At 49.8% G+C, this 121,824-nt stretch overlaps 25 protein-coding genes across 25 annotated transcripts; 15 read left to right on the top strand and 10 right to left on the bottom strand.

The window, feature by feature from the left end:
* Positions 1-3,187: 3,187 nt before the first annotated feature.
* On the top strand, positions 3,188-4,222 carry PG994_002518 (uncharacterized protein; the record flags this gene model as incomplete). Its single annotated transcript, XM_066853927.1, has 2 exons — positions 3,188-3,675; positions 3,910-4,222. 2 exons carry the CDS (start codon positions 3,188-3,190, stop codon positions 4,220-4,222), a joined length of 801 nt encoding a protein of 266 aa, XP_066719782.1.
* A 4,300-nt stretch (positions 4,223-8,522) lies between these two features.
* PG994_002517 (uncharacterized protein) lies at positions 8,523-10,866 on the bottom strand (the record flags this gene model as incomplete). Its single annotated transcript, XM_066853926.1, has 3 exons — positions 8,523-8,781; positions 8,847-9,205; positions 9,289-10,866. The coding sequence occupies 3 exons, from the start codon at positions 10,864-10,866 to the stop codon at positions 8,523-8,525; spliced, it is 2,196 nt and encodes a 731-aa protein (XP_066719781.1).
* Positions 10,867-13,031: 2,165 nt separating this feature from the next.
* On the top strand, positions 13,032-14,954 carry PG994_002516 (ubiquitin fusion degradation protein (Ufd1); the record flags this gene model as incomplete). Its single annotated transcript, XM_066853925.1, has 4 exons — positions 13,032-14,312; positions 14,629-14,673; positions 14,740-14,839; positions 14,911-14,954. 4 exons carry the CDS (start codon positions 13,032-13,034, stop codon positions 14,952-14,954), a joined length of 1,470 nt encoding a protein of 489 aa, XP_066719780.1.
* Positions 14,955-15,898: 944 nt separating this feature from the next.
* PG994_002515 (uncharacterized protein) lies at positions 15,899-17,173 on the bottom strand (the record flags this gene model as incomplete). The annotated part of the gene is made up of 1 exon (XM_066853924.1): positions 15,899-17,173. The coding sequence occupies one exon, from the start codon at positions 17,171-17,173 to the stop codon at positions 15,899-15,901; it is 1,275 nt and encodes a 424-aa protein (XP_066719779.1).
* A 1,176-nt stretch (positions 17,174-18,349) lies between these two features.
* On the top strand, positions 18,350-19,609 carry PG994_002514 (ankyrin; the record flags this gene model as incomplete). Its single annotated transcript, XM_066853923.1, has 1 exon — positions 18,350-19,609. The coding sequence occupies one exon, from the start codon at positions 18,350-18,352 to the stop codon at positions 19,607-19,609; it is 1,260 nt and encodes a 419-aa protein (XP_066719778.1).
* Positions 19,610-20,234: 625 nt separating this feature from the next.
* Positions 20,235-21,587, top strand: PG994_002513 (Actin-like protein arp-6; the record flags this gene model as incomplete). Its single annotated transcript, XM_066853922.1, has 1 exon — positions 20,235-21,587. The coding sequence occupies one exon, from the start codon at positions 20,235-20,237 to the stop codon at positions 21,585-21,587; it is 1,353 nt and encodes a 450-aa protein (XP_066719777.1).
* Positions 21,588-22,197: 610 nt separating this feature from the next.
* On the bottom strand, positions 22,198-23,454 carry PG994_002512 (D-arabinose 1-dehydrogenase (NAD(P)(+)) ARA2; the record flags this gene model as incomplete). Its single annotated transcript, XM_066853921.1, has 1 exon — positions 22,198-23,454. One exon carries the CDS (start codon positions 23,452-23,454, stop codon positions 22,198-22,200), a length of 1,257 nt encoding a protein of 418 aa, XP_066719776.1.
* Positions 23,455-25,832: 2,378 nt separating this feature from the next.
* On the top strand, positions 25,833-26,927 carry PG994_002511 (uncharacterized protein; the record flags this gene model as incomplete). Its single annotated transcript, XM_066853920.1, has 3 exons — positions 25,833-25,881; positions 26,042-26,309; positions 26,438-26,927. The coding sequence occupies 3 exons, from the start codon at positions 25,833-25,835 to the stop codon at positions 26,925-26,927; spliced, it is 807 nt and encodes a 268-aa protein (XP_066719775.1).
* A 681-nt stretch (positions 26,928-27,608) lies between these two features.
* Positions 27,609-29,131, bottom strand: PG994_002510 (uncharacterized protein; the record flags this gene model as incomplete). Its single annotated transcript, XM_066853919.1, has 3 exons — positions 27,609-27,770; positions 27,797-28,971; positions 29,041-29,131. The coding sequence occupies 3 exons, from the start codon at positions 29,129-29,131 to the stop codon at positions 27,609-27,611; spliced, it is 1,428 nt and encodes a 475-aa protein (XP_066719774.1).
* Positions 29,132-30,912: 1,781 nt separating this feature from the next.
* PG994_002509 (putative monooxygenase) lies at positions 30,913-32,738 on the top strand (the record flags this gene model as incomplete). The annotated part of the gene is made up of 3 exons (XM_066853918.1): positions 30,913-31,033; positions 31,111-31,944; positions 32,020-32,738. 3 exons carry the CDS (start codon positions 30,913-30,915, stop codon positions 32,736-32,738), a joined length of 1,674 nt encoding a protein of 557 aa, XP_066719773.1.
* Positions 32,739-35,363: 2,625 nt separating this feature from the next.
* PG994_002508 (SIP5) lies at positions 35,364-38,255 on the top strand (the record flags this gene model as incomplete). Its single annotated transcript, XM_066853917.1, has 2 exons — positions 35,364-35,784; positions 35,938-38,255. The coding sequence occupies 2 exons, from the start codon at positions 35,364-35,366 to the stop codon at positions 38,253-38,255; spliced, it is 2,739 nt and encodes a 912-aa protein (XP_066719772.1).
* A 1,020-nt stretch (positions 38,256-39,275) lies between these two features.
* On the bottom strand, positions 39,276-41,292 carry PG994_002507 (uncharacterized protein; the record flags this gene model as incomplete). The annotated part of the gene is made up of 4 exons (XM_066853916.1): positions 39,276-40,017; positions 40,093-40,743; positions 40,812-40,902; positions 40,974-41,292. 4 exons carry the CDS (start codon positions 41,290-41,292, stop codon positions 39,276-39,278), a joined length of 1,803 nt encoding a protein of 600 aa, XP_066719771.1.
* A 1,705-nt stretch (positions 41,293-42,997) lies between these two features.
* PG994_002506 (uncharacterized protein) lies at positions 42,998-43,512 on the bottom strand (the record flags this gene model as incomplete). The annotated part of the gene is made up of 3 exons (XM_066853915.1): positions 42,998-43,099; positions 43,176-43,198; positions 43,323-43,512. 3 exons carry the CDS (start codon positions 43,510-43,512, stop codon positions 42,998-43,000), a joined length of 315 nt encoding a protein of 104 aa, XP_066719770.1.
* Positions 43,513-47,754: 4,242 nt separating this feature from the next.
* Positions 47,755-50,842, top strand: PG994_002505 (uncharacterized protein; the record flags this gene model as incomplete). The annotated part of the gene is made up of 2 exons (XM_066853914.1): positions 47,755-48,712; positions 48,933-50,842. The coding sequence occupies 2 exons, from the start codon at positions 47,755-47,757 to the stop codon at positions 50,840-50,842; spliced, it is 2,868 nt and encodes a 955-aa protein (XP_066719769.1).
* Positions 50,843-52,283: 1,441 nt separating this feature from the next.
* On the top strand, positions 52,284-53,206 carry PG994_002504 (Short-chain dehydrogenase/reductase 2b; the record flags this gene model as incomplete). The annotated part of the gene is made up of 2 exons (XM_066853913.1): positions 52,284-52,320; positions 52,407-53,206. The coding sequence occupies 2 exons, from the start codon at positions 52,284-52,286 to the stop codon at positions 53,204-53,206; spliced, it is 837 nt and encodes a 278-aa protein (XP_066719768.1).
* Positions 53,207-55,154: 1,948 nt separating this feature from the next.
* Positions 55,155-58,301, bottom strand: PG994_002503 (transcription factor gsfR2; the record flags this gene model as incomplete). Its single annotated transcript, XM_066853912.1, has 1 exon — positions 55,155-58,301. The coding sequence occupies one exon, from the start codon at positions 58,299-58,301 to the stop codon at positions 55,155-55,157; it is 3,147 nt and encodes a 1,048-aa protein (XP_066719767.1).
* A 1,395-nt stretch (positions 58,302-59,696) lies between these two features.
* PG994_002502 (proteasome) lies at positions 59,697-60,676 on the top strand (the record flags this gene model as incomplete). Its single annotated transcript, XM_066853911.1, has 4 exons — positions 59,697-59,720; positions 59,809-59,993; positions 60,043-60,461; positions 60,532-60,676. 4 exons carry the CDS (start codon positions 59,697-59,699, stop codon positions 60,657-60,659), a joined length of 756 nt encoding a protein of 251 aa, XP_066719766.1. The 3' UTR covers positions 60,660-60,676.
* Positions 60,677-62,187: 1,511 nt separating this feature from the next.
* PG994_002501 (uncharacterized protein) lies at positions 62,188-64,266 on the bottom strand (the record flags this gene model as incomplete). Its single annotated transcript, XM_066853910.1, has 3 exons — positions 62,188-63,618; positions 63,712-64,128; positions 64,171-64,266. The coding sequence occupies 3 exons, from the start codon at positions 64,264-64,266 to the stop codon at positions 62,188-62,190; spliced, it is 1,944 nt and encodes a 647-aa protein (XP_066719765.1).
* A 66-nt stretch (positions 64,267-64,332) lies between these two features.
* PG994_002500 (uncharacterized protein) lies at positions 64,333-64,963 on the top strand (the record flags this gene model as incomplete). The annotated part of the gene is made up of 2 exons (XM_066853909.1): positions 64,333-64,405; positions 64,602-64,963. The coding sequence occupies 2 exons, from the start codon at positions 64,333-64,335 to the stop codon at positions 64,961-64,963; spliced, it is 435 nt and encodes a 144-aa protein (XP_066719764.1).
* A 2,558-nt stretch (positions 64,964-67,521) lies between these two features.
* PG994_002499 (sarcosine oxidase) lies at positions 67,522-68,781 on the bottom strand (the record flags this gene model as incomplete). Its single annotated transcript, XM_066853908.1, has 1 exon — positions 67,522-68,781. One exon carries the CDS (start codon positions 68,779-68,781, stop codon positions 67,522-67,524), a length of 1,260 nt encoding a protein of 419 aa, XP_066719763.1.
* A 958-nt stretch (positions 68,782-69,739) lies between these two features.
* Positions 69,740-71,260, top strand: PG994_002498 (uncharacterized protein; the record flags this gene model as incomplete). The annotated part of the gene is made up of 3 exons (XM_066853907.1): positions 69,740-70,372; positions 70,443-70,823; positions 70,892-71,260. The coding sequence occupies 3 exons, from the start codon at positions 69,740-69,742 to the stop codon at positions 71,258-71,260; spliced, it is 1,383 nt and encodes a 460-aa protein (XP_066719762.1).
* Positions 71,261-71,503: 243 nt separating this feature from the next.
* On the bottom strand, positions 71,504-73,361 carry PG994_002497 (major facilitator superfamily domain-containing protein; the record flags this gene model as incomplete). Its single annotated transcript, XM_066853906.1, has 7 exons — positions 71,504-71,777; positions 71,857-71,929; positions 71,988-72,403; positions 72,460-72,601; positions 72,661-72,901; positions 72,961-73,092; positions 73,155-73,361. The coding sequence occupies 7 exons, from the start codon at positions 73,359-73,361 to the stop codon at positions 71,504-71,506; spliced, it is 1,485 nt and encodes a 494-aa protein (XP_066719761.1).
* A 1,012-nt stretch (positions 73,362-74,373) lies between these two features.
* PG994_002496 (uncharacterized protein) lies at positions 74,374-79,065 on the top strand (the record flags this gene model as incomplete). The annotated part of the gene is made up of 15 exons (XM_066853905.1): positions 74,374-74,434; positions 74,487-74,645; positions 74,800-75,032; positions 75,085-75,457; positions 75,511-75,841; positions 75,867-76,408; positions 76,462-76,598; positions 76,653-77,041; positions 77,062-77,168; positions 77,230-77,344; positions 77,402-77,678; positions 77,704-77,898; positions 77,936-78,007; positions 78,219-78,401; positions 78,523-79,065. 15 exons carry the CDS (start codon positions 74,374-74,376, stop codon positions 79,063-79,065), a joined length of 3,717 nt encoding a protein of 1,238 aa, XP_066719760.1.
* A 31,707-nt stretch (positions 79,066-110,772) lies between these two features.
* PG994_002495 (uncharacterized protein) lies at positions 110,773-111,651 on the top strand (the record flags this gene model as incomplete). Its single annotated transcript, XM_066853904.1, has 4 exons — positions 110,773-110,835; positions 111,119-111,178; positions 111,226-111,358; positions 111,398-111,651. Coding segments are annotated over 4 exons (510 nt in total), but the record flags the coding sequence as incomplete, so codon positions are not given.
* A 3-nt stretch (positions 111,652-111,654) lies between these two features.
* On the top strand, positions 111,655-112,022 carry PG994_002494 (uncharacterized protein; the record flags this gene model as incomplete). The annotated part of the gene is given in 2 exon segments (XM_066853903.1): positions 111,655-111,713; positions 111,725-112,022. The coding sequence occupies 2 exon segments, from the start codon at positions 111,655-111,657 to the stop codon at positions 112,020-112,022; spliced, it is 357 nt and encodes a 118-aa protein (XP_066719758.1).
* Positions 112,023-121,824: the final 9,802 nt, after the last annotated feature.

Here is a 121,824-nt window from a genome sequence, read left to right as displayed (position 1 = left end):
ACCCGCGCTCATGATGTCAAAACCCCGCTAGAGATCGGCAGAGGCGTCCGCCCTATCGAGGACCCGGCTTAGGTTAGAAGGGATCAGCTAGCCCGAAAGAAGGTGAGCCTCGTCTAATAATAGATCCTCATCACCACCACCCTGGTAGCTGAGACGAGACAAGCATATATCCGATCCTAGCCCAGTATCTGTGTTTTGCTTCTTCTCAACGTGCATGTCAACAAGACGTTGACGCCATCAGATGCAATTTCCTCCCACCACGCCACAACCCCTGGCTATACGCGCCCATGGATCAGGCCTCCGGCTCTTCAACGGACGTGGGCCAAAAAACCTGGGACGACGCCTAGATCGACGTCAGGATCTGAGACTCGGATCGCCCAACTCAGAACGGTTCATGATTGGTTCGGGATGAGACAACATCCTATTCCTCAGATCATTCCACGTAAGTAGGTTGAGTGTATCATATAAGTCCCCACCTATCGCCGTTTCTCAGCTTCCGTGGAATAAGTCCATCTGGTTTTAGAGCCCCAAGCGTGTCTTTCCTTGTGACTAGATATATGTGAGTGGGAGAGGGCATTTGCGTCCAGCCCTGACTACATGACTTGCAGCCATCATGACTCCCATCAGTTGGGCCTAGATAAGTGTATGCAGAAGATCATGGTCAACACGTATGTGTAGGAAGGGAGGTTAATCAGCAACACTCCCGACCTCAAAGAAAGCAGAACCGTTTTTGACAGCCAAAAGCTTGACTATTGACCCCTACCCTTGGCATTTAGATAGACATCTATCAGGTAACATTGAATATAAAGTACTTAGTACATTACTACGAGCCCATCATTGATAGTAACAGCTCGCCGATTGGTATGAATTGGTTCATCGTCATCGACATGTTAGCTCCGTGGCAGTGAACCAGTTCATCCCTTTTGCAACAAGGTCCTGATTTCGAATCTCGCACATTGCCAGTACACCTTTTGGTAACTCTAGCTCACATAGAACAGTTCCTTCCCGTACTCCCTCCTACACGGGACGTGGACCTCTCAGCTATGGAACCTGCAGAAGAGGCCTGCCATGCTATCACCATTTAGTCGGTCTCGGGTAATATGACTCGCAGGCCAACAAAGGTGGCATTTCCTAGTGAGGTGAGAAGCCAACAAGCACCCATCACATAGGTACCTCGTTGCATGATTTCTCATGAGAGCCATACTGCTCCGACGGGTCTTTGGGCCTCCCTCTGCCAAGGCAAGTGGCAGTTACGGAGGGCATCCCACGACGACCTGTCGTTTGTTTCCATGATAAGTCACACTATGAGGGACGCAATCGTGGCCAGACAAAGGCCGAAGGCGCTCAAGGCATGTGGTGTGTAATAGGGAGACAGATGTGCACCCCGTTAGCGACTTGTGTGTTGGACATGCTTTATCATTTACACAAATCGAAAACGACACCCAGCCCCTTCGCTATCAAAGAACAACAGCTTATCTGAGAATATGGCGCGTACTTGTCGGCATCACAAGTGAAGTCTTTGTGCCTATTCACACACATACACAACTCTAAACACATTAAAGGTCTTGTTGTAGATCGAATCACACTCTGCAGGGGTAGATGACCCGTGAACCAAACGTTGAAATAATAGAGGCCGGTGTGAACATGGAGACCCGAAACAGTCAGAGACACCAGTAGACTAAGGATAGCCCAGGTAAGGAAGATCAAAAGGGCGATCTTATATATGCGACTTGGCTCCATGGCAGCAAAGGTAGCAAAACCAGCAAGTACATAATGATAACCCTCCAACCAAAACAGGCATGGCATATTGCACTAACTCACGGTCAAAAGTGAATGGCGATCGCCCGATCCCAATGCTTCATCCCAAACACCTAGTTGACAACGGCGTTTCTCGAAGCCGTCCAGCAAACCCAACTGGAGTAGCTTATGGCATGGAAGATGCAGTCCGGAAACCAGGTTCAGATGAAGGATATGCAGTAAGCCACTAGAAAGAACTTATAGTCAGATACCTTCCATTCCATCCTAGAACAACAGCACGTGTGGAGATGTTGATAAAAACGAACATGGAGAGCGGGGTGGACGCCATGGAGCTTGAATAGTTTGCTGAAAAGTCTGCAGACGAAAACACTACCAAGGAACAAATCCTACAATAATTTCATGAAGTCCAGATGGCCAATGAATTGGCTTATTATTAACTTTGATCGGCTCGCTTGCTATTTTGTTGTGAATGTCATGAAAAGGGGCATGTTGACCAAGTCTCCTATAATACAATTATATGCCATGGAAGTAGAGCTTCATAAGATCTTGCTCTAGCTAGATCAGATAGGATATGTACGTTTACAGAGGACTGGATGAGCAGGACTTGTACGTTGAGAATTTACAAAGGCAGATCAACATAGGGGACATAGGGAACTGCTGGTGCATCTTGGGATATTACGACAAAGCCATGCATAGCGATGATCGGCCTTGCCAATCGTGATTGCAACCTCATTCTATATTTTGTGCACCACGACAAAGTATGATAGCCTAGTTGGAGCAGAAAGCTCAATAGCGAACTGCTGCTCTTTTCTGTCGGTGGTTTGTTGATTCATGAAAGTACAAATTCAACTTGAATGAGGGCAAGCGCAGGAGAACCAAACCGAGTAGTAAGTGCCTTGATACAGCGTCAATGCCTTGTGAACTTTTCACAACACAACTTCCATTCGGGGAGGCTCACGCCATTCCTGATGAGCCTGGTTGGACTCTGTTATACAGAGCACCTCAATGAAAGGCTCCTTTGAAACACATGCCCACCTTCCCACTGTATGTAAATTTCATCTTTTGGCAGTGGTATAAGGGCGTATTTCCATCATGAAACGCCCTACGCCCTTATCATGCCCCATTTGGCTCGCCGGTCCTGCTATCCTACTCAGGACCAGTTTCTTTCGTGGTGTGGTCAACGACTCAAGTTTTGCCTTGCCGAGGTCATTTGCCCATCAGCAACTCGGCGACTCAACTTTACTCTTGGAAAGGCTAGCTTGGAAAGAAGGGGCCGGCGACCCAGATTGGTTCTCATGAGGCCCGGGTTCACTTTCTGAAGCGAACTCTTCCCCCGGCCAACCAGCATACAGAAACCGTTGAGCCAAACTTTCACACACACACACACACACACACACACATTGACCGACAACCCTCCAGAGCAGTCAACATGGCCTCCTCCAAGAGCACCAAGAACACTAAAAGTATCAAGAACAAACACAAGGGCCAAGGCAAACGCAAGGCCCCCGGCACGGCCGCCGTTGCCGCCCACGCCATCCAAGGCCACCTGCCCGTTACCAGCAAAATGATTGCCGACAAACAGCAGCAGCACGACGAAAGAAGCAGCAACGACCCCGGCAACAACAGCAACGCCGCCCCTAACAGCACCACCACCACCACCACCACCAAGCCGCCGCTGCTATCCTCGTCGACAGGCGGCGGCAAGCAGCTCTCCGCCTCGGCCGTCAACATCCGGCGCCGCGAGGACTACGCCAGCATGGACGCGGCCTCCAAGGACCGGGAGCGGACCCGGGTCAAGCGCAGCCGCGCCGTCAAGATGGCTCGGGACGCCCTGCCTGCGACCGCCTGGGCCGCGCTGGGCCGCCGCGCGCAGGGCGACGTCGCCGACGCCATTGCCGACGAAATCCGTCTCAAGTAGTAAGTGCTAATCAATCAATCGAGCATTTACCATTCTGCTTTTTTTCTTCTTGCTTTCCTCCTTTTCCTCATACCCCTTTCACCCCCTTCCCCTCGTTTTTCCTTTTCGAGAGGAGGGGATAAGCGTACAACGACTTGCTATATACAGGCGGACGGAAAGAGCATCGATGAGAAAGAGAGAGAGAGCGGCAAAGCAAAAGACTAACTCCCGTTTTCCTTCCTTCTCTCCTTCAGTGCCGCCACCACGCCTGGTCCCAGCTCTAGAATCGCTGCCGAGTACGCCGTGCAGAAGGTCTTCACCGACAAGATTCATCTGTTCTTCCCCAAGGAGGAGAAGAAGAGCAACAATAACAACAACAAGAACGAGAAGGACCATTACAGTGACAACGGTGTTGATGCCATGGACGTGGATTCGGACAACGACGATGCTGGAGAGGGAGAGGATGATGATGATGACGACGCCGAGTTTGTGGACGATTGGGTTCCCTCTGAGCTCACGCGCGGCTGGCAGGGCATCGCAGGTGATGGCATCGAGCCTAAGAAGTGAATCCGTGGGGAGTGGATAGAGAACATGGGCGGACAACATTACGTACCTAGCTACCAATGGCTGAGGGCGTATGAGAGCTTGGAATTACTTCATTTTTGTGCTTGGTGTGATCTTTGCGGGGAGGTTCATGGACTGAGTCGCATTGCTTTGTGCAACAGAACAAGACACTGGTTTTCCGGGGCTTTGCGCCTCATGCAAACAAAAAGGATCGTCGCAGCTGTCGGCTTGTTCAATGCACTTGATGATATAAGCTTGCCATAGAGCATCGGCGCAAATGTCACCGTGCTCTTGCTCCTAGGAGTCTCTTGCTTCGAGGCAAGTCACTGCTGTTCTCGCGAGAATAGAATGCGGTTCACCCCGGGAGATTCCCTGCGCGGTGGTGGGGTGGCCAGGGAAACCGCAGCTGGAGCTATCCTCCACACCACCAAGAGCGAAGAAACCGGTTTGGAAAGCTTGAGCAAAAAGAGGATGGAAATGTCCAATAGGAAAACAGAAACAACCCAATTCCATCTCCGATTCCACGACATCCATTTAAAGGGAAAAAGACAAAAAGGAAGGGCCCATCCGGAATTCGAATCCGGGTCACGTGCAATTAAGAACAAACCCAAAGCACGTATACTGCCACTATACTAATGGGCCTTCTATGGCTGGTTTGATAGATGAAAAGATGGGCCTTATCTTAATCTATGACTGATTGGCAGGTGTGGTGGCGCAGGACAAGGGCGTTTCAGGGGCGACTGTGGCGTACGCCTGGGCGCCTCAAGGGGAATGGAAACTTCAAAAACACGACACCTACCAACCGAAGCCTCACACAATTGGCCCAACTCGTAGATATCTTAAATAGACAATCTTCTGTGTGGATATAAGAGTCCAGCCTGCTTGAGCAAAAGTAACTTGCACGCTTCCTCGTGTAATTGCTTTGCGCATATGTACTCGCGCAGTTCCCAACGCTGGAACTACTGCTGCCACCACAGCAGAGCTGAAGCGAACATGTATGCAAACCCCGTTCTGTGACAGCTCAACAGTCCAGTCTATGGATTCTAATGCAGCAAATATTTTCCGAAGTCTTGCACAGACTCTCGGGTAGGCCTATATAATCCATATATAGTAATTAGCCTGTCACCGCTGGGCATTGTCAGCAACATTGCTTCTGGATTCAGGGGAAGGGGCAATCCCTTTACAGAAAAGAAAGCCGGGGAGCATCTGCTGAGATGTACTGCCTGCTAGGTTCAAACTAGGGCCTGTTTTACAGACACTCTCTTAATCAACTTACGTAAAGATGCTGGGCTCCCCAGCTTACAGACCGAAAAGGAACGGTTGTGGCTGCGGAACAGGGAATCCCTCCTTGCTCGACCGGTGGGCTGATCTTGGCTGTGGCTCGTGGCCCAGGAACTTGTCTCGTTTGCATGCGCAGCTATGGTGATGATCAGTTTCCATCTCGTAAGGAGCTCCTAAGCCGTGGGGGGCTCACTGGATTCCATGTCCCATTCTTTGACCCTCTCTGAATCTTATCTGTTACACCCCATCGAAGGTGAGCCAGCCATCATGTCTCGTCTAGATAGTGCCGGCTTGGTCAGTTGGAAATCTGTAGCCATATATTTGAGGAAATATGACGGTAAAGCAGCCATGCTGGTGCTGTTACTTCTGTCTCTTACAGAGACCTTTCTCACAAAGCACAGAACGGGTGATCGAGAAGCCCATGGGACAGGACTGGTGAGTTTTTCTCTGCCCCCATCCCCATCCCTTCCCTGAATCGAAACCACTGTATGATCTTCCTCTTCTGGTCACCGAGGGCCCTTCTTATCTCAAAGATGGCATTGGCTGACGGGAATAAGAGGATCAGGAGACTTCATGCGTGGTTTTCAGCGCCCCCACAACATCCACAACAAGCATCTTTTTCCCACACTAAGCTTGGGAGCCCTTCCCAAGATGGTATCGGTTTCACGTCAGTGGCGTGGTCATGCTGGTCGTTGCGATTGTCAGGTAATGCTTACAGCTCGATATGTGTAATATGTTGCTCACGGGGGAAACAGCTTTTCCGGTTGACCTGCAAGTAGCTTCCCCCCCTGGAGCCATTACTCACTTCCCATTTTCACATATCAAAAAAATACACAAACTTCATATACATACTTCGTCAACCTCTTCAGAGAGCAAGCACATAAAGTCTCAAAATGAGAGCAGACACTGAAATAACATATTGCTATTTGCTGACCGGATGCTTGCCAGGAACCACACAAAACGAAGCAAAAGGACGTACAACCGCTGCAATCAGCATCATTTATCTCATCAGCAACGGGCCCATATCAGAGTCGATTTGCGTTATTACTCTATACTGTAGATCCTCCTTTCTAGTGTTGATCTGTTATGTCACATGCCTGCCAAGAAGCCGTCGGGGTACAACTACGTCAGCCCCAGGTCATCGGATGCAGGCCTCACTTTTCGGTAGGACATTCGGGGCTGGCGGACTCCACCAGCCACCGGTTTGCGCAACAACAACAACAACACAGCAAATAAATATCCAACGACCGACCGACCAGTGGAGAAGGGGGACGAGTTGGTGAGTGGGACCGCCACTCTAGGACTTCCGGTAAAGCCCGTTGGGCGCGCACTTTCATCGAAAACCACATCCCCCCGCACTTGAAGGAGGGCGCCTGACCCTGGTGATAGGCTCATGGCTGGGGGGTTGGGCCTTGTATTCTGCCACCGAGCTACGGGAGCGAACGAACCTTCAGCGTGGAAGCGATAGTGGGATGTCGTGATACACTTGGCTCTATGCACCGAACGAACTAGACAACCAATCCGCGCTTGCCGCAACCCTGAACTCCTCCTCCCACTCCCCCAATATTCCCCTCTTTCTTGTGTGTGTGTGTGTGTGTGTGCGTGTGTGTGCAAGCCCCGGCCGGGCGTGGGTGATGCTGATATTGGGAGGAAGGAGGGGAAGGCAAGAAGGTGAAGGTGGTGGTGGTTGTGGTGGTGGTGTGGAGGAAGGGTCTCGACGGCTGTATATAAGGGTCCAATGTTGCCAGAAGGGTTCTCAAAAGATATCCCTCCTCCACACACAAGTGACTTTTGCCCACCAGAACCCAGCTACTACCCAACCAAAGAACAAAATACTCAACCAAGTACTACCAACCCTACCAACCAACATAATGGAGCCCGCCAGCTGTGGATGCACCTCGTGCGCTTGCTCGAACTGGTGAGTCCCCCCTTCTTCCCGTGTCGGCTTCTTGTCAACTTCGGTCATATATATATAAAGTAAACAGCTAGTTAACTCTCGATGTTTCCATCTAGCAACTCTTGCTCTTGCTGCGTAAGTACCTGGTTCTCCGAGTTACAACAACTTAACTTGATACCGATTACATGATGGCCGAGCAAGCATGATACATGGAAGCTAACGACCAAGGAACAATAGTCCCACTAAGTACAGCACCATGAGGGGCTGATAGGCCTGGTTTCTTTCCCTTTGGGACATGGTGGTGGTGGTGGTGGTGTTGATTGTGCTTGTTGCTGGCACCACCACCCATGGAAAGCAGACACCTTGATGGCCATATGGACAGGGGGCTGATTGGGAGCTTTGTAGGAAGAGGGGATGGAGTGCGGTACTAGCAGCAGCATACCTACTTATGCAGCCCGAAATGTGTGGATGGATGGCGGCAGCAGCAGCAGTACTTTACTCGAATGTTCACTCATTTACCAAGTCCCGAATGATGTCGTCTACCGAATGCTGTTTTATGCCGATTGTGTTGTGTGATATAGCTGGACGAGCTCGCTCCTCCAAACTGGCGCCATTGCTGACCCATGTCAGATTGTCCAAGACACCCGGCAAACACACAGTGTAGCGCCCAGGCTTATATAAGACGAACCCGGCCAATCTCTGCATCTTTTTCTCCCTCGATGGGAGTTACTGATTTGGTTTATAATGTGGGTTTGCTCCTGAAAGATAGGGTGGCATGTTTATTTGTACGGAATCGATCCCAGTTCTGGGCAGTCATCATGGCGCCCGCGCAGCTTTCGATAAACCTCCGACTGACCAACCCATCCGCGAGCCTTCGTTCGGTTCCGAGACATAGGTAGCACAACGACGAATGAACATCGATGCATCACATACTTGGTTACAGAGACGGGATGTATGGCGACACCCTTGAATCGGGGGTCCCCGCGGGGGACATGATCCGGGATACGCACGTTTTTTTCAAACTTCGTGCTCATGGATGTGAACTTAAAGCAATGACTAATCTAATAGGGGGTATCAACGTGGTAGTAATCTATTTCCAGTCCAGCCCAGTCCAGTCTATATACCTTAATCACTAGCTTGGGAGACAGTAGGCGCCCAATTCTTCAACCACTCCCGCGCCATCACCGGATCCACCCCCTCCGCCTCGCACGCCGCCACGCACCACTCCAGCGCCCACACCCCCATCGCCGCCAACAGCTCTGCCACGTCCCTGCGCTTGCAGTTCGTCTCGTCGACGCAGAAGAACATGGGTTCCGAACTGTTGGGGATCGCGGCCATCAGGGGCTGGATTTCGGGTAGGATGGCCTGGGTGCTCGACCCTTGGCTTCGAGCCCGCGGTTTGCCCGCCCCGTCTTGCACCACTCATTGGCACACCACGCCTTGCCGCACCCTTGCAGCAGCTGGCTCAGGTAGCGCCGCTCGATGCGGCGGCGGAGCGCCTTGCCCTCCGGATCGTGCAGCTGCACGTACAGCGGGGCGAAGCACATCGAGCAGAGGCCGAGATCGTTGCCGGGGCCCTGGCCCATCTGCGTGCCAGAGACGGCCCCGCCGCGGCCGACGCCGTGCAGCGTGCGGCCGCAGTTCGGGTTGCGGCAGATCGGGGGCTTGGTCCGCTGCGCCTTGTCGAGCTCGTGGTGCTTAAAGTGCGTCCCCATGTCTCGCAGGCGGACGATCTTGCCGCAGAGGTGGCAGTCGGCCGTGCGGGCGCCGTCGGCGACTTCGTGGGCGGTTATTCCGGACAGTAGGGTCTCGGCGACGGGTTGAAGGGATCGCCCTCCTGAGGCACCTCCAGATGGCAGAATTGGCAGAAGATGATCTTGCCCGGGCATACGCTAGTGCGGTGGCGAGCCAGGTCGGGCATCGAGTTGGTCTGGAAGGGACAGTTCGGGCATTGCCGGTCGGTATGGAAGACATCGTCGTGTTTCGCCTTGGACGCCTCGGAAGAACCGTGACCATCGTCGTGTGGACAGTGCCAATGATGCTGCCATTCGCCAGAATCTTTCTTGAACACCCCGCCACACTGCGGGCATGTGATATTGTTGCGCCGGCAGAAGCTCTCGTGCAGCACCATGGTCCGTCCAGGGACCCATTGATGGCAATTGCTGCATTGCTCCTCGTCCGGTCCACCAGCTTGTGCGGTTGCCTGGATGGCCGAGTCGTCTTTTCCCGTGTTACTTTCTGCCGCTACAGACTGGGCGCGCAAGGTAAAACGAGTTGGCGCCGGCGCGGTCGAGTCGGAGCCGGACCTGGAACTAGAGTAGCCGTGAACTGAGATCTGCAGTTGTTTAACCCCATCCATCTCGGCGTTGGTCGGCTGGATCACTAAAGTCTTGATATTTCCTGTAGCCGTAAAGACACCGAAGACGTGCTCCGTATCGCGAGGAAGAGCTCTCTGCCGCATTGCTTTCGTTGACACGAACAAGTCGACCGCGTCGCCGTCATCTGGTAGGCCACTGATCTCGATCTGCAACGGTTGTGAGCGATCCCAGGAAGGGAGCACGTAGTCCACGTAGTCCCCAGGCATGACCTGACCCTCGGCCGCTTTCCAGATGCTGATCTCGCGGCCCTGGGAGCTTCCAGCCGCCGTTCCCGGCGCCCTCTGCGACTTGGCCATGATCTGCCGGACAGTCTCCCGTGCCTGCTCCTCGTTCAAGGCCTCGATGTCGACTTCTAGATCCGTGTCCACCACGCAGACGCCGTCCCCCTCGGGCAGGAACTTGTCCATCAGGAACTGGAACGTCTGGCCCTTGACGCCCTTGACCGACAGCAGGGCGCCCTTCGTCAGGGTGGTGTAGCTTTCTCGCAACTGCCGCTCCAGCAGGCTCTTCCAATCTTCGGGGTCGTAGCCGGCCTCGAGGGGGCGTAGGCGGACGTACTTGCCCTTCGGTAGCTGTTTCGCGTGGATGGTTATCTGCGGGCGAGTCGTCGTCGTCGTCGTCGTGGATGATTTGGCTTCGTCGGCGAGATCCACGGCGTCTTCGGCAGAGGTTCCGTCTTGCGCAGCAGCTGGCGAAAGCTCTTTGGGGTCGATGCCTAATGCGTCGAGGAGATACGGGCTCAGGGCGACCTCCCCCTCTTCGGCGGAGAATTCGCGTACGCCGGCGTGCACCGCATTTCCGTTCGCCTGGTTGACCAGTCGGAACGTGAAAGGGCCCAGCACCCGCTGGTTGCCAACGACGGGGATCTCCTCGAATTCATAGTAGGGGTTGTCGCGACTGCGCGAGATGGGGGTTGGTCGGCTTTCCCACTCTGATGATGCGGCCGTGGTGGCGGCCATCAGCTGTTCGAGGGCGGACTGTGGCAGGATGATATTGTCGCCTGGGAGGTTCTTTGCAGTCGCAGTCGCGGTCGCGGGGTCTGCGACGGCGAATGTGGCAGACCACTTGATCAACGGTAGCCGTTCCTCCATGATTGCCTCTTGATTGTGTAGGTAATGAGGTAGGTAATGCTAACTATCGCGGGTTATGAAATCGGCCCAGAAGGCCAAAGGGTTTGAGCAATTGCGAAAGTGAAATGTTGATCCGACCTTGGTTTGGTTTGCTTGGTGGATTAGGCCAGCAAGGACAGTCAGTGGCAAGATAAGTAGGTGGCTGGGCCGGCGATGATGGTAAAATGTGGTACATGTAGTTACATACTTCTTGTCTGGTGATGCTGTCCTAGAACTGGAAGCATCTTCATCACCTCTGGCCTTTTGGCCTAATCAGTCAGCAGCCTCTAGCTTTCTGCGATATTCTACGTACGACGCCCGCCTGTTGGGTGCGCCGGTGCTCGGTGCTATTTCCATCCCACCTTCCGATGGTGGGGGTGGGGCCTTATCTCCGAGCTGATAGCACAGGCCTGAAGCTGTGTTCTAGCTGATCAATCCATGGACATAAAATGGATGATTCTACACATAAGATGCAGAGCTCACTTGTCATCAGTGTCGATAACAACCTGCTTGGATATCACCATCCCACTATTTAATGTGATTCCAACGGCAAACGCGCCTACCCTCTCGCTTATACCTGCCTGGGTGGCACAATGCTAGCTCGGTGGATAGTCCCGAGACATGCAATTATCCCGTGTGTTTAGTAGGTCTGCTGTCCTCGACTCGAACGAATGAGATATATCAGGATGCTTCAACCTGTCGGGCTCACTTCATCGGGCTTTGCTCCGGACAACCAACAGAACCTACACACAACTTCGTCGCGATCTACCATGAAGGGGAGATGCACTGAATCATGGCCACTATCTGTTTCCCTTGGCGGATCCAGCCAGTGGAGAGCCGTATAGTGACCAAGACGGAGTTATTGAGCGTACATGATAGTACGATATTACTAATGGCATCTTGCATCCCACCGACAGCAGGCCGCTCGGTATTTGTGAACAAGACCAGCGCAAGAGGAGGCTATTGTTCCCGTCTGTGAGTGTCATTCCCTTGAGTTGCCAACTTGCCAAGTAAATAGACTGGACGTGGGTTGAAGGCCAAGACGTCGATCCAGAAAGCCAAGGCCCAACGAAACAAAATGATGATACAGCCTTTTCCAAAAAAAAAAAACCACAAAAAAAACAATATCCAACAGAAGGGGTTGTGACGATTCACGAAACGAAATCCATGGTCTTGAAAACTGGCTGCAACATAGTCTCCGTATCAGCGACGTCTACCCCAGCTCCGACCTTCCCCACCCCCGGTGCCACTGAGCACAGGGTTTGGTGTTCTATTTTCGCCCTGTCGCAATGGCCCTTATGTAGTTACTTTTATTAGCAGATCTGCTGCTGGCCAAGACGGAAGGAGAAGCAGTCCATCCTTGCCGGGCTTACCAGGTTAGCGAGCCCAAGGCCCTTCCCAAAAATAAGCAATCCAACACACGCCAGCGATCTTTCAGTCTTCACGTTTTTCCAAAGGGGCCAATCCCCATTCATTCGTCCATGATCGTGTGGTAGCATCGCATAGCTGCCGGGTCATCCTGCAGAAACGAACCAAGGCTTGCAAGGCTCCACGACCCTGGCTGCATGTCTTCTCTACCCTATTGCTACTGCTTGCACTTGCTTGCGCTTGCCTCCTGACAGGGTCCTGTCTCCTCTGGACCCTCTGGACCCTCCGGACTCTCTGCCTCTCGCCTTAGAACACTTTAGCTGCTCTAGATCCTGTGGGCCCCGAGTCTTCCTCATTCGAGATGATCACACCTCATTGTCAGATCACCAAAGTTGGCAGCACACCAATCTGATAAGTCTTAGTGTCACCGCTCTTCTTTCTATACCTGCCTACTTTAAAAAGTGTTGTATACCAGTCGTCATGCCGGACCAATTGTTAACTGGGTGAACGATCGACTGTTTCACTGTTTGCCAATTCCCTGCCCAAGCTTTTTTTAAAAGACTTGCGCTTTCATTCTCTCTCTGTTTCTTGCAAGTAACGAACTCGTATGATACCTCTTTGCGCTTCACTTTCCACGCTGTCGACCCCACGTCCTGCCCTGCATTGCATGTAAGCTTGAGCTGAGCTTGCTTCAAACCAAAACTTTACGACGGTATTCCCAACACCGCCCCTATCTGAAACCCAGCGCCTTACCTTACAGCAGCCGGCATCTGCATGTAATGGCCTTGGAAGCCCTGGACCAGAACACGCGCGCTCTGTCCGGTTCATCCGAATCCTCTTCTCCCCTGGCCGACTTCCTGTCCAACACGCTGGTGCTCCGCCAGACCGTCCCCTACCTCCCCATCTCGGCCCTGCTCAACCTCACCGCCGCCTCCAAGCAGCTCCGGGACCTGCTCTATTCGGACCCGGACGTCTTCCGCCACCTCGACCTGACCCACGTCAAGGCCGCCCAGTTCGAAGTCGCCGGCGTCGACCGCGGCGGCGAAGTCTGGCGCAATGTCCAGCTGGACGAGTACCTCACCGAGGATGACTTCTACTCGGGCCCCCTAAGGGGCATCTTCAGCAGCCTGCAGCGGCAGCACCTTTTCCAAGGGGTGCAGACGCTGTGCCTCGACGGCCTGTCCGTCACCGCTGAGCTCGTCCACGACATCCTCGTGGACCCCCAGTCTGCTGTGCGCATCCTCTCACTCCGCGAGACGAAGCACCTGAACCACCGCAAGCTGATGCAGTCGCTGCGCTACGCGTGCCGGCGCTCGCGGCCGGAGGACACGCCCCGTCTCAAGGGGCTGTATCTTTTCAGCAAGCGCGATGCGCCCGTTCTGGCGGCGCCTTTGTCGCAACAAGCGCCGGCCACCGCCAATGTCGGCGCGAACTGGAACCACAAGTCGGCGCATGCGCTGAAAGAAGCCATCGACAAGGACGACGAAGAAGGCGGCGACGACTGGTACCACAAGAAGGGCCGGGTCATCAGCAAGCCCGTCGGCGCCGGCTGGGCCGAGACGGTCCTCGACTGCCGCGGGTCCATCCTCTTCGACGCCGTCCTCTGCACGGGGCCGCGGCACCGCAACTCTCCCGCCTTCGCCACGGCGCCCATCACGGGCGATACCCCTACGCACCCCTGGAGCGTCGCGACGTACTCGGTCGGCGGGTGCGCCTCCTGCGGCGCGGCGCCCGAGGGCTTCACAACGTACGGCGAATCGCCGGCGGAGGAGCTGCCTCTTCTGGCCCCCTTAGCCACGGACTCGTCCAACGTCCGCGCCGCCACCCGGCCGCAAGGGCGATCCAAGGCCTCTCCGAAACAACAGCAGCAGTTCGTCCCTCGGTGCGAGGACTGCATCCGCGAGCGGTACTGCTTCGCGTGCGACCAGTGGTGGTGCGAGGCCTGCTACCAGGTCCCGGGCAAAGAGGAGCTGATGGGCGTCCAAGTTGTCGCCCTCGACGACGAGACCAACGGACTGGCAGCGCACGAGGCCGCCGCATTGGAGAAACCCAAGGTAAAGGTACGAGCGGGATGCTGTGTGCGCTACAACCCCCTCCGTGGCCGCAAAAAGGGAAGACCGTCACGCCCCAGATGAAAGGGAAACGAATACAAGAGAGAGAAAAGAAACCCCGACACCCTTCACACACTTACCCCATACCAAGACATGTACACACTCCCTGTTCCTGTACAGAAGGAAGGATGCGGAGAGCCTCCGAGCTTGACTCATCCAGGATAAACGTATGCTGCGCAACCCCCCTGTCGAAACCGCCTTGACTTCATTGCTATTTCCCATTCTGAGTGCTTTATCCATACAGCTGCTGACCATGGATGAACAGGGCCAACGGAAGATCAAGAAGGATTGTTGGGAATGCGAAAATAACGTGAGTTGGCGCCTTGAGAATCAATGGAACGAGGAACGAACGCCGGTTGCTGACACAACAAAACAGTGCATGGAGTGTATCGCCAGCACGCAGCGACACTGCAAACGCTGCGGTGGCGGCTACTGCCTCATCCATCATGAAGGCTCGACCATGACGCTATGCGATTGTATGTTGGCCCTCTCCCCGAGGTTGTTTGGCTTTCCCTGTTGCTAATGAGTTCATGACAGGGTGCTCGAGTCGGAATCGGCATGTTCGATGAGTTCACTGAACTGGACGAATAGGAACGAACACTCTCTGGACACTGGTAAATCCTGAGATGGAATATGCCAGCTGCCTCCGTATAACCTGAGGGCAATACGTGCGTGGAATATGGAAAACCTTTCTGGCAGACTTCTTTGCTACATATCTGATTGACCGCTGGTGTCTCAGCTGGCAAAGATCGGGGCATGAATCATGCAAGCATGTGTTAGGACGACGACGACGACGACGACGGTGCAAGTCAGGTAGTTTGCCGCGGTGTTCATCTGATTGATGACGGTAACGGTTACAGGAGGCATCGTCCGTACCCAATACCAAACAAGTCCCCTCAAGAATAAGATCAACTCAACTCCATCGAACATGCGTCTGAACTGAGTGAAGAAACAGCTAGATCCCAACTATGTTTTTGGATAAAGATACATGCATGTTTTATAGACGAGAAGTAAGTATGACAAGTCAAGGATTAGATTACTTATCTACCAATCTACTTACTCAAGACCAACCGGCTATGGCTTGGAACAGAACAGAAGGCAATAGTATGGAAATCAGCTCCAGTCTTCAACATGTGAAATCAACTCTTTTCAATTGGAGTACCGAGATTGGATAAAGTTAATATTAATAATTCGCCTTTAAATGATTGACTTACCCGCTTCAAGATACTTAAGCCCTAATGAAGCAATTCCGCTTTAGCATAATATACCTGGAGAGTGAGTGGCAAAAGAAGTGCTACCTATTAGAATTAGGATAAGTGAATGTAGCGGGTATATGGTATGTTGTGTAAAAGCATAAGGAAAGAAAGCGATAAGTACCTACTAAGCAAGGACCACCACAAACGTATCCGGCAGAATGCTATCCCTGCTTGTACCGAATACCTCGGTTGTTACATAAACGTAACACTACCGACGCCGGCCTCATGTCGTATCGAACTACGAAATTTTTACCCAACACCCCGAACTTCGCTTGCCCATTACACTCTCCACCACAGCAATTTCTCCAATACGTTATGCTGCACATCCATAGATGCGTCTTGCCCGTCTGCCTTAGGTGTCTTGGCACACATGGACATGGTCTCGACCATGTATCCCCCCACTTGGTGTCTTGCGAAGCTCATGGCCTCGCCGCTGCTAAACAGGTCCCACACTGTCGGTATCTCGATCACCTTGTTTTTCAACACTTCCTCCTTGATGCCGAGTGCGAGATCAGGCATAGTAAACCTATGGTGCATGCTCAATAGCGGCTCCCAGCACATGATTTCCAGGAGCATGCACCCCAATGCGTACATGTCGAAGCGCTTTTGAAAGGTCTCCCGGCCAAGGCCCCGGGCTTGTGGGTGGCGATAGAGGTCGGCCATGAGGTCTGGTTCGGGCGACTGTGTGAACGCCGCTGCCGCATCGGTGGTGTCGGGCCGTGCAGAATCATAACCCATGACGAACGGTTCTGAGCGCAACATGTCCTCATCACTGGCATCCGAGGCCCCTAGAAATATCACGTTCTCCGATCGGAGGTTCTTGTGCAGCCACCCAGCCGTGTGAAGCTGGAGCACTGTCTCGGCCAACGCGCGGCTGACGTGAAGCCGCCGGTTCAGTGGCACTCGGGTCTGTTGCTCGATGATATGCGACAAAGAGGCCATCTTCCAAGGACCGGAACTGTTTGGCAGCGAAAAGATGAGCCCGTGCCGGCCGCGGCTTTCCGCCGAGTAATAACCAAGACAGGGCAGGCATCGGAAAGACTGGTCGGAAAGCGACACCAAAACTACCGTTAGACTCTTCATTTGGTCCGCGTACTTGGGCCACTGGTCGTCCTCGGCCACCTTCCACTGCACAAGGACCTGCTGCTTGTCGTACGACGCGAACTCCAAGCCGCGGTACTCGAGGGCCTTGCCTCCGAAGGGCCGAAGCGTTCGTTTCAGGTTTCTCAGTGGCGGGATGGTGCTTCGCGTCTCCTTCTGCGGGGGCTGGATCTCGTCCTCGCGCTGGTCGGCCCCGATGCAGAGTCGGATCTGCTTGACCGCCGCTGCGGCTCTGATGGCGCTCCTCCCGGAGCTTTGCGTCATGGCATTTCCCAGAAGAAATTGGATCTCGACCACTTCTGCCGTGGTCGAAGCGAGGGAAATGAGACTCCTAATGAAGCGGGCGCTCTCAATGCTCTGGTTTTCTCGCTCGACCGAGTCAAGAAGGCACTCCAGCCGAGTATTAATGTTCGCGATCTCGCCGATGATGTGAGTGGCCTTGTCCTTCCCCATGGCTGCCCATCGCAGTCGTTTCATCGGCCCATTGTTGGCTTGGATGATCCTCGAGGTGGTCGTGTAGATCTCTGGCTTGAGCCGTGAGAGCCGCAGGAAGGGTTCTGAACGACAGAATGAATGTCCTAGTTCCCATGTTGTTGCCTCGAATCCAAAATCTTTCACCACCATCCATAGCAAAGGCGGCACCAAATCCCTGTCAGCAGGCACATTCCTAGCTACAGATGCGAACACGGGGACTCTAGAGACAGCAGAAGCTCATGTCAATACTCCAGAGAAGTCACCACCTCTCTCTCTCAAAAGGAGACTTCAAACGACGCTACACCTTCGGCAACCGGTACACCCGTGGCAACAGATACGCGGAAAGAACCTCGCCAAATACCAAAACTGCAATTCCATATCCTAGAAAAGCCAACGCCTTTCTCGGAAAAGGAAACTCGAGGTGACACCAAATCCATCTCTGCCGGCACACCCCCAACTACAGATTCGAACACATCAACTCGAGAGAAACCAAGAAATCATGCCCATAATCCAAAAACGCCACCGTCCTCTGAAAAGAAGACTCCAGGCGCCAAGGTAGTTGCTGGTGATTCGGGACAGACCAGCACAACCCCAACTACAGATTCGAGCACAGCAACCCGAGAGAAGCCAAGAAATCATGCCCATAATCCAAAAACGCCACCGTCCTCTGAAAAGAAGACTCCAGGCGCCAAGGTAGTTACTGGTGGTTCGGGGCAGACCAGCAAACCTCCACATCGCACGGCTGAGAACACCGTTCCTGGGGCTCAGCAGATGTCCGAACCTGTCGTCTCCGCGCAGCCACTTCCCAAACCTCCTACACTACAGCCAAAGACTAAAAAGAAGGCGCGGATTAGTCTATCAGAGACACAGGAAGCGGAGCCCGACGTCCCAAACGCCAAAAGGCCTGTAAAAGGTGCCGCCAGTGTCAATCAGGAGACAATGCCTTCCGCTCTCTCCTCCAACAATGTTCGGAGGCTCAATGCCGTCAATGCGAAAAAGGACCCGACAACACCAGCCCGACGTAAACAGTCACCGTTGATCGACCCGAAGGGGTTTTTGAAGCAGGCGTGGGACTCTGCTTCGAGTGCGCCAACGTCTATTATTTCGACGACCACCAAAAGCCGTTTCGCCAACATATTATATCCCCAGGTAGCAATGGATAATGCCAGCGGCGGGCGTAACAGCATCCTGGACCGGATTTGCAGGCAAGGAGACCCGAAACAGCTCAGGTTCCTGCTTGAGCATGGCTGCAACCCCGGCACAGTCCAAAGACCCCGTCCGAAGGCCATGTTCGCCGCCGTCGGCGGTTGCACCGAGGGACACCGGAAATGTGTACGGGAACTCATTAAATTCAACGGCAATGTGAATGTCCAGATGAACAACCGAAAGACGCCCCTGCATGCCGCCGTGGCGAATAAGTACTTCCAGGGATATGCCAAGCTCGTCCGACTCCTGGTGGATGCCGACGCCGACGCCAACGCGACAGATGCCAACAAGGACCGTCCGCTGACCCTGCTCTTCTACGGCGACGACTCGCTGCCTCTCGATACGCACAGGCGGCAGGCCCTCGCCATCCTGCTGAACGCCGGCGCCGGGGTAAATTTCGCCCTGCTCGGCACGGGGGACACGCCGCTGCACCTCGCGGTACGGCGCCAGGACGCGTACGCGGTGGCCATGCTGCTGTTCAAGGGCGCCGACGTCAAGACCAAGAACTCGTCGGGCGCGACGCCGCTGCAGATCACGGCAAATCAGTTCCGCGGCGAGCTGCACCCGGACCACGCGCAGGTGCTACAGTGGCTGCTGCGCCAGAGCCAGGAGCAGCAGGCGGGCGACACCGTCGACAAGCCGGCCGGGGCCGCGGGGCGCACGTCGCTGCACCACGCCGTCGAAATCCTGCTCGAGTACGGCGCCTCGTCCCGCATCAGGGACGCGTCGGGGCTCACCGCCTTCGAGCTGGCGCTGCAGTGCGCGGGCGGCCTGTTCAAGGCCAACGACAAGCCGTCGCGCATACAGACGCATGTCAACATCATGTCGCACCTCGCGGCGGCAGACGCGCCGGCCAACGTGGAGTGGCCCATGCGGGAGGGGCGCTGCGTCCTGGACCTCGCGTGCGAGCAGAGTTCGTTGCGCCTGCTGCGGGCGCTACTGGTGGCCAAGTTGCCCGTCGATACCGTGCTCAACGGGGTGCCGGTCATCCATCACACCATTCGCCACAATAATGCCGAGGGCGCCAAGTACCTTGCCAAGAAGGGGGCGTTTGTGGACGCTCTGGATGACGACCAGCAAGATGCTATATCGGCTGCTATCAAGTTGAAGAGGATTGGGTTGCCCCAATATCTCGTAAATAAAGGGAAGTTTAAGTCGGAAGAAAACAAGGCCGCCGCTGATGCGAAAGTGTCGGCTTTAAGTGTGTGACTACGAGATACATTTTCCGTCTGGGCCGCGAGCATGGACGTTAATGTCCATCTTGTTTAGGTATGTTTCTTGATATTAGGTACATATGGATGAGTGCATGTTTTGTAGATGAGATGTAAGTATGGTAAGTCAAGGACTAGGTGACTTACTCAAGACCAACCGGCTATAGAACAGAACAGAAGGCAACAATAGCATAGGAAATCAGCTCCAGTCTTCCAACATGTGAAATCAACCCTTTTCCCTCAATTGGAGTACCGAGTCTGGAGATGGTGATGGCCCGCCTCCTGAGCAGATCCGGCTGTTGAACTTTGCGCCCCAAGCCCGCCCCCGGTAGTAGCAGTCCGTCCGTGCACTAAACTTCCAGAACCCCAACGTCATTTTCAATTAACCTAGTTGCTTGCTGCCTTTGGAATCTTTTCTCAACCTCTCAACCACTCAATCCTCTGTGACGAACCAAGCCAGCGGCATCTTTGCGCTGCATTCCGATTGATGCGACGGAGAAGCTTGTCACGGCTCGGGTAACAAGAGTCTTTTCGCATCTACTTGCAGTATTGTGGTGTGTCGAATCTCTGCGCCCGCCTCGCTGAGCTTGTCGGAACTTGATCTGGACGCGACAAGACCTAAGATGGCCCCGCGAAAGTCTAAGACGTCGCGCCCGGCACCGCCCTCGCGCACCCTCGTCCTCGACAACGGCGCCCACACCATCAAGGCCGGCTACGTAACCGACGACGACAACGCCACGACCGACGAGACGCCGACCTTGATCCCCAACTGCATTGCCCGCGATGACGACCGCCGTGTCTACGTCGGCCACGAGCTCGACCAGTGCAAGGATTTTTCCGAGATCGCCTTCCGCCGCCCCGTCGAGAAGGGCTTCGTCGTCAGCTGGGAGGCGCAGAAGGAGATCTGGGACCGCCAGTTCTTCGACGCCGGCGCGCCCCAGGGGCCCTGCGACCCCGCCGACACCCGCCTCGTCCTGGCCGAGCACTCCAACGCCCTACCGGTACTACAATCCAACTGCGACCAGATGGTCTTCGAGGAGTACGGCTTCGCCAGCTACTACCGCGCCAACGGGCCCTCCCTCAACGCCTACCACGACGTCCAGGCCGTCTTCCGCACCCCGCGCGACCCGGCCACGGTCGCCCAGCTACCTGCCGAGGTGATGCTGCTGGTCGACACGGGCTACTCCCACACGACGGTGACGCCCCTCTTAAAGGGGCGCCCGCTACACTCAGCCGTGCGCCGCCTCGACGTCGGCGGCAAGGTGCTGACCAACTACCTCGCCCGTCTCATCTCACTTCGCCACTACGACATGCGCAACGAGCCGCACATCGTCAACGAGATGAAGGAGCAGGCCTGCTACGTCTCGCTCGACTTCGACGCCGACCTCGAACGGGCCTGGAAGGGCACCCGCGGCGAGCAGCGGGCGGATTACCTGACGGGTGGTGGTGTCGCCAAGGAGTACGTCCTGCCCGACTTCCACACGCGGTCCAAGGGCATCGTGCGCGACTTCGACCCCGAACAGGCCGGGCGCGCAAGAAAACTGGCGCGGCTGGGCGAGGCCACCGAGGACGTCCTGACGCTGCGCAACGAGCGCTTCACCGTGCCCGAGCTGCTGTTCCACCCGTCCGACATCGGCATGCGGCAGTCGGGCATCGCCAACCTCGTCTGGGAGTCGCTCCTCGCCGTGCCCGCGGGGCTGTGGCCGGCCCTGCTGGCCAATGTTTGTGTTGTCGGCGGCAACGCGCTCTTCGACGGCTTCATCCAGCGGCTGCAGCAGGAGATCGTCAAGCTCGTGCCCGACGACTGCATCGTGCGCGTCGCGCGGCCGGCCGACCCGATCACCAGCACATGGGTTGGCGGCGCGAAGCTGGCCAGGCACGAGAACATATCCGGTCTCTGCGTCACGAAGCAGGAGTACGAGGAGTACGGCGGCGCGTGGGTGGCGCGGAAGTTTGCTACGGGGAATAGTGAATGATACCTACAGTAAGGAGGGAAGGAGAGAACCATTCTTGAGAAGGAAAAGAAGAAGAAAAAATGAATTCAGCGAATCAATGATGGTATATTAATCCCTCCCTGATGCAAGCCAAAATGCTCTCAATGCTAATCAATCCTTTGTTGCAGCAGTGAAGTGACCTTGTCACCTTACCAATAAAGCCACAGCAAAACCAAGTGGTGGTGGTGTGATTCCACCGCGCAGTGCTGATTCAAAATAAGTATTACTGCTTCAGCTTCTTCCTGTCACCGACTAGTAGCACAGGTAGGTAGCAAGTGCTTCGTAACCTCCTAGGCACGTCAATCTACGTCTCGACGGAAGATATCTGGCGAGCATCCTAGCGAATGACCCTAGGTGATACATCTCTAGTCGTATCCCGGCTCTTCAAGTTAACGCATCATCATAAGCTCCACGATGAGCATAGAATCGTTAGTGTGCCTGTGTCTTTCTCCTATGATCAGACCAGCAACCGTTAGGTATACTTTCAAGACCATCGGCAATGTTAAATAGCTTTTTCGTCTTCTTTCATATGAGATCCCGCATATCAGGGCTTCTCAAGAATGGTCGATCTCCGTCATTATCATGTGTGTCGTCACCGCAACTGCTGCTGCTTCTTCGAGTACTTCTCCATGATCCCGTCATCCCGAGGCACGACGCCCATCTCTTCCGGCTTCTTCGTGTTGACGAACCCCGGGTCGGGGCTGCTCCAGCTGTAGTCCTTCCAGCTGCCGAGCGCGTCCCACATGCGCTCGACCAGCGCCTGGATCTTGTCGCGCCGCTCGAGGCTCCAGTCGTGCGCCTGGGCCAGCTCCCGGTCGGCCGAAGAAATGTCCGGGTTGTAGCCCTCGATGACGCTGCGGAAGACGCGGTACGTCTCCTCGAGCTCGGCGACGGTGGCGACGCCCATGACGCTGACGCCCGCTCGCGTGCCCTTCGGTAACCACGACGAAGAACCGCCCTTGGACGCGCCCTCGCGCGCCCAGTTGTCCATGGCCCAGCGGATGGCCACCACTTCCAGCTTCTCGCCCTCTGCTTGGGCCAGGCCCACCAGTGATCGCACCGCCTTCCGCAGGCCCTCGGGGCTCGGGTGCCAGCTCGCCATGGGCCCGGCGTCGGCGCCGCGCGTCGTCAGCAGGCCCATGCCCAGCATGCTGGCGTTGAGGACGACGTCGACGCCGGCCTCCTCGAAGCGCTGGACCGCCGACGTGCTGAGCGTCGTGTTCTGGATGGTGAAGTGGCCGTAGCTCAGGACGGCGTCGAGCGGTTCTTTTGTCTCAGTTTGGACGAGGGCGGCGAGGTCGCACAGGGTCGAGACCGGGTACCCGCTGATGCCGACGTAGCGGAGCACCCCTTCCTCGTCGCGCAGGCGGCGAAGCTCGGCGACGGCACCCAAAACTTCTTGGGGCGTCACGAACTCGGCGTCGTGCAGGTAGACCAGGTCGAGGTGCGAGGTGCGCAGGCGCTCGAGGCTGCGGTAGACCGAGTAGCGGATCCAGGTGGGGCTGTAGTCGAACTCCGCTGGCCCGATGCGCCCCGCCTTGGTCACGAGGAAGTAGGAGTCGCGTGGGTGCTTCGCGGCGTTGGACGGGTGCGCCAGGGCGTCGCCGAGGATCTGCTCCGAGGGGCCGTAGTAGGGGCTCGTGTCGAAGGCGCTGATGCCGAGGTCCAGCGTGCGCGTCACGATGGAGAGGGCGGGCAGGACTTCGGGGTTCAGCGGGTCGGAGACGTATTGGTAGTTGAAGGTCGCGGTGCCGAGGAGGAGCGGGGGGAGGACTTCGTGGAGGGGCGGGTGCTGCGGCTTCTGGCACTGCTTGCTGGGGTCGGGTGCGAGGGGGCCTACGGATCCCATGGTGGGTGGTGGTGGTGGTGGTTGAATTATGGGTAGTAGAGTAATAGGTAACTTCTGATGATCCGGGTAGATAGTTGTTGTTTGTAAAGAGAGTAGTGAGATACTTCAGTAACTACAGAGACATGATCTGTCCTCTCTTCACAAGCGTCTTACGGCTCGTTCCGGGGGGTTTTTTTTTTATCGACCTTGGATGTCGCGATATCGCAAACAAAGCACGACAGCAAAAAAGATCGGCGACGCAAACCGCGGCCGTTTCCAGGGGTCCAATGTGGGGGAGGGGTGATGTGCAGATTTGACAGGCTTTAATCAACGTCAACTGGTCAACTCGTCTCTCTCTGGCCGGACGCTACCTAGGAAGGAGATCGATCGTGCAGTAAGTAGCAGCACTAGCAAGAAATGAAACAGTATAAAAAGATCTAGAGCTTGTTGGTGCTTTCAGAGGTGGAAGATGGATATATCTATTCGGGCAGCACATATAACTAATAATCCAAGGAGATAAAAACAAATCCTGCAAAATAGAACAGAAGCTAAACTCGAGGTATTCCAAGTTCCAGCCCACTGACTAACCCCGCGATAATGAATCACGAAGCGGGCGTGACCGTCTCATCAGTCTTACAGTAACCTTTTTTCCTTCTTCGCCCTTCTGGTTTTTCTGTTCTCGGCGACTCCCTCGGGCGCTATGTGCACTAATCGCATAGCGCTGTTAGTATGTACTACTACTCCCTAGTAGGAGTGAGATCTCGCTCGGGTCTTAAGTCCGAGCCGACCCGAGTTCGATTACGTCCTTGTTCATTTTGTCCCTTCTTCTTCTCCCCTCAAGAGTCAGGCCTGTCAGGCGTTTCTTTTGATGGTTTTGTTCCAGATCGTTTCGTTTCGTCTCCGCTGAGTCGCTGCCTGGGAAGTGAGGGGCAGAGGGGCCGTGTAAGTGGGCAGTGTGAGAGATAACAAAGCACGTCATCTTTCTCTCGGCCGATCCCGTCTTTAAGCGAGAGAAGCCTTGGAATCAATGTCTCTGATGAAAAAAAAGAAGTGGCATGAAATTCATTCGCCTGGTTGCGAAAATACGAATACTTTCGCTCTCTGGGATATATACATCTCAGATAGCCGAATATGCAATAGGGCATCTTGCTACTCAAGATTTCCAGGTCGGCACGCCAAGTAAAGTACAAGTAAGTAGATATGACGCTGTGTTTCAACAGACAGGGAGTCGGATTTGACTTGATTGATAAACACGCGGGATATGCAAAGTGGCTGCATAGTCTCTTGTACGTGCGCACATTGGTGATTTCAATTGGTCGGTCGACTACATGTACTTACTCAGAGAGGGAGAGAGGGAGAGAGAGCTCGCATGAGGACCAGGGTTTATCTTCTTCTTCTCTCAATAATCTCAATAAAGACTGCACTTCCTCACATCGACGTGAATCCGCCCACGAATTAATAAAAAAGGGGCAAGGTTTAGGCGCACTTTTCCGTCAACATGATACAGACAATCATTTCTCTATCGTAGGCTGGATTGCCCTTGTCAGTATTGACGTCGATCTAGTCCGTGAATGCGCAACGGAGGCAGACGACGTTTTGGCCCGATTAGCCTGATTGACATCTTTCTTGGTCGCATTTGGTCCACCTACCATCGCGGGATGATCGCCCCTGCGGTCGGCGGACGTGTCGTTTATATTAAGGGCGTCTAAGGGCCAAGGGAATCTACTATACGTGCCGGCACTTCATTGACCAATGGGAGCCTTCGTATTACAGAAACGCTGTGTGATGATGTTAGGGGTCCCGACCTGTCCAGGAAATCCTTCTCCAAAATGGGACACAGTACGTTCGTTTCACGACATTGCACCAAAGGGCGCAGCGGCAATAAAAGAAGACACGAACCGGAATTCCCCTTTTGAGATGAAGAACACACAGAATTGCGTTCGTACGGAGCCAAGTTCAAAGGAGAGGGATCGACGGCCATTCGCCCTGCTTATAAATCCGAAAGATTCCCACCTCCCGCTTCCTCTTCAAGCGAATGCAACTCCCTCAAGGCGGTGGGACCGGAATTAGGGAAGGCAATTCAGCAACTCGACACGGGAGGACGGCGGGCTTGTCCCGAAATCACATTTCGATTTTGGGGGCAGTCCCAGGGGGTGGGCATTCGGCAAGGTTGCTTGCCCACGCGGCGGACAGTGCTTCCATATTATTATGACGCTGTGGCCGGCCCAGGACCCTTGACCGGGTGGAGGCAATATTGATATACGGAGGACGGGCGATTGCTGTGCAGCTCATCAGGTATAAGTAGTCGCATTCGCCTGGCAGGCAAAAATAGTAACACAAGCTGCTCATCCCACCCGCATCTCACAAGGCGAATTTCAATCTCTACTACTGCCGACATCATGAAGTGGTCATCGATCACCGCCGTCGCAACCGGCCTTGTCGGGACCGGTAAGTCAAAAGGATTCCCCTCGCTCATACTCCATCGCTTGCTCCCCATCTATCTCTCTGTCCTTCTATCTATCTCCCCTCTTTTTACCCTTCCCCTGGCCCCTTGCCGTCCCCTATATCCAGTAAGTTTGCTGAGCTGACGATGTCCCCCCGCAAACAGCCGCGGCCCAAGCCGAGTCGGTGCCCTACACCGACGCCGAGACGGGCATCGCGTTCCAGCAGTACCCGAGCACCGACGGGATCCAGTTCCGCGTCGCCCTGCCCGAGACCATCGAGCCGGGCCAGCCCTACGACGTCATCCTCCAGATCGAGGCGCCCAAGAGCCTCGGCTGGGTCGGCTGGGCCTGGGCCGGGCAGATGACCTACAACCCGCTGACTATCCTCTGGCCCAACGGCGACCAGGTCATGCACTCGTCGCGGATGGCCTTGTATGTTTCTTCTCTCTCTCTCTCTCTCTCTCTCTCTCTCTCTCTCTCTCTCTCTCTCTCTCTCTCTCTCTATCATAGATCCCGTCAAGTCAACAACACCTCACTAACACCCCCAACCCCAAAAACAGCGGCTACTCCCCACCCTCGGCCTACCCCGACGCCACCTACCAGATCCTCAAGGGCACGGGCATCACGGGCGACACGATGAAGTTCACCGCCCTCTGCAAGGGCTGCAGCAGCTGGACCGACTTCACGGGCGAGCCCTTCACCGTGGACGCGAGCCAGGAGGCCCGCTTCGCCTACGCCTTCTCGGCCAACCCGGTCGCGACCCCCAGCGACAACACCTCTACGTTTAGCATCCACGACAGCGTCGGCCACTGGTACCACGACCTGCCGGCCGCCAAGTCGGCCAGCTTCGACGAGTGGGTCGCCAAGAACACCGTCGCCGGCAACGGCACGGGCGCGGCTGGCATCAATGTCAATGCCGGCCTCGGTGTTGCTGGGCTCCGCCGCGCGCCTTTGCGGTTCATGGAGAGGGTTCGGCGGGACTTGGGCGCTGATGTCGGAACTAGGCTTGAAGAGAGAAGGAAAGAAACTCGCGCGGTTGCAATGCTTTAGTTAGGTGGGTAAGAGGGATCAAATCGAGCAAGCAAGCATCCTCGCCAAAGCCAAGTGGTAGTAGAGGTTGCCACGAGGTAGAAAAAGAAAGGGGGGCGTTCGAAAACTGTACATGGAAGAGTTGTAGTTGCGTGTGTCTGCGATGTATTTCGTCGGATAATTAATGTGAATACCTGAGCAACATGATACCTGGCTTCGCTGAATATACCACCCAAGTATATATATATATAACCCCCCTCATGATGACAGGTTCAAAGTAGGATACTCAGCCACGTACGGCAGCTGGGATAGATGGTTGCTGACGCAGTAGCTGTCGATGGAAACGCTAGTTGTGATTAACGTGGTAATTAGTTCGGAGACGTATAGAGAAGTATTCAAAATAGAGAAGCATAGAAAGTGAGGATATCGTTGTCTCTAGAAATCTAAATCTTTCTATATGACAAAGGAAAGAAAATGCTGGTATGATGTAGCTAGTTCCACATTCCGAGAACTTCCAGAACAACGATGGAAGTTGATGCATGATGACGATGGGCTCTACTGCCCATCGTCTCCCAAAAACACACAGCCGTAGCCGCCCAATGAGACGCCATCCCACCTAGTGTATGTTCATATAATAATACATCGAAGCATAGGTATGCATTAAAACCAATTACACTTCAAAGACAGACAGACAGCCAGAATCTAGAAGACGAAGACCTGGTCGCTCATCTTGGACGTCGCCCCGGCCTTCTCGAAGCCGAGCTCGACCAGCGCCCCCGTGGCGCCTTTGACCATGCCGGGCGGCCCGCAGATCATGATCTTGGCGTCGGGCGCGGGCGCGGGGAAGTACTGAGCCATGACCTCCTTGTTGACGCGCCCGACCCGTATGCCCACTTCCCGCTCTCGGGGGCCGTGTCGAGCAGGTAGTGCAGCCGCAGGTTGCGGGGGTAGCGGCGCGCGAAGGCCTCGAGCTCGGCGCGCAGCAGCATGTCGGCCTCGGTCCGGTTCGCGTAGACCAGGCTCACCTGCGTCGTGTCGCGCTCGTCCTCGCAGATGGCCCGGATCAGCTGGTACATGGGCGTGATGCCGGTGCCGCCCGCCAGCATGCCGATGCGCCGGCAGAGGCCGCGGCGGTAGCGCATGGCGCCCTTGGGGCCCCGGAATTGCACCTCGTCGCCGACCTGGAGCTTCGACAGGTAGCCGCCCGTCAGCTGCCCGTCCGGGTAGCACCGGATCACCAGCTCCAGCACGCCCTTATCGGAGTTGTTGGACACGGGCGTGTAGGACCGGCTGACGGACTTGTTGTTGTTGCCCTCGACGGGGCCCGCGATGGACACGTGCTGGCCGATGGGCAGGCCCACCACGTCGTTGGGGCTCGGCAGCTCAAACACAAAACGGTAGACGTTGGGCGCCACCAGCACCTTCTCGACGAGTGGCAGCGTCTGGTACGTCGACGGGTGCAGCCAGCCGCGCTGCAGCAGGGGGTCCGGCCGGGGCGACTTGGGCACGCGCATGTGCGTGGGGTTGGCGAAGATGTTGGCGTGGAAGTCGACCATCTTGGAGAACTCGTGGCTGGCCATGGTGCCGGCGACGGCGAAGGCGGCCGAGGCCGCGAGGATGCCCTCGAAGAACCCGAGACCTCCCCCTCCCTGGCGTTTCGACATGCCGCCGCCGAGGCCGCCGAGCGGGGCGAGGGCCTGGCTGAGCTGCTGTAGCATCGACGCCGGGATGATCTCGCGGTCCATCAGGCTGGCGGCGTAATACAGGCCGCCGAGGGCGCCGGCGGCGAGGGCGGACGCGGCGACGCCCTTAGAGACGGCCAGGCCCTTGCCGGCGGCGGCGGTCTTCTTCGTCTCGACGGGCGGCTGCAGCGTCACCTTGACGGGCTGGGCGCCGAACTTCTTGGCGCCCTTGAGCTTGCCGATGCGGTACTGCTCCATGATCTCGAAGGCGTCTTCCGAGTGGCCCGCGTTGTCGAAGGCCTCGGAGGCATCCATGCCGGCCGCCTCTACCAGCACATCGGCGCCTCCAGGGTGGTCATGGAGGTACTTGGTCACATCATACACTAAGTCCTGTTAGCAAACGTCACCATCATTTTCTCTGGGCGAAGCCAGTCGAGAATAAACAAACGCACCTTCGCCGTGGATGGTCATCCAGGCATCGGAAGCCTCTCTATGGAGAGCAACCTCCTTGGCGGAGAACTCGGTATCTGCTGAGGCCGACATGTCTGGTGATGTGCAGTACTGGACGATTGATGATGTGCAAAGAAAAAGATCACACAAGCAGCAGTCTCGTCTCTCCAAGATGGAAAATTGTCAGGGTCACGGGGGGTTCTTCGAGGACTCCCTACCTTTTTTACGATAGTAGAGTAGCCGCCTTCGGGTCCCTACCTACTTACTGCCGTACCAGGGGCCAGGCGGAACCCACCGTCCAAACCTTGTCTCGATACCGGACCCCGTCCTCCTACCAAATCGAACAGGGCCGCGGCATGACTAAGACTAAAAAAGTAGCGGGATGCCGAGCCGAGGCTCATGGGCGGGCGCAGTGGGACCTGGCAAAGATTGGCTTTAAATCTCTAGTGGCTCCGTGCTCCATTTCGGCCACATCGCGGCATTACTTAAGCTGCCTGGGACAAAGTGGACGGCCAATGTCCCATCACAAAAGCCCTACGTGCGACGGTCAGGAACTGAAAAAACTCACTGGAGATACGGACTGCAGAATACGTGTACGCGCATATGTATGCTATGGATACGGGTTGAGTCCGGGACGTATGTACATAAGCTGCTAAGCAATGCGTCATGCCAGCATGACTCCGGGCTCCGGAAGCCTCGGTGACGGAGCGACCGGGGTGGCCAAAGGCGCGGTATAACCCATCTTGTATGATATATCACAATGTTATGGTTAGTGACTCGCGAATGCATCAATTCGAAGCAGAAGTCTCGGAGATCATCATGCCTTGACGAGAGAGAATAGACACTTGTCCTTATCTCTTCATCGGGTTTGTAGTCGATTTTTAATGGGAACATCATGCTATTTCTTATCCTCGGGCTTTGCCATCCTCTCGTTTTTCGCTCTATGTCTCGCAATCTTGTTGACATTGCAACGTCAAGCCCGCCGGGAGAGGGTGACGACAAGCCTTGCCAGGTCCGGCTAGCACTACCGACTGTAGGATCCCTTAAACTCATTTCTGGAGCCCCTGATTGACATCCGACGGGGCTAGGGGTTCTGACACCTGGACACCCTAACATACCCTTCGATCCGCGGTACTTGGATCGGCCCCGCTACCTATTTCGATGCATCTTCTTTCGTTGCTGGCTTCTAGAAAGGGCCTGAGGGCCCCTAAAGAGTGTCCGTCCCGGTCATGCCCGCATCCCTTCCCGCTTTTTAGCAAAAAATCCTCTACGAACGACCAGGGGGGGCCCGGACCATTGCGAACTTGGGCTCTCCTTTTTTTTTTAATTCTGGTTTTTTCTTTTCGTGTCTTTCGTCTCAAACTGCCAACTGGTCCAACCAGATCGAAGACATTAGCATGTCCGTCTCCGACGGCAACTTCGCCATAGCGCATTAGTCAGGTAGGCGAGCGCGACAATGGGCTTTCCTGGGTCCTGGACCGCGGTCGAAAAACAGAGGGGTGCCTCGGCATTCCGAAATCAAATCATGGCTATGTGGTGAACTCCCTGACCCTTTGGCCACTTGGGAATAGACTGGAGAGCTCTTTGGGATGCTACATTACCGTAGTACATGTATAGCCCAGATCGCATATTTCTGAATTCCAATATCTTTCGATCGACCCCGTCTCTGCCTTGCCCACCCACTCCCCCGTTTGTCTGTGTGTGTGTGTATGTATGTGTGTTTGTGTGTTCACTCTCGTATGTTAGTGGTTCACAACTCAGACAACAACCGTACGAACTGCAACGCATAGTGGTATCGCAGCCCTCTTTAACCTTAGATCTTTCGTCAGATCGTCTCCTCCTCTTCGATCCTTCCCCCAGACCAGGGCGCCAAAATGTCGACAAAGAGCTTTTACCTGTTGGGCGAGGACGCCTCCACGGCCCGAGAAATCGACGTGCCGGCGACGATTGGTGAGGATGAGCTGCGACAGCTGGTGGCATCCCTATTTCGCCATTGTGGATTCCAAAGGTATGCCGAGAAAGCGCTTCATTGATTAATTACTCTCAGTTGCTGACATTCTCATTTTCTATAGGCGTCGGTTTCGTGTCGCAAGATGAAGCGTTGGTGGCCCTGGCCGACGTGCTCGAGGCCGAGGGCCCCATCGCCATCTCGGTCGATGGTAAGGCAGTCCGAGAAGTGCCCGGCCCCAAGGGCCTGCCGCACATCGGCAACTACTTCGAGGTGTACCCGGACCACCTGGGCAACCACCAGCGGCTGTTCGAGCGGTACGGCCCCCTGATCAAGACGTGCAACATGGGCTCGACCGTCTACCACACCAACGACCCGGCCCTGTCGCAGATCGTCTTCGGCGAGAGCGAGTTCTTCACCAAGCGCATCATCCCGGGCCACCCGCTGCACCCGATCAAGAACCAGGAGTCGGGCGTCTTCCTGGGCGACACCGACACCGAGGAGTGGCGGCTCACCCACAAGTTCCTGCCGCCCGCGCTGGGCCCGAAGGCGGTGCGGCACTACGCCCCGACGATGCAGAAGACGGTCGAGGACGCGTTCAAGGTCTTCGACGAGCTCGACGGCCGCGACGAGGCCTGGAACGTGTACCCGTACATGCTCAAGCTCGGCTCGCAGGCCGTCGGCAAACTCGTGCTGGGCATGGACTTTGGCCACTTCGAGGCCGTCGACGCGCCCCTGCACGCCATGGTCATGCGCATCGCCCAGTCGCTCGAGCTCAACAAGAAGATCACCTCGATGGGCAGCTGGTACGCGAGCATGCCGTTCGGCGCCCCCGCCCAGCTGCGCGCCGCCCGCACCCACATCGAGGCCATGATCAACAAGTCCATCGAGGACGCCTCCAAGGGCGTCGAGGACCTCGAGCTCCAGGAGGCCGCCGTCAAGGCCGAGAACATGGTTGGTAAGTCGAAAGCTGCAAACTTCTTGATTTCAAACCTCGCTCGTTCAGAAACGGTTTACTAACGGCTACAAACAGATTACGTCCTTCGCGCAACCGACAGCAAGGGCAACAAGCTGCCGATCGAAAAGATCCGCGAACCTCTGGTCGTGGCGACGGGCGCCGGCTTCACGACGACGAGCTCGCTGCTCTCGTGGCTGCTGTACGGCCTGGTGGCGTACCCGGGGATGCAGGAGCGGATCCTGCAGGAGCTCGTGGACAACGACGTCGACGAGGACACGGCCATCACGCCGGAACTCACCCAGAAGCTCACCTTCTTGGACGCCTACATCAAGGAGACGCAGCGCAAGCACAACCCGTCGTACCAGCCCGCGCGCACGGCCAAGGTCGACATGGTGCTGCCGGGCGGCTACAAGCTGCCCAAGGACGCCATCGTGATCCCGGCCATCCACCACATCCACAACAACCCGGCCATCTGGGACAACCCGGCGCACTTCGACCCGGACCGCTGGAGCTCCGAGGCGGTCAAGAACCGGCCGACGGCGTCCTACATCCCCTTCGCGACGGGGCCGCGCATGTGCATCGGCTTCAACTTCGCGCTGCAGGAGGTCAAGGTCTTCCTGCCCAAGCTCGTCTACCGCTACCGCTTCGCCAAGGCCGGCGACGTCAGCGTCGACTACGACCCCATGTTCCAGCTGATCCGCCCGACCAACCTGTACGTGCGCGCCGAGAAGCGCGTCAAGTGGCCCCCCGAAGTCCGAGGCCTAGTCAGCGGCGGCTGCTGCTGGTACTCTTGATGCATTTGGTTTCCATGGCGTTTTATTCCTTCTCTTGTACATCATCACACACACGGTTTTGGGAGGGCTTTTCCCTGTGGATAGAGATATACCTACTTTAGATCTGCTTAGCGTTAGGGATTGCATGAGATACACTTGGCCTTTTTCTATGTTATATACTACTACACAAGCCATATTACTTAGACTACATACCTCCTAATCTAAGTCTCGAACTTACAATCCATCTCCTCCAGTCCAGTACTTTTGGGGATTTGGCAGTGGTGATTTGTTTTCCTGGCCTCCATGACCAACACATTCCACTCTTTGTACCGCAACCGAGGGAATAGGTCGTATGTTTGCGTGGGGTGGCAAACGCTTCTCGCTCGAGTTGCACATTGCATTTGGTGTATTTCTATGAAAGCCAATAATGCTCTCTGATCTTTATTCATCATGTATGGTAGATCTTGGCGCATAAGTCTTGGCGTGATGGACGGCATCCGGTCTGTCAGGATGCGCTGATCAGTGGCTAGACCCGGTATATATAGGCTTCGGCACCCGGACCGGTGTATATATAGTCGTATATCAGATTGATCAGATCTATCAACATCAACATCGGTGCTGTCAACTGACTCGGAATGTTTCACCTTGGCGTTCACGAGGTGCTGGACTTTTATGCTAGAAGCAAGCTACTATTGATTCGCATTGCATCGCGGGGACATGTCGACCGTTGCGCATGTTCACATTTACTTAAGTACATATACTCACACAGGTGTCATGCCGGGATAGGTGGCTAAACCTTCTAGGTGTAGATGGGCGCAGACATGATTGACAAGGCACCGAAACGCCTCGACTGTTGAACAGTTCATGTTCATCTAGAATACATACCAACCACAAGGGGGCATGGACTTTATTGGTCAGCAGAGCAGATTAACTGGGGGATGCTGCAACGAACTGCCGATTTCGCACATGGCACGCGGCAGAGATGATGGACGCTTTGGAGAGATAAGGATGTGCTCATGGGCAGAGAGCTAGGCCACATGCAGGGAATTGGACCCCGCCTCCGCATTCTGTTGTGGGCAGGTCACGGTCTCTTGCATACGGGGTGCTTGTCTCATGAGATGGACGTGGGTGAAGTGAGTGAGTAGTGAGGTATGATCATGACCACCGTTGGCTCAAGACTGATAAGAGAGCTCCAAGAATAGCACCCAGGAAAGAAGGGCGCTTCTTCTGCGGGAAGAGCCCCATAGGCCAGACGGCTCTGCCAATGGCGTCTTGTTTACTGGACGCAAGCTGACGAGGCCTGCACCCTACTCAACTTATATATTTGTACACCTGCATCATGTTTTAGCCAACGGGCTGGATGGACGTGTTTCCACTTCCATGGTTTGCGCCTGTGTGTGTGCTGGTCCTATGTTTCAGCCAGGGGGGATTCTTGGCTGATGGTACGGAGTAAGCAGTGCATTATTTACTAATAGACGCTTGCCACTCAGAGAGAGCGCTCTGTCTGCGAGCTGCATTGCAAGGTCGAGCTGCAGGAAGCTGAGGAGACACGCAATGCCAGAAGCAATTGACATGCCATGACATATGATGTTTGATTTCCCCCAACAACTGCCAATGTGATAATGATTACATGTAAGTATGTAGCTACGTTCGTCAACGACCAGAATGGCGAAATGATGAACAAAATGCCAAAGTCATTGGCGCTGAAACAGACTTAGTGCTAGAAGAAGGCCCTTTTTGGTTGACGCGCTGTGCCTGACACTGAACAGTGAAGAACAGTTAGAAGCACAGGCTAAGGTTAGCAGGTTAGGTCCCTCCTCCTCCTCCTCCCTCAGGCACTTCCAATGCTTGCAACTTGCTGCCCTCAACCATCCAGTTTGGTTGCCCTCCCCTCAACATACATACATGCATGTAGAAAACAAAACAAACCAGGCCAAACCGACAAACACGGTACCAACATCTTCTTCTTCGACTTCCAGGTCACATCTTGCTTCTTATTCTTCTTCTTTTTCTTCTTCACAGTAGTGTGTGTGTGTCTTGCAAATCCTACAAAGATCCCGACCAGAAAGCTTGGCATCGGTCGCCCCGGGGCCTCCGCCCAGCCCCTCCATCATTTCCATCCGGCCCGAACACGCTTGTGCAATTGACGCCAATGTTCCTCCATCATCAGCAGCAGTCGTACTGAGTACTGACTATACTTACCCGACCGACACACATCGCCAGGCCTGGTCTGGTCCATCTTGAGGCCTCGTTATTCGCACATACTACTACTAACTTGTCTCTGTTTGTCTGTGCCTGTATTACTTAGGCCGAGCAGTTCTTCCACGAGAAAGCAACAACAAAACAACAGCAACAGCAGCAATAGCGACGTCAACAACAAACTTATGTGTCATATCCCGCCCATGCACCAACCTACCTGACTCCTCCAATCGCGTGCCAACTCATCGGCTGGATGCTTGACGCCTGACGCACCCTTGACCCATTCTGACTGGGCTGCACTGCACAGTGCCCTGGCTACCTAGCCTACCAAAGATCAGCCGCCATCCGACCTGTCGTACATCAACTCGCGCCTCGCGCCTGCCTGTCCGACCCATCCCTGCTTCCACCCCCGATCGCACCCGCCGATTCTATATCAACAGAACAACGATGGGGAACACTAGCACCAAGGAGGCCCGCGGAGGTCGAGACGGCCACGATGCCGGCGGGAGCTCCCGGGGTGGGGGGTATCACGGCGAACTGCTGCCCGAGCGGTCATCACGACGAGCAAGCCACCGCCCAGAGAGGAACTCGGCCCTCAATATCCTGACGGGCGGCGCCGTCAGCTCGTCCTCGAGGCGAGACCACCGCGAGCGCGAGCGGGAACAGGATGACGACGCCCCCTTCCAGAGCCGCGAGACGAGGGCCGAGCGGGAACAGCGCCGCCTCAATAAGGAGAGGCAGCTGCGGGCCATCGAGCGCGCGCGGAGCATGGCCGAAGAGCACGTCGACGGGGGGTTCTTGGTGGCGACGGGCATCTATCCTGCCGCCGAAGACTGGGACCATTCTGTCGTGCGGCAGCTACAGGTGAGTGAGCCCGAACATGGCGCTATGGTGTTACTGCATCGACGAATTCCTCTCCTGTGGACCGGAAGTTGGGTTGCCTGCAATTCGAGAAGAAGAAAAAACCAGTTTTCTTGCAGGTTAGATTTCCTAGGTTGTGGCTAACAAGACGGCATCGTAGATCGAACGGAAGATGGCACCTTACTGGCGCGGCTTGGGCGACTTCGAGGAGGACTGGGCCGAACATCAGATCATCGCGGCTGCCCGAGGCTTGGAGATCCCACCCCCGATGAGGTCCCGGAAGGCCTCGTGCCCCAACCCCTCCCCGGACGAGTCGAGTCGCCGAACGAGTCTATACAGAACCTGATGGTCCCCATTGGCGCCCGGACCATGTCGGCTTCTAGCGAGAGGACAGGATCGAACCCCGGCTCCTCTCTGCCCTCGCCCACCTCCCCAGCCCCGACGCACTCTCTCAAGCCTCACAAACGGGCCATGGCCGCCGTCATGAGCAACTTATCGCGTAACGGGTCGCAGCAGGACATCACCCCAGCCGCCCCGCGGGAGGTCAACATGACCCCTGACGACCCCTTCATCAATGGTCAGCCGCGCGAGGTTTTCTTGTACAAGGAAGGCCTCGAGTGCCCCCTCTGCTACATGTACTATCCGCGGTTTCTCAACACGACCAGGTGTTGCGGCCAGCCCATCTGTAGCGAATGCTTTGTGCATATCAAGAGACCGGATCCGCATCTCCCGGAACACCACGGGGACCAGCCACCGCAAGAAGGCGCCGAAGCCAGCGAAGACACCGAGGAGCTGATCATGGAGCCCGCCCGCTGCCCCTACTGCCAACAGCCCGAGTTCGGCGTCACCTACGAACCGCCGCCCTTCCGGAGGGGTCTCGTCTACGCCGCGTCCGGCCCTAGTCTCGGTGCCATGGGCACGGCCATGTCCTCGTCCTCGTCGCTCAACAACACCAGCCTGTCGCCCACGTCGGCCAACACGCCCATGACGGCCAACCGGCGGAGGACACAGAGCCTGTCGGCCAACGCGTCCGGCGTCATCACGACAGACCGCATACGGCCCGACTGGTCGAATAAGCTGAACGCGGCGCGGGCCCAGCAGCGCAGGAGGGCGGCCGCGGCCAACGCCCTGCACCAAGCCGCTTTCTTCATGCCCGGCGGCGAGCAGCGCAACAGCCTCTTTGGGCGCTCGGGACGGAGTTTCATCAGCCGACGGACTACACGCGGGGCAGACAGCCCTGGAGGAGGAGGGGCGGCGGCTGCCTCCTCTCAACAAGAATCCGGCGAGGCGCAACCCAGCATGGTGGACCCCGGCGCGCGCACCTCGTCGGCCCGGACGGGCCCTAGTAGGGAGGCGATCAATACGGCGCACCTGGAGAGCATGATGATGGCCGAGGCGATTAGGTTGTCTCTGGCCGACGAGGAGGAGCGCCGCAAGAGGGAGGAGAAGGAGGCGGAGAAGCAGGCCAAGAAGGACGCCAAGAAGAAGGAGAAGGAGGACCGCAAGTCGAGGCGCAAAAGTAGTATGTCGGGCCTCACAGGAACCCTGGCGGCGGCTAGTGCCAGCTCTCTCAGCCTGGGGCTGGGCCTGCGGCGGAGGAATAGCGCTTCTGCCAGCACGGGGCCGCCGAGCCTGGCCGCGGCGAGTACCAATACGGCGGCCAGCCAGAGCACGGAAGTATTGCCGACTACTTCTACGCCAGCAACAACAACAACAGCAGCCGGCGAAGCTGCTGTGCAGGAAGCCTCTCGGGATAAAGGCAAGGGTGTGGAGCATGCTACGGCTACGTCGGAGAGCATGTCGCAACAACAAAGTTCGGCTTCCCCTTCCATCAACCCGTCGTTGCCGATACCCATATCCCAACCGCCGCGGGGCGCTTCGCATCTTCGGCAAATCAGCAACGCCAGCTCGATATCGTCGAGCGGGATGGAGAGCCCCTCTGGCAGCTACTCCCAAACGCAGCAGCTTGGTGGCCCACAGGATCCCCGGGGGAGCGGGCTCAGTCTGGCCGAGGGCAAGAGTGATGACGAAGGGGCCGGCACCGAGTCCATGTTCAACTTTACGAGTCTTTCGCAGATGGTCGGCGTCGAACTGGAGGGCGGAGAGGGGGCGGCGGCTGGCAGCGGTGGCGCCCGTGAAGCACAAGTTGGATCCACCGAGAGCGACAAGGAGTCGGTCGGCCATCACGAGCATGTCGAAATTGCTGCGCCCGCGACCACTACTACAGGAGAGGTGATACGAGAGAAGCCCCTGGCCGAAAGCGACGTGTCATCATCTTCATCTACTCCTCCAGCGCAAACGACATCCCCTTCGGGAGGCGCGGCCCCGGAGGCCATCGACGAGAAGACCACGGAGGCTGTCGTCGGCAGTACCAATGCTCCGCGGACGGAACCCCCTAGCCTCATGATCACCCCGGAGACGCCCGTGCCGATGTCAGACGAGGGACAAGAATCCAAGCAACTTGGCTACAGTAATTAATAGCTTTTGCCATCCATCATCCAACCCGCCGCCGCCGCCGCCTGTGCTTGTTTATTATTGTTCATTTGCTACAGCGAAAAAAAAAACCAAGATTCAAGTGTTGTGTTGGAAAACGAAAGCAGCATACTGGCATTTTTATCTTCATCGTCTTTCTTTTCTTCTTCTTTTGCATATCACTTGGTAGGGTGTGTGTGTGTGTGTGTGTGTGTGTGTGCGTATGCTTCCCAGGTTACGGAATTGGAACCTCTAGAAGGCGTACTGCTACTACTACTTCCCAAGTGCTACATGTGACGTGCACAGTATCACACAATGGCGTTACGGGGTGTGTGGAAACATGACAAGCATGTGTATTTATTGATGGTATACAGCGGCGGGATTAGCGGCGTTGTTATATCTAATTCTAGTATTTTCAGTCTCTGTCTCCTCTCTTTTGTGTGTATTGGTAGTAGGCATCATCATCTCCACGTCCGACGAAATATGTTTATCCCTATGTTCTTTTCTATCTTCCATGGCGTTAGGGGAGATGGGGACGGGAGAGAGAAGGAGGGTCTTTTTAAGGATCAATTATCAAGGGCGGTTGGTTGGCTTACCAGATTGCGATTCTTACATAACTAAATCTCTATTCTGCCAGGGGGGATGGGAGAGGCAGGCCATATTATCAGTGATAGTTAAGTGGGCAGGCAGACAGTTCAATTCTTCATGCTAGCCAATAGGAGGAACATTGTGAACAGAAAGTATACTCAATACAGATAAATAATTATCGATATTGTCAACAGGAACAGGATACAGCAGAATAGTAAAATCGTACCATCATGAAACATGAAGTAGACAGTCTGCATACGGCCAGTCCTCGGACTCCTTCCTTCTCCTCCAGCGCCCCCCTCTAAAGTGCAAATGCTGTAAAAAGGGGTATACATACACCCCTATCCATCCATCCATCCATCCATCCATCCATCCATCCATCGTACAAAGACAGAAACAAAAGAAGCAACGCGATACTAGCACACGATACTCCCACTTCTACTCTTCTTTACCACCCCCCAGCATCCCTTCTTCATGGCTACCATCCTCGTCCTCATCCTCCTCAACCCCCCAGTCCCGCCACTCGGTGCCCCGGACCCAACTGACCCCCTTGCGCCACCCGGCCTCGCGCACGGCCTTGGCGTCCCGCTCGTAGACGGCGCCCGTGACGGCGAGGGCCACGACGAAGACCCAGAGGTCGCCGCCCTTCATAGCCTTCCACCACCGGCGCTTGACGCCGACCTTCCAGAGGCTGTCGACGCTCGTGCGCGCCGAGTACAGGAAGATGCCGCGGCCCTGCTTGCGCTGGATGAAGCCCCAGAACCCGGCGAGGAAGCCGCCCAGGAAGAAGCGCTGCGTCGCCAGGAAGTGCTGCGGGAACCAGGTCTGGAAGAAGCAGATGCTGGCCCAGGCCGTCGAGATGGCGCCCGTCACGAAGGTCGTGAGTCGCAGCGTTTGGGTGAGCAGCTTGCTGAAGACGGCCATGGGCGCGTTGTAGAGCGAGCGGTACCGCGGCAGCAGGAAGAGCGAGTACAGCACCAGGAGGGCGCGGCCGATGCGCGGGAAGGAGCGGACCCAGAAGGTCAGGTAGGTCCGCAGGCAGGACGGGTCGGCGCCGTGCAGCGTCGCACAGCTGAGCGAGGTGATGAGAGGGTGGGCCTGCGACGTCAGCGGGGCGAGCTGGGTCAGGGAGGCCGGCAGCGTCTCCTGGTTGGGGAAGAGCGCCGGGCTGACGAATGGCCTACAAAGCATGTGTTAGTAGACGGGCCTAGATGCAGATAGATAGGGTAGTTTGGAGGCAGCAACTACTACTTACGGCCAGTTAAGCTTGGCCATCTGCGCCAGACTGTCCGCCACGTCCCACGGACCGGGCCACTTGACGCCGGCGGGCAGGTCCCGGGGCGGGCCGTGCAGGTACGTCGACGTGCTCTTCCAGATGTAGTCGACGTAGGGCACGGGCGAGCACTCGCGGTCGAAGGTGACGGCGTGCAGCAGCTGGCCGAAGGCGAAGGGCTGGAGCATCCAGCTGCCCCACCACCAGGGCCGCTCGCGCTTGACCATGCCACCACCCGCGCTGCCGTCCTTGTTGTTGGCGGTGCCGCGGGCCTGTGGCTTGGGCTTCCAGCCCCAGATCAGGCCCTCGCCCTCCAGCAGGTTCCAGCCGAACTCGAGGGCGCGGAACAGGGTGTAGACGGCGACGGACACGCGCAGCTGCTGCGACGGGTAGATGCCGAGGGCGAACCCGGCCAGGCTGGCGCCGATGGCGGGCGCGTACGGCGAGGTCAGGGTCTGGGCCGTGCGCGGGTTGCGGGCGCGGAAGGGCTCCGAGCTGGGCTCGAGGAGGTGCATCCGCAGCCGGCCGAGGAAGCGGAATAGCAGGCGGTAGAGCAGCAGGATGGTCGAGAGGGAGAGGGAGAGCCGTAGGGTGGACGACTTGTAGAAGGGCTCTTTTTTGTTGGGGGTCAAGCTATAGTAGCAATGTTAGTCACTTTGTTCGTCCACAGGAGGGGCGAGGGGCAACAAGACAAAACGTACTCTTTCTGGCCCTTGACCCGAGCCATGACCATGTCGTAGGCCTTGACGCCGAGATTCGTGGCCACGAAGACGCGCAGAGCATGGCGCACAGCTCGCGCATTGTAGCTGTCACCGCGACTGCCACCACTGCTGGCCGACGCGTCCTTCCCCTTCCCCTGGCACCCTTGGCACCTTTCGCCGCCTCGTCACTGCCGCTCTCGGCGTACTTCTCGACGGCCAACACGCTGGGCGCGCGGCGGCGCAGGACGCGCGAGCGGGAGAGGACGTATTTGTGGAGGGACTCGTACTCGCGCGGCGACATGGTGTAGCGGATGGCATTGCGCAGGACGGGGTCGGCCAGGGACTTGGATTGGGCCGAGGCGGCCTTGGAGGCGGCACGCGGTCGCGATGTTGATGTCGGCAGTGGGGGTGCCGGTTTGGTGGGAATGTCAATACTGGGAGGAGGGACCTTGGATGGCCCGGCTTGTGAAGAAGACTCCATGGCGGCTGGAAGCGCCAGGTCGGGGCGCAGGTCGCGACAATGTTAGTTATCCAGACGGTCCGAAATGGCGGTTTGGATGATGCAGGATTCGGTATGAAAATTTATCGGTGGTGGGCGTTGGAATCAAATCAGCGGAAGGAAGTTGGCGAATGGAAAAGGGTAGCTGGCAGTAGCAGCCCGACGTCATGCGTCGAAACCCAAACGCAACTTTCAGGGGTTGTCGGTCGTCGGATTCACGCAAGCACAATGTGTGTGTATGTTCGTATTCTTATTTGAATTCGGTTTGCAGGAAAAGAAGAAGGAGAGAAAACCAGCAAAACCCCCCAATCCAGATCAAGGGGAGACACGTGAGACGACGACGAGATTATGTCTCGACTGTATTAGGTTATGGTGTGCAATGCAGACAGACAGTCAGCTTGGCCCGGCCAGGCATGAAGAAGCAATCTTAGGTCTTGGGAAAGCTGGAGCCTCGGCACTCTCTCACATGGCAATCTGACCACCCATGGCCAGCTAATCCCTGAGCTGCACGAGCAATCACCAATAGCAGCAGCCCGCTAATCGACAGTGCTTGGTGGGTGGTGGGGTATTTCTCTCTTGGGGTTCCCTGTCCCGAACCTCCAGTACCCCAGGTTTATTATGACTTCTGTCCAGCATCTGACAGACTAGCACTGCACCGGAATATCCCACATGACAGATTACTCGCAGTGGCACAGACATTCAGATTGCTGTCAGTCTTGATGGGGCTGCTATCGCATAAGAAAGCAACCTGACATGAACCGACAACTATTAAGCTAGAGAGTGCATGTCCTCGAGTTCTATATTCTCGAAAATCTTGCCATACCTCAACAAGCCAACGGAACAGTCGATCGATCGATCCATCTCCCTGTCTCCTGTCCATCATCCCACCGCGACCGGGGTTGCTTGAGGCGTAGGCGTAGGCGTTAGGGCAAGCGATCATGGACCCGAGAGGCTTGCAATTGAACTCTTTGTTGAGCTGGAAGCATGACCCATTCACACACTCGCACCTGGCAGCCAGCAGCACCGGTTAGTCGATACTTCGTCGGAAAAGCATCGAGGGTCTTCTTGTCCGGTCTTCCTTACCAGTTCTGGTTCAGACCTTGGTCAGGGTCGGCAACGTTCTCGCATTCGATGCCGGCCGCGCCGCCTAGGCTGCAAAGAACCCCGATAACCATGCTGAGCCTCATGATGGTGGTTGTTTTCTCTGCTAAGGTGTATCGAGTGGTTTGGCTGTAGAGGGTATAGCAATTGGGTCGTCAACGTCCCTAAACTCGTGTGATTTGGCAGGTAGGTTAGGTACTTGAAACTTGTCAAGCACTGATCGCATCGAACAGTATACATTATCATAATGTTCATTGGAGGAAGCTCCAAGGTACTGCTATAAAAATGCGGGATACATCATTGTTGCAGCATCATGTAAGCATCATGTCGGTCTGGATACAGTACAGTAGCATCTTGACCTGTTATGTAGTTTAACGTTCAACTCCGCTATTATGGTGAGAATAATGACGTTGCCGGGGGACCCGTCATGGCTCCGAACCGACTCGTAACAGTATACACAGGCTCTCTCTCCGCGATTTGAAATGAATTGTAACGACCGGTACCTCGGCCGAACTAATAGCTTTGCTCTCTGCCAACGGCAATGTTGCTGCTGCCAGGCACTCACCCCTGAGCCCTCCGCCCAGGCCTATGCAGCGCCAGGCCGGAACGTCAACGCATTCCCGACTTCTTCCCACATGGCCGCCCGCGGGTCCTGCGTGTGGAGCCTCGAGGAGTCCGGGGGCGGGTACTGCCGGCCGGGGAGCGCTTCGCCGTCGTAGAAGGTGATCGCGGGTCACGTCCGACGTGCACATGATAATGCTCACCCGCAGCGCGTCGATGAAGTAATCTTTTGTTTGGTTCATCGTAGATGTGTTAGTCCCCGTATGCCACTATATGCATCTCAATTATGCAGATAAAGGAGGGCGAGGAATCAAAATCGCCCAAGTACCGTGATGAATGATGCCGGTGACGGCCCGGCGGGGCGGTTTTGTTGAGAGCCTTGACGTCTCCTTCCGTCAACCGAGTCCCCGGTGCCCGGAGTCCCATCTCGTACCAGGCTGCATCAATCTCTGGGGTTGGTGCGTCGAGCGGCGGGCCGCGATACTTTCTTGATGTGGTCTGCCTCTCTATCAAAATGCCGAATCCCTCGAGGTCTCTCATGTTTGAATACATGATACTCTATAGTTCGGAAGAGATAATCCAGGACGAGTATCTGGGGTAGCATCAAGGTGATTTTGCTAAGGCTTGCACTTAAGCCTTGCTAGAGTCGGGAAAGTCGACGATCGTTCTTGCATGGATAGCCTCTATCATCGCCAGTTGGGCTATCATGGACTGGCGTGTATGCGGAAAACGCATTGCTCGGCATCTGGGGAATCTCAACCATGACTGAGTCCTGTAGGGTAGAAGATCGCACCTCTTCTTACTTTTTTCAGGGCGAGATGATCGGCACTAAACCCCATCATCCCTAGTAGAGAAGGGGTTATGTCTTACACTATAATCTTGTCCAAGATACCGACCAATTTCACCTTCCTCTTCGATTTTATGATATACGAGCAATATGGCACATCAATTGGTGGATCAGGTCGAGACTACGTAGCCATGGGCAATGTTTTCTTCTTTTTATTCTTCTTCTTACTCTTCTTATTTTCTTTTGTACAAGTGGCCGTATGAGAAAGTCTTCACACTGATAGCTGAAAGGCATCAACCAGTTATCAGGCCCTATTAGAAGAGTTTATTAGTTTACCTTTCAGTATATTCTGGCTGTTCCTTGAACTTGAACTACAGGCAAAGCGTCGCAGTGCAGCTGTGGATGCCCGTGGTTATCGACTATTTGCACTGGAACCTATCTAAGCTTTAAAGAAGTGAGCCGGAAACTGACTTAATAAGAACCCGAAGCACAGTAAAAGGATGTTCCCACGAGACGGCCAACACAGAATAACGATGCTTTCGATATGAGCTCTTCTGGGGTGCCGCAGCAACAAACGTCGACGTATGAGGCATGGGACCAAGGGGCGGCAAATTAGAGTAACGGGAAGGGGTGATCTCGGGCTTCCATACAGTATATAGGTATAAATAGAAAGGACACAGGGGTGTATCATATCAAAACGCGGCGCAGTCGATTTGATCCAGTTTCTACGCCTAGGGATAGCTTAAGTATCCCGAAACTGGATTTTTCATGAGTGTTAAAGGTATGAATTGGCCCAAGAGTGGCTGCCCAAAGAGCTTGCCAATCTCATCGCCATCCAGAGCGTGGACAGCCAAAGCTGGAAGCAAACATTTATCGAGGATGAGCAGCAGCACCTGCACACCACACTGTGGCAGGATCCGAAGCCACGAAGCTTATGTCTGTTTAAGCTGAGTAAAAACCGTTAGTAGTCTCGCCTTTCGGCAAAGGCGAAGAAGAGCCCAAGAGCATGATCACGTGGAAGAGCACTTTCGGTTGCGGTGGAGATCAGGGGGCATTGGCCCTGGTTGGCATGGCCTACGAGAAGGAGACATAGCCTTTTGCGCGACGGAAGGCTGGTGATTCCCCCTTGCTTCCTACTACGCCCTACCACCACAATGCCCTACACGTTGTCAGTCAGCAACCAAGTCGCAAGTCTTGCCCCAGCTGGACTAGACTTTTCGACGACTGTGTGAAGGGAGAGAATGATCCGTACGGATATTTGACAGCAACGGCGGTGACAGACCTAGCTAGGCCTCTAGGTGGCGGCGCCTGGTTCGCTTTGGGAAGGCTTGATAGCTGTTGCGCTCAGCCTCTCTCCCTGCCTTTGCTGGTGAAGCATGATACGATAAGTACGAAAAGGCATACACGTATTTGGATACCAGTAAGCACATAGATTGCGTAACTTGACACCTAAGCGGATAGACGACGATAGAGTATATCGCGTTGCTGCAGCAGGTAGACTTGGCAAAGGCCTGCGAGAGGGGATCGCCATGGCTGTGGCGCTTCAACCGCTGTAGCTTGCTCAGTCACAACCATGGGGTTTCAAGCACCGACATTTCGGCTTGTGAGTGATTACCAAGGTGCAGTAGCAAAGGCAGTGTGTGACAAAGCACCATGCTGTAGTCGATTAGATGGCGGAATTGAAGCTTCCAGCCCCTCGTATCGCGCTCAGCACGGAATTGGCGCGGTTGGTAGTGGGTAGCAGTGGGAGCTATTTTTATCTTTAATCGCCCATCGTGCGGCCCGAGCAGCTCATTTTAGTGCAACGTGGGGTGCTGGGCAGCACTGGTTTGGCTCCAGTAGTGGTTCCAGCGCTATGACAGAATGCAGCCAGCAGTCAGGCCGTCTTTATCGGCGTGGATAAGTGAAGTCAGTGGAAGCTGCATACCTTATGCATTCTACCTGCACGAATGCACCTAAGGCAGGCAGCCTTGCACTCAATCAGCATGGGCTGGAGTCCCAAGAATTTGGAGGCAAAGGACCAAGGTGTGGGGTTGAGCGAGGTGTGGGTCCGGTGCACGGATCGGAAACCTTAAATCGATCCAGCGAAACGAGAGAGATTAAGAAAAAACGAAACCAAATCGAACTGCAGTCGGGTGTCTTGGCGCATATCGGACAAGAGACAGAAGAAACATCAGGCTTCACTGCTGTGCTCACCAGCCTTGCTGTTACTATCACCCACCAGGTTTCAAGTAGTGGAAGAGCATCTTGATGCAATGTTGTTACTGGAGAGGAATGACAGACCACAACGGGAGCGGTCGTATTGCTGAGACATGATAGACCGCTCGGGAAAGACAGCCCCCAATGACGCATGCGGCCTGGACAGGTACCTTTTAGCATCTGGTCGCGGTATGGAGTACATGCACTGCACTAACAGCACTGACATTGGATCAATTCCAGATGTCACTCAGGCACTACTATTAATGCATCGGATCTAGAACCCTTACTCATTCCAGGAAATACAATTGCCATCTTTCACTTTCTTTATTCATGCGTGTAATACAATGCAATGCAATGCAGAATGTAGTTCGTTGACAAAGGTCAAGCGCATCCACTTTGATTGATTGATTCAATGCGGAATCAGAGCATCCATGGGAGCTGGAGGTGCCTCCTTTCGCAGAGTCGCAGAAAGTATATACCTGGTTGAGTGGATTCCTGCAAACCTTTTGGTGTCCAGGAGCAAACGTGACCTCGGTTTGTGAGGGTATTCTAGAACCCATAGACCCTTTCCGCAGGCTGTTTGCATGGTGAGCGTTGATGAGCGCTGATGTGCGGTGGACCGGTGGTCAGGTCCCGTCAGGTCTATGCAGTATCAGTGATCCATTGCATCCTTTCTTTCAGTGCTTTGGAGTTGGAAGGTAAAAAGTTCAACAGTCTTACAGTCCCGGAGCAAATCCAATCCGCTCTGCCATACATACTTACTTTACTTATCTGCCTTTCCTCCTCCTTGTGACCATCCTCTACAGACCACTTGTTTTGCTTGTCTGTCTGTATTGCTTCATACACTCTCTACTAGCTAGGAGGAGGGTGCATCTGCAGGTGTAGGCGCAGGCAGTTCGTTCCATTTCGGCCCAGCATTAGCGCCAAGGTCCAATTGCCGCTTATTCAGCTTGCAGGCTCCCCAGCTTTAGGTACCGAACACTGACCTCATAAGTCCCCCCATCAGCGGCAGCGACCATCGATAGCGACTCCCACCCGTTAGGCGCCTACTTTACTTTTGGACAATTGATTCCGCTGCCATCACGGCTTGGTCATCAGCATTGCATTGTGCCTTGTACACCAGCGAAACCTCATTCCAACGGGTTTTCCTCGACGTGGCGGACCTTCATCGGCCCTGGTTTCGGAGAAAAGCCAGCAGCCAGAACAAAACATCCTTTTTCCTGGTCCCTTGCACACCACGACCGTTCGATTTCCACCTTTTCCCTGTCTCCCCTATCCCCCCCCCCCGCCCCCCAAAAAAAATCAAAATCCAAACCAGATCAACCAAAAGCGACCGACCGACCGACCAGCAGCCGGCCGACTGCGTGCACTGAGGTGTTCTGAGAGACTTCTTTCCATTCCTGACCCAATTGCGTCTTGTTTTTCGAGACTGACTTGAGCTGCTGTTACCAAAGCTTGAATTTCTTTGTTACCGGGTGACCTACATAACCTAGCAGCTGTGCCTTTTTTTTTTTTTTTTTTTGGTGGAGGAGAGGGAAGGAAAGGCAGCACTGATTGACAAGGCCGAAGTTTTTTTCTGGGGCCACCCCTCAGCAAGGGCCTCCCTCCACCCCGTCCTACTTCTGAGTCTGACTCTGGCTTGAGGAGGGACAGGCCGAAAACGTCCAATCCCAAACTAAGCGTGGATGAAAAGTAGCAATCCTAGAAAGAAAAATAGTATCTTAACCACCCACCAACCCACCCGCGACTGACCACAACCAAACGACCGCCGTCCTTCTCGCTCCCCCCAACCCATCATGGCGCCCCCAAAGGGTGGTCAGGCCATCAAGCGGAAGCAGCACTCCCTCAATCACCATGCTGCTGTTGCTCCGACCGCTGCTGCTGGCTCCAATCCTGCCCCAGCCCTGCCCGCCGGAGTTAATGGAGCATCGACCGGAGCACCGCAACCACAACCACCGCAACCCAAGAGGCAAGTCTCGACTGCCACCCGCCCTACCGTCGTGCCCGCCCTTCCTTTGCAATACCTCAATCGCCAGGCCAGCCGACAACATCAGCGGCAGCAGCAGAAGCCGCAGCCTCAACAGCAGCAGCGCGACTCCAGTAACCACCAAAACCACCACCAGCGACGACCCTCGACCAACGGTGCGCCTGCCGCCAACTCTGCGAATGGACACCCCGTCGCTTCTCTCGAGGCCGCTCTGATCGACCACCACGCCGCCGTTCCCGACTCAGCTCTGGCGCTGCAAAAGGCTGCCCACCGCAAGAACATGTCGGCTTCTGGAAACGAGGCCGCCACCAACGGCGCTGCTGTGGAGAAGGCCGGAGCAGCATCAGCAGCAAACGCCGCCCACGCCAACAACACCACCTCTGCCACGGCAAACGGTGCTACCAACGGCGCACATCCTCGCGGCCATGAGAACGGCAACGGCAATAAGAAGGGCAATCGCGGCAGAAACAACAGTGTCGTCAACGGAACCAAGCACCAGACCCAAAACGGCCGCGGTGACGCAAAGCAGCACAAGCGAAACCAGTCATCCTCGCACAATAACGGCCCGGTCAACGGCATTGGTAACCTCACCTTTGGCGACGTCCCCAACGACATCCATACCCCCGACACCCCGGCACGAACACGCTCCTCGTCTTCGGTTCAAGCTTCCGTAGTTCCTGCGCCTGCCAACGATCCCGAGAAAACGCCCCTCGCGCTGAGTAATGGGTCTGCACCTCACAACCCGCAACAGCAGCAGCAACATCCAGGTACTTCCTCTTTGTTTCCTGCAGACATACCCATGCACCGCCATTTGAAGAACATCTACTTACCATTTGATTTATTAGCCGCATATCACCAGAGCGAACTCTCTTCGCCCACCTCCGGTTTTGATTCACAGCCTCCGTCGGCGACCTATCCCCACAACGACTTCGTGCCCCATGCTGCCGCCAACGGCCATCACTTCCACGAGGCCCACCACCGTCTAAGGCATGGATCACGGCGCCGATCCCACCGGCTTCCACCCGGCTCACCCGATGCGATCTCATCCGACTCCCAATGGCGCCATCATGTTTGGAGGCATGGGCTTCCCCGATTCTCACTCGCACTCGCACTCGCACTCGCACTCGCACTCTCCTTCACCCGGCCCACCGCCCGTCGCCGGCTTCATGCCGCCCCCTAACGGCCACCACATGAACAGCGTTAATGGCGGCGAGAATGACCAGGCCTTCCATCCCACCAACGGTATCCACGGACACGGCCATGCGCACACGGACAGCTCAGCCACCAATTTCCCCGCCCATCCTGCCCCGTTCCGTCACGATATGGGACCCCCGTCGACCACCATGAACGGCTACAACCAGGTGCAGGCTCCCGCTCCCCTTCCCCATGGACCATACGATGGCTACCCCCCTAACATGGGACGGTACGGCCCACCCACGCCTCACAGCTTCCAGGGCTCGCAGGCGTCTGGAGACCAAAACGGCACCGAGAATGGACAGCACTTCTTTCCGCCCAATGGCCACGGCTATGGCAACCACGGACCTCATCCCAGCCACCCTCCCGGCCTTCCCCATGCCATGGGTCATGGCCACTTCCAACCCTTCATGGCGCCTGGTCATTTTGGGGGCAGACCGGGTATGATGGCCGAGGACCTGGCAGATAGTGTCGCTTATTTCCGCAGCCAATTCAACTCGGCCGAGCTGGCCGACTGTGTTCTGGAGCTCGTTTTCCCCGATCGCCGGCAGGATCCCGTCAAGATCAAGGGGCACAAGCTCATCCTGGCCCGGAGCCCTTACTTGATGAATTCCATCATGCTTCTCCGCGCTCAAGACCCGGGTTCTCACACCATCAGCATTCAATCGGAGGATCTGTGGCTTCGCCGCCCTGACGCTTGGTACATGGCCGTTCAGAGACTGTATCTGGGCCCCTTGCTACCCATTCCCCCTCCCATGGTCGGCAGCCACTCCACCTCGGAGCAAGTAGGCCGCCATGCCGACCAGTTCAACTTCGCGTTGGCGTATGCTGCGGCCGGCCACCTACTCCAGATGCAAGACGTTCTTGTTCGGGGCCTGCAGATCGCGGCCGAGATGATCAACTGGAACACGGTCGAGGAGGGGCTCGCCATCGCCCTGGATAATAGCCATGAGCGTTTCTTGGATGATGATTCGGATCTGCCCGAGCTGGAACACAACTATGGTCGCGAGATGGAAATTCTCATGTCGGCCTTGGTCAATTTCCTCATCAACGCTTTCCCTGCCAACTTCGAGCTGGACACGAGCGTCTCCGACCCACCCGCCTTTGCGCGGCTCCCGGCCATTCCCAAGCCCGCGCCCTACCAGAAGACGGCGCCTGCCATCGCACGAGGTTCCTCGGTTCGTCAACCAGCCCAGCCTAAGCCTACCCGACTCTCCAGTATCAAGTTTGGTGATCTTCCCACGGCCTACCCGGAAGAGGATGCCGCCTCGCCCCGCGAGCCTGCCAAGTGCTCCCCGCAGCTGTCGCGCATCCTTCTCAACCTACCATTCGACACTCTCCGCTACGTCCTCACCTCGGAGAGCAACGGGGTCTCGGGCTGGAACACGGCCCAGGATCGATACCACGCCGTGGCGGATGTCGTGGCCGAGCGTGAAGTCCGTCGCCTGCGGGCCGTCGAAGCCGTTCGCAACGGCCACGTGCATGGCGCCGAGGATATTCAACGCCGACTGTCGTCGCCCCAACGCCACAACATCGTGGATGCCTGGGATGCCCTAAACTGGAAAGAAGAGGTTGTTCAATCCTCGGGAGCCGGTGTTCCGCGCCTCATCCGTCGGTGGATTCCCCAGTTCTCTGTGCCGCCGACTGTGGAGAGCGAGGAGCCGCCGACTTACGAGCCGCACCCGTACGAATCCATGGTCTAGATGAAAGGATTGGAGTGTGGTGGTAAGAATTCACGACTTGATGATGATGATGACGGCGTCACCGGCTACATGGAAAAAGGAGGGTTCACGGAGTATCAATGGTAGGGCTGCATGCATAGAAAAACAGCTCTCTGGACATGGATGATGTCCGTTGAGGATACAGGGTCCGGCGAGTTCTCTAGTTGACATGGCATCTCGCATTGGTGTCCATCGGCGTTTCTTGCTCTCGCTGATGATTTGCATGCCTTCAGGCAGTGGTTTTGACGTCTCCTCCCGTGGGACAATACTCAATTTTACGAGGTAGATTTCCAACAGCAGTCTTCTCGCCAGGATGGTGGAGTCAAGTCCACTTTGGCCGTTGCTCGGCAGTAGGGCCGGGGAGGAACATTCAGTTATCACAGCGATCTGCTACGGGCAAGTTTCTGATGAGCATCATATCATGGCCGGTCACCTCGAAAGCCAAAGTTACCACAATTGGGACACGCCTGTGGCACCAAGCGGCGTTGTCGAGTGGAACTGCGAAGCGGGTGAAAACGACGAAGGGAGGAGGAGCTGATGGCTGGGGGGTGGAAGACAAGAGATCCACTGGTCGGTCTGTTGCTTGCTGCCTGTACCAGCGATGCGAGATGAAAATCTCTCGTGCTTTTTTTGCAGTTGAGACTTCAGGGGAATGCGGGCGAACGACTCCACTCCTACCTAGCAGCCCCCCCCGTTCTCCAAGTAGATAACAGCATAGACAAACATGGCGGGAGCTATTCCTGCCTTAATACAAAGCTGAATAAAGAATCGTTTTAGATATCCGCGCTGTTTTGCCTACCGTGCTGGCTCTGGGTTTGCCTTGCCATGTGATGATATGGACGCAGCATTCTAGTGTTGACCCAAGTTCTCTAAACTGACCGACATAGAGGGACGGCCAAGAGTTCGAACCTATTGGGACCATAGGCACTAGAGGCCGACATCATTCATTCATTTATTCACTCACTCTTCGTCTACCAAGATGAGACAACGAGCTGAATCCACATACGTCATCAGGATGTAGTTAGACATTAGTTAGAGATCGCTCCCCAGAGCCGACCCCAATGCCCCCCGTTGTGGTGCATTGCTTTATCCGTTAGTCAAACCAGGCAACCTAGCTACAATACATACATGGAGTTAACGCCCCACGTAAGCCAGTGAGGGGATATGCCCGGCCTCCTTAGGCGCAAGACCGAGCCGGAGATACGAGTGACGCCCTCACCTTGTTAGGCGACCGCATAAATAGTTGCTTGAGTGATTGAGCTAGATGTTCATTGCTTTCTATTAACATACTCTCCTCCTATACAATCCATATTCGAATTCACTATATACACATCGACGAATACTTTGCTAAAGTCTTTGAACGTCGTTCATCAGTAGTTCTTATTACTGAGTTCGAGAAGAAAACGAACTACCACACATCACCATGGCATCCAACAAGGAGATTGTCTTCATCACTGGCGGTATAGTACACCCCGTAATAGCCAAAGCAAAGAGGGTAGAGGACGTTGTCCTCGTCTAACTTTTTCATGATAACCCCGCCACACAGGCAACACCGGTCTAGGATACGAGGTCGTCAAAGCCCTCTACCAGTCCCCGCGCCCCTACGAGATCATCGTCGGCTGCCGCACCGTCTCCAAGGGCGAAGAAGCGATCGCGACCTTGCAGAAGGAGGTCCCGGACTCCGCCTCCACCCTGAGCGTGCAGCAGGCCGACCTCGAGTCCGACGCCTCGCTCGAGCAGGCCGTCGAGGCCATTTCTTCCAAGCACGGCGGCCGCCTTGACGTTCTCATCAATAACGGCGGCGCCAGCTTCGACTTCGACATCGCCCCCGCCGGCCGCGGCATGTCGGTCCGGGACGCCTTCAACGCCATGTGGGACGTCAACGTCAGCGGCACGCACGTCCTGACGCAGCTCGCGGCGCCCCTCCTTCTCCAAAGCGCCAGCCCGCGACTCTTGTTCGTCACGTCGGGCACCTCGACCCTGGCCGAGACCGAGGTGTTCGACACGCCCATGGCGCAGCGGCTGAACGCGTCGCCGCCGGCGGGGTGGCCTAAGGTAAATCCGCCGGGGACCATGAGCGTGACGGGCTACCGGTCCGCCAAGACGGGGCTCAACATGCTGATGCGGGAGTGGGCGCGCATCCTGCGCAACGACGGCGTGAAAGTCTGGGCCGTCAGCCCGGGGTTCCTGGCGACGGGGCTCGGCGGGGGGGGGGCGGACCGGCTGCGGGCTGCGGGGGCGCTCGACCCGGCTGTGGGCGGGGAGACGGTCCGGGACGTCGTGGAGAGGAAGCGAGATGGGGAGGTGGGCAAGGTGGTGCGGCGGGATATGGTGCAGCCTTGGTAGATCAAGTCTGGTTTGCCTTATGCACGAAGAAGGTAGGAGGCGATGAGCTGCGGGTTGGGGAGGAAGAAGAGTTTGATAGGGTTGTTAAACGAAGTGTTGGAATGCTTTCCCTCTCTCTTTCCCCCACACACTTTCAAATAGTAAAGTCATCTACTCTAAGTCCGGAGACGATATGTAAGCGCGCAACTCAAGTCCGGGTCTATAGAAACTACCTTCCTGGCAGATGCCACTTAGTCTCGACTCTAGGCATTCTGATATCGTTAGTCGATGATAGGCAACTCCCCTTTCATCATGAAACTGAAATTAGACTCCACTGTCAGCTTCGAATCTCAACTTTGCGTTGCGGCATAAGTGGAGTCGATGGGCTTGCCAATGCTTACTTACGGTAAATGGTCCCGGTATGAAGGTGCTTGCCGTGTGCTTGTGCATACTTAAAAATGCTAGTTGAATGTTGACTTATAAACGTGGTAGCTAGCATTAGGGCTTGAGAACTAGCTCTCCGTTTACTCGGTAAACATCCCCCTTTCATCTGCTCGTAACGTTTGATAGCTTCCCTAGATCGCCACTTCAGCTGCAGGAGATTAACTACATAGACGCGAAGGAGACGCAATCCGAGGAACGAAGTATGTGTCGGCCTGTGACTAGGCCGAAACTTCAATACTTGCAATTCCGTGAGTAAACACATCTATGCATACCAATGCGGATCCAACAAGGAGGAGGCCCTGTTCATTAACACACGTGGGCTGCCTACTCTTCGGCTTGCCCCGACTCGTACCCGAGGGCACCGGCAGGGAGATGCTCGAGTTCCTAATGGCGCCCAAGGGCCCGCTTCCCGGTGCACCATTACGCGGCCTACCACTCCGAGGTCAACTTCCGGTACTCTGAATCGCTTGCCTCAAAGCGGTGGTTCGAGATCTTGCCCAATGTACGTACGTATACCTGGAACTGGTAGGTCGCCTTGGTGTCTTTCATGCGGCCAGCCGCGGGAACTTCATGGGCCAGGGAGGTAAATGCATGCGCTGATCTACTTATACACACCGCATTTTATTACAACCGCCATCTCTGTCTCTATTAACAGTGTCAATAGCGTAGAGATGCATGATATGATGTTCATGCTTTCTAGATTAATATTCGCCTCTGAGATAAGTCAGCGGGACGATAACGTAGCCAAAAGACATGCGGCATACAGGGGAAGAATGGTCTCTGGAAAGGAACACGGTTATGGTATATCGATCACTGTTGACCCCGGTACGCAGCTGGCATGAGGTTATCCCACACCAAACCGCACAACTCGGGATACTCAAGGGACAAATTACACAGCAAAAGCATTTATGTTCTGTCTCGTATTATTAGGTTGAAACGCCGAGACTCCATACACTGGACAGAATGATATACACGGTTGTTCCATACAGCATCCACGCGTCCCCAGTTCCTTCCACCTTTCCATCTCCATCGCCATCGCCATCGCCATCGCTTCTTCTGACTGAGACCTAAGTCAGTTGACCAAGATCGGTGGCATGTAACCGATACACGACGGATGCAAACGTTTCATGGCGATGTCGCAGTTGCGGAGAGTGGTATGTGTGCGCGGATAGCAAGATATAGAGATGCGTGGCCCAAAAAGATTGTGCCCCTAGTCGGTTGCAGCTGTAACCCAGCCGGATGAGCACCATGGGGCAAAACACACCGATAGAAGACGACGCGTGCGCGAGTTCCAAGACGGGCCGGCCGTACCATCCTATGACAGCAGCAGCCCAGGAATAGGAACCAGAGTGATCAGGTAGTAGACATCATCAATCTGTATTCGGCTTCGCTCTCATCCCAACAGAGTTTTGGAATAAGCTACCAAAGTACAGGCAGGCCCTTTCCGTCCGACTCCAAAGAACCAAGAACATTTCGATAACTCTGACGCAGGATTGCAAGTTTCTGCTGCGACACCACCGTGTCCTTATGCTTTAGGCTGCACGGTAGCCGATGGCGCCGACTGGGGTGCCCCAGGCGGCAAGTTGGCCGCCGCGGCCGCGAGCGTCGTCTGCACCACGCCCGGCGACGCGCTGTTGGGATGCTGCTGCTGCGGCGCCTGCGTCGTCTGGCCGTTCTGGCGCGCGTTGTTGCCCTCCTCGGTCAGCAGCTTGCTGAGCAGGGGCAGGTCGTTGCGCGCGTGCGGGTCCCGCTCCAGACACCGCTTCACCGCGTTCCACTCGCCCTCCTTCATGCGCGCCGCGTGCGGCAGCAGGAACGTCACCGTTGGGCTGTTGAACAGCGGGCCTAGGACCTGCCGCGCCTTTTCCTCGCCCTCGGCCTGGGCCCGTTTTAGGGCTTCGATCTCTTGTTGCGTCGGAGGAGGCGGCGGCGAGGGAGCAGCCACATGGCCAGGCGTCTGTCGGGGTTGTGCCGGTGGTTGCGGTTGGAATTGGGCTGGTTGCTGCAGCTGGGGCGGCTGCTGGATCTGGGGAGGTGGTTGCATCTGGTACGGAGGCTGGTGCTGGTGCTGGGCTTCGGCGTGATGTTGAGGTTGCTGTCCTTGGGGTTGAGGATGGGGCTGAGGCTGAACTTGTGGTTGATGTTGAGGTTGAGGTGGTTGTGATGGATATTGCTGAGGCTGAGGCTGATGCGGAACCTGAGGTTGAGCCTGATGCGGAGCTTGAGGCTGGGCCTGATGGGGAGGTTGAGGAGCAGGGCTTGGAGCCTGTGCCGCAACCGGGGCAACTTGGCCAGGTATGACAGGAGGTGGGATAGGCGTATGGCTCTGATGCGACGGGAATGTCGCGCTGGGCGGTGCCTGTGGCGTTGCCGGTGACCAGGTAGGCGCGGCCACCGAAGACTGCCGGCGATCAGGCACGGGAGTAGAGGCCTGCATCGACGACGGCGTCGGGGTGCCCTGTGGCACAGGCGCCACCTGGGCCTCGGTACTGACAAAAGGCTGGAGCTTCTCGTCGCGGTACACAAAGATCAGCAGCAAGAGCGGCTCGGTCCGGTTCTGGGGAATGAGGTGGCCCTCGATGTTCTGCAGCGGTTCCGGCAAGGGGCCGTCGCCCTCGGGTATGGGCACGAGGTAGGTATCCCGGACGTTGCCGAGCTTCCTGTCGCCCACGACGCCGTACCGCTTCTTCGACATGAAGTAGTTCACGACGGTTTGGAAGTTGGCCCGCGCCGCGACGTCGTTGGGGTCGGCCACGGACAGGCTGGTGATGACCAAGTCGATCTGGTTGTTATACCTCAGACCGCACAGGTACGGCACCGCCTTGTCCTCGGGGATGCGGCCGGCCACGTTCAGGACGACCGGGATCAGGTCGTTCCAGGCGATGCCGCTCTGCTTGCTCAGGTCGGCACCGCCGGCGTACTTGGCCACCGCACGGAACTCGGCCGTGTTGCCCATCTTGAGGTCGCCGTGCCACACCGCATCGGGGTCCAGGTTTTCCGTGGGCGAGTAGGGGGGTGAGTCGGTGCCGTCGTCCAACATGCGGTCGACATCAGGGTCCACACCAGGGCCCGTGGAAGGGACCGGCGCGGAAGGGCGACGCTGGTGTGCGGAGGCAGAAGGAGACCGCACACTCGAGAAGACTTTGTCGATGTCGAACTTGGGCGACCGCTGTGCGCCTGCTTGGGTGTCCACTCGGAGTGGTTTGGCTGGTCGCTCGGTGCCGGGTGATGTGGCGGATGCGCCCTGGCCCGGAGACTTGCTCGATTCGCCAGCAGCAGAGGCGTCCTTAACGCTCTGTCTCCGCAGAACCGAGGGAACCTCCTCCGTGGTGGCGGTAAAGCTCTCGTTCTCGACGATCTCGTCGCCCTTGTGGGTGCGTCGGACGCGCGGGGCTTCCTCGGCCACCAGGGTAGACTGCTTGTCAGCCTTGGCCTTCATCTCGGCCGTCTCCCGTTGCAGCTCTTCGGTGGCCAGCTCGTTGGTGGACATGGAGGCCACCGTAGGCGGCGATAGGGAGCGGTTGAAGACGCGGATGGCCAGCGGTACGTTCCTCTTGAGGTTGAAGATCAGGGTCCGCGCCTGGGTGGTGGCGGCCTGCTGGCTGTGGCTGTCGTGCAGGGCGCGCTCAATCTCGAGGGCGTGGCGCTCGGCGAGACTCTTCTTGTTGCTGTCTTTCGGGATGCTGAAAAGCTGGTCCTTCACGGCCGCGTCGAGGGCAGCCTCCAGCGACTTCTGCAGACCCTGCGCGACCTTCTTCCGGGCGGCAGGCTCCAGCTTGTCGGCACTGGTGGCCAGGTCTTCGGGTGGTGTATACTTGGGCCCAGAAGACGCGACGGCGGGCGTCTCGGCGACCTTGCGCAGCTTGCTCTGGGGCCCTTGCGAGTGGTCGCGCTGTTTCCGCTTGCCCTTGGCTGCTGGCTCCTCCTCCTTCTTCACCTCGGGCGTGGGCGAAGGCTTGGCCTTGGAGGCCGACGCGGCGGGCGACGTGCGGTCCTTGGAGTCGCTGACCCGCTTGGCCTTGCCCTTCTTGCCGCCCTTCTTCTTCTTGTTCTCGTCCTCGTGCTTCTGCCGCCGCGTAATCCAGGGCTCTTCGCCGCGGGCCATGCCGTCGAGCAGCTCCTGGTGGTCTTCGGGCTTGCATTGCTCGCAGAAATACTCCTTAGGTAGATCGTCGTCGAAGATGCTCATGCCCAGGCAGACGTTGTGCTGCCAGGCGCCGCACTTCTCGCAGGCGATCCACGGCTCATTGGGGTCGTCGTTGTCCTGGGAGATGGCGCCGCAGACGCAGCGGATGACCTCCTCGTCCTCCTCTTCCTCTTCCTTCTGCGCCACCTTCTTGCCCTTCTTGGCTGCTTGTTTACGCTTCGTCGGCTGGGGGCCGTTCTCAAGGGCCTCGAAGGCTTTGGTGTGCTGGCCCTTGGTGGCACGCACCGAGCGCCGGGGCTCTTGCTCTGCTGCTGATGTGAATAGAGTACGTGTTAGACTGCGCGTGTGATAGTGACTGTGATCTTGTGACGGTTGCTGGGAGGGCATGGCGACTTCGCCATGCGCCTGAACACTTGTTGCGCCGCTTCTTCTGCTCCGGGTCGAGGTGGACGACGACGACGGTGGCGCAGGCAGAGACGCGCGCGTTGCGCCTATACGGTTGCGGGAGGTGCGCTTACCAGACATTGTGGGTGAGTGAAGCTGTTACAGAGTGAAGCTGTTGTGTTGCTTTGCTGTCCCGATGTTTGCAGGATGGACCGGACCGCTTTGTATGCGACAGGCGTATGTATTTACTAGTGGTGGCTTGCAGGCCGATTGGGAGGTGCAATGGTAGGGCGGGCGGTCACGGTCGGGGCAATCATGGGAAAACTCTACGCAGCAAGATTTAACTAGTGCTTTGAAGAAATGGCAGACGCGACACAGGCAGGTGGTACGACAGCGATGTGATGTCGCAAAGTGTGGGCAGAGTCTGTGTGTGTTGATCGATCCCAGCCAGCAAAACACTAATCCCCGGGTCGACCAATTGCCTCCAACCTACGATCGGGAGAGCACGACGTCCCAAGATGTCTTGTCGAGCGGAGAGTATAGCAGCCGTGTCGCGGAGAACTAGGCGACAGCTGGGTGCACAGCTGAGGGTATTCGAGTCGATTGCGCGTGGAGAGGTGAAGGCGGTGTTGCAGAAAATCACGGTCGCGAGATCGCGTGCCTCGTTAAGTGGAGTTTGGGGGAGGGAGAGGAAAGCCGTCGTCAGTCGCAAAGTCGATGGAAAATGGAAGAGCTGCAAATCATGCCAGAATGGTGTCGCGTGGTAGTCGTAGTGGTCGTAGATGCGAAGGCATTGATTGATTGATAGGACCCCCTCACATACTGCGACGGAAGAGGATTGATGATGGAGGTGAGACGACGACTGGCTGATGGATGAAGATTGCGAGGGCTCGGGTAGAAGGGGTGCGGAGGAGTGGCAGTCCAGAGAAGCGGAGGTGGATTGGCTTGATCGATCTCTGCCTCTGTCTCCATCCATGTTTGTACCTGACCCTAGGAGAATGGCGGTGGCAGTACCTCCTCACGGACCAGAACCTTCTAGCCGGTTGAGGAATGCGCCTGTAGCAAGTCTGACTCAGTTCCATGGGAAATCTCAATCCAGACAGCTTCCGCCACAAAAAGAGCTCCAAGGGTCCAAGCTCCAAGCTCCAAGCTTGAGGTGCTGTGGCGTGTTTGTAGATGTGGCACTTCTTATCTAATCCCTTATCTAATCGCAGCTACCGTACGCGTATGGGCTCTTGCCTAGCACCACTGCCCGCCTACCGCTGCTACCTACTGCCCACCCAAAGTACAGCACTGCTCCCTGCCAGCCTTCTCTAGCCTTAGCGCTGTATCAATCAGTTGCGTTGGCCAGCTCTCTGCCTGCACTGACTGCTCCAACCTTACGTCGTTCCCTCAGCCTTCCCGCCCAGCATCACACACTTCCGACAACACGATAGACCCAACCCGACCGTAGAAGAAACCTTGTTGTCTCTTCAGGTCCCTTCGGAACGAAACAAATAACTGCCGCGCGCATTTTCATCTTCAGGTTTCGCCATCATGTCTCGCCGCTACGATTCCCGAGTAAGCTACCTGTGCCATTCCTCCCCGCATCTTGCCGCTGTCGAGCGCCTCCGCCCGCACCAAACAAAGCTGACCCTCCTCCCTCCAGACAACCATCTTCTCCCCCGAAGGCCGCCTCTACCAAGTCGAGTACGCCCTCGAGGCCATTTCCCACGCCGGTACCGCCATCGGCATCCTCGCCAAGGATGGAATTGTCTTGGCCGCCGAGCGCAAGGTCACATCCAAGCTGCTGGAGCAGGACACATCCGCCGAGAAGCTCTACATTCTGAACGAGTAGGTCGCTTAGGGTTCTTTGTTTTTTGCAGCAACTGACAACCCACAGCAACATGATTTGCGCCGTCGCTGGCATGACGGCCGACGCCAACATCCTCATCAACTACGCCCGCCAAGCCGCCCAGCGCTACCTCCTCACCTACAACGAAGACATCCCCTGCGAGCAGCTTGTGCGCCGGCTTTGCGACCTGAAGCAGGGCTACACACAACACGGCGGTCTCCGACCCTTCGGTGTCTCCTTCATCTACGCCGGCTGGGACCCCCAGCGCCAGTTCCAGCTGTACCTCAGCAACCCCTCGGGCAACTACGGCGGCTGGAAGGCCACAAGCGCCGGTGCCAACAATGCGAGCGCCTCGAGTTTGTTGAAGCAGGACTACAAGGAGGACTGCACCCTGAAGGAGGCGTGTGCCATGGCGGTCAAGGTTCTCAGCAAGACGATGGACTCGACGAAGCTGAGCAGCGAGAAGAGTAAGCTTCCCCCGAACTACGTCACCCCCCTCTAATCCCCGAACACGATACTGACATCAAGCCCTTCTAGTTGAATTCGCGACAGTGGGTCAGACAGAGGACGGCAAGATCTACCACCGCCTGTGGAGCGCGGACGAGATCACCACGCTATTGAAGGAGAACGATCTGGCCAAGAACGAGAACACCGAAGACAACTAGAGCAACGTGGCTGTCACGGAATACGGGTCACATCATAGAGCAACTGTACTAATATGACACCAAAACAATGACGACTGGCATGAACCGGCAATGACTTTGGCCCTTCGCAGTGTGACTAGGTAGAACGAGGTTGATTCTCTGCCAACTTCTTCTTTGTGATATCAAATCTTGGTAACCTTTGCGGCCCGCTGTATTGCTGTCGACTCTTACCTGCGTAACGTTGCTGCAAACAGCCCACGGCTCAACGACCAACAGCCATCTTCATCCATACGAAATTGGATACATCGTAGTTATTAGCTGGTTGGAATTGGCCAGCCATTGCTTGACTTTATGTGCTGGTCTGTGTCTTGTTTCCTGGAGCGGCCATGTATCTTACCGGGGTCAACAACTGGCTTTCCACCCGTCTCCAGCGTTGCAACCTCTCGACGCGATATTGGCCCCGATGGAAACTATTGGTTTGTTTGCCGACCCTATCCCGTAGTCCAAATTCCAGCATCAACCAACAACAGAACACTAGGCTGTTTCCCTGCTTGTCACCAGCAGTCGCCGTTCAGGGAGTCGATGTCTCCAAAATGCATGTAGTCGAGCATACTTGCTGGAGAGATTGTTGGGTACAGCAACAAGACCACCAGTCACCAGAGCAATGCGCCAAGGAATTGCTCCGCATTGCCAATGGCCGGTCAGAAACGGACGAGAGGAAACCCGAGGGTTCTAGAGTTTACTACATGGATAAATCTCATTTCTAGCAAGACGCTTGTACGTATTACTTTGGCGTGGGACAATAGACCACGAGCTCCGAAGCCGTCTTTGTCGGACGGTACCTGGACCATTTGGACGGCTTCCTCAGGCCACTCTGCGGGCCACTCAATGATCTCAGAAACGCCTTCAGCACCCAGCTGCTTCCCCGCTGGTCTCCTATCGCCAGCATCATACAGATTACCAGTAACAATGGCAAGCAGATCATTTTCTGGGCAGATAGCACTCCATACTTCCGTCAGTAACATCCACAGCCAGTTTCTTTCCGTGGGCCTACCATAGTGAACCGTAAGACAAAAGGTGATGATAGGTTATCTTGTCCTGTCTCGCCATCCCGCACCCACTCGGCAGTTGCTGGGCTCTGTTGCCATACACTGCAGCAAGAGAAGGTTGAGAGGCAGGTAAGGCCTGTACACAACGTACTCTGAACCAAGCCTTTAACTGTTACACGTCCCTCCAAGAAGACAAGAACAGCAAACCATTTGCATCGACTGCATCTCGAGTCAAATATCAAAAGCATGGCAGCCCCATTCCTCTGGATTGGAGATAAACCTGTATGCTTAGCATTGCATGGCGTGCTGTCTCGGCAGGTAATACTTTCCGGAACCCGACATCCAGGCTTTATAACCGCAAATAGGACACATAAGATAGGGGGGACCCAAATGGCCAGTCGAAACGGGCATGTGGCTCCTCAGCATGTGACTAAACACACTAACTAGGTCTGAGCTGATCGTCCCAGCACCTCTCTGACATAAAGCGCACTGCAGTTTCATCAGGGGTGATCTTGGATATGGTTGATGATCGCTTCCGTGTGCAGTGACACACAGTGTTGGCGGAGTGACTTCTTGTCCCCGAATATGATGTTACAAAAAGGGCATACCATGTAAAACCGGTCAACACATTGGTGGTCGTGGTCTGGCGAAGCGCCATTCCACTGTAAGCTGCAACACAGGTTTGCCTTGGAACAAGCAATGCATTTCCGGGTAAGAGGATCCCTGTATGGCGAACAAGAAGTTCCGGAATATCGGCAGTGCGTGCAGAAATTTGTGACTTTCTGCTGCCTGACCTCTTCCTTGGGTAGAGAAAGAAGGGTTGTGCCGCGTTGACGTTCCAGGGATCGGTTCGACATAAAGGGACGTGCATCAGCCAAGTACTGTCCACTTGGTGGGCGGATCAGGGAGTTCGGGCTGGAGGTCTTCCACTGGGAAATATTCATACCGCACTCGAAATGCGCTGCAATGTGCTGCACTCTGGCTTCCCAGTTACGAGGCTGGTAGCAGCAGAAGTAGCGGACAAGAGATGTCGCAACAGGAACCGAATGGACCATCCAGGCATCCAGATGCAGCGGAGTAGTCTGTTCAGGCCATACTTGGTGCTTGCAGTGAAATCTACCGAGATGCTGTTTGAGTGCATCTCGCCGGTAGAAGGTCCTTTCGCCCTCGGGCTTTTGTAAGCATTCCGGGAAACGGTGGGCACAATGTCTGAAAGGTTGACGGATGCCCCCTGTTGCACATATTGGGCAGTCCTGGAGCCAGTCTTTCGACAGAGAATTCCCGCAGATCCAGCGATCAAGAGCAAGATGTACAGATTTCTCGTGTCGTTGCCATGTAAACCGGTTGGAGAAGTCGCGCTGGCAGAGTGTGCACGTGTAAACTGCAGGTGCTTCCTTTCTTTTCTTGGCAGGTGGTTGTTCTACATCACCATCCATGGCTCTATGCTTCAAGGGTGTCGATTGATCCGTGAAAACGACCCGGCGGCCTTTCCGAGGCCCTAAGGATATGTAGCTGGAGGCGGATGATGTGCTTCCATGAGATGATGCATAGTCGGAATTTGTCCCTGCATTCGATATATGATCCGACATTGCTACTGGAACTTCGAATGACGATCCATAAAAGGCATGTTGCACATATCCATGCGGAACGGCCGTTCTCTGGTCTGGTGGCGTAACATGGTCTAGTTCTTGTATCGTGGCCAGAACCTGACTCGACGGTAGATTCGAACCGCCCTCTGGCGAGGTCTCGACACATCCAAGTCCCTGGAGCCAGGCCTCGACATAGGAAGTCTTTGATTGCAATGCTGGAAGCGTCAACTGGGAAACTTGTTTGGGGAACAGTGGATGCCCCTCCGATGTTTCCTTCATCGTGGTAAAAGTGTCGAGCTCGCCGTGCAGAGATGCTAGAGCCTCTAACGAAACCGCACCGTCCTGTTTTCCGGAAGAGATGCGGGAAAAGCACCTCAAGTGGTGCAGGCTCAATGTCGGGGGCAGAGAGGTGGCTCAAATTGATGGGGTCCTTACATCATTTGAGTTGCGTCTCAAATCTACATCCAAGCTGCCGCTCTCCAGGAACAGCCTGCAGTGCATGCCACCGTCTTCCAGAAAATCGAAACTCTCATGGTGGTCCTGGCGGTCTGAAAATGGTATGGTTCCAGGATCGATACTAGGCAGTTGCTGAGTAGTCGAGACGGGTGGATTGACACATTGAAGTTCGTGCTGCCTCAGTCGTGAGAACCACGAACTGATCTGCGCCACGGTCATGTCAGTAAGTCTGGCGAGATTGTCCTTGTCTTCCTGTGTTGGGTATGGTTCGGGATTCCGGCTGATCCAATCCATCAAATGCATCTTCTGTTCTTCAGAGACTCTGAATCGATGTGGTTGCTGCAGCTTGGGGCTTTCAGCTTGTACGCTCGTGTTCGCGCCTCCGCCGGGTTCATTCTCTAAGAAATTGATAGACCAATTAGTGAGTCAAGCTCAAACTCGTCGAAATCCAAGAAATCTTCGAAGCCATGACATTGAATCCCAGGGCAAATATTCTGCCTCAGTGTCGAGTGTTTCTGTGTTGGGTACGGCCATGTTGAGAGTTCCAGGGGGCTGGTTTGTTACAGAAGGTGGGTGTGGGTGGCATTGAACATCTCCACCATGAATATCTTCACCATGAATATCCCCACCATGATGCTCAACGGCCCATCGGCGTGCGACCAAATAGCTCTTGGTATTTATAAATTAGCTGAAGGACTCGACTCATGTCTGCTAAATTGGAGTCTTCATTGTGAATAAATCTTGTATCTCTTCGTCTACAGCAATTGACACCTACATCTCGTCAAGCTTTTGAACAAAGCCGAGCAGCGTCCCCTTTGCTCACTTTCATCTGTGGTCCTCAGAACACTAACAAACGTGAATGCATTCAGATGCACGAAATACCGAAATGCCACTCGAGGTCATCGTCAGCATCATATTTGGCATCGTTGCGTCACTTCTGGCCCTCGCCGGAGTTATTGCCACACTGTATCAGCCAAAACGGCCAGACGCGGAGCGGACTATTCATAGTGAGGCTTTCTATGTTGTAGACATCGAGATCAAAATGCTAACGCAGTCGAATGAAGATCCTCCTGTCTTTATTGGGATGCAAACTATCCGCTTCACACGCTTCGAATCGACAGGGTACCTTGATGGTCGAGTAACATCATCACCCACAACCCCATGGCCACAAGAGGATCTGGAGTACGGACGTGAACTCAGGAGGTGGAATTTTGGTTCCAATATCCATTAGCGCGGTCCAGTGGAAGCCCTATTCCTCTTGAATATTCAGAACACTTAAGCGTGAGATGGGGTAGGTGAGGTGGATGAGTAGAACAGAGGTCGCAACCCCTATCCAGGGCATACTATATTATAGCTACTTAGCCCTGAGCGGCTTTCGTATAAGGGCCCCATTTGGAAAATCTACTATGTATATATACTATATTCTCTTTGAGCAAGGGGCTTTCAATGCTAAAACCCTCAACCTACGTTTCCCCTTTTTTTCTTGCCCCTATAGCTAAAGCAAGATGAGTATGTTCGCTACTGAGAGACTATCCCAGAATGTGAGGATCGAGGTGCGCGAGAACCGGTGAAATTATATCCTCTGTGCATGCATTTGAGGAGCGAACTCATCTTCGGAAAGCTCTACATAGAAACAGCTACTGTTCCAGAGATCTCCATTCAAGTTAAATTGGAATGATACGCTTTCCCTTTTCCGTAAACCAAAACATATACCTGCCACAATATGGGCGAGTTGGCGTCATCTAACACAGTTAAGAATTTCAGAGTCTCGAACCCAGCCTCAACTTTACAGAGGCAAACAAAACGCCGAATGCCGCACCTCCCAAGTGTGCTGCGTGAGAAACCTGCCGAGAATGGCCAACACCAGTTCCGACTTCCTCTCGATGCTGTCGGAGTCTCTCCCCTTCTGTCCCTTTGGAATTGAGTTGTAAAGTCCATCCCAACCAAGAAAGGGACAAGGAGCCAGAGAGGCATGAAGCGAAGCACTCGGGCTCGGGGGCACAGGCAAGTCAGAGCTGATGCGACCCCAGCAAAGACCCCACTCGAACCAAGGCCCCCGGCGGTGAAGATTATGCGGTCTATCTCCTTTTCCATTGGGTCTTCCGGGTCATGGGGAGCTCGTAAAGCGACCTGGCCCTCCACCATAAACCCAAGATTCGATGCTGTTTCGGAGCCTGCCGCCAAAACCACCACGGACCAGGGCTTCAAACCACACCTGAAAGCCATGCTCAGCATGTAGGACCCCATAGTGACACCGCTTACAAGATGCAAGGGGTTTGAGTGGGCAAAGCATGGTGTAAGGAGGGTATAGTAACGCCCTTTTTCCAGGTTTTCCAGCGAGAATACCCAGTGGCCCCTGAGGCCCTCGAAATCTTCGATCAGATCTTCTGTCGACAAGCCAGGAGGTCTATTGGACATCCGCTTGTCGAACTCATACATAATCAACCGTTGCTCCATGCTGAAGTTGCCTTTTTGTACGAACGCATGAAACTGTGGGAACGACATGCTGCCACAGCCCATCCGAGTCTTGACGTCTTGGATTGATGCCAAGTGGTGACCCAAAGCGCCCTTGTATGCCATCCACCTAAAACTCACGAGGCACGATACAGAGGCGAATCCCCACACCAATAGAACACGGAAAAGTTTTGTATTGCCCAAATTAGCTTCGGGCATGGGCATTTTCTTGAAATCGACAGGACTTATGCCAATCGGCAACGGGGCGCGGTAGAGAGGAGAATTTGCAAGAACGGGTGTGGCATAGCCCCTGTAACCGGCCTGGGGAGTGGTCTGCTCTTATCTGCCGTCTGCTTCTTCTTCTTCTTGCTTGATGAGGACTTCTGCCGCACGCATATCGATGTTTTTGTCGTTATTGTCGCTGTCATTAGGTTGAAGCAACAGCGCACACGCGCCGGGCTCGCCAAAGAGAGAGCTCGGAGACGAGAGGAATGCATCGTGGATACTCTGTCCTAACACTGCAAGAAGTCGATCAAAATGGAACGCAATGTCCGGACCTAAGTTTGTTTCTGACTGGAAATAGCCCTCTCCATGACAGAACGCTCAGGATTGAAAGAAATGAGGAGAGGTCGACATCGAGGGGATGCATCCCATGCGACCCAGCTTGACAGGGGTTCGCTGCCCATCTGGTCGGACCGCGACGCGATTCGCCTGCCCATAGGCTGCTGGGTACGCCACATAGGCGCACACTTAGGCCGTTCCAGGGATATGGTTGTCCATCTAGAATTAGGCAGCCAGGCAACCGATACCTGGAGTGCACCTTCACAAGATTACTGAATGCGTCCACTGCAAGCCCCAATGCGCTTCCGAGGTTGGAGCTCCGGACGGGGTCATGATTTACCTCATCGGCCCGCCCAGCCTATCGTGTTTGCTATGTCTTTGGCCATGTAGCATCAACCCCAGCAGTACAATAGACCTGAGGCTGCACACCAGCGCCAGTCTGAAGCGTGCAACTAAAGGCGTCGACTATTAGTTAAGAAATTTGGGAATTGACCAGCTTTGCAACGGAAACATTCCACTCGCACCGCGAATGCATCAGGCCTGCTTTCGATGGCTTTTCACGGATGGACTTTTCAGTGCGAGAAGCTGGGTATTATACCTGGTTCGCGATAGACCAAGTAAAGAACATTGTGCAGGATTCGTTTCAATAAAGTGAACTTGGATGGAGCATTTCAGGCTTAGTCAGAATGTGTTAATATTCCTTGGGTATTTGCAATTGAACTGATAACCAGTGTCCCATCTCTAGTTACGATATCCCACACACACTGTAGTACACTACAGCTTAGACCTGACCGCCAACGGTACATCCTTGAGATCAACAGGACGCCCGACCCGCCAGCTGACATCCCCACCCGCATCTTGGTTGGGCTTCCACCTCCAGCGGCGCTTCTCCTGCTGGCCCGCCTGGGCCAGCTCCACGATCCACTTCCCGGCGATGGGCAGCATCTTGAAGGCGTGCCCCGAGTCGCCGCTCGCCACGATCAGGCCGTGCTTACCCGGCACGAAGTCGATGATGTACTCGGAGTCGGCCGTGTCGGCGCACCAGCACATATGCTTGTTGACGAGCGGTCGCTCCGCGAGGCCCGGCAGGGTCTCCCGCAGCAGCCGGCGGATCTTGTCCTCGTCGGCGGGCGTGATGAAGCCGTTGAAGTCCGGCGGCACGGACGCGCCGCCACCGGAAGACGAGAAGTTGGTGTAGCCGGCTCCCGAGGGGCAGAGCTTGAGCAGGTTCGTGCGTCGGTCCGGCTCGAAGAAGAAGCCGAGGTCGCGCGCGTACGTGACGGGGATGCCGTGTAGTTTCTGGGCCTCGGCGGGCGTCAGCTGGATGTGCGCGACGGGCCACGCGTTCGCCGCCACTTGCTTCCCGACGTCGGGCAGGACGGTGGCGAGCGCGGCCCCGAGGGCGAGGACCGTCACGGAGGCCGTGTACGTCTTGCCGGACGCGGTGGCGGCTCCCGTGCAGCGGTCGCGGGTCGCGGAGTAGGTCAGGGACGCGACGGCGTCCCCCACGCAGAACTTGACGCCCAGTGCACAACACGCCGAGTACACGGCGGTGAGCGCGTCGGCGGCATGGGCGTAGCCCGCGAACCGGTTGAAGTAGCCTTTCCACTCCATCGGCCCATCGAACACGGGGGCGACCTTCGTGACGTCCTCCCGCTTTTCAATGGGCGAGATCTTGCCTCGGAAGGCCGGATGCTGCTGGATGGATCCTAGAGACTTGAGCAGCGTCTTCTTGGCTTTCTCGGGCGCTGCTCTCGAATTCGCCAGCAGATAGCCCGTCTCGTGGTAGTACGGGGCAAACAGCGGCGTCTTCCATGCCTCGATGGCTTGCAGAGCCAGCTCGGCATAGAAGGGATCCTCATACTCGGCCCGAATGATCTTGTTCAGGTCGTTGCCGGCCGAGTCCACGGGCGGCACGGCGGTCGACTTCTCGAGCACGGTGATGTTGGAGAAGCCGGCCTTGGCGAAGTGGTAGGCCGTCGACAGGCCAAACGTGCCGGCGCCTAGGATGAGGATGGGATCTTCTTTCTTCATCATGTTTCTGTTGTTGTAGCGCCTGGTCATTCGATGAGGGTTGGTTGAAAGCAGCACCGAAACGTGTTTATCTGGCTCCGCTTGGATGTCGGCATGTTCTCCGAATCCGATGTCGGATGAATCTCCACCCCGGGGTCAGTTTTGGCTGCAATGGGTCTTACGATATGCACCAAGATGGGAGGCAGTCAGACACAACTGTGCATGGATACGCGTGCGACCCTGCATTTCTAGTCTTGACTAAGATTCGGGCTGCCAGCCTGGCCAAGGTAGCTCACAGTCGTCGAGGACCGGGAAGTGGTATGTCCGACCGACAGAGTGGATTCTTTAGTCCCCGGGGTAGTGCAGTCAGTGCGGGGAAGGTCCTAATCTCTGGGGGACACTGTGCAAGCGTTCAGGATCAATCACTGGCGACTTGAAGCCTGGTCGGTGGGGCATTGGGTTATCTTGTGAGTGATCTTATCTCGACAACAGGTCCATCTTAGCCCGGCATGTTATCAGACCAAGTACACGGAAGCACGGAGGCGTCCTTCAATCTCCTTGCCCAAGGGTTCTTATTCCCGCGACGGGTGGATGTCGTACCACTTTACTATCTCCAAACACAACAATGCACCAGCAACATGAGTTCTTTACCAATTTAGTTTGAGACGCAACTCCAACTCCAAAACAGGCGACTACCCGCTTTTCCTTGAGGAGACAGAGAGAGCCCTACCCATCATGGGACGCCGAGATGGCCACGTCGAACTCCGGACTCGGAGTGGGTGCCGGAAGTGTCGGGGTAATCCAATTTCTGGTTTCCCCGTAGCGATACTCATGTGCAAGTTCGCATCCTCACTAATCTGATTCTTGTCGCTAGAGCGCCGGGTCAAATGCCCCTGAGAATCGCCCCAAGTGTGGTCATTGTCGCCGACTCGGCTTCGTCTGTCTTTACGAGACGAAGTTGCGATGGGAAACACCGACGATGAACTCCAAGAAGGGCTTTCCGGTCTCCGGGATCCGCGCCTGGATGTTTCTCAACACCCGATGGGATGACTTCATCGCCGAACCCGTATACCAGGACTTCCATGCGCTCCCGTGGCCGCCTGCAAGGTGTAGCGTCTCGCCGAAGCCCCGTCCCGCAGTCCCGAAACCCTGGCAGTCGTCTCCATCCTCCTGCATCGCAAGGGTCGGAGGGGCCGGTCTGTCCGGTGCAGAACATGATGACCAATCGTACGTTGTCGGATACCTGCAATCCCTCTCGCCATTGAACCTCAACCCGGAGGAGCATTACCTCTGGAGCTACTTTGATAGCTGCATCGCACCGCAATGCGTCCAGGATCCCAAACTGAACCCTTACCGCGACGTGGTTTTGAGGATCGCCGCATCCTCCCAGGAGGGCTCCCTGCTGCCGTGCGTACTGGCCGTGGCCGCCAACCAGCTCCACAGCATCGGCCGCGTCGAGTACAAACCGGTCATGTGGCTCCACCGCGCGAGAGCCCTATCTCTGCTCCGTAGTCAGGTTTCCGATCTGGCGCATACTTCCAACTCAGATTCATGCAATGCCACTCTTAATGAGCAGATCGTTGCTTCGACCTTGATGTTGTGCTTCTTCGAGGTATTATCCCTGTGGCGACAGACGAGGAAGAGCTCACAGAAAAGCTGACTGGCCCCCACAGATCTCACAGAGCTGCTCACGCTCCTGGACCATCCACGCCGACTTCGCCAGGGACCTTCTGAGTAAGAGTCTCCACGGTTATGAGCTGCTCAGCGTGGAGAAACAGAACCTCCACCATTTCGCCTTTGCCTACTTCGTCTCGCACGACGTCTTCGCCGCCACCGCCGGGTCGCGCATCGGCCAGGACCGGACTGTGGCCAAGCTCTGCCGCTCCATCCACGAGCCCGACATCCTGGCCCTCACCGGCTGCACGAGACAGCTGCTAGTTCTATCTCCGAGGTCAGCGCTCTCGGCGGGCCCTTGCGCGAAGGGCAAGACGACTGCTGCGGCGTTTTGGATGATCTGCTGCGGCGCCGGAACGACACTGAGCGACAACTTCATCAGCTGGGTGGTGACTTTATGGAACAGCCTGGATTGTCGGCATCCCCTTCGAAGTGGGAAGTTTATGTTATCCTGGAGATGAAACGGCTGGCGGCGCTCCTGTATCTCTACGGGCGCCTCGATGACGCCGGACCTCAGGAGCCGCACATGGTGAGGACCACGCGGCAGATCTTGGGACTCCTCCAAAGTGTGTCACTCCGCACCAATACGCTGCTGTGGCCCTTGTTTATTGTGGGCGTCTTGGGAATCCGGTCAGAAGACGACGAGGACCGAAGGCTGCTCTTGGAGAAGCTGGCTGCGCTGCAGGAGACTCGGCAGCTGGGCCACGTCAAAAAGGCCCGGGCAGCTATTGAAGATGTTTGGGGAGCTAGAGAGTTGCACACGTCCCAAGCGGGGAAGGGCTGGTCTATAATAAAAGGTAAGTGCCATGCTATCAGCCTTGCGTGATTTGTTGTATATTTGCCACGACAATACGAGCAAGTCCTCCTTTCGTCACTGAGCAAGGTTGCAAGCTCAACGTTACAAGATGTGTTTTCAAAAGATACTCGCCAGGATTAGCCCAGAAGCCGTGCCCCTGCATCGATGTCGTGAAGCCCAATGTGATCGGAATAGTTCTAAGCTACATGACAGTCTAGGTGCCTTGAATACCTTTCCATTCACAGGCTCATCTACCATATCTATAACTATATTCTAGGTGGTGTAGCGGAAATTGGGCTGCTTCTTGTCGGTCTCATCGACGAACCCATCCGCGGTGCCCTCGTGGATTGCTTCTTGCTTGCCGCACCTGCGGTCGCGGCGCCTGTTCTCCCAGGCGGCGACGGCCCAGTACGTGCCCAGAACCAGCATGCACGCGCAGTACGCCGCCAGCATGGTCACGACGCCCGAGGTGTATTTGGGCGCCTGGTCCGACCGGAAGGTCTGCGGCCCGATCAGGTTGCCCGCGGCGTAGCCGATGGCCACGAGACTGAGGAGTGTCAGTCAGAAGACAAGATGGATGTGGTTAATTCACGTCTAAGAACAGGAAGAGGGAGAAGGGATCCTACCTATACGTCACCGACTTCTTCGTGTGTCCACTCGTGTTTGCTTGCGGTAGAGAAATGCCGACGACATACGGTGCTTTGCAGAATCACAAGTTAGCCCGAACCAAGGCCAAAGAAAGGGAAGGAACACTCACGCCAGTAGAAGTACATGAAGTACAACCCAACCATTTGGCCAGGGATTTTGTCTCTCGGCAGCCCGTACACGATGGCGGTGCCCAGGATGGGCAACAACAGGGCGATCGAGGCCACCAGGGCCCGCCGGTTCCTCCGCCGCGCGGCGATATAACTAAAAGCCCAGGCGCCGCCCGTCGCAACGACGCCAAAAGGCATGGTCAGCAGGCTGGACTCGAGCGGGCCGAAGCCCAGGTCGTTAATGATGATGGACCCAAAGGTCTGGAGCCCGCCGTTCGGGATGTTGATGATGACGTTGAACAGCACGATCAGCCAGACGCGGACGTCGAGGACGGCCTCGAGGGCCTGGTCCCACTTCCAGGCACGATGGTTAGCGATGCCGGTCCGGTTGGCGGCGAGGCGCTGAATCGCGTGGACCCTTTGTTCCGGCGTGAAGAACCGGGCGTTCAGGGGCTGTCCGGTAGCACGAAGAACATGATGACAGAAACCAGGATGTTGATCGACCCCGTCATAATGTAGAGGTACTGCCACTTGAACAGGGGTGCGCTGGCCGGAATCTTGCCGACGACGAAAGCGAAAAAGCCGTTGAGGATGGAAGAGAAGTAGGCAAAAACCACTGGCGCGACACCAGCATTAGAAATACCAGGCGGAGAGCTACTACGGAGAGCTACCTACGGGCGTTCCTGGGCGGTTGTTCCTCCTTCTTATAGAACGAGGCGATGATCATGGTCAGGGTGGGCGTGATGGCGGCCTCGAGGAAGCCGAGGAAGAATCGCAGGGCCATGAACCCCTTCCAGGACCGGCATGGCGCGTAGCAGATGGTCAGGATGGACCAGCAGACGGATGCACCGCAGAGCAGCTTCGCCGGAGGGACTCTTTGTACTAGATACGAAGCCGGGACCAAGCCAACGAGGGTCTGGTGATGGCCACTGTCAAAAGAATGCTTGAGGACAGATGGCGCACTGATGCACGTACACCGAGAGGCAGGATACTCCCAAGCCAGCTGTATTCCTGCCCTTTGAAGTTGTTATCCTTTTGGAACCCGTAAAGCGACGCTGTCCCGATCTGGACCTTGTCCACGGCTCCGAGAGTGGCGAGGAGCAGCAGCTAACATCATCAACGTGCTATTAGAGAAAGCGATGAGACGGGCTTGAGGTTACTCTGCTTACCAGTGGTACAACGTAAAAGTCAATCCTCTTCACGATCAATTTCTCTTTTTCTGGAGTCATAAGTCCGAACTCGTCTTGCGTGGCAATGTATCGCGCGGCTTCGTCCAAAGCGCCGTCCTCGACTGTCTTCAGTGTCTCCCCTTGGTGGGCGGAAGAGACGGGATGAACGGCCTCATCCGTCTTGTCTTGGGAATTTCGGCCAGCCATTCTGGGCGAAAAAGTCAAGTCTGACTGTCAGTTGGGTTTTGGGAGAGTTGGAAACGGGACTCAGAGTAGGTGACAAACATGGGCGGCGGTGGCTCGGGGTATTATGTCGAGTTTCCGTCACAATTGAAGAGTGAATCATGCATGTCCAAGCTCTCCTATTCACAATCTCTCGCATTATCTTCCAGCGATAAGATAGGCATATCACGGTCGCCTGCGAAGCTTGGGCTATGACGCTAGAGCATAAGTGCGATAATACTACCCCGGATTATAGGCGACATCAACTCCGCATGGTGCATCCTGGTGCTATCTTCAGGATCCACACGGTCTGGGACTCGCTGTACATCAGGCAAAGAGTACGGGTGCGCACAAGGTGGTACGATATGTATGCCTGATGACGGGAGGAAAGAGGAGGGAGGATCTTCTCGCCGTGTACGCGTTGTATAGTCCGACACTCTGAAGGTTCTGGAGGTTCCGGTGATAAGAGGATGGAAGGATGATACAGGGATGGTTGCTGTCCAGGCGTCCTATTGGCGGCCGACCCGCCAAGACATCTCCAATTATTTGCGGCACCTCTGCCGGGAGGAAGTTCGAATCGACGTGCAGCAAGTTCTCGTCAGCCTAACCGAAAGGGGCGAATGGTAAGCGCTGCAGCTCGCACTGTACCGCATGGTCAACGATCAACTTGCCCATTGGCTCGGCATTTGAACACGAAGAGTTGGTCCGTATGGGCGCTGAACTCATGCGACGTGTGAGTTGGGTTGATTCGTGAATGGGGTAAATCATAGACCTGCGTGCCGATAGCCCAGAGAAATTGGGGAGGTCGAATCGACTTGATGTTGAAGTTATTGACTCCAATCAGCAGGACAAGCCGAATAGCTCCGATGCCGACTTTGGAAATTCGGAGCTGCGATGCATCGCCTATATCAACCACAACAGCTCTCGTGATTTTCAAGAGATCCAATTCCCGGTAGCAGGCCAAGACTCAAAACGTTAGCCGTCTCATTCAATGACCATGGCCGTCGACATACCAGCAGTTGCTCCCGTTCCTCCAAAGAGCATCAAATTTGCAATAGGTGAGTTGGCCTTAGTTTTAAAAGTCTGACAAGAGTGCTAAGCAGTGGCCAGACCGTGGCGGCACCTTCACCGACGTATGGGCATCTGCCCCTGGACGAGAGGACGTTGTCATCAAGCTGTTGTCCGTCGACCCCGCCAACTACAGCGATGCCCCGGCAGAGGGCATCCGGCGGGTCCTGAAGGCCATCTCCGGATCCGAGATCCCGAGGCGTTCTCCTACCCCAAGGAGCTGATCCACTCCATTTCGCATGGGCACGACGGTCGCCACCAACGGTGAGTTTCGTGTGTTCCTGCATCCAATTATAATAGAAATCTCTTATCTCTTGGAGAGATAAGAAAGGGCGCAGCTGACTCGGCCACCCAGCACTCCTGGAAGAAAAAGGAACAAGGCATGCCTTGATCGTCAATCAGGGCTTTGGAGATCTGCTGGAGATCGGCTACCAGTCGCGTCCGAGACTATTCGACCTGGGTATCGTCAAGCCGGAGCTGCTCTACGATGAGGTCGTCGAGATATCCGAGCGACTGACGGTGGAAGAGTATGATGAGGACGTGACCAAAGACAATCAGCCGCCTCTGGAGGAGATCCCCGGGGAGCTGGTCAAGGGCTCCACCGGCGATATGCTCCGGATCGTTCCGACCCCTCGACGAGGCGGAGGTGCGGGACAAGCTGCAGGCCATCCAATCCAAGGGCATCGACACGCTGGCCATATGTCTCGCCCATTCTTACCCTCTACCCAAGCACGAAGAGCAAGTGGCCGCGCTCGCCAAGGAGCTGGGCTTCAACCACGTGTCGACCTCATCCTCGGTGGGCGCCAACATGATCAAGATGATTTCGCGAGGCTCCTCTGCGTCGGCCGATGCGTACTTGACCCCCGAGATTACCCGTTACATCTCCGGTTTTGCCGACGGGTTCCAAGACGGAAACCTGGATGGCGTATCTTGCGAGTTCATGCAGAGCGACGGCGGCTTGGTGAGCCACAAGACATTTAGCGGGTTGAGGGGAATTCTCAGTGGACCGGCTGGTAAGTCTACATCCAGGCAGACTTAGGGTACTTCGTCTGACAAGATCTTCCAGGCGGCGTGGTAGGGCACGCTCGGACATCCTATGACGGCAAATCACCTGTGGTCGGGTTCGACATGGGAGGCACCAGCACCGACGTGAGTCGCTTCGGCGGATCCTTTGAGCATGTGTTCGAGACCGCGACCGCCGGCGTCTCTATTCAGTCGCCGCAGCTGGATATCAACACCGTCGCCGCGGGCGGCGGCTCCATGCTGTTCTGGCGTGACGGACTCTTCAAAGTCGGGCCCGACAGCGCGGGTGCGCACCCGGGCCCCGCGTCGTATAGGAAAGGTGGGCCGTTGACCGTGACGGACGCCAACCTCTTCCTGGGGCGGCTGATCCCGGAGTATTCCCGCCATCTTCGGGTCCAGCGAGGATCTTCCCCTGGATGTGGGGATTGTGGCGGAGAAGTTCGAGGAGCTGACCGCTGAGATCAACCGTGACACTGTTAGGAAAATGACCCCGATGGAGGTGGCCCACGGTTTTGTGGACGTGGCCAACGAGTCCATGAGCCGGCCGATCCGCGCCCTCACCGAGGCGCGTGGGTTCGAGACCGCCCAGCACAACCTCGCCACGTTTGGCGGCGCCGGCGGCCAGCACGCCTGCGAGATCGCGCACAAGCTCGGCATCCGGCGCATCGTCATTCACAAGTACTCGAGCGTCCTGTCCGCGTACGGCATGGCCTTGGCCGAGGTCGTGCAAGAGGCCCAGGAGCCCTCGTCGGAGGTCCTGTCGGAGACGTCCCTGCCCAGGATCGACAAGCGCATCGCGGCCTTGAAGCAGAGGGTCGCGGAAGGCCTCGAGAACCAAAAGATCCGACCGTCCGACATGGTGCACGAGGTCTATCTCAACCTTCGCTACCATGGGACCGATACAAACTTCATGATACAAGCCCGGGCGACGGGGACTGGCGGTCGGCCTTGGAGAGAGAACATCTCCGGGAGCTCTCATTCGTATTTCCCCAAGACCGCAAGGTCCTGGTGGATGACGTCCGTGTTCGCGGCGTGGGCAAGAGCAGTGAGGTCAGTCGAGATAACGAGAAGTTGGTGCTGGAGCTGAAGACTGGCGACTTTGAAAAGTCAAAGACCCCGGCAGAGGGAACGGTAAGCTGCGTCGGCAAGGGCATTCCGACTTCTGTTCTAATTTCAGGTATCTAGGCAAACGTGTTCTTCGCCCATGGAGGGATACAACCAACTGAAGTCTACCTCCTGGGCAAGCTGCAACCAGGCACGGTGGTTCACGGCCCGGCCATTGTCATCGACAGTACGCAGACCATCGTGGTGGTGCCGCAGGCACAGGCTCGCATCCTGACATCGCATGTCGTCATTGACCTCGCGGATGACAAAGCCCAGCAGAACCAGCCCAAGCAGGAGTTGGTCGCGGATCCCATCAGGCTGAGCATTTTTGGTCATCGGTTCATGAGCATCGCTGAGCAGATGGGCCGGACCCTCCAGAAGACTAGCCTGTCGCTCAACATCAAGGAGCGACTGGATTTTTCTTGTGCCATCTTCAGTCCAGACGGCGAGCTGGTCGCCAACGCGCCCATGTACCTGTTCACCTGGGCAGCATGAGCTATGCCGTCAAGTACCAGCACAATCTACACATGGGAGAACTGCGACGAGGTGACGTCCTTGTCTCGAATCACCCAGAGGCGGGCGGTACTCATTTGCCAGGTAATTAATTTGTCTCATTTTCTCTCATGTCTCTCGGCTTCTGTTAGGCTAATTGCACTAGACATTACCGTCATCACCCCGGTCTTTGACTCCGATGGCAAGACCATCTGTTTCTACACCGCCTCTCGCGGCCATCACCTGGACATTGGCGGTTACCGAGGAAATTCTATGCCTCCGTATGTTTGGAGGCGACAGGACCCCTCCCTGAAGACCATGTGCTAACCTTTCACCAGGGATTCGACCATGCTCTGGCAGGAGGGTGCCGCAATCAAGTCCTTCTTCCTGGTGCGCGACAGCCACTTCGACGAGGCCGGCATCGTCAAGATCCTCCTCGAGCCGGGGCAGCACCCCAATTGCAGCGGCTCCCGACGGCTCGGCGACAACCTGTCGGACCTCAAGGCGCAGGTCGCGGCCAACGCCAAGGGCGGCGCGCTCATCGACGCGCTCATGGCCGAGTACGGCAAGCGCACGGTGCACTTCTACATGCGTAAGATCCAGGAGAACGCCGAGGTCGCGGTCCGGAACTATCTGCGAGGGGGCGTACCGGCGCTTCGGCGGACGGCCCCTGCAGGCCCGCGACTATCTCGACAACGGCAGCATGATGCAGGTCGCCATCACCGTCGACGAGACCGGGTTCGGCACCTTCGACTTTACCGGCACCTCGTGCGAGATGCTGTCCAACATGAACGCGCCGCCCGCCATCACCTTCTCGGCGCTCATCTACACCCCTGCGCCTGCTCATCGGATCCGACATTCCGCTCAACCAGGGCTGCCTCGCGCCGACCAAGGTCATCCTGCCCAAGGAACAGCTTTCTGAACCCCTCTGCTGGGCCCGCCGTGTAAGTGGAGGCTAGGACTTAAGAGCTGCAGCGAGTACCGCATCCCGACTCTTGTGTTTTGTTGTGTTTCATCGAATCTTTTTTGAGATTGTGTCTGTAGCAGATTTAGTGTGGCTATTCCCCACACTTCCAGGTCTCAGGTAATACATCGGTCGTGGGGCGCATCAAGCTAACATCTGACAGGTGCTGTGGAAACACATTGACCTCCCAGCGTCTTGTTGACCTCCTGCTCAAGGCCTTCCGCGCCGCGGCCGGTTCTCAGGGCTGCATGAACTGTTTTGGCTTCTTCGGCAATTGCACCGACCGTGACGTCGGAAAGGATGGGTTTGGGTTTGGGTACGGCGAAACCATCTGCGGTGGTGAAGGAGCTGGTCCGAAATGGCACGGGGCTTCCGTGAGTATATTTTCAGGACTTCTCCCCAGGGCTTCTTAGGGCTTCTCCTCAGGGCTTCTTCAAGCGCGAAGGGGCTCTGCAATAAAACAGATGAAAAAGAGAGCTAACACAAAACCAAAAGGCCGTGCAGGTGCACATGACCAACACGCGCACCACCGACGTCGAGATCATTGAGAAACGGTACCCGGTCCTCCTGCGCGAGTTCTCGATCCGCCGGGGCAGCGGTGGCCGCGGCCAGTTCAGCGGCGGGGACGGCGTCGTGCGCGACTGGGAGTGCCGGCGCCCGCTGACGTTCGGGCTCATCACGGAGCGGCGCGTTCACCGGCCGTACGGTATGTTCGGCGGCGAGGGCGGGTCCTCGGGCGCCAACTACTGGGTTCAGCGCCGCGACGGAGAGGGCGAGGACGGAGGAGATCGCTGGATCAACATCGGCAGTCGCGGCCAGGTCGATATGCAGACAGGGGACCGCTGCGTTATCCACACGCCCGGCGGTGGCGGCTGGGGCCAGCCGGATGACTTTGCCGAGGACGAGATCGATCGTATTGTGAGATTTGAGGCGGATAGCAACCATGTCAATGAGGAGACAAAGAAGGCCGAGGTGACTTACCCGAGGGCTACGGGGAGCTTCCATGCCTATGCTACTGCCCAGGAGGCTTCCTCGTAGGACTAGGGGTGTATAGGCTCTTAAGGTCTAAATTACTAAGTCAGATTATCCCTGATCTTGTTATAAAGATTATAACAGCTATCTTTAATCTATATAACGTACTTTATAAGCGAGCTGCGTATATAAACGAGTTACGTATTTTTAATTAACTTTTTTATAATTAGTTTTATATTAACTTTTCTCTTTTAATAAGTATAGAATTAAAAAAATAAAGAAAAAGGTTTAATTTAACGCTTTAAATATTTTAAAATAACTCGAAATTAAGTATATAAAAAGCTATAGCGATATATTATATCTTAAGTATTATTTCGCTAGTTATTTAAATAGAATAATTTCGCGATTCGATATAATATACGAGCTTATTATAACGAACGCTATCTAGGTTTTAAAAGAAACTTAGTAAAACGTACTAGGGTTTATATTAATAATACGAGAGAGTATTTAAACGTGTAATAAAAGTCCGCTTTTATCGATATAATAAGTAATAGTTCGTAAGAATAAAGGTAATTAAAGGGCGTAGTGTAACGAACGCTATCCGGGTTTTAAAAGAAACTTAGTAAGACGTACTAAGGTTTATGTTAATAATACGAGAGAGTATCTAAACGTACGATAGAAGTCGCTTTTATCGATATAATAGGTAATAGCTTATAAAAACGAAGGTAATTAAAGTACGTAGGCTTTAAAAGTATTTATAATAGTTTTATTAAGGTTATTTACTTTATTAATAAGTTAAGATTAATATTTAAATTAATTACTAAAGTAAAAAGTATTTATATAGAATATATAAAGAACGTCCGTCGTTATATATTTAATTTCCTCCTTTATTAATCCGTTAGATCACTTAGCTTACCTTCGTATTTTAATAATCTAAGTAATCCTCTCATTAGTTAGATCACTGGCTCACTTCGCCGTCTTTAATGATCCCCGTGATCCTTTACGTGATATTATCTTTACTACTCTTTAAGGTCGTATCTAGCCGGCTGTTATTTAGGATACCGTCGTTGTGATCGCCGTACGCTTTTATAATATAAACGCGTTTATATTAATATAATTAGTAGCGCGGTTAGTGGCCGTAATATTATAGCCTAAGCGAGGTATTATAAATCCGGCCCGGTAATTTATAAACCTAGGTATTATTCCGCCGGTTATTAGGGTAGAATAACTTCGTAATTCGGTATAATATATAAGCTCGCCCCCCTCGGCTTATAATAAAATAATACGTAATAAAGTAACGCGATTAATTAGCGCGTTATACCTCGCGTGTTTTTATTTTAAGTATATCGAGATTTGTTTAAATTAAAATAATAATTAACGACCGTGAAAAAATAAATAAAATAAATTATTTTTAAATTTATATTTTATATGCCGATTTTAATCGGCGACCTATTTTTTTTTTAATTTCTTTTTTTATATATATAAGAATAAAATAAAAATAGGTATAATACGACCGGCCGCGTCGGCTCTTTTTTTATGTATATTATATAATAGTATTATAGCTTAACATGTATTATACATGGAATCGTATAGCGATTCTATAAAATATACCCGTACGGCGTGGGGCAGCCGGAATTTTAAGGGTAGGATTCTATATAGGAATCGGAGTAGGATTTTATATAGAAATAGTTATTAAGTTTTATAAAACTAATACCTCTTATACGACGCTATAAATAAAAATTTATAAAAAAGGGATCTCGGTTATAATAAAAATAAAGTTTTAATATAAAAATATTACGATACTTTTTAAACTAATTACGTATTATAAGTTAATTTTATATTACTTATCGTATAATAATATTATTATAAAAAAATAAGTAATAAAAATTAAAATAAGTATTATTAATTTATATATTAAAATAGCTATAATAATGTGCGTCGATGTGGATTTGCCGCCGTTTTAAGCAGGAAGTGCCTCCTAATCCGGCGGTCATTCCACACGCTCGGACCCACCCGCCTGCCAAACAGCTATCCCGCAAATCGTTCACCGCCTTCCCTAAAGTCAACCTAGTCTGACCGCCTTCCTAACCAGGCTTTTGGCCACCTCTGTTTACCGACTCTTTTATAGACTCACGCCACCTCCGACCGTTGGCCATTTCTGTCTTGACCCCTCTAGCTTGGCTTACTTTTCTGCTCACCTTTTGCGACGCTCGCTGCCTTGGTACATACCAATACTTTCTCCCCTCGATGTAGCATCTACTTCTGGCTCTCTGCGCACTCGTCAACATGCATTTGAATAGTCGCTTGCGTCCCTCCCTACTTGGGGTGCTGCTTTGTCTCTCACCTTTCCCTTCTCCCTAGGTCTAATACTGTCGAGCTCCTCCTCGTTGCATCTTTCACACGCATACACACACCCGTTACCCATACTTACTCTTCCTCCTCCGATCTAGCTTCTGAGACTGAGCCGTACCTCCGCCTTCCGCTCTTGAAGTCTTCAATACTCTCTAGCGTATCGTATGTCGCCTCGATTCTCCAACGTGCCCAGACGGGCGAGATAGCGGAAAGGCGTGCTCCGAAATACTCGAGCTAGCAACCTACCCCGTGGCAATAAGCCCCCTCTGCCGAAGGACACGATCCTAACTGCCCGATACCCCGCGAGGTTAACGATAATATTAATGTGCCCGATTACCTATAGGCTAGCGGGGTTTTATTTAATAATACTCGATGAGGTCCGCGGGATGCTAGCGTAATATAAGAACCGTTAGTAAGGCGGTAATGTTTACTACGATACCGAGAGCTATAGGTTCCGGCTCGGGTTCGATATCTTCCCTTAGTTTAGGCACAGATAGTAATGCCGAACTTGAGGAAGATAGCGCGGGGTTAGACTCGGACTTGGACCTTAGCGCAGCTTCTCTGCCCGACTCTGGCTATGCCTCGGGCGAAGGCGATATTGATAAACGCAGCCTTTTGTAGTAGTTTATTGATTAATGTCGAATCGAGGGCCCTACTGTGGCTAATTACGACCTTAAGACCACCAGGGTAATAGATACTAAGAATTAAAAATGGTAGCTGTATATTATATCGGCCCGTTTTAAATGCGTAGAATGAGTTAATATATTCCTTCAGGTTTTGCGAGGAAATAAAGGATGAAGAAAGGGCAGCTTTGCTAGGTTACGAGATATTACTTTATAAACCTAGAGCTACTTTATAAGCTTGCGATGCTGCTATTTTTAAGGGGTATCTCTATTAGAGGGTTAAATCCTTGAAAGGCGGGATCAAAAAAGAATCGTTTATTATAACCTACTAGAATAATCTTTATATATTTTATACGAGAGAAACGAAACGTTATATAAATAGGGGAGTTCTTTATAATATTAATAATATAAATATACCGCTATTGCCTTGGTCGGCGCCCCGACTTACGTAGCTTAGTGGATATATGCGGTGCTCACGCTTATATTTAATCTTAACACGTTAAAAAAGGATAAAACAGGTCTTTTCGTTTCCGACTTGGATTTGATTTTACACTACCACTAAGTTAAAAACGAAGAGGTCTATACCTATAAGCGGCTCCGTGTTTAACTAGCTCTTATACTTATCGTCGCCGGTATTACTTCCACTAGGCCCGACGTACTGATCGGGTATTTACGCTATAGAGATGTACTATTTCAGCTTTTCCCTCCCGGCGACGGAGGAAACGCGGTCGCGCCTAGGGCTAGTCGTGGACCTCGTGAACGTCAAAAAGATAGGAGGCTCGCGCGATCCTAAGAAATTCGGGTTTTACGAGGAAGACACGCTACTACATAATCCGGTCCTGTATATATTGTCGTTAGCCTTTACGGACGATGCGTTCTTTAACCCATTCGGATCTATAGGGGAGATTTACGACTTAGTCGTTCTGCCAGAGTCCGATCGGCTTAAATTACGGTGGAAAAAGAGTGGCTAAACCGTCCCATCTTCCGAGACGTAGAGTTAGCGAACGGCGTTAAAATATTACTCGCAAAGGCTCTTACGTATAAGAAAGTTCGTAATTATCTAGTCCGGCTTAAGCGTGCTCTTAGATATGCTAAGAGGTTAGAGTTCTACGACATTCGACGTAGATCTAGTAAAAAACTGTATAGTAAGACCCTTATTTCGTTAAAACTAAACCGAATATACTATTAACCTACTATAGAGGCGCTTAGCCTCGAAAAGAAGAATAAGGCTATAGGGTATAAGCTTAGAGATTCGTTAACCTATACTCGATATTATATAACTTACTTTATTAATATAGACATATAAGCTATTATGTTTAGCGGCGACCTGTAGTTAGATTTCGTACATCTCATGGGCCGACTCGTCCGGAATAGTTACGCTCCGATAAAGCTTACCGATCAGTAAAAGTATAAAGTTAATATAAATTTATAGCTCGATAAATTACGCTTAGAAAGAGACGGTATTAATAATCGTATTAAAGCCGCCACGGATATTAAGATACCGGAGTTGTATAACCGCCGGAAAGTATTTTAAAACGGGATTAATAATTTAATAAAGAAGTTGCGGGACAAGCGATTTAAAACCGTAATTAAGGAGTTCCACGAAACATTCCACTCCGATAAGATTGAGAAACAGCGCCGTGGCATCCGCTTATCCACGTTACTGGCCCCTCCGTCCATTGAATATAACTTTCCTAAGCGCGTAAAGGTTGCTCGTTTATTCTCACTAGCCGCCGAAGTATGTAATAGAGACAGTTTATATTAGCTCCGTATAAGCCTTATTAATACATTAGCGCGGCTTTCGAAACGACGAGAGAGCCCCTGCTAAAAAGCGAAATCTAAACCTGGGAGGGGGGAAGGAATACTAAAGCCTCCCGGAGGTCCTATGATACTTACTCCGCCCGCGGATATGGAGTCTAGCAGGATAAGTTTAAGCCCTAGCCATTCAGCCGCGCGCTCGATGCTATTTTGCCCCTTTTGCAAATAGGCCGATCACGAGGTGGGCAATGCCCAACGGCAGAAGGTATGGCGGATCGACAGCCTGGCCAGGCATATTCGTAGCCAGCACTTGGCTAAGCAGCCTGAATCTTTTGGTTGTCCTTATGATGGCTGTACTGCTATTCTGTGGGGAGCAGAATATTTTACTGCTTATATGGCTCGCGGACATAGCATCAACTTTCTATTGTTTATCCTCTCGTAAAGGGATTACGATAATTTACGGAGTTATATTAAGGTTTTAAGGCGGGTGTTTGTTAACGATGCGAGTAACCTTTACTAAGGATAGAAGGACTAGCTAGACTCATTATAATTGCGATATTATAGCACGTAGCCTATCGTTATTTTTTAATGTTTTTAATTAGTAAAATCGGTAGCTCTAAACATAACACCGTGCTCTGATTAATTTTATTTGGCGCCGGTAATTCGCGGAGTGTATCGCCGACCTACTACTTTGTGATGTCTGAATTCGAAATTTTCTTTTTAGGCAGATTTCCACGTTAAATATGATACGTGATAACAGGAGTAGTTAGACCCCACGGTCTTCGTTTATAGCGCTCACCGCCTTCTTTATTCGCTTGTGTTTCTGACCGCCTTCCCGATTATTTGACCCTTTTATTCACACCCTTTATGTAAGGGGCGGCCGATTTCGATCTTTGTGCTTACTCCCTCCTTATCTGTTCCGCAAAGCCGATAGAGGACCATTAAACTTTTATATCCATTATTTTTTACCTGCATGTTAAACCCCGTTTTAACGCTTAATTTAATCGCCTCTTCTTTTTTATTATATATGAACTTGGATAGTTTCCTTTTTTCTTTATTATTAATTACTTAACGCTAGAATTTTATATAAAAAAGAAGAAATAAGAATTAAATTAAGTATATTATCTATACCCTATTATTTAGCTATTATAGATATAAAGATAGTTGAAGCTATGATAAAGGTATGTAAGTATTAGTAGATATGCTATTGCCCCGACTATAATAATCTTAAGCTATTATTAAGTATTAATATGTTAGGAGTACGTTAGTAGCCTTGGTACACTTTATTATTTCGTATGCGACGATAATCCTCGTTAAATCGTTACGTGTTTTATGGATTTCTATAGCGTCCATAAACTATTATATAGTTATTATCGACTGCCATAAGTCGGGTTAGACCGCGGCAGGATTCGGGCCTACTTGTATTTATTGGTTACCAAGCTAGTAATTAATTGATATATTACTAGACGCTTAACCATTATACTATGCGGGCAAATTTATTAGCATTATAAACCTAGCGGCGATATTAAGCTGAGCATTAAAGCCTTGCTAATTATAGTCCTAATAATAGCGAACAGAAGGGGGAGTAAAATATTAAAACTAATTATAACTATTATCGTAATATGGGTACTAAATAGTCTGAAATTAATAAGGTATTTTTAAATAAGTAGCCGGACGATGTTACCTAAGCTTTATAAGCTTCTTAAGTAATAATTAAGCTACTTAAGCCACGATGGAGCCTGTGACTGAGTTACCTGAGCTGCCTAAGCCTGTAACGGAGCTGCCTGGGCCTCTACCCAAGAACGACGGTCGGCCCTACGTGGTTCCAAAAGGAGAACACGTATTAGAGCTGCCGACAACGAGTAGTAGGAAGAGGCTTTTCGGCACTTTTAAGTTGTACCGCTTAGCTTGGAGTTTTAAAACGGAGTGGATGATTAAGTTATTAAAGTTAGTCATAAAGTATAAGATACTCTTTTATTCTATAGATTATATATATATTATTAAATAATAACTATAGCGAAACCTTTTCTGGTTCCCGTACTGGTTCTACTTTATAGGAGGTAAGCTAAACTGTTACTACTATATACCCCGCCATGCTCGCGGGTATAGAGTTAATTTCTGCTTTTGCTTCTCCTCCCTTATATATTTATAAATCGATTACAATACTTTGTAATTATATTATACTTGATAAAAGCTAGAGCTAGAAACTATTAATAGTCGTATACGCTCTAGTTAGTATTATAATCGTTCTTATAAGCGTTTATAAATAGATGTTTTAATTATTAATCCGGCTAATATCGTTTTTGGCGCTAAGTTATTATAGTAACGCTGACCGACTTCTGTTAAAAGATCTGTTTATAGACATTTATAGGGGCGATTGTAGTGCCAAGGGCTTTGGGTAATAAGCAAGCGATTCAAGAATGTATTATAGATTAGCGTCAGTTACCCTTTCGGCTTCGCCGCGCAGGCGTTATTAAGGGGAGTAGGTGGTAGTTATTAGGGGATTTTTAAGGAGTCTAGTTGCGGCTCAGGACACTACTGGGCGGACGTGCTAGATTGATTCCTACGGGCGGAACTGAACCTTTTTATCACTTTAGTTAAATATTCCTCGACCTATTCACTTTCCTCTCGCATTTCACTATTGTACGGAGCAAGTACTGTCGGGATTACCGTTCCATGAATCTCGCGTAGTATCAATTCGGAATGTTCTTTCTCCAGCTAGTGCGATTATTTATTGCTTTTGTTGGTGTATTTCTTTCCGTTCAGCTCGGATAACACATTGCTATAACATCTAGTAAGAGAGCGATTAAGAGGAAGTTTTCCGGTATTAACGCCGGTATTTCTAATAACTATATATCGCTAAAGCTATTAGAAGTCGAAGTTATTAATAATATTAAAGGGAGTTAACCGTTTGTCTATATAATAGGTATCGATTAAGTTAGCGCTACTATGTTCTTTACGAGATCGGGCACTTGGTTTTATCCCGTTGTAGTAGAGGATGCAGGTTCTTCGTTAATCGATCAGGCCTTGATCTCTATTCCGATTATAGAGCAGACTAATGTCTTTACACTTATAATTCAAGATTGTGTCGTCTCAGGACGAATCTGGATTTCTTTAGGCCAACTTCCCTTTCGTGTAGCGGCTTCGGACAGCGGCTCGCCTTATCTCGTTCCGCCATCCGTCTTAGATAGCACTAATACTTTAAACACGGTGGATTGGGGATTTGTCGAGCTTACGTATATTGATAGAGATGGGCTGTATACTAACTTATCCTTCGTGGACTTTGTCGGATTGATCCTTAGTCTTACTCTAACCCTCGAGCAAGGAGATGTCCAGAAGGTTGTTGGTTTCGCAAGTAACGGTGTTTATAGTGTCTACGAGTAGTTGCGATAATAGAGTCGAATAGACGGGCTACTATGGGACTAACTATGCGTTATAGCACCTAATGGTCGACTATTACGTATTCTTTCGCCGAACCTCTATAAGAGCGCACATTTAGGGGCCACGTAGGGGTATTACGCGCCCTATATTAATTAAATATGATCAAAGTATACGTCTTGTAATCTTATAATAAATACGTAGTTAAGTATGGGTTCCGTTACTTACCGCGTTAGTTAAGACGGGCTTCTTTCTTACGGCGGGGATAATCGGGGATATGTACGCTTAAGCGCGTTAGATATATAGAGTTATAGTACTGGGCCTTTTACGATCCTCGCTGACGATAATGCCGTACACCGCTTAGTTATACCTAGATTATATGCTATATTCATAAGATCCACCCTGCTTATCGAAGGTGGCGAAACCTAGCTTGCAGTTGATCGTAAAAGATATTATCCCGGTAAAATAACCAATTACTATAGCCGAGCCGTATATTAATACTAACTTGATAGGAAAGGGTATTCGTTTCCTTATAATGATATGAGTCCAGCTCCGGACAATATAGCCGGTGTGGTGGCGGGGAAAGATCCTCGTTTGCTATAAATATTCGTAGGAGGTTAAGGGGTAGCTTAATAGCTATAGGAAAAGCTTTACGATAATTTTAAATAGTAATATAAAGATCCGATCGTAACTATTAATAGGCTATATAGAAAAGGTATAAAGAAGTGTAATAGTGTTTTTTATAATAAGAGTGTTATAGATCCTCTTTTACCGTGATGTTAACTAGGCGAGTTATATGCATCAGTTGGTCTCTCCTCCTGCTCTTTTATATAAAGGTCCCTTTCTATGCCTTGGGAACAGTATAAAAGAATCTCCTGGGCCCTGAGAAGGTCATTTCTCTTATCGAGAGCTCTAACCTTTTCGGCAAGGGCGTCTTTGTGTTGGTTAAGCTCTACCTCGGTGATCTCCTGGCGTAATTTCTAGTCTTCTAATTGTTCCTCCTGTTAAGAAAGGCGAAGTCCCATATCGTCTTTTTTAACCTTTAATCGATAATATAGCTGTCGAAGTCCCTTAATCTCGGCCGCTTATACTTATAGCTACTTATAAGTAAAGCATAATAACGGGAATATAATTTTGGCCCTATGTTTATTAACTTTAGATATAATATATAGATAATGGATTAGGTATTCTAATATAGTGAATAGGCCGGTAAGTACTTTGTATCTATTTAATATAGCAGTTAAACTAAGCGCTAGGTTAAATTAATAGATATATATAACGACCTAATATAGCTACGATTAAGATAATAATGGAATAGGTGAACAGGGAACGGGATACGATATTGAGCTACTATGTTATTCAGGTCTAGAAGAGGCTCTACCACACGGTAACGTTATTTTAACAGTAATAGAGTTTAGTATTAGCTCGCATAGATATTCTGCTTCCTAATTAAATACTAATTCAGGTACAGTATAATATTATACTACTACATATATTGCACTATATAGTATAGTACTTACTTGGATGTAAAGCGGAGGGTATAAAACCATGGTTAAGTTACGTCCTTAGGTGCCGAGGCAGAATCGACGGGAAAAGGATATCATAATTTAAATACAGCTACAGGGAGATAGAATAGAGGCTGAGTTATTACTGGCGCAGTATGCCTTTGTAGTCAACACGCCCGACTCCGTTTATTGCGAGGCCAGAGGCTAGATCAATACTATAGATAAGGCTGGCCTTGTACTTTTCATACTCTACTTTAGGCTATTACACGCCGGTAGAGAATTAACCACAATGTATGAAAGTGTCAATTCTGTTACACGTTAGTGTACAGGTTTCACGTATCGGTTAACGCTCGAGACCTGGATATCTGTCTATATTATTAGGATTAAAAGGGGTGTTCCGTAACTATACAATTTGAAACTGAAACCTCCATAATTAGTAGTTATGATATAGACGATTTATTTTACCTAGTTCTTAAAAGATGCCTAGAACGCGAAGCCTTTATTAACACATAGCTCTCGTTATAGCCTTTATATTGATCTATGTTAATTCGATTAATTATCTTTACCCGTTGGGCCTGTCGAGCTGATATCTTTGGTCTAGTGTTAAAAAGATAAATTTAATGGCTGAAATAGTAAACTAGTTCTATAGCCGGTTTATCGAGGTTATAAAATAATAGATACATATATTTCGGTATTAAATACGACCGCAGTCTATTAATATACGAATTTCTAATTCTCTTTTTCGCCATATTTAAGGGCTTCTTCACCTTCTCACCATAGCATGTTGAGACTTATGCCATTTTAAATATAAGCTCGGCCCCTCCTTCGGCTTATTCTGCTGAGTTTGCCTCCGATATTCTTAACATGGGTTAAAGAGCGTCATTCGTATTGTTTATAAAATACTCTTGTATTAGGGAAGTAGACTCCAGCATAGACGAAGCCTGTCGGGGTAGATAAGTACCAGCTGATTTAAGGAACGGGCTTGGACAGATCTGTTCGCTTTCCAGAGCCCGGATAAGTTCTGTCTAGCTTTGCACCATTTGCTCTTAAAGATCGTAAGTTGCTTGCATTTCTTTAATTTCCTTTACAAGCTCCGCTACACTCATTTATATTTGAGATCTATCGGCGCGTAGTCTTTAGACATAGGCTTAGTTATTCTAAAGGTGTAACGCGAACTCATGGACTGCCGCGCTTAAAACGTTTAAAGGCAGTATAAGCGCTGTTATTTGAGAATGTTAAGTGTAATCTATGATATCTTAGCCACAAATTAATGGTCCAAACTAGTATAGTGAGAGATTGTAAAATAGGGGCTGCATTATAGGTTACAGAACCTATTTATTTTAACTGGCATGAAAAGCTGTTTTCACATCTCTAAAGTATATACGATATAGATTAAATATTTATTTAGTGTTTATCGAAAAAAACTTTAAAATAAACTCTTCGTATTATAGCAAGATCTAGTTTCGCTTACACAAGAACGTTAGTTATTTACCGATCTTTTAAGGCAAGGACTCAGCGATGTCTAATATTTAAGAGCGACCTATAAATAACGCCTTCTTTCTAGTAAAATATTATCACTTTTACCACACTATTTATCATGTTTTAAGCCAGGCATAAGGCTCGGTAACCGATAGCGCCCGTTATTCGGAGATCTCGCCAGATGCGAGTGCCTCCTCCTGTGTAACGTAACCTTACTTTCCAAGCTATAGCGAACTTCTAGCTATTGCCTATTATATAGATATTTCTATAAAATAACTTTAATTTATTAAAGTATTTCACTACGGCTTGCATGCCTATTATAGTCAGACTTGTTATTAATTGCCGCATACCCTTAGTATACCCGACCATTCTAAAGCCCTTGCCGATGCTATAGTCCGGCTATTATCCGAGCTTAACTAATAGTCTATCTAAGTGAAACAGCTTGGTTAAAAGTAAAGTTCGCTTATACTACGCGATACTAAGCCTTTCCTCTTACTAATCAATTATTTAGTATTAATACCCTATAAATAGCTTATATCTATTTCTTATAATTAGTACTAAGTTTTTACGACAGTAAGCAGGTAATCGATAATAGGTAGGCAGTTCTAAATATTTTACGGAAGGCATATATACTAAACCGGTTTATAGATTTGAAGATATTAATAAAAAGATGGATAATTAGTTAAGGAAGCTAGATAATATTATCGAGTAAGACTATATAGGCCAAAATACGGATAAGTTACTTAAAAAGGAGTTCTTAAGTTTAGAATAGGTATGGTGGGAGTATTCTTTCGAAACTTTCTAATAAGAATAATTTAAATGCTTATTATATCTCGATATTGGAAAAAGTATATGTATAGATATTACTCGTTGCGTTCTAAATTTAACTTAGGACTTTACGTAAATGAAGTATTTATATACAGACACTTAAAATATAAAGGACAGAGCTTTTACCTTTTTTTTATTGCTAGCTAGCGTTGCACGTATGTTAAGGTATGAATTACACTGTTTATCCTACTATTTATTGCTTCGGTTTCACGTTAAAGGGAAGGGAATAATTTTTATATTGAAATCACGTTAAGCTTCCGACGCCGATTCACCTTGGTAGCCAGAAAACGATTCTACGTTCATATTATTTATTATTAACTCTTGCTTATAGTATGTCGTAGGTATATATTATATGTATAGTAATTACTATACTGTGTAAACCAGGTTAGCGTCCGCATTTTAATCTGAGATTCTTGACACCGAGGTAGTGCGGGATATCTATACAGCGCGTAACGGCCGTTTCTAGAGTATAGTTAGTGTTAGGACAGAATTTGGCCTTTGTCCGTTATACAGATACCCCGCTCTACCTCACTAACAAGAATCCTTAATTAGAACCCGGACGCTGGACCTGGATTTAATAGTATAAGCAATATGTATATATAAGAAATTAGAAATTTTCGATATTTGGTTAACTCCATTTATGCTGCGTATAATCAGCGGTATAGAGATTTACTAATGACACCGGTTAAATAAGGAGATGGGAATGGACGCTAGACGTATAGCTTATGGTGTAGCCTATACCTGTTCAGGGCTATAAAGTCTGATATTCCTACCGCTCTGCTTATACCGTTTCGGCGTAGACGGCCGGGTCATATTAGATTCAGAATAATCCGGCGACATTAGTCTCTTTCTGCTATATCCGTAGAGAGCTTCTAGATTTCGTAGGCTGAGTTCGGTCTAGGCTTTTATAATTATATAGAGATAGAAGAATAACTATAGCGTACTAGCGCTATTAGCGGGATAGGTCTCCGCGTTATTAGGACTAAAGGCGCCGGGCTCTATCGTACTGTACTTATAACCATGCCAGACTAATGTTGGTCTAATGTTATTATGTATACTTAAGTCTTCCTTGCTTTACTATAGTAAATGTTGATAGAAACTGACGCTTAATACCGTTAAATGTGGAGAAGGCGATTTCTTAATAATCCGAGGCGGCCTATTTTAAATCCTCTATTTGTTCGTTTTTAGGGGAGGGTTCTTTACGATGCTACGGCCTAAGTAATTATAGACCCACAATAATAGAAGAGCCCTTATATATTTCTAGTTAGAAGTTATAATAGCTAGTCGTACTTTAAAAGCTCGTAAGACTTCCGCTAGGTTAACTTCATATTAGGACTTAAGGGCGCGCTGGAATTAAACAAGGTATCGACGCTCCTTATAACTAAACGTCGAGTTTTAATATAGCTAATTAGGCGTCGGTTTCCTTTTGGATAAGCAGTAAGTAGATATTATATCCCGGTTATCAGAGGCCGTAGCTATAGATACTAGTTACCGTATAACTGGATTAGGTTATTTACGCAGCTTTTTAAGGTAATACATTTAATTGTAGGTGGCGCTACTTATTAATGTATATATCTAAATGGGGACGGTAGTTAGATCGTATATAGGTTTATTAGTAATAATAAAACGATAATATAAGAATTTGGTACACTTGTAATGTGTGTGTTAAGGCTAGTAAGTAATTTTTATTTAGAATCGATTACTTAATAGTTTTAAATCACATTGTGACCTACGTAATAACGACCCTTTATTCTTACTACCGCTAATACCTTAAAAGCTTGCCTAATAGCATAAAGTACCTTCGTTCCGTCTATTACCCCCCGTAGCTATAGTTTTAAATAAAACCACATAACTAGTTATTATATATTAAAGAATTAAATAGGATAATAGGCAGTATTAAATAAATAAATAATAGTAAGGATAATATTTTAAAGGAGGGAAATAACAAAAGAGACCTGTTAATACTACGTGTTGGCGAACTAGATTAGTTACGAAGCGGGTGTACTGCTGAACTATGTTTATATGCCGATAAATTAATACTATCGTGGTTATATTTAGAGTAATTAAAGCTCTAATATATTATTTACGTTGCTGCTATTTCCTTTATTGGGGGATGCCACCTAGGCCAGTATCCAAGCGGTTCCTATACGCATCCATTAGTATGCCCTATACCCTGGTGCTTACTATTAAAATAATTAACTTACTGTAGAGAGCGGGGTGTCCAAACCGATCGTCCATACTTTCGTCGTTTCGTTTCTCCATTACTATATTATCGCTTACCTTTTTACTCCTCTTATTATAGAAATACTGATCATTGTCGAAAGTCTTAATGTAGAAGTATTTAAATCCTCCTAGGATGGCAAATAGCGGTACTATAAGGATTATCTGGATATACGACTCCCTCTTAGCGATTACGAACATTGCTACCACGACGTTGCTAAGCAAAGTTGCGGTAAGGACACGATTGACGATGAATCCTTAGAAACTACCGCCGGATTCGTGTTTTATTATAAATACGTACCTAAAATCGAACGTAAGCGCTGAACACGTTAATAATAAATAATATCGAACTTATATTAATAGATACTTTTTTAGGTAGCTGTCCGTAATAAAGTAAAACGCGGTTACCGGAAGCACTAATAGCTAGAACGGTGCAAATACTAATATAATAGTAATATAAAAAAGGAAATTATTATAATGAGATGCGTAATCGAAAGGAGGCGGCGCCGTGAGTTCGAGCAATTCCCGCGGTATTAGATTTAAAAGCCTGCGCGACAACCAGTCTCTTCCTAGTTTAATAAGCTGTGAGATATCTAGCGCCGCACCGAGATTACGTTGTAATAAGTAGTTGAGCCAAAAGGGTGACACATCGTAAAAAGCTCCCATGAGGTTTTCGAATGGCTGGGTATCCTTGATAGCTAACCACAGATTCTAATTCGACTGGGCTCGGATAACCGCAGCGGCATACTTCTAACCGGCCGAAAGAACGAGAAGATAATAAGGTTGTTAAAGATGAAGAAGATATAAAGCTTGCGAGCTATACCTTTCTCGCGTTCCGTTTTAAAGAGATCGCTAGTATAAATTAAGAGACGGCGGAAGATGGTCGGCAGGAGTATGTAAAACAGCGTTATAACTAAGGGCGCGAGGATACCTTGTATTGTACCTTATGTTTGTGGATGGCGTTCGAGCTCGGCTTGAAAGGTGGGCTATATAGTACCAAGTTTCGATAAGTTGGCTAGGAAGACGGTAATAAGAGTATTAGGGACCGTCCAAACGGTGACCAGAGTAGATACCGCGACGTGACTTATAAAGACTTGCCGGCGACGAGTTTCTTTAGAAAATGAGAGGTTCTTTTAGATTATATAGTTCGGTCCGGGAGTAAGCTGAATTTTACTCCCATGAGGATGCTGCTTCCTCGTAGTATACGCCAGTTCGTGAGCCTGCTCCATATTTAGATATGTGGTAAAGCCGTACGGAAGCACTTCTTTATTTATTGTCGCGTTTTTAGTTTCGTGGATTTTAATTAAGAGTCTGCGGATACGCGTAACTAAGTACTTAATAATATTAATTTTAGAACCTAGGGCGAACGGCGTATTATCGCCTTCCCGAGCTTTATATATAAGACGTTTTATTGGCAGCTTTGTCGGGTATCCCGAGTATTTTAAGAGTACTATTTCTAGTTCTTGAACGGCTCCGTCGTATGTTTTAATGAGCTCGGGGAGTTTTTTAAAACTATATGTAATAGTATCGGATAGATCCCTTAATATAGTAAATTAACGGACAAGTTCGATAATATTTGTATCGGTGCGATATTATTTTAGAACGTTAGTTATTTAATTAAATCTTAGTATTAGAACACCTTTAAGTTTCCGAGGAGCGATATATTCTTTGTCGAAGGGGGGTGTAGCGAGATATTGTATATTATAAGCGTTCGAGAAAACGCCTTGTTTTAATATTTAGAGCTCTCGAAATACTCGCACTTAATACGTGCTACGATTTTAGAGCTTATTTATAAGAAATAGTAAATAATAATGTCGAAGGTATGCGAGGTGGCGATATATGCCTAATATGCCCTCCCACCGATAAAATAGGGGGCGAACTTTATAAATATATTAGAACTATTAAACGAACGGTTCTTACTGTTCTCGACGATATTAAGCGGGATATATATACTATAATTAATGATAGATAGGAAAATCGTGATATTGCGGTATATTATGGTGAAGTGTAGAAAGACAGTTGTATCCTGGCTAATCTTTTCGATAAGCGCCTGGTCCCTCGTCTTGATCACAGGTTGAACCTAGCTAAACACTCTATTTGAAACTGGTGGAGGAACACGTTTTCTATCCGAGATATGCTTTAGTCGAGGTGTATAGATTGTTTTATTATGAGGTCGTAAGAGACAGAAGAGCACGGCGTAAAGTACTGCGCTACTTATGGAATAATTAAAGGATAACCAGAACGCTTTAGTCGTTAATTATTACCGGCGGTAAAGTTAGGAATGATATCATTTTTATAGAGATGATATATTTACTTATATATTAAATAGATTTTAGAAGTATTATAGGAAGTCTTCGGGGTCGTTATCGCGGGGCTGTAGCGTGAATATAGTGTGAAATGATTTATAAGCTATATGTTTAACTAAGTGGACGGAACCGTATCAAGTGATATAACGTTTTAATCGAGACCGGCTGGCTAGGAATTGGGCTTTATATGTAAAAGGCTTTATTTATTATTATAAGTACCTCTCCCGCTTGGTGGGATTAAATGTGAGATCGTAAAAGTTTTAGTTAAATTTAGAAGTATCTAAATAACGCGGTGCGTTAATTAAGCTACCGGTCTGCTGTTTTAGCTATCCGTTAAGATCCAGCGACGAAGTAATACGTGTCTACTTTTAACTTTATACTTCGGCCCCTAATCATTAGTCCAATTGTGCACTGTGGTAGTACGTATAGCACTTCGGTAATGCTAAAAGCTGCGGATATACCGTGGCTTAAATTTTGTTTCTTCGAGTAAACGTATCCCTTTATTGAGAAACTCTAATGTCGTATTAGACCTTATATTATAAAAATCAGGTTTAGTTTCCGGATTCTAATTTAGAATTCTTGTTAATAAGGTAGAGAGGGTTATTTATATAACGGATAAAGGCTAAATTCTGTCCCAATATTAGTTATACTCTGACTTGATAAAGCCGAATTCAGCTAAATATGACTTATAGCGAATAATTATCCGTTACGCTCTAAGGCCGCAAGTATACTTCGAGAAGTTTTAACCTAGTACTGTGAAAACAAGGTTTTGCGTCCGTATTTCGATACGAGATTCTTGGTAACAAGGTAGTGCGAAGTATTTATACTGCGCATAACGGGCGTTTTTGGAGTATAGCCGGCGTTGGGGCTGAATTTGACCTTTGTTAGCTGTATAGATAACCAACCCTATATCCTATTATGTTATCCACACTTTGCCGGACAGCGACAGTATTTACGGACACTGCTTATAAGCCACTCTTTCACGGGAGTAATTTTTCACGATTACTGGCGAATAGGATATATTCTAGCTTTTCATAAAATCTGTAGAAAGAGCTTTACTTTTGTTGGCTTTTAATCTCCGCAAGCTGTGGGTTAAAAGCTGCTTGATTATTAGTTGTGCCCTTTACTTTTTTAAATCAGTATACACCAGGGTTATAATTATACTGTTAAACAGTGTCTGCTATAGCTAGATATTAGCTGAACAAGATTGACTCTTAAATTATACGCGCTTTATAATTTATATATAACCTTTAACGTATTGTAGGACAGCGTTTTTAGCATTTACTTATTTCCGGCTCGTAGCTCCTTGATCCTAATAACCTAATTAACAATAACGATTGTTACCTTTGCCACCTCGGTTTCTGCCAGAGACGATGCCAGCTTCATATTACCGTGCAGTTCGCCACCTATTTTTAACGTTCTTTCTCCATCCGTATCTCACCCTTTTAGAAGATCCGAGTAAGATATAAATATGCGTTATTAATCTCCTTCATAATTCTATAAATATATTTCTAGATATAACGTAGATGTGTAATTTCCCGCCGGAGTTTTTCGTTTTTTTTCTATTAATAAGGATATTTCGCGTCCTTCTTATAATGACGTTTATAAAGATAGACGGAATAACGTTCTTTCTAGACTAAAAGTACTATCCTCGGAGTAGACGTTAGACGCTCTTCTCGGCGTTGCGTACATGGTAAGATAGCGGTCTAATTAAACCGCGAGCGAGATGTTAAGATCGTATGTAAACCCGTTAAGGAAAAGTTCATAGAAATTGTAAATAAAGCAGAGCGAGAACGACGGCTAGGGATACCGCGCGAATTTGCGAATAAGTGCTAGTAAAGACCGGGCTTATTATTAATATTGGGGAGTGATAAGCGTAAGATATATTTTAGTATAAACTGCCAGCTAGAGGCCCGACAACTGGCTATAAAGGATATAAAGCTGTATTAATGCTCTAGCTACTAATCGGCTAGACTACCTGAGACGTTAGCTGTAGAGGCCCGGCAGCGTATACAGTATAGTTTATTAGGTATAGTAAATAGGTGTTCGGGCCTTCGTAAGTTCTTCCGAGTAACACGTTATTAAATATAAAAACACTGGCAGTGTAACGTATAGCTTCTAACGATGTGTATAATAGATGGGTATTATTATGAAAAAGAGTAAATAAAACTTTGCTTAGGTTATAGGAAGGTTAAATAATAAATAACGTGTTTAGGAGTGGGCTATTTTTAACGTAGAAGTACGTGTAGCTACTTAAGACGATTAGATATCGGTTTGAGAGCTAGAAAAAGACCTGTGCGAAAATATATTATAAAAGATCATTATTAGATAAACAGACCTATGTTTTCTTTAAGAAATCTAGTACGGTGCCACGTCCAAAAAGGAAGAACCCTAGTCAGAAATGGATCTAGCGGCTATCCTTAAGATAATGTATATAAGTCGCTATAAACCCTTAATATTAATGATAAGAGTGATACAAATATAACAATATAGGGCAGTATAACCATTCTTACTGGCTTCAGCTATTACGAAATAATAAGGGCGCAAACCTGGAGGTGTTTAATAAACTTAAGAGACTATATGGTCAATAAATTATAAGCTATCGTTTTCCCGGGTTTGCTATTTTATTAGGCAACCGACATAAATCATTAGCGCTGAGAAGCCTCGGAATTAATCCCCTAGGTTCTAGTAAGAAAAAGGTATCTGGGGACATCTATCTATTTTCTGCTCCTGGTACCGTAACCTATCCTCTGCTAGTAGCTGATAGGGACCTCTTCTCTCGTAAGAAGTTTAATAAGGCTTGGGGAAATTTAAGATGCCATGAGAATAGCATGTACCAAGTATAGTCGTCTCTCGGCTTCGAGAGTATGGAAAATTCCGTTACTCGGCTATATAACTAGTTGCTTCTTCCATTTTCCGACCTAGTCTGTCTTTTTATTAACGATCTCGGAGGTATGGCGAAGGTTACCGAGAACCTTCGAAGTTAGCTACACCCGGATTAATAATTTACCTTGACCGGAATTTAATCATAGCTTCTTATCGTCGTAAGCAAAGACCTAGAGGTAAACGAATAACTAACGCTACGTAAACTTGTTCGGACGTAAAGTGGTATTAAACCCCGTTTCCGCGGATATTAAGTTTTTAATATTATAGAGAGCGTACGCGAAATAAAAGCGATTAAAAAATGCGAGAGTAGGCTATAAAATAGATTCCAAGCTAAGATTTAGTCTTTATCGAGCACTTTACGTCGGAGACGTAAGGGTTTACTATTTTCGGTCCCGCATTTCTTAAGCTTTATTTGTTCTGTTATCGACCGGTTTATAGATTCAATAAAACGACCGCTCGAGGTTATTGAGGTATCACGTTTAAAGACGCCCGTTACAGCAAACCTTAAAACGTATCTTATTACCTTTTTAAAAAGTATAAGAAGCATTAAGACCGTAACGACGTTAGGAATCCCTATTATAACGTTAAGTTTTATATTAAACCATTACCTACTTAGTATATATTATAAGTATTAGATATCTGCGAGATAATAGCCGTTAATATTCTCTAGATTTTAACCCTCGAACTATCTTTATTACGTTATACCGATATATATATGAACGAATTTATAATAAATAACTATAATATGAGATTAGTTTCCCGTTACCTACTTCTTTCTTAAGCTTGCTAGAGAACAATGTCCTTAAATAATATAGATATTTCCGACGTGTTAAGTCTGCTACCGAGCTTTATAAGAGCAATCTGAGCTAATTTCGCGAAAAGTATTCTGATTTATTCTTAAATATTATTTATTTTAACTACGTTAGACGTCCGCCTTAGTTCAGCCTCCCTTACGGCCATATAATCTATAAAAATTATATGAGGGTCTTTAGTCAAGACATAAAAAGCCCGTAGGGGTTTTGTCTAAAAACCTGCATACTTTGCGGTAAGAGCGTAAGAGATATTAAAATCGGTATAAGGCCTGACACCGCGAGCGTACGAGTTTTGAGCATTGATAGCGGTGGTACGAGGGGTATAGCCCTTCTTATATTCATTAAAACTATATAAGAGTATATTGGGTTACTTTGTCCCGTCTAGCGCCACTTCGACCTTATTTACGGGACCAGCTCTGGTAAGCGTGGTTAGAGTTTTAATTAAGTTTTTATACTAATCTACGGCTATGTAGGTATAATAACAGCTGCAGCATTGTGGATAAATGGTTGGTCTCCCGGTGAATGTATTGCAAGCTTCGAAAATCTTGCCAAAGTTGCCTTTGAACCCCGATGGTGGTAGCTACGTTTACCGATCTTATTGCCTATTTTCAAGCTCCTAGCTACCTTGGTACTAGACAGTCAGTATTTAAGCAAACCGCTAAAAGCCGTTCTGCTCTAGGTATTCGGTAAGAAAAGTATACAGGCTTATTCTCCAGCTATTGAACTTAGAGCCAAAGTCGGAATTATAGTAATTACGACGTAGGATATAAGTGTATATATTTTTACTATTTATAACGGCGTTGGATAGCGACGAGTAGATTCCGGTATATAAAAAGTCGCCTTGATTGTAATAATTCTAACCTAAAGCAGAGTATTATATGTTTAAGCCTTAAAGTAGTAGTGGCTAAATTCCGTTATGAGAAATGTAAATTAATATCGCTCTGCGAGGTTATCGCTAATTAAATTATAGTATACGCTATAATATCGTAATACCTTAATAAGTATTATAGGATCGCATAGTCGATTATATATTAACGTATATTAAGCTATTTTAAGCCGAGGCGTATCGATAGCTTAGGCATATTTTAAAACGGTAGGCTTATATTTAATAACCCCGCTGCGATAGCTATTTAAAAAGCTTTTATATTAGGGGTTGAACCTAGTATTATCGTATCGCTCGGGACAGGCGCGGCGAAGACACGTAGCCCCGTACTTGGGGATTCGCGTCGGCTCTTGTAAGATTTATTTCCGATGCGTATTTTTCGTGTATTTTAGCAAGGTAGTAGTTCTTATCGGGCCTGGCAATAGCTACTCCGCCACACCAAGTCTAATAGCTAAAGTAACCTTTTCCGGTTCGATATTAAGTTTGAAGGCCTAGTACCTGCTCTCGACGATGTAGCAGAGATGTAAAATGTGGTTAAGCTCGCCCGGAACGAAATCCTTTATTCACCATCCCTAGAACTATTAGTAAACCGTATTAAGGCGGAGCTATTTATTTTTAAGCTTAGTACAGATACCCCTTTCCGATTTCATAACGGGGTCTATCTCTGTGCGGGCAGGATTCTGTGCCGCTTACAGCCGAAAACACTAGAATTTAACTCATTTATATGCCAGCTTGCTTAATCCTCGGCCTTACTTCACGTAGCCCATCAGCGCATCATCAAAGGAGTTTGGGCGAGCCCAACTTTGAACATACAAAGGCAATTTAACCAGGAAGTCAGCTTCCAGATTAAAAGCCGCGACCGGCCTTTCTCCATATCCCTTGCTGTCGGTAACTATTAGAGTAATATTAGCGGATCGCCTTTCACTCTGGAAGGTCTCGCTGAACAGCAGAAACTTAACGCTATTTTCGGGACTGCTGACCATAGGAAAAGGCTTGTAGAAGGAGAAGAAGAAGCTTACAAGGTTAGCCCGAATCCTGCGAAAAGGCGAAGGACCTGTTATTGAATTTATTTACTACCTATTTTAATTAGCTAAAGGCTGTCCTACGTGGTAATAGATCGCGAATCTTATAAGACCTTTGTAATACGTAACTGTTTACTTCGTACTCTAAGCATAATAATAATTATTTTATAACGTAGCTAGTTCTTTCATTATTATACGGTAAATTAACAGCTTTTAAGAAGTATTTAATATTTATGTATAACTCTTTATATGCTTACATTCTAAGGTCGGTTAGATTTCGCAGAGGTACCCTGCTTTAGGTAAGCTTTTCCAAGCGTATGCCTCCTTTTCTAAAGTGATCAAATAAACTTTGGATAGATTAATCTGCCGCTAATATGCTAGGTTGAAAATATTAGTAATTATTACCTAATATGAATTTTATTTAAGGAACTGATGTGATTAGCGAGTATCGCCTTATACTTAAACTACTAACCTTGTTTTTCCCGGTTGCTGACTTTGGTAATCTTTATGGTTTAATGTATATAATAAACTATATCCTATATATACCTTACTTCTTAATATATTTACGGCTATGGCTACTTAAATATAAAGCCCCTTTTATATATGTCTTTGTGCCTTTTCCTTCCCTTCCCTTTTTCTTCGAGTGGTAGATGCATATCTTGCGTTTTCGCTCCGGGCGGTAGGTTATACGGACGTAACTTTAGTTCTTTCTTATACCGGTTATATTTAGCGGAAGAGACTGTCTTCGTGCTAATATATATTTTAACTGCTTTACTTAGATAATATTCTATAATACCGTATTTATATCGAGATATTAATCGGCGCCGGGCGTTCATAGTTTAAGTAATTAATATGAAGAAAACGCTATACTAGAACTGAACTTGTATAACCTGAAAACCGTAGCGATAACTCGATGAGCCTAGATAAAACTCCCCTTAAGCTTAAAAGGTGTTTTTCGCCCTTTGAGTTTAAATTCCAGAGCTTACCCTATTAGACTTGATTATTATAATAAATTGAGGTACTGTTTTAGTTAGATTGTTTAGTATATAGAACAAGTTTTATAGCAAAGTTTTTTAAGACCCAGAACTTGCGTTTAAAAGTTAAAATGGCGCTATATTAAGATTTATTTTCTCCAGTTTTTATATTGGACTCAATTTTTACGTGGTGTTGAAGTTTATTAAAGATTAGCAAAGTTAAAACAGGACGTCGTAGTTTATATACGGCCGTATAGTGTGAATTATAAGTATATTATTCGCTTCCGCCTTGTTCGACGTCTAAAAGATTAGAAAGTATTTTTAGGCTATTAAGAAACATACTTTACTAAATAGCTTAATAGTACATAGTACTAGCTCCCGTGGTATTAACGTTAGTATAGTGTATACTAATCAGGGTGTGATCGGAAAGTGCTGGTTAAAAGGTGAGATATGAAGAGAATATAACTGTAATATTTTTCTTCGAGCCTAACTTCCTAGGTTACCTTTTTATTATAACCTTTAAAAGGTTAAACCATAATTATAAAACTCCCGAATAAACTGCTCGGTTTTATTTTAAATAAAGCATCCCCCCGAGATAGTATTAGACTCGCTACTACTTGTCGTATGATATGCGAAAGAATTTTACCTCGGTTTTATATATAGGATGCTGTTAGCTGTCCTCAGAATAGTGTACCGTTTACACTTCAATTCAGTTGTTGGTACGGTATATAGAAGACCTACGAGATATCCATAGTTATAATTCGAAGTATTGGATAGAACGCGCCGCAGGTATTAAACCAGTTATTCGATAATAGTAAACTGTAGTTATTCGTTTCCCGAGTATGTCCGGCGCGAAGTTACTTTCCGTGCTCGACGGTGCCCTATTATTATTTTAGGAATAATCGTTATACTCTAATGCATATCTGCGCTTTCCGTGCCAATACTTATATTATTAGGCTTTTAATAGAAGAGGATAGTGTTAATGTGGACTCCCTAGATGGGCTGGGAAGGACTCTAATATATTACGTAGTTAATGACGCCGTTATAAGTTCCTCCTCAACTTAGTAGTATAAGTCGAAGTGACTCCTTTGGTTTAATCTTCGCTTATTCGAATCCATTTCTAATACGCCTTTAGGCTAGTATCCTTATCCAACTAGGAGCCGATATCAATAGTAATATGAAATATAATGGAAGCGGGCCCCTCGTAAATTTGATATGCGATGCTAATACGTCATATCAGCCGGCGGCAAGTCTTCGAATTGCGTCGCTAAATAACAGATTATGCCGGGAGGTCTGGCCACGGTTTATTATTCCAGACCTCTTTTTTATAATATAATACCTAATTAATAAAGGGGCTGCTATGTTTTCGCCACTCAAGGATCTACAAATTTGTCCTCTTACTTTTGCTATTCGCTTTGGCTATATCAAGATTATAAAGGCGCTTTTAGACGCCGGGGCCGACCCGAACCTAATACGAACGGTATACGGAACTACCGAAACCTATTTTCTGCTAATAGAGGCGATTAATAGCAATAGGCCCGAGATAGTACGGCGCTTGTTAAAAGCCGGCGCACGGGTGGATGCGTCACCTGGCGGTACTTAAATCCCCCCCATCCTCGTAATAGCTACCGTATGGTTTTTAAATAACGTAAGCCGCGAATTAAACTAGGAAGATGTCCTCGACCAAATCTGCGCAGCCTCTAGGGACATTAACTATCGGATAGAAGGATATAGTGTAATCTGGTAGGCTATTAAAGAAGGAAGGTTCGCCGTCGCCCGTGTACTAGCACGAAACGGCGTATTATGGGAAGGTAGGGGTTTATATTTAAATGCGCCTGTACTTAATAAGTTAATAGACGAGTTTTCCAGGGTATAATGGATAATATACTGAGGCATAGAAGCCAATATTCTAGATACTAAATAATAATAAGTTTTTCAAAAATTAAAATTTATACTTTAGCTTGATTCTATAGTGGATACCGAAATTAATAATTATATTAAGTAATAATTTCTGCTTAACTAACGTTATATAATCGTTGAAAAATGCCGATTACGTGCGAAGCTAGGTTAAACGACTTGGGTAAGATGCGACTACGACCATTAACTATACTAATTTAGAAAATAGAATAAAAATATATTAACGAAGCGGTATATAGTATCGTCGCTTTGTAATCGACGTTATTAATCTTTTTAATACCTTACCCGCTCGATAGCAAAGTATAAATTATATATAAGCTGGTTTTCGCATAGTCGTATGCCTCCTTTAGCACTTCCCGTGCTTATTATTTAAATATAGTTATAATATTGGCAGATTAGAAGTAGTAACCGCGGATTAGTGTTAGCATAAACTAATTAACAGTCCTCCGAACTTATAATCGTTATAAAGAAACATGGGTTACCTTAATCTATTAAAAGTTAGCTAGAATAATTGCGGTCAGCCCTCGATAAGGGTAGTTTAAAAGTTGAAACGAATATTTAATATAAAAGGGCTTTGCCTCGCGCGTCCTATTAATATTTTCTTTGCTTTTTTTCTATTTGCTTTCAGGTCTCGCAACACTTTATGATGAGCTTTTAATTCCAGCCGCCCTTCAGCCTAGAGGCCTATAACATAGCAAAACAGAAAAAGGAAGCATTTAAGACCGCCTTGGCTAGGCTGGAGAATAGAAGCTTAACGAACCGACAGGCTACATATCCTTATAATTCCCTTAACGCTCTTTTTAATAGACTAAGTGACGCAAAAGCTGATAGAGGATACGTAACCCCTACCTACGGTATAAAATAATCGAACTATATTTTCGATAGTACGCTATTATACTAAGGTACGACTTTTTTTAGATATTTGTGTAACCTATTAATATGCCTTTTTTATATTAGCCGATCTTTTATTAGTTAAAAGAACTCTTTATACGTTTAAGCCATTATCGAGTTAAGATATAAAGCGCTACTACGTGATCGGCACAGATCTCGATAGAAGTTCGGCTCATCCTGTTATTGTAATTTGTACGCATGCTACGAAACCTCCACTTGTAAAGCCTAGTTTCCAAACTTTTAGTAATATTATAGCCGGCATAGTTAAAGAAGGTGGCCTAACCGTATATGTCTTGCTTAAAACAAAACCGCCACAACTACCTTAACCTGGACCGAGGCCCATAAAACGAAAAAGGTATATACTGGGCCTACCTGAGCAAGTTGACATTCTCGGTCTGGAATTACGACTGCAACCTGAGAGGCTTCCTCCTAATATTAACGGCGAAACTTACGACGTAGAGTTGTTAGTATCTCACCGCATTATTAACGATTTAGGTGAAGAAGAATCTACTGAATACCTAGTTATATAGGTAGGCGACTAGCCTTTCGAACAGAGATATACTTAGGAGCTAGAAGAGAACATCGACGCTGTAAATTTAGTGGGAAGCTACTGGAGGGAATGGTGTAAACGGGTTACGGCCCGAGAATTTTAACACTTTTATGCTAGCGGTCCTATTTTAATGGGAGTTCTTGATAGGGGAATACCTTAATTATTATTTAATACAATTTAACTATTATTTTTATAGGAATAGATATAAACCTTTAGGTTTACTACGTAGCGGTTTATTACGTGTATTTTGGCTCCTCCCGATCAGGGTATACTAGTAGTAATATTTATATATATACTGTCTGGATACTGCAGATTGTTCTGGCTCTGTTTAAGAGCACCGAGTAAAAAATAGCTTATTCGGATGAGGCTCTCAGCGTCGTTCCGGTCCCTACTAGCTTCCTAAAACATGGACCCTCCTAAGCCCTCGGACCTCAAGTAGTCTATTTTCGCCTTAACCATACTAGGCGTGTCGTAAGATATTAGCTACTAACTGTTATTGTCGTATATATACGTAGCCCTAGCGATGGCATCTTTTTATACGTCTAGGTGAGAACGGGGCAAGGCTTTATAATCTTAAACTCCGTCCTCCTAAGACCCCTTACCGATGCCGGAATAAGGTTTCCCAACTCTAGAAGTGTTTTCAAATGCGCGTCCGAATAAAGGGATACCCAGAATGATCTTATACCTTGGGACGCCGGCAGCAAGGTAACTAGTAATCGCTACATCCGTAGAGAAGGGGGTAAACCCCAGGTTCCCTGAGTTAGGATAAAGGTTTACCTGGTGCGCACTTAACGGGGAGAAAGAGCCCGCGTAATCATAAGCTATGAGGTTGAACGTATCCATTATCTGAGCCATGTCGAACAGCGGCAGCTTGGAGTACTTGTTAAGACCGGCCGGCATCGTAGCTGTTAAGCGGAAATGGTATCCCGGCACGGACCGGGCGGCGTAGTCGTCCAGTTCGGTTCTTACTACTTTCAGCAATGCTAAAAAGTCTGCGGCCTCGCTAGCGTTCGCAGGATATTCTTAGTTAATATTAATCCTATTAAAGCCCCAATCTTTTATTAATAATACCAAAGATTTAGTAAACTGAATACGCTTCGGCTCTATAAATACAACTGAGGCGAACCGCCCGTTCAGACTATATGTCCACCTTTTAATAGATAAATTAACTTTAGTATTTCGGTGGGCCTTTTTAAAAAGAAAAAGCTGTTTAACGCAGCCGTAGGTATGGCTTCCAGAGGCCGGCGTCGCTTAGGGGGCTCAGTATATTCCTTAAAAGGCAGCCAGGTACCATATGAGCTTACAAGTATCGGACAAGTTTATTTAGGTGTCCGCCTAGGGATCGGAAGAGAACCTGAAGCATATTAAAGAAAGTAAGTTAAAATATACCTTACTTATACTGTCCCGTCGTCTTGAAAGTTTGCGAATATATAGTATATATTTGTTATAATATCGGCGGGTAACTGCTAAGGATAATAATTCCTTATATAGATACCCCTTTTCCTGTATCCGTTAACGGGAAAACTTTAAATAAAAATTATAGAACTAACTAGTTCGTAAAATAGGTAGAATTTTCGTAGCCGTTTATTCGTGTGTTTAAAGGAGAAAGGCAAAGTGAAGTGCGCAGAAGTGAGTACGCTAATAAGTGTTTGAGTAGGCTTATTAATATCTTGAAAATCTTACGATGATAAATAAATTAATATGAATGGCGTAATAGGAAAGGGTAGCATTTAGCCAGACTTGATAGGGTATAATGCTTTATATAATACGGACGGATAAAGAAAGGAGTGTAAGGCAGAAATAGATTGAACGATAATAACCAAGGTCCATGAATGGAAGCATATATAGAATGGCAGGAACTGCTCTTTTAGCCCCGACCGAAAAGAGAAACATTTGTTTCAATCGCGGTTAAGAGAATTAAGAACCGGTCTATAAAGAGAGTTAATAGATTATATGCTTCGTCTAAAACGGGAGTATTATAAAACGTGAAACATATAGGTCTACAGTACTGTATATAGAAAAGGTTTAGTAACCTAGTCGATTATATTTCTTAATTCGCTTCCTAAAACTCTGCTTAGTTACCTAACAACCTTATACATATCATCCTGTAGTTTCAGCTCTTAGTAGAGGTAAAGGCTTGGCTGCTAAATAAAGAAGGGGGGTACGCGTCTAATTCCGTACGTCCTCGGGATAAACGAGTAAAAGTGTCTACCGTCCAGAATCAGCCCGCTATAAAGATATTTAAGAGACGCCAATGCGTATATAACCTCTTAACCTAAAGGTTCTTCGGGGCCTAATTAAAATGATATTAATCATCCCTATTTTAATAACTCTCTTCGCGGGTGTTTTAAGTCTGGACGTGTCCCCTAGGGATACTATTAAATTTGAGCTCTAAATTGGAACGGTTATAGCCATTGACTCTCTCGTATTCGAGCTCGATTACTGCTCCTACATAGCAAGCTCGTTACAGTAAATAACCACAGCCATTAAGCAAAGCAATAAGAGTCCTTTGAATCCTCCGTCAGCTAAAGTTAACACCGGCGAACTAAGCAAGACTTAACGTCTCACGAGGACTGTGATACAAACCGTGTTGGTTACCGTTATAAAATCTGCTACTAAGCCAGATACAGCCCCATCCTTAACAATAACTGGTTTACGCGGGGCTATAAGCGCTAATTATATAAGTAGCTTAAATAGAATAGTCCGTACTGTAGTTAATATTATTAGTACGTTAACCGGCCTTATGCTAATAAACAGCTCACTCGGTAATATCTCTTTTATTCGCTCGCCAACCCCCATAGCGGGATTTACTGCCACTTTAGATGGATATATACTAAGCTAGCGAGCCTGGTACTATTTTACGATACTAGTAATTATAAGCAGTTTTCTATATATTTAAGTAGTAAAAACATAGCATCCGTACCGTGAAGGGTAGATGGAATTAGTGCCGGCACTCTCTAGGTAGGTAGGTCGTTAACCCTTACCATAACGCGGCCTTTAAATTAATATATTTTATAACAAATTATTAGGAGATATCTCTCCTCGCTTCTCTGCAAGTTTATTAGACTCTAGATATATTTATATTTTTTTATAAACACTCTGTTCACTTCTGACTAGGTTTATAAAGACCTAGCCTGTAACTAGGCTTTAGGAGTGGAAGGCTAAGGCATTTAAATAATACACTTTTTCACCCCTTACTTATACGAATTAATACTTTCGTAGTTTTCGAAATAAAGGAAAAAGAGTATGTTATATTTATGTGTATATGTATTTTTGTTATAAGTCTATATTAAATCGACGCTTTTATCTCCGCGAAGTGCCTTGGCAGCTCCTTAGCGCAGTGTAAAAAGATTTAAGTCACCCTGTGCGCTTCCCCTCATAATCACTGGTTCTGTACTTTTTAAAGACTTAGCTCTAGCAAGGTGGTGTGAGTCGACAATTAACTCGAAGATTGCTAGATAAGAGAGCCGGATCTAGGGCCTGGCACTTTCGTTTGGACTTGGTTGGCGTGCGTCTATGATACTAACTTCACGTTTCCGACGCGCTGTCGGCTACCGCTGATGGTGGTGGAGGAGTTGGCACAGGACTCGGGAGGACGGCTGCGCCTAGAAACGTTCACAAGTATTTAACGGTTACGGCTTGGAGTGTTAAGGTTTGGGGCTTTCCTGGCTCACTTGATTAGCTTGGTTAATTGGCGGATATATAGATGAATAAAAGGATATAGGTTGATTTTAATAATGCGACATTGTGTGATCGATAAAACTTATAAGGCCGAGGGGTATGTGGTGGCATGAGGAATACTGGAGATGAGAATAGAAGAATGGAAGAATGGAAGATGTGTATTAAATTAAGGTGGTGGTGGAACGTGAAAACGATATTAAGTAAAGACCTGGGCTCGATAGATCCCCGTTTCCCAATTTAGAGGCCGATTTAATATACGGAAACATAATAAAGCTGTAGAATTGAGAAGCATTATCTGTTCTTCAGTTAGTTTGCGATCTATTTTGGCCGCGATTTTATGTTAAGCTAGTCTTAATATCTCTTTTGTTATAGATATTCTCGTGTTTCTATTGGGGGCCCCGTTACGGAAGCTAGAGTGTGCGGAGAAGGCAGAATCGGCTGAGCCCTTACGGCTGCCGTTTTGCCCGCCACCAGCCCCCCTAACAACAGACGCCAGAACGCGACACGCGAGGCGGAGAGTGATTCTAGAGTTACTACGATCGGGCGAAGACCCTAATTAACGTTACTATTACCGAGACCATATGCCTAGAACTTCCTCCCTTCTCTTCGCCCTAGCTTGCCAAGGGCGCTTCTAGGAAGCTGAATTGCTCCTAGAGAGTGGCGTTCTTAAGATTGAAGCATCACCGACGGACCAGTGTGAATACGGGCAAGTAAGAGAGATAGTAGAGCACTTCCTCTTCCGATGCGGAGGTTGGATAGCATACCGAATAGAGGTGCTATAATGTACAGAGACCCATAAGAGTAACTTATACTTTTACTTAGGCGACATGTCATCGCTAGACAGTAGGTTTTGGTCTCCTAATATAGATGCTATTCGAGTAACTATACGGTTTGCTATAGCAACAGGCTAACTAGACGTATATTAGTCTTCTTATTAATATAACGCTAACCACCCCGTGCCTCGTATAGTAGGGGCCGCTTTAACTGCCGAGGATAGGATACTGGACATTTAAAGAAGGGTATTCGAGCTGGCTTATTAAGAAATATTAAATAATATACCCCGTATAAGAAAGTACTGACGGAAAAGGAGTAATATAAGCCGAAACTGGAGTATATCAAGGCGTTAAATAATAAGGAAACGATTTAAGAATGTATTATAGATTAGCGATAAGTTAGTTACCCTTTCGGCTTCGCCGCCCGGATATTAATAAATTGTGTGTATATATAAGCCAGATTAATTATCTGGTCACACTATATTCGTGGTACGAAGGCTCCATATCTGTTTTTAGCGGGCACGGTTTACACGTTAAAAAGAGAAAGCGCTATTCTGGGGCCCTAATTTAGCAAGCGTAGGATTCCATTTTATAATGGCATGACAGCGAGGTAATAAATGGTTAGTGGTTGCTCCCGTGTACTAAGTATATAGCCCTATTTTATAAGGTCTAGGCTAATTAGATAGGCGTAGCCGCTTAATTTATACCCTACTTACCTTATTAGTAAGTTCGATTAATCCCCTTCTTATTACTTGCTTTCCCCTAATTAAATTATAAGAACGAGCCGGGAGTACGTATTCCAGGCTACTAAGCCTAAATTAATAATTTATTAATAAACTATTACGTTTAAAGATAGCGCTAACTCGTTCTCGACCCGTTTTATAAGGCCTTTACCAAGGTTTTGTAAATGAGTTTATCCACCGTAAACAATAGAATCGAGTTTCGAAAGGCCCGAAGTCCTTAACGGCGACGCAGCATGCAGCACTTCGGAAGTAACTGTAAGAAGTCCGTTTTCTAAAGCCGGTATAGGCTAATAAAACCAAGATTAATATAATAAGAATTTTATATAAATAGAAAATATAAGACTCGTCCCTTTCCCTAATTAGCTATATAGCGCTGACTAACGGGATAGCTTCTATCGCGATATCGTGAACGGGCTATAGAAGGTCGTCCTTGAACAAGCTGACCGAGCAGCCGTAATAGACTTTCTATTACATGTGTGAGACTTACCGGATTAAGTTATGGGGCATATCTTAGGAGTACTATCGTTAGTACAAGTAGCTCTATATAAGCGTTAATAGCCGCCATATTAATACGAACAATAATAAGGAGATTTTTAAGGTATGTAAGTTATAAATAAGCACTTCTAGTTATTAATAGTTTCGTAGTGGTATAACGCTACCTTGGTACCTCTTTTTAAGCTCCGTCCTCTAAATATTGATGGTAAACCAGTCGTGAATTCTAACGGTGTTTTCGCTCTTTTAGTTTTTAGTATCGCCTATGACGACGGCGTTTTCGCAAGTGAGCGTTAACGTATCAATCTCTTTAGTATATACTAAGCTCTGGCATACATAGGAGCACGACCTGGTGAGCTCGTAGATAACGAGACACCTAAGCTATCGGATGGATCTTGGGAAGATCTGTTTGCTTTTAAATGCTTAACTAGCTCGAATAAGGATAATAACCATGCACTAGACGAGTTTCAGCTGCTCGATAATATCTTGGCCCGTGAGACTACTGATTGTGGTCGCCCGAAAGCGTTATGCTACGAAGATATTCGACTTATGGTGGTACGCCACCTAGAGACCGGCTAAGACATGTTCTTTATGGCTATGAAATTTATACACTACAAGGGAATAGATAATAACCCGAAGCCGTGAGTGTCAGTTATTGCGATAATTTCGGAATTAAACCTGATGTTTTATTTAGCACGATCTTCTGGTTTATTATAACGCGCAAATTAATATTTAATTTTATTATAGTGATTATCTACTTAGCCCTCTGCGACGACGCCTTTAATACCCTAAGCTTAACGACTGTCCGGCGGGTCTTCCAAGTTAAGAACTCGGGCCCGGTTAAGTGCACAGCCCTTCGATGGAAGAAAGAGTGGCTAAAGCGGCCGGTTTTCTGTGTAGGAGATGACGTTGTTCGGTATTACAAGCTTCGTGATAACCTAAAACGATAAAGTCTTAATATAAGGAATAAAGAACCTATTATATTAAAGGCCTTCCGAAGAGGTAATGTTAACGTTATGAATAGTAAGTCCTAGTTTAGTGTTTATTTACTGTTTATATTAAAATTAGGTAGGAAAGGCCCCTGACGTTATGCGGGATTAGGCGCTACGCCATAATTTTAAATGGGCTACGTTCAATAGTGCGTATATTAACGAGAACATCGAATTTAATATATAGAACGCTTTTCTGGACGAGCTAATAGAAGACGCTCTAATTAACCTATTTACTTATGTCGGGATGACGCGTGACTTACGGGCTCGAAGAAAAATGGTCCCTAAGTAAGTTTGGGAGTCCTTGCCGCCGGATCCCGAGATTGAAGTATTAAAGTAACGAGGAGAGATTCTTAAAGATGGCCGGTATCGATATAAAGGACAAGAAAATAAGGAGGAAATCCGAGTCCTGTTAAGGAGTATTAGAACGAAACAAGCGTAACGCGTAAGTAACGTTAAGGAGCAGTACCGGCAATACTTCTTTTATAACAGGCCTACGTGGGATATTGAGAGGTAGGCCGTAGGTGAGGAAGAATTGGTGGAACTGGAGGAAGCCTGGTAGCCAGAGATCGACCTCCAAATCCCCGAACGCGTAGAGCTGGCTGAGGCGTTCCTTTTTTAACCGGAAGTGCTCACTTTTAAAGATATACTAGAGTTATATATTCACGCTATCGATATTATGTTCCGACTCTGTTAAAAGCGGGAGACGCCTAGACGTACTCGTATATATAAGCGAGTATAGGTTCAGCCGAATATAACCGATATAACTCCTCTCGATCGTTATATTTTCCTATTACTTATGTTAAAAACACAATGTCTACGGTGTATTAAGGATGGTCGCCTTTCGTATTAAAAGCGAACCTTTAAATATAGTCGGCTAGCGGTAATAAACGATCATTTCGAACGCGTATATATTAAGGAGATGAGAGACCTTGAGTATGATAAACTCATTTTTTACGAGCATTTTATATACGTAAAAGAAGGCGTTAAGCTGGATAATCTTGACTACTTTCGAAATTATATATAAACTATTTATGGTGTGTGGCTTAGATCTAGGACTTCGGTGGGATAATTTATAATATAGTATGCCAGGTTAATAGGGGATTAGAAGGAGGCTATTTAAACTAGGACGTCACTTATATGAAGGCTTATATCAAGCTGGCTTAAAACCCGCGATAAGCAAGAGTCCGCGGATACGTTAATTTCACCCCTAAGCCCCGGAACGCATCTCTTTTAAGCTAACGCTCCGATCTCTCGTTCTCGCCTATTTTCACTATTTATCTATAGTATATTCGTTATAGCTCCCCCTAGGCTCGCTTGGTCGTAGAATTTCAGCTAGCAATCGACACATTTCTATTTGTTGCTTCCTAATAGCTATTTTCGGAGCTTTGTAATAAATCGTTTTAAGCTAAGCTGACGCCACTTATGCTTATCTTGCTTATTCTGATTATACGTAGGCGGTAGGACTGGATCTGTTTCTAGAAATTAATATATTAAGGTCTTAAAAGTACAGGCGTAATTGCTTGACTTGCCATCCGATCTCTCTAAATAAGATATAGTATTATAAAGGTATTAAACGGCGATATTTTATAGGCCAAGAAATAGTTCGAGTCCGCCGTAAGCTTTTATATAGAGTTCTCTAGCTGCGATTCGCTGCTCCTAATAGGCTCTAAGATATGCTAGGTTTTATATAGTATTGAGTGCCGGCCTATATCGAACGAATACGTCGGCACCTAAAGCTTTCTCATATCCTTATAGTGCCCGTTGGTACATCGTTTCGGCCTCGTCTATCCTACCCTAGGCTTTGTAGAGGATGGCTAAGTTATTGACCGTGGAGAGTGTAGAGGTGTAGTCTAGACCCTATGCCTTCTCCTTTCCTTGCAGTGCCCGCTGGTACATCGTCTCGGCCTCGTCTATCCTGCCCTGGGCTTTATAGAGGTTGCCTAGACTGTGAAAAGCCTATGGTATATCGTGATCGCTATTTCTGATCGTAGCGTGGCATCTGATGGTATGTGATAGAAGCCGTTTCTAAAGTTGCTAAAATTGGGGTTTTTTTCTTGATGGGACTAGCGAGGCGACGTAGCTTATCGAGAGCCTAGCTAAGCTAATATCCCAGGTTTGGTTCAATATGTGGATGGTTTAATTGTGTACATAGGAGTGGATACTATATCCCTTTAATTCGGTTAGGCCCGGAGTGCCGATATATACCTCGACTAGTCTATAATTATGTAACGTACTTATAGCGGCATTAAAACTCAACTTATTTTTTAGTTCGTATGTCTAGGCAGGACCATTTTCTTCGTCCGCCTAAAGGAGTTTAAACCAGATATCTTCGTTATTAAAATATGCCTACTATCGGAGTAGGTGGGCTACGAGTCGGTTTTGTTTCAGTAATTAATTATACGAGAGCTGCTACGTAGAGCATAGTATACGGTCTTAGTAGGACCCTAGGTTTAGGGTGCTTATATAAAGTCTTGCCTATAATTCTCTATATAGGCGAAGGTACTGATCGAAGCCGATAGAGACGCGCTTCAAGTAAGCTCCAGCCGTGGCAAGAGCGAGGGGTAGCCCATCAAGCTTTATTACGAGGCTTGTAGTACCAACGTCTGTAATAGTTATTAGTAATACTTTAATTAGCGACAAGCTTCTTACCGTATTATAAATTATTTCTGCCTAAAGTATTCGAGAGTATTTCTAAACTATTTTCTATAAAAACAAGCTTTCTTATTCGAATTATATACTTAAGGTCCACTTGCGGCGAACGTGTTATAATAATAACCGAGCCTTGATAGGATATAGGAAGAAATCGATAGATATTAATTCTTATATCGTCAGTATTATTAGCCAATTTCGAATTATTAAGGTTATTATAAATAAGAAGCCACCTCGTATTATTCGGTAGGCTTAGCCAGGCCTTGACGGCTTCGATTATCTCCTTATGGCTCTGCTATTTACTTATAATACTTAAGAGATTAGTGTCAAGATACTGTTACATTATTTACCTCGCTACTTTAACGAAGCTTTATTGGATCGAGGTTTCGTTTTTAATATTAAACCAGAATATAGCGGAATATTCGTCTCGATAACGCTTCGCGTACGTAACGGCAAATTATGTTTTGCCAATACCCCCGAGACTATAAAGAACCACGACACGACGGCTTCTATCCAAGTTTAGGTTAGTACGCATCTCCGCTAGTTCGCTTTCTCTTCCGACGAAGTGCTGCGTTTCGGGAATATCCGATAGGCTGAAGGTAATAGAGAAATCGTTAGCTCGAGTCCCTTTTTCAGTTAGCCTTCTCTAAGCATTACTGTTTAAAAAGAATAAACTCACCTTTCACGGCTTTCTAGATCTTTTTTCGTAGCCGTTTTTAAGCATTTTCCCTCCCTTCGCTATAGTTCGGTAATATATGAATATCGAATATCCCTAGTAGCGTATACGCCAGGTCTTCCGGGTATTTAGTTTGGCGGTTGCGGACCTAGGCTTCTCGTTCTGAGACGGGAAAGTCGGATAAAGAAGTACCGCAGAGTACACTCGCCGGAATACTTGTGATGTCGCGTATCGCAGGTCTTAGAAATTGCTTATCGCCGAGATACACGCCTTCCTTAGAATAGAAGTCCACTGACGTCGGCGCGAGGAGCTCTTAGAGTGTCTAACCACGAGTGAACCATCTGCTTTTTCGGAAGGCCCCTTCTTAAGGCGCCACGTTATCCCGCGCATCAATATTGGCAGCGTTAGAGACGTCGGTAAGATAGACGTAATATCGTTTCGTATCGCGGTACCACCGGAATATGCTGTTGATCGCAATCTGTAGCTCGATATTGTTAGACTTATCGATACAGCAGGTATCGACCTAGAAGTATCGTAACCCGTGTTGCTCCGCTTGGTCGGCATAAAACTTAATCTTGTTATAGCCAGCCTTGTGTTGCCAAGCAGTTAGTGTGTTCGCTAGATCCGTATAGACGACCTCGTTTAGGCCCTACGTGTAGGAAAGGATCGCGTAAAGAGGCGCATTATTAGTAACGAAGTCGTCGGTCAAGCTGTACCGGCCAGTATCGTCGCATTGGAGTAGCCGTATCGTAAGGCGTAGGAGTTACGCAACTCGGCGCATCGTTAGAATAAACGAGAACTTAAAGTGTAGCGATCTTGCTTCAAAAAACTAAGCTAATATTAATACCTCTATTATAGTAAGGACCGATTAGCTGGCCCTATACCAGGCTGTAGGTGCGGGGTATGGCTTAGCCGCAAGCTAGGAATGGCAAGTAGACGAAGGATTAAGATTCGTACATGCCCGCCGACGTTCCGTTTAGTATTGCGAAATACTATAGGTAGGCTTGCTTCTTAGCTAGCTTGCGGTTCGGCCCGTGGATTAAGTAGTACGGAACGCGTATACGATCTTATAATTAACGTTTTTACGAAAAAAAACCGAGTTATTACGGAGTTACGAACTATATAGGCTTTTAAGGCGGTACTACTCGCTTTAGCTTTCGTAATAAGAAGTAACGCTAATAAACCTATTTATTTGAGTCCGATTAAGGAGATTGCCCTGATCGTTATAATGGCTTAAAGTGAGCTAAAACAGTAAGAAAGCTTGCTGAAGCTTAAAACTTTAGTGCGCGTACAGGGCTTATATAAAGACTGCTACGCCTGTGCACTACACTTTAGCGCAAGAACCTGAACGTAAAATTAACTACCCTAGGTATTACTGGTAAGGACGGACATCCACTCACCCCTATACGACCCGATATCTCCTAGTTGCCGTGTTATGCTAGCCACAGTGCGTAATCGTCGCCGTAATAGGTAGCGTCCTCGTAGACTACGAAATCCGAATCGCGAGCGAAGCGCTCGGTATCGGCGTCGTTCGTGGATTATACGGTATTAAAGGGATCACAAGCAGGGGATAGGCTACCGAGGCTAGGTGGGGCGCGGTGTTAGCGTATAGTATTTCGTTAATATAATCGATTCGCGGCTTCCTAGTAGTAGAAATCTGTTACGCGTAATTAGAAACCCCGATTCCAAATACGTCGTCGCGCTTTAATATATATACTACGCGTATGTACGCCAACCCTAAACGCGTAAACTAGTTAAAGCTTTATATCTTTTAAATAGAGACCTTAACTCAGCTATTCCTAATAAGGCTTATCAGTTCGACTACGGCTTTTTATAAGGTTTACAACCCGAGCTTTCCGCCTATACTAATTAGCGAAAAACCAGATCGCCGCTTCGTTACACGGTTTTATATAGCTTAAAATCTTTTGGGACTTTATAACCTATTCTTTCGATAGCGCGGTTTCGTTATTCCCTTACTTATAGATTACGAATCTTATAGCTGCTAGTATGGTTTTAATTTAGGAATAGCCTACACTATGCTTTGCTCGTTGCCGTCTATACCACTGCTTTATCCTCTACGCAGCAGTCCTTATATTAGCGCTCATTCCCGTAATACTGCTTTATTAGGGCACTAATACCGCGATATATTATATTATATTAGTTATATTATATTTATTATTTTAAAGCACGTAATAAACCGTTTCGGCTAAGAAATTATTATTATTAATGTCTATATCTACCTATTTACTTATCCGTATCCGTGCCGGAGCTTATCGAGAGATATGTGCTCCTATGTAATATAACTTACTTCCTATATTCGTTAATCCTTAGTTTATATTAATTAATAGTAGCGTTAGGATAAAGGAAAAGTAGAGGATAAGTTTGGGAAGCGGGGAGGGCTTGGATGGCGCGAGGGCGGGGAGGTTGTTTAAGGCTTCTAGTAATAGGGCAGAGTGGTCGTTATCAGAGGAGGAGCGCTTCTTAAGAGTTGCGCTAAAGCCTTCACCATCGTTATATGGCGTAAGAGGTGTATACTAGGAAGATCTGGACTTCGCTTTAGAAGATAATATGGCAAGTATATTAGAGTAAGTAAGAGGAAAGAAAGGGCACGCCGTGATTAAAGGGGAGATTAGAGCAGTACGGTAAAGTGTAAGATATAAGGTAATCATGGGAATGCTTAAATAATTTCCTTTACGAAAGGGAGCTTCTTTTGTATAACGCTTAGTACGCTTTATATACCGCTTACGTTACTTATAAAATATAAGAGAGTAAGATATGCGTAATTTTTAATATAGTTTGCTACTTACCCCGCTTACCCTTTAACTTAGCGACTAGTTATTTCTGTGGTATAATAGTTACGGCTCCTTCTGGCAGGTAGGGGGTGTATAAAGGGCTATTGCTTTAGCCCGGCACGCAGTTTTTCTCGCCTTTACTCACTTCAATATGCTATACTTGACCTCTGTTAACTATGGCCTTTCCTATCACTGCAATCACCTCTTTGCTTACCCTTAGCATTAGCATTAACTTTATATTCGCCGCGTACGCTGGCTTCTATATCCAGTTCCTATAGATGACTCGCGTTCTAAACATCAAGACCCGGCCAGGGAGAGATCGGTATAACCCTTTTTGCGGTATATTCCCCTCAGTCGCCGGTCTAGCAGTAACTTAGGCTGATATAGAGAGGGGAGATAGTGTATAACCCCTAATAATACTCCTGCCGTTCCCGTAGTTTCCTCTTATTCTCGGGCCATCCTGGGGACCTTGTGACGGCCCTCTATACCCAGAATAGAGTACTAAGGAAGAGAGGCGACCTCCCTTACACCATCCTGCAGGATGTGCCTATACAGCCTTCGGGCCAGTTGTGTGTGAACGTTACGATACCATTTCAAACTAACGTAGGCGAGATGGGAGTTATATACTTCGAGGCGAGGGATCCGGGGACGGGAAACGTGGAATATTATGTTAATTGCTCCAGCTTATAAATAGTAGAGATGATACTAAGGTAAAGATAGTGCTCCGATATTAAGATAGCTGATATAGAAGTTCTTCCGGAGGACTATTTAGCTATGTGTGCGGCTGGGAACGAGACGCTTATCCCGATGCCAGATAAGTACCTGTGAATACAGGCTGGAGAGTTAATATGTTCTGTAATAATTATATATAGTTTATTTTAAAACGTGTAACTTCGCGCTATCTTCTTATCTTAACGTATAACGGCTCAACTTAACGGCACTTTATTAGCTTGAAAAAGAATAAAGATCTAGCTTATTAGCTCTTTTATTTATTTCTATTAACCTAAATAACCTTAATAGTATTATTACTATTTATAATATATCTAAATAAACGATCCGCCGCCCGCGGGCGCGTCGGTATACGTGCCCGACGGTATTACTAACCCACTTCAAAAAGCTTACTAGTAACTCTAAAGCGAAAATAACGTAAAAAGAATTAAATTAATAGTAAAATATATTAAGAAAGAGAGTAATCGTGTCTTGATCGCTAGGCTTTAATAAACTGTACAAGGCGTAAAACTATAAAATAAAATATATTAAGGAATAGGAAAGATACGGGTAATAATACTTTATATTATTATAGTAATATATAACTAAATATAGCTATATAATAAACGTGGTAAGGAAAATACGCTTAAGGAGCGTGTAAAGTTAGTAGGTTGCGGTACTCGCTTATAGGACAAGCTATAATTGTTCCCCCTCCCCCCTTTTTTCTCTTAGAGTATATACTCACTTCTTCCTTCTTGGTTTGATAACAGCCGGATAGGTAGAAACGAAAAAAGATATAACAAAGCATATAATTATTAATAATATAAACTTTAAAAGGAGTATTATGCTTAATAGCATGGAATAATACTAATAGATATATTGATATATTTGACGCCTACGGACTAGCCAAAGCTTATTAATTTCTTATAGAGAATATAGAACCTTCTTATATTACTACATTATAATGTTGGTAAAACCAGTTCTATATAAAACTTTAATTATTTATAGCTAAGCGGTAAACGTATAACGTTTCGTTATTATTACTCGTGTATTTATGCCATCTTATCGTTATCGACTGTATATTTGTAACGCTTCTTATAAAGAGGGGCCTCGTCGTTGATAACTTCGTCGTTATCGACTATATATTAGTGACGCTTTTTATGAGAAGGGGCCTCGTGACCATCGACTATGTAGGAGACACGGTTTATCGACCCCTAGACGTGGCGAGCTAAGTCCGCGGCGGGAACCGCTGCGGACTAGGTAGGAAGGATGTTTAGGCCGAGGCTGGCGAGGCTGAGTAAAGTGATAGTGAACTGTATTATTGAGGTTTGGCGGTGAGTGGATGTTTTCGTTAGATAAAGTGAAGTGGTGGTTTATTGTTTAGATGTTGTTAATGTATGCGATGCCTTTAGGAATTTATACTTTTCGCGAGACGAAGGAGAACTGTTGCCTTTGCCCTGTTTTTATAGTGAATTATAATCTGAAGATATATAGGTATATGCTTATTTCCGAATGTTCCGGAGGGCTTCGCGTATTATAGAAAGGACGGTCCGCGAGAACCTAGATAGCGCAGCAGACTTAAAGCGGCGGGTAGTAATATTACGGGTAGGCACGTTATATAACTATAGGTTTATAAGTAAGCTAATACTTTATTAAAATAGAAGGTAGGTAACGTCATGCGTATAATTTACTACTTATTTGCGCTGTCTACGTTACCGACGAAATCTTTCGAATAAGTGCTTTGGTGAATATAAAACATTATAATTACGTCTCCTCCTTTCTAGCGTATCGTAGCTATCGCGACTTACCGAAACCTGTTACTACTTTCTATGTTAGTACTAGAAGCTTTAAAAAAGGAATAACTATAGATATTATTACTATTAGTACTATATCTACGATTAATTTTATTAAGGCTAACCTTAAGAAAACTATCGCTAATATTACTTATAATCTTAATAGTACTTACTTTAATCCGGTGTTCGACTACCCTTCGAATAATTCTTAATTAATAAAGGGCTAAAAAAAAGGAAATATGGAGGGAGGTGAAATCTATCGTTTATAGTTCTTAATATTGAAAATTATATTGGAGAGCTTGATTTTAAACTTGCTAATAAAATTTTAGTAGTGCTGGTACGAGGGACGTTAATATTGCGTATATTGCTATATAGCTCGTAATAGTTTGTCAACTTTATTAGAGATATTGCTAGTGCTTAGGGTAATTAAAATGGCATGTAAATCCCTAGTAATTGCGTTTATTAATATTGTCTTATCCGGATTGCTCATTTGTCGAAATTATGTATAAACCTTTACGCGGTTCTAAACACTTGGTAATGCGCGGCCGCCAGGTTGCTCTGAACGCGTTGCACCTGTGACGCGTAATTGGAAGGACCTTAGACCATATTAAGTGAGTGTTTTATAAGCGACTGTAGTAATTATAGAAGCTATGACCGGAAAGATGCTAACCAGTATATACGTATTTTCGGGTCCTTCTTTCTGTCTTGCCAGCTGCGGTGCTTAAGAGTATACCATGTTTTAAGGCGCGGCTTTTTTTTTGAATTAAGTTTATTATCCGTGTGCAGCTATTTAGCTATGATAGACATTATAACAAACCTAGCCCTGATGAGGGCTTTCTCCTTTAAAATTAGGAGAGTACAAATCCAGAAATTCTATCGCTTAACTTGCTGTTTATACACAGCCTGTTCGTTGTTAGCAAAAAAGGAAGCTTTGTTTCTCGTAGAAACGAGAGCAGAGCTTCCCTTTCTACGCATGGTAGTGAAAAAGAACGCTAGTCGTGAGAGGAAGCCTTATGAGCTGCCTCCGTAACTGCTGTCGTTACTTGTTGAGATACTGAGTTTGTTTTTTATTATATATATAGACTTATGGGACTTTAAACAAGTCACGGCGCGGATATCCCGGTCAGGGTCGACTAGTACGA

The sequence above is a fragment of the Apiospora phragmitis genome, assembly GCF_038363925.1.
Source record: "Apiospora phragmitis strain CBS 135458 chromosome Unknown utg000003l:1.0-2676785.0:1.0-2680665.0, whole genome shotgun sequence".
NCBI classification, from domain to species: Eukaryota; Fungi; Ascomycota; class Sordariomycetes; order Amphisphaeriales; family Apiosporaceae; genus Apiospora; species Apiospora phragmitis.
Note: the sequence above shows the minus strand (reverse complement) of the source record. Positions and strands in the feature narration are given on the sequence as shown.